Raw genomic sequence first — 144179 nt, forward strand, 5'->3', positions numbered from 1 at the left:
GGTGAGGTCTATTGGCTTGATGAGGTTTAGGCGATAGGCACAGGCTGGCCAAAGCATGTGTCATTGGCTATGGCTTAGGAGTGGTTGTGGGAGGTTGATGATGGTTTGGTCTGTAGTTGTGGGGTTGATGAGTTCTATGGGCATTGTTATGTGAGTTGTGCTTGTGGCTTCAACTTGTATTAACCCTAAACCCTAAGGGTTGATGAGATCTGTGGGCATCGTGAGATTGAGGAGCGACAATGCGGGCGAAGGCGAAGCCATGGGCTAAGATGTTTTTGTCATTTTCTTTTACCCAGTACCTCTCACTCTACCGGTTTTCTTTTTCTCATGTGAACATTGTTGGAGCTTCCCCACACTCTACATCTTTTGTTTCCTCTACTTCCAAATCGCATCCTAACCCTCACTCAAAACCACACCACCATCTTACTTAATCCTTCTCCTCTTCCACGTGCATCACTACTGCACATCTCCCCCATTGCCTATGCCTCTTCCATTTATATGTGATGCTCCATAGTAGTCATTGGTATCCCTTCTCCCTTTATCTATAATTTTATCTCTTGTACATTTCGCTCGTGTAGTAGTCTTTGCATGTGGTTGAGCATTCGTCGCTAATGCCATTGGAGTCGGTTGTTGTTGGTCACCTCTCCCTTTACTTCTTCCCAACTCCTAATGGTTCAATTTTATCTATAATTGTTGTTTTTACTTCTTTGCTTGTTGTTAATACAATTGTGACCTAATGGTTCAAATTAGGTTTACCTGTTTTATTAATGTGTGCTTGTAGCCATGTAGGCCTGTAGGGTGATAGTAGAATGCGCACACAGCTCGCGGAGCTTGATTTGACGCAAATGATAGCATCGTACTTCGCAAGGACCACAATATGAATATCGAGGTGGCAGCCCCAAAGTTATCAAAGGAGGCAAAATTGTGGTGGGCAAGTTTGATGGGCACCAAGATGGAGACCAAGTTGTGGCCAAGCAAGCTAAATGTGGGAATCAAACTAAGACCATGAAAAAGAAGGAGCATCCCCATTTTGACACTTCTTAATGACCCATTATTCTTAACTACAGTTTCTCTCGGCCGTGAACTGGTATAGCATCATCCACACCACAGTCGAACTGAACATAAGTGAAGGAAATAGTCTTGCTACATTTTAATTGTCAAAATACCAAAAAAAAAAACAATAATAAAGAGAGAATCATCCAAAAGTTCCAACACACTATATCGTATCGGAAGGATACATTTCTTGTTTTTTTTTTCCTTTTATGAAATTTCCCTGCATACTTCACACAGCAGCCTGTTGGACCAAGTCATGGATTCGATGAGCACTCGGCATGGCATAAGCAAACATCTCAGGCTTGCTTTTGAAAGATTTTACCTCAGAGTCCCTCAGTATGCTTGTGGCGTGGATGGAAAATTGCGGCGAACTACGAAGCAATTGATGAGCGTTGCCAAGAAGTGCTGCAGCTGCTTCATTGGCAGCGTGACGCGACTGCAGGTCCTTGATCTCGTCCTGCCACTTCTCGATTTGCTCCTTGTGAATCCTGGACGTTGTGAGCGGAAACAATGGTTAGATGCGGGTCCTTTGGACCGGCATCAATGCCAAATTCAAACTGTAGTATCAATCTGACAAACGAAACAAACAAGCAAACACGTAGTGGGCACGAGAGGATAGCCAATGTTACTGACGAGATCAAACGCTCTTCGAATTCAGGAGATAGATTTTTAAACAGCGTCCTCCCTGCTTCCAGCAGCTCCTCGACCTTCCAATGCAATCCACAGAGGGACAGCGCGATAGAGATGTAGTTTGATCTGCATTCAATCGAGGTAAGCAATACCCCATACCTGGTGAGTGTAGCGCTCGACCTTCTCAAAGATGCGTTGGAAGTGCTCCTCCACGTCCTGTGATCCCATCTCCGTCATCTGTTTTCCACTTCCTTGTCCTTCATCTCCTTCGTCCCCGCTCGCTTCCTAAATGCAAACATCATAAGATCGATCATCAGATTAATGAGGGAGAAGAGGTTCCAAAAGGGCTTACCATTATTTTGATACGCTTCTGCAAAACATCCATCTCCACCTTCAGATCTATAAATCCTATTATGATGACACAAGGATTAAAATATGCCGAAATGGAGGATAATTGAGCAAATCGAACTAGCAAACAAATGAAATCAATCGAAAAAAAGTAGATCTAGCCGATACCAAATTCTTCGATCAAAACCCTGAAACGTGGTGGAAGATCGGCGGCCAGCGGCGTGAGATAAGGTGGTGGAGGATCGGCGGGGGGCGTGAGGAATGGAATGGCGTCGAAGGAATATAGAGGGTTTTTCGACCTCTAAAACTACCCGTTCAGTCGATAATAATGTCAAATATTGTAGATACATATGGGTGTGCGGTATAAGATGGATATATAGATGTATGTACGTAAAATTATTTTGATAATTTTTTTATTTATTTATTTTATATTTAATACTATAACCTCCCCTAAACGGTAAACGATAAGGACAAAATTTTATTGACATCACCAAAACGTTTAAAAAACTAAAAAAAAAATATATATATATATAACAAAATTTTATTGACATTACCAAAACGTTTAAAAAACTAATATATATATATATATACATAACTTACCCTGAGTCTAACGTGGATGATTTATGATTTAATGTAGTTAAAACTCTTTTTTTTTTTTTAATTTATCTTTCATCTGTATCACAGCACCAGTACATTAGTGTTAGTTTATGTAAAATAATATCACTATTGGTGCTGATCTTTTGCGCACTACGTTGGTACTAATTTGTACAAACTAGCACCAATGTGCTGATCTTTAAAGACCAACATTGACACGTTGGTGTTGATTTGTGTCAGCACATGAGGTGTTGTCATCATGAGGTCTGGGGTTCGAATCTCGATAAAGTCGAGGTAAATGTCTCCCTTATGTATTAGTCACTATTTCAAATGCTAGTAGTCGTCCGTGATTTACTTCCTCCGTATTGGCCCTGGGACGGGGTTGGCAGAGGAGTTGGGGGCGAGCGTATTCGCCTTTTGTATAAACCAACACTACCTTCCATGTAGGAGAGAGAAGGGAATTTACATGCAGATAAAAGAGAGATTAAAAAAATGAGTTTTGATGTGTCAGATCATCCACCGCTGCTCAGAGTAAGTTGTGCACCGCCACTCAGAGTAAGTTGTGCAGGGTATATATACACACACGTTGGATATCAGCTACATTTATTTTTATTTTTTAATAAAAAAAATGGATTAAAAAGATAAAAAAAATATATTACACACTTTAAATATTATATACTAAATCATAAACCTTAAATAAAAAAAAATAAAAAAATACACACCTAAACACTAAACCGTAAACCCTAAAGTTTAAAAAACTATAAATTCTATACCCCAAATCCTAAACTACAATAATAATAATTACACGCAATTTAATGTTATATCCTAAATACTAAACTAAACCTTAAACCCAAAACTTTTAAAAACTAAAAAATAGAACAAGTATATATATATATATATATATATATAGGAATTTTAGCTTGCACATCCACCCGTGGACGACTGAATGAACTCGGGGTAGTTGAAAGTCAATCGGGGTGCCTAACTAATTTCCTGACGCCTTGACTTGATTCAATTGCCCATAGAGTCACGCATGGATGGATGTGCAGACTAACTATATATATATATCAATCATTATAGCAAAAAGTATTTATGTTCATTTCAGGCATCTCTCATAGTTCGTTTCTAAGTTATGTGAAAAGAGATAAATTACAAAGTCAACTTATAGTCAACTGTCAAATGATATTAGAGAGTGAGAAGAATTTTTCTGAGAGGGCATGCGCATATTTAGATCAATCATGCACTTACGAGGAATAAGTGTTTGGTGTTTCATTTGCACTAGAAAATGACAACTATAATTATACATGAACTGTTGGAACCACTAGAAAATCTATAATCAAGTATCTTATATTTAAGTGTTGTAGGTTTACTAATTACTTATGATCGGTAAATACTAAAGTAAGAGATATTATGTGTTTAGGCACTATCAGCCCACTAATCACTTAGGGCATCTATATTGGTGTTAATTTGTGAATATTATAACACCTAAATGATGTTATAATCCATGTGGACTAGGTTATAACAACCACATAACAACATTCAATTCTTTGAACATTATTAATGAATGTATTTTATAAAAAAATTTCAAAAAATAAGAAACTAAATTTTGAATATAAAGAATAAAGATGAATAAGTGAATAATGAACTCCAAAAATAATGAGTATTAATATTAAAATGAATATAAGTATGTGTTAATAAAAGAAAGATATTAATATATATGTGGCATGTGTTTTTGAAGATGTGTGTCCTTATAAAGAGTAAGTAAATTTCCTTAGGGCTCTATTTATTCTGAAATATGGAAAAGGAAAAGAAAGGAATTAACATAGAAAAAAATCAATAGGGAAGGGTAAGCGAAATAAAAGAGAAAAGAAAAAAATCTAAGGGAAGGGAAAGGAACAAAAAAAATGGAGGATCAAATTGCGAAGTCACGGTGGTGGGTGGCCGGTGGCCTTGCATAGCAGTGGCCTGCCCAACACGCATGAGGTCGCTAGCCTCAACGACCTTGTGCTCGTGAGGTCACAAGATACAGCAACGTTGCATTTGCGAGGCTGCAGGCCACGACAACATCACGCTCATGAGGCCGTAGGCCACGATGACCTTGTGCTCGAGAGGTGACCTCTCGCTCACAGTGCCGCCAATGACCTCTCGCCCATGGCGCCGCTGTTGACCTCTCGCCCACGGCGCCACCGTCGACCTCGCGCTTCATAGGCCATAGGCCGTGGCTACATCTCGCTCATGAGGCCACAGGTTGCGCCGCTGCGGCGACCTTGTGTGGACTCAGTTGGGTCAGAGCAAGTTGGGTGTTGGGAGGAGGCCGACTTAGGAGTCGAGCGCATAACGAACTACTAATATAATACTAAATAAGTGCCCATGAAATCACATTTTCTTAATTGGATGTATATAGTGGAAAATATTAAATCATATATTAACTCTTCTGACTTTACAGAAGACATTCTTATGTTGGGGATTAGATAGTTCGGCAAAAGGGGAGGCAAATAGTAAATGTCCTTATTTCTTAAGGTTTCATAAACTCATTTCAAGATTAGTTCAGTTAGTTTAAAGAAAGCACATTAGAAAATAAATGAAAACACAAACAAACCAAACATCAAGATATAACGTAGTTAAGCAGCCTCAACTCCTACTCCAAGAGATCTATTTTGTGAAACAATTTTATCACTTGGGCACCAATCGGGCTATACCCTGGTGGTCGCTCCAAGGTCTATTTAGGGTTTATAATGGAGTGCAAAAACTAAAAGAAATCAAAATGAAGCTTAGAAATGCTTGAGAGTATATTGGGAATAGAAACTTTCAATTTCATTTCAATTACCCGGCTAATTATAATTGTTGGAGCAATCCCAATAGTCTGTGCGACTATGTGTTTTGGTGTTTGGGCAAAGGGTTTAAGTTAGGTTCACCTTTGTATTTGATATGTGTATATGAGTGTCCAGATTTGCAGGATACACATGCGACTCAGGTTGACGGCTTCGGGTCCAATGAATGATGGAGCATCCGAGGGACTGTGGATAAGGCACCAAGGACAAGGGCCAAGGAAAGCGACTTCGAGGCATACACGAAGGATGACATTGGGGACGAGCTGTAAGCTTGAATGCATCTGAGGGACAAGAGTCAAAGGAAATAGGCTTGAAGACAAGAGGTCGATGCTGCGAAGGAAGCGTCAAATGAGTCGTAAGGGTGAGGGTCCGAGTACTGAGAGATTGTACTTGGATACCAGTCGACTGGTGGTTTCATCAGTTCACTGGTGTAGTCGACTGGGAGCGAACAGAATGCTTCTGTTCACTCGACCAATGTAGAGCAGTCGACTGGTACTTTAACCAATCGACTGGTATCGAGCCGTTGGAATGTAACGGTCGAATTTCCACAAGAGGGCAGTCGACTGGTAGGCAGGGTTTCCAACCCGTGGCCTATATAACCAAGCCTTGGGAGCTTGGTTAAGGTTGACGAAATTAGTGGCGGTAAACCCTAATTAGTAGTCTACCAGTTCTCAAGTGCTTGTGAGTGTTGTGGTGAGGTTTCTCCACCCACAAAGAGCCACTTGAGATAGCCGGAGTTTGCTGGGGGCTGATCCACCGACGGATAGGGATCGTCCATCTTACGAACAGCCGTAGAGTAGGAGCCCTAATCTCCGAACCACGTTAAACGAACGTGTTAGCGGTGTGCTTATTTTTCTTTCCTTTAGTATTTAGTTTTTGTATTTGTATTTGTATAGTTTGTATTTTCGCTGCGCAAACTAATATAGGAAGCTATCAATTTAGGGTCGTCATCTATCCAACCCCCTTCTAGCCAGCCACCGATCCCCCTACAACAATTACCTTAGAAACCTAAGTGATGGAGTATAATTAAATGGATCTAACACAAATTCGAATAAAAAACATTGAAATTCTCAAAAATCTCATTTTAAATAGTCGACTACTAAAGCAACTAGTAGAGTCTTGCAAACCATAATTTCTCAACGAACTCAATAAAAGGGGACTTATGGTACCCTAGAATATATATCCTAAGCCAAGTTAGTAGATAAACCTTCCTAACTCTTAGCCGAGTCGATACTTCTATTGAGAAGGTCGATTCCTCTTTCATAGATGGGATGTAACTAAATCGAATCATTCCAGAAATCAATATCTTAGGTCGACTTGTAAGATACGACAAATTAAATAATAAGTATTATTGGAGAAATAACCTTCTTGGATTTTTTGAGAATTTTTTTAAAAAAATTGGGATTTAAACAGAGATCGTATGACACATTTTAAGGGGGTAGAGTTATTGGACTTGGAGAAAGTCTGTTTGGAATAACCATTAAGAGAGAGTTAATTGAGAAATTAACTGAGAGATTAATTAAATATAACCTAAGTATTTAAATCAAAAGTCTAAGCCCTAAATTCCCATTTCCTCCTTATCTGACCGACACTTCCTCCTCTCCTTATCTCCTTCGCAATCCTACTTCCCCCGATTCACCGTCGCCGGCGCACTCCGCCCCTCCAGATCCCCCACCATCGTCTCGCTCTCTGACCAATTGCCTTGGCTTCGCCACCACTACGCGTGAGGCTAGCGCAGCACTATCGACGCCATCCACCCGACGCCCCTTTCACTCATGATCTCGCCTGATCGTCGGTCATGCCACCACGACTTTGCTGCGTCATCGCGCCTGGAGGCCGATTGATCATTGTCTCCCGATGCCACCTGATTTGGTGACCGACACACACATGTCTCCCTAGTAGTAGCCGCCCTCTCTTTGTGCAAGGTGGATCGGCGAGGTTGTTGTTGGTTGCTACTCGGAAAACCTATAGGTTCCATTGTACAAAAATTTTGTACAAAGGTCTGAACCTTTTCCTAGCTACCATGTGTTCTTTTAAATTAAATTTTGGATCGCCTGCGGAACTTAACACGTTTGATCCAAAACTTAATCTATTCGTTCTTTTAGGTTTTGACTTGGGTCTCCTGCGGAACTTAACACGTTCGACCCAAATCACCTTAAGTTATTAATTCCATTAAATATTAATTTCCATAATCGGTTCCCAGTACTGACGTGGCGAGGCACATGGCCTTCTTGGATATGGGAGCAACCACCACCGACTAGACAAAACCTTTTATAGAAAGCTAATATTTAATTTCCTAAAATAACTTTAGGTTAACCAAAAAGAACAATCAAATCACAAGGAAAAGAAAAAACAAAAGAACACAGCATCGAAAAACATATTCGAAATTCTAGAACGTAAGCCTCTTGTATTTGGTATTATTTCCATAAATAACTAGCATGATGCGGAAATAAAAATTACTAGTTATACCTTGTAGAAAAACCTCTTGATCTTCTACCGTATTCCTCTTCTAACCTCGGACGTTGTGTGGGCAACGATCTACCGAGATGAGAAACCACCAACCACCTTCTTCTCCTCCAAGCAAGGTTCGGCCACAAAGGAAAACTTCACCAAGGAGAAAAACCAAAATACTAACCAAGCTCCAAGAGATGTTAGCTTTCTCTCCTTCTTCTTCTTCTTCTCCAAGTAGTATCCGGCCACCACAAGAGCTCCAAGAGAGAGAGAGAGGTTCGGCCACCACAAGAGGAAGAGAGGGAGAGGATGGCCGGCCACACCAAGGAACAAAAGAGGGAGAGAAATAATAGATGTTGTGTTGTATGAAGGCACCCTCTCCCCTTCTTTTATATTCCTTGGCCTAGGCAAATTAGGAAATTTAATTACAATAAAATTTTCTCAATTTCCTTGACATGATTTAATTGAGAAAAATAAAATAAAATTTCCCAATTAAATCTACATTGGCCGGCCACATCATTGGAGAACAAATTGGACAAGTTTCAATCAACAATTAAAACTTCCAAATTTGTTTCCGAAAATTTTAAAATTAAAATTTCTCTTTAAAAATCTCTACATGGTTAATAAAAGAAATTTCTATAATTTTAATTTTACAACATGTGAATAATTTTTAAAGAGAAAATAAAATATCTCACCAATCTACAAATAAGGAAAGAGATCTAATCTCTTTCTTTAATCTTTTGTAAATTTTATAAGAGAGATAATTTAATTTAAATTCTCTTTAATAAATTATTTCTTTCACATAATAAAAAATTAAAATTAAAATTCTTTTTAATTTATTTTGGCCGGCCCTACTAGCTTGGGTTCAAGCTAGGGCCGGCCACCCAATCTTATACCTAGGCCGGCTTGGCCAGCCCCTATTGGGTGGGTATAGAAGGTGGGTATAGGTGGGTATAGAACTCTATAACTAAGAGGCTACGATAGGGACCGAGAGGAGGAATTGGTTTTGGTCTCCCGATAAAATTAAGCATCCCGTGTTCGCCCCGAACACACAACTTAATTTTATCAATGATAATTCATTCCACTAGAAAACTATCATTGAACTACCGCATCAATCCTAAATTACATTTTTGGGCTCCTTCTTATTATGAGTGTGTTAGTCTCCCTGTGTTTAAGATATCGAATGTCCACTAATTAAGTGAGTTACTGACAACTCATTTAATTAATATCTAAGTCCAAGAGTAGTATCACTCAACATTATCGTCATGTCGGACTAAGTCCACCTGCAGGGTTTAACATGACAATCCTTATGAGCTCCTCTTGGGGACATTATCAACCTAGTATCTCTAGGACACAGTTTCCTTCTATAATCAACAACACACACTATAAGTGATATCATTTCCCAACTTATCGGGCTTATTGATTCATCGAACTAAATCTCACCCATTGATAAATTAAAGAAATAAATATCAAATATATGTGTTTGTTATTATATCAGGATTAAGAGCACACACTTCCATAATAACCGAGGTATTTGTTTCTTTATAAAGTCAGTATAAAAGAAACGACCTCAAATGGTCCTACTCAATACACTCTAAGTGTACTAGTGTAATTATACAGTCAAGATAAACTGATACCTAATTACACTACGACCTTCTTGTTGGTTGCTACTCGGAAAACCTATAGGTTCCACTGTACAAAAATTTTGTACAAAGGTCTGAACCTTTTCCTAGCTACCATGTGTTCTTTTAAATTAAATTTTGGATCGCCTGCGGAACTTAACACGTTTGATCCAAAACTTAATCTATTTGTTCTTTTAGGTTTTGACTTGGATCTCCTGCGGAACTTAACACGTTCGATCCAAGTCTCCTTAAGTTATTAATTCCATTAAATATTAATTTCCATAATTGGTTCCCAGTACTGACGTGGCGAGGCACATGACCTTCTTGGATATGGGAGCAACCACCACCGACTAGACAAAACCTTTTATAGAAAGCTAATATTTAATTTCCTAAAATAACTTTAGGTTAACCAAAGAGAACAATCAAATCACAAGGAAAAGAAAGAAACAAAAGAACACAACTTCGAAAAAACATATTCAAAATTCTAGAACGTAAGCCTCTTGTATTTGGTATTATTTCCATAAATAACTAGCATGATGCGGAAATAAAAATTACTAGTTATACCTTGTAGAAAAACCTCTTGATCTTCTACCGTATTCCTCTTCTAACCTCGGACGTTGTGTGGGCAACGATCTACCGAGATGAGAAACCACCAACCACCTTCTTCTCCTCCAAGCAAGGTTCGGCCACAAAGGAAAACTTCACCAAGGAGAAAAACCAAAATACTAACCAAGCTCCAAGAGATGCTAGCTTTCTCTCCTTCTTCTTCTTCTTCTCCAAGTAGTATCCGGCCACCACAAGAGCTCCAAGAGAGAGAGAGAGGTTCGGCCACCACAAGAGGAAGAGAGGGAGAGGATGGCCGGCCACACCAAGGAACAAAAGAGGGAGAGAAATAATAGATGTTGTATATGATGAAGGCACCCTCACCCCTTCTTTTATATTCCTTGGCCTAGGCAAATTAGGAAATTTAATTACCATAAAATTTCCTCAATTTCCTTGACATGATTTTATTTAGAAAAATAAAATAAAATTTCCCAAATTAAAACCAATGGCCGGCCACATCATTGGAGAACAAATTGGACAAGTTTTAATCAACAATTAAAACTTCCTAATTTGTTTCCGAAAATTTTAAAAAAATAAAATTTCTCTTTAAAATCTCTTCATGGTTGATAAAAGGAAATTTCTATAATTTTAATTTTATCAACATGTGAATAATTTTTAAAGAGAAAATAAAACATCTCTCCAATCTACAAATAAGGAAAGAGATATAATCTCTTTCTTTAATCTTTTGTAGATCTTTTACAAGAGAGATATTTTAATTTTAATTCTCTTTAATAAATTATTTCTTCCACATAATAAAAATTAAAATTAAAATCCTTTTAATCTAATTTGGCGGCCCCACTAGCTTGGGTTCAAGCTAGGGCCGACCATACCTAGGCCGGCCCTAGTTTGTTCCCAAGCTAGCTTGGCCGGCCCCTATTGGGTGGGTTTAGAAGGTGGGTATAGGTGGGTATAGAATTCTATAAATAAGAGGCTACGATAGGGACCGAGAGGAGGAATTGGTTTTGGTCTCCCGATAAAATTAAGCATCCCGTGTTCGCCCCGAACACACAACTTAATTTTATCAATGATAATTCATTCCACTAGAGAACTATCATTGAACTACCGCACCAATCCCAAATTACATTTTTGGGCTCCTTCTTATTATGAGTGTGTTAGTCTCCCTGTGTTTAAGATATCGAATGTCCATTAATTAAGTGAGTTACTGATAACTCATTTAATTAATATCTAAGTCCAAGAGTAGTACCACTCAACCTTATTATCATGTCGGACTAAGTCCACCTGCAGGGTTTAACATGACAATCTTTATGAGCTCCTCTTGAGGACATTCTCAACCTAGTATCTCTAGGACACAGTTTCTTTCTATAATCAACAACACACACTATAAGTGATACCATTTCCCAACTTATCGGGCTTATTGATTCATCGAACTAAATCTCACCCATTGATAAATTAAAGAAATAAATATCAAATATATGTGTTTGTTATTATATCAGGATTAAGAGCACACACTTTCATAATAACCGAGGTCTTTGTTTCTTTATAAAATCAGTATAAAAGAAACGACCTCAAATGGTCCTACTCAATACACTCTAAGTGTACTAGTGTAATTATACAGTCAAGATAAACTGATACCTAATTACACTACGACCTTCTAATGGTTTGTTCCTTTCCATTTTGGTCGTGAGCTACTGTTTATAATTTATAAGGTACTGATAACATTATCTTCTGCATATGACACCACATGCTATGTTATTTACAATATAAATTAATTGAACAACTACAAACAAATGTAGATAAATTGACCAAATGTGATTCTTTATTTAACATGAATGTTTACAAAGCTTAGGCTTTCAGTATACACTCCAACACTTCTAATGGTTTGTTCCTTTCCATTTTGGTCGTGAGCTACTGTTTATAATTTATAAGGTACTGACAACATCATCTTCTGCATGTGACACCACATACTATGTTATCTACAGTATAAATTAATTGAACAACTACAACTAAATGTAGACAATTTGACCAAATGTGATTCTTTATTCATAATGAATGTTTACAAAGTTTAGGCTTTCAGTATACACTCCAACAGTTGCAGCCACACAGTCGTCGCTTTCTCCTATACCTTGGCTCGCCACCACCCTTCTCCGATTTCCTGTAAGCTAGTGGCTTGGTGATATCGCTCCTTTTCGCTACCTTGACTCGTCACCACGACACCACCATGGCACACATATTTTGTTCAGGAGAAAGTGTGGATCTGGCCTAGGGGTAAGTTGTTAGCTAAAGGATTTTGGATTACGAATTAGGGTTTAATTCTTAGATGTGGATGTATTGATGGTGAATTGGGATGTTTGAATTGAAGGGGGAGATCCATTTCCGCATAGCTGCTTCTGGGTTCTTCATTGAGCTATTGCATATTTGATTTGGGTAAATTATGCTCAGTATTAGGTTAAGTATGAATTGATTACATTTTGTATTGGAATTGATTATGAATTGGAGATTAGGAGTTAGTTTGATTTCTAGGATAAGAATAGTTAATCAATTGGTAATGAATTAATTGATTCATGATGATTAAGAAGTTGAGTAACTCAAGGATTAAATAATTAGATTGATTGATGATTCATGTATAAACCTAATTTAATTAGGTTATAGTATGTTTAAGGTTAATTGGGGGATTACTCAAAGATCTTGTTCTATTAGTGCTACCTTAATTAGGTTGGAGATTTTATTTAGCTATTTAATTCAGATGAAATTAGCTAAATAAAATATATTGATGCGAGACGTTGATATGAAATGAGTACTTTGACGTGAAGATAATTTCAGAATATTCTACAGATAAAGACGGATATTTCTTCCTTGGTCTCTTTAATTCTTTTAACTTAGTGCATGGTTGTTTTTGATTGATGGATTAGGTTGCTACCTTAAATCTATCCGTATTGTTATCCTGCTTGATACTTGTGTTTGACCTTTAAGATAATCTATTATTTCAGATACAGTCTTAGCTTTTGGATATATATACTCTATTATATATTTACATGTAGAGTATGTATAGTAGAGGATATTTTGTTGACTGAGTTAACATGCCGAATACGCATTTGATGTTGAGTTTCACATGATTGATTTGTGTTGTAGGAGTCACCTGGTGGATTGTCCGTTTGCATGTTGTATGTGTACACATGTCTGGTGTTTGCTATTGGAGGAATCATGTTGATTGTATCTATATTGTATGTACACATGTCTGATATATACTACTGGAGGAATCATGTCGATAATATCTATGTTGATGATTTTATGTGATTGGTGTGATTTGGAGGTATCATGTTTATTATACCTATGTTGTAGGGTGTATACGTGTATGTTGTGTGCATGTCTGGTGTTGCTACTTATTATGTTTGTTGTTTAGTAGACACCAGTTAAATCTACCCATGCATATATATATAAGTGTTAGATGTATCAATGTACTGGAGGTATTTATGATGTTTGGGAGGTTGCTTTGATGATGATCGTGTCGGTATCATGATTACTACATCATGTTCATCATTGAACTACACGCTGACGACCATTGCTCTCTTGTGGTATGAGCTAGTTGATAGTCATATATACAAATGCATGTTGACGACCATTGCTCCCATGTGGTATGGGTTGGTTTGTCGACCATTACTCTCTTATAATATGAGCTAGTTGTCAGTCATGTTAGCTGTCATTCGACCACTAAGGGAGAGTGGTAGCTTGGAGTAGAGCTAGTCCTGTCGTGCCACCCGGTCACTCAGCGGGGGGAGTGATATCCGACGTTGTGAGCAATCAGGGACCCTAATGCTATGTAGTTGGATAACTACTTAGCGAACTATCCACCTTGACCGCTATATAGTGATTGGAGGATAGTACAGTTATTACAGACCCAAGCCTCTCGGTCATACAAGGGTTGTGGTGTTTTGAGAGATGACGAATGTGACCATGTGGCATGCATGCACATTTACATATGATGTGCAGTGTATCTATGGAGATATATTTGCATACATGTCTAGTAGATACAAGTTAAATATGATTGTAATATATTGCACTTGTTTGAGCTATGATTGTTGCATATGGTTGTTATGCTTTATACATGTCATCTATTATACATGTATATGTTGTCGGTTATATTGATCAAGTGTTACGAGCAGATCTGTTGCTGATCCTTGGGGAGTTTACTGATCATTATATCGTATGTGTTGATTATAAGTTAGCTATGTGTATTTATTATGTCATTTTCGATCTTGACCTTATGTGTTAGATCTAGATTGGGATTGTATGTTTATTATGTCATGGGTGATCATGATCTTATGCGTCAGATCTAGATTTGGTATGTGTATTCATTATGTAGTTATGTTTAGATGCATTGATTATCTCAGTAAGATCATGTTCTTATTTCCCTATTAAGACTGTATATTTTGATCTCCATATTTTATTTAAACCATGCACTATCTTGTCTATTACTTGTCGAGTGACCCACACTCACCATCGCATTTCTGTGTTGTATTTTTCCATAGGTAGCGATAGTGATTATGGAGTCGCTTGGAGTATCCTGTCTACCGGTCCCACATCACATCCGAGGATGATTTTGGGTTTTGCTTCTTACTTTACTTGTTTTGCGAATTTATGAACTTGGCATTGTATAACTTCAATTATATTTTGGAGTTTTACTATGTTGGTATCTTGTATTTGTCTTGCTGTGGTTGTGTGTAAAGCCTAGCCGGCTAGCATTTTGTTGTTTTTTGTTTATGGGTTTACCGTTCATTTTTCGTTGTATTTTTAGTACAACCGTGTGGGTCGTTTATGATACAACTATGTGGTTGTGATCATTTTGTTCCGGCAGAGAGGGTTGTGTATATAACTACTTGATTGTGTATGTTCTAGCCATGTGGGTTGTTGATTATAGCTTGTGAGTAGCCTTGTGACATTCTATATATGTTTCATATTGTCACAGTTACCGAGAAGATGATGTTCGTTTGTCAGGCAGGGATTCCTTTAGGGCGTGACACGACTTCTTTCTAGAAGTCAATAGATCCTTCATCAAAAGATGGTAGAATATGCCAACTACACCTAGAAGTTGACACCCCTGGTTAGCCTAAGAGATCAAATCCATTGGTTTGACCTCTCTCATAATCCTTTCGCAGGCTTTCAGCGAGATATGACCTTTGCCTTTAGCGGGATAATAGCTTATGACAAAAACAACCAAGGGAGTGATTTTTTTTACCCTCGGCGCGGTGTAGCAGTAAAGGCTATTGCTGAATTTACAAAGCATCATGATTTGATTCTTAGTTGGGGCATGCAGATCCTCTATTTTTGATGGAGCAGTTGTGCAATGAACTACAATGTTCAGGTGGGGTTAAGTGAACCTTGTTGGGAGGAGTGACTATCTACATAACATAATGTCTTATAAATTCAGGAGGGGGATGAGCTACCTATAGTGGTAGATGAGCTATGGAGGTTGATTGTCAGTGTACTAACTATGAGCGCTTCTAGGGTTTACCCTTATATAGCCAAAGTTATCTTGCTCACCCCATGAGTGCAAGATTTTTTTTGTTTATTTTTGTAACTCTCGATTAGTCTAATAAGATTTTGCTTTTAGAATTTAGTGGTCAGATTATAGTATTAATAAAAAAATCAAATAAAAAAAAGAGTTCACTAAGTAAAGGAGTTGTTAGCCTACACACTCGCTTGTGGGTGACTGAGTGAACTCGGGATTGCTGGAAGTCAATCGAGGCAGGTGGGTGTGTAAGCTAAAATTCCTCTCTCTATATATACACACACAAATATGATACGTTGGGCGTTGACGCTGTGTGCGCCCAACGTATCTTTAGATTTTTTTTAAATTTTTTGTTTGTTTTTATTTTTATCATATATATATACAATTCGATTATCCTGAGTATCAGGGGTGTAGCTAAGATCCAAATTTAACTGGAGTTGTTGACTATAATTGATAAAATAAAATAATTAATTAAAAAATATAAACAAAAAAATGTGAATATTAATTTTCTGAAGCTATAGAACAAAAGTATCTAATATCCAATACATTCAAAAGTATAGAACAAAAAATACTATTGAAGTTACGATCTTGGATTCTTCTTAATTAAACTCATTAATTATTTTATCATTATGAATTTTTGCTTTCGCGAAAAGATAATTAAAACCTTGGAAGAAGTTGTTATTGATCGGTCAAAAGATAGTTGTTGTTGCCATTGAAAGAGAGTTACAAGGTGTTGCTCGGTGGGAGAGGGCAACAACTATTGCTATTGGAGAGGAAGAAGGAGAGAGCAACTAGGGGTGTTGTTGTTGTGTTGCTTGAAAAAAACCAGCAAGATTACATCTATTGGAGAAGAAAGGAATAGGTTGCGATGGGGAAAAGAAAGGGAAGAGGGAGGAAAAAGAGAAAAGAGATAAAGGTCGGTGTGACAACATAGTAGGCGGTGGGAGTTGCTCGTGTGAGAGAGAAAAAAGGGGAAAGAAAAAATAGGGAATATTTTTTTTTTCAAAAAAATACCCTAAATTATTATAATCGATTTAACTCATTAAACTTGGTTTGATTTTAATTTAGCTATGTCAAATCAAAATAATTTCAATTTAAGCCATTAATTAGTTGGAAAAAAATAGGTCAATGGCACTAAAGTGAATAATCCATGAATTATTTGTGAGACTGATAAAAAAATTTGATAGACATTAATTTTTTCTAGGTGGGGTTAGGGCCCACCCTAACCCAAGGACGGTGTAGAATTGATTGCACGTGAGAGGCAGGAGGTGAATCACGTGTATTTTAGAACTTTCTATTTAATTTTGAAAATGAGTATACATTGGAATTAAAACAAATGAAGTAAAAAAACAAAAGTACACAATCGGTTACTTGATTCAGAGCTTCGGCGAGACCTACTTTAAGACAAGGTCCTCGAACCTATCGATATGTAATCTAGTAAAATCCTCTACCGGTAAACTTCCGGTAGAGTATTCAAGTACAAAGAATAATACGAGGAAAATGTAACATCCTACACTTTCCTAAGCAATAAGGCAAATAACTATTAATTAAAATTTACCTACACAATGATGTAGAAGTTGAAGTGCATATGTATTGGTGTCGGTTTGTCGATAGCGGTTGAATGTAGAAGAATAGTCAACAACTCCAGCTAAATATGGATGTAGTTAGAGCAGTCAAATAATGAAAGGATCACGTAGAAGTGTTGACATTTTTCTTGGACATCTAATCTCTTTTTATAGATGAACATGTTCTTATCAGATCTATTGAATTTGGGATACACTTTCTGACTTTAGATTTTATAGATAATTTTGTAGAGAAAACTAATTAAATAATTCAAATCTTATCCATTGCTTTGGTTCAGTCTAGTTTGGTCTAATCTTGTCTAGTCCGATTCGGTACGATTTTTCTGATCAGATTCGGTCCAGTTCGATTCACTCCATCAACTTGAGGCATCTCCAATCACTAGTTCGACACAGCAATCTTCTGGAGGCCATATCTTTTTGACTCTGGACTCAAAATCAGACTCTGTCAGTGGTCACACGTGTAAAATTTGAAGATCTATGTATGTATCTATAACACAGAGTTAGAAAAATATATACACAAATAGCTTATTTATGAGTTAGGTCCTGTCTTAGCAAGACCATGATCTAGTCATGGACTCATCTTAGACTTCCAAAATGGATCTAACTTAGACTAACGCCTACAGTCCTACTAGGACTCGTTCTCACTAGATCACTCTCCTCTAATTGACTACGTCACTTACCATTTGCAGTCTCTTGACTTGCCTCTTGACCCACTAGGTCTTCTTGTCAGAATTGCACATCCGGACTTTAGCCAATCGTCTGGAATTGAACATCCCAACTAGACTTCAGTCAGCTATCAGGTTCTGCAGACCCAGTTAGACTTCTTCCTAGAATCACACATCTGGACTTCAACTTGGTATCAGGTCCTCTAAACCTATCAATTCCTGCACACTTGGTAAGAGGTTAGACAAACATAACATCTGACTTTAAGCTATCTATCATTCATCAAAACATAAGTTCGATCATTGGTGCTTACTACACCAACAAGGTGGCTTCGCCTATGCTGAGCGCTATAGTTTGCGCAGCTGTAGGCATTGGGTATTGTAGCACTGCCATGTCATCTTTTTTTAATTTATTTTTTTTGCCTTCTTCGCCCTCCACCACCCAAATTCTCGTTTCATCTGTTCCCTCTCTTTGATGAAATCTTCGCCTCCACTTTTTGATGTCGTCCTCACTGCCACTCCTCGATGGATACCTCACCCTGACTTCCGAGTTCCCTTTCCCTTCTCGACGAGCCCGTCCTCGCTGAGACTTCGAAGTTCCCTCTCCTTGCCAGTCACCACGAATCTTCACCCATCCTCATCGCAACTCTTTGCCCATCCTCGCTGCTGTTGGTGCAATTTCCAGTAGGTCAAGGTTGACCTAGTTGACCAAGCGTAAACCTTGGTCATGGTTTCGATTTTTGACAATACAAGAAGACATGTAGACATGGACAATGCAGGTGCAGTTGTCCATGTGGAGAGATACTGGTCAGGGTCTGATCAGGTTGGATGAAGAAGAGTCAAGTAGGTCAAGGTTGACCTGATACTTGACTGGGAAGTCCCAACTGGGATGTTAGGCAGTTCAGAAAGTCCTGGTGAGTGAAGCCAGGCAGTTCGGAAAGTCCTGGTGAGTGAAGCCAGGCAGTCGGGAAATCTTGGTGAGTGAAGCCAGGTGAAAATCCTAGTGAGTGAAGCTAGGTGAAAGTGAAAGTCCTGGTGAGTGAAGCCAGGCAGTTGGAGAAAGTCCTGGTGAGTGAAGCTAGACAATTGGGAAAGACCTGGTGAGTGAAGCCAGGCAGGGGAAAGACCTAGTGAGTGAAGCTAGGCAGTTTGGAAGTCCTGGTGAGTGAAGCCAGGCAAGGGGAATCCAGATGGGTCAAGGTTGACCAGACATCTGGTGAAAAGTCCAAGTATGGAGACTTGGCACGGGTAAAGTCCAAGTATGGAGACTTGGCACGGAAAAGTCCAAGCAGGGAGCTTGGCACGTGAAAAGCCCAAGTATGGAGACTTAGCACGGGAAAAGTCCAAGTATGGAAGCTTGGTATGCGAAGTCGGAGAGGGCTCGGTAGCTCGTTCTCTGGACCGGACGAAGTCAGAGAGGGCTCGGTAGCTCGTTCTCAGGACCAAGTAGGGTTTAGGGCTGGGAGCTCTAAACCTGGATCGGTCTGGTGACCGATCCAGTGATACGCTGGGTTATCTGATCGGTCTGGTGATCGATCAGTAACCAAACAGAAGCATTCTGTTGCTTATCTGATCGGTCAGCAGACCGATCAGTGATCGATCAGAAGGAGGGAAAGGGCCTGATCGGTCATGGGACCGATCAGGGAAGGACCTGATCGGTCTTGTGACCGATCAGGACCCTTGTGGACCGATCAGGATGAAGCCTGATCGGTCCACATCCTAGCCGTTGCGTAGCAACGGCTAGTTTCTTCTGTGTCTTCTTCGCAGGTTATAAAAGGAGTTCGAGGGCCTGTACAGAAGGGCTTGCTTCTTTTTCTTCCTGCTGAGTTCTGCTGAGCTCTCGCTGCCGAAGCTTCGGGTGAGCTTCCTGCTGGTTTTCTAGCTGAGCTTGGATCCGAGAAGTTGCTGCTTCATCAGGATTCCAGTCGGCAACGAGAAGGCAAGCAAAGGGTTTTACATTTCGATTGTTCTTGTTTGCTTTCTCTACTATTGTACTCCTTATTGCTGTTGCAAAGAGATTGTGGCGAGGTTTCTCCACCCACAAGGAGTATTTATTAGCCGGTTCTCCGGGGACTTATCCACCGACGGATTGATAGGACTCGTCCACCTTACGGACACGCCGAGGAGTAGGAGTTTATCTCCGAACCTCGTTACATCGACGAGTTTGAGGTTTGTTATTCTCCGTTGTCGTTTCTATTGTTTATTTCCGCTGCGCTAACCTTGATTTGTAGAAAGAAACGAACGATTTGGGGCGGCTATTCACACCCCCCCTCTCTAGCCGCGACCATCGATCCTAACAAATGGTATCAGAGCGAGGTCGCTCTTCGTTGGATCAACACCCGGGGGAGCACGAGCTAGAGAATGGATCTATTTGGAGAAGATGTCACGATTCCACCCTTCTACGATCGCGACGACTTCGCGTTTTGGAAGGTAAGAATGAAGTACTTTCTTATGACTAACCTTGAAAATTGGAGTTGTGTTCAATTAGGTTTCAAGCCTCCGATGGACAAGAAAGGAGAAACCCTAGAGAAGAAGGAGTGGACCAAGGAACAAGTCCACCAATCCCTAGTCAACGATGAGGTATTGAAAATTTTTGAATTTTCTTTACCTAATGATATTTTGTGTAGGATAAGTGGATATAACGATGCCAAGGAGTTGTGGAACAACTTGGCAAAGTTTCATGAGGAGAACTCCACTTCAAGTCATGAAGAGGAGTCAAGTGAGCCAAGTAGCTCACTTCATGGAGGAATGGATTTAGAAGTTGAGGGCCACTCAACATCTAAAGAAGAGAAGGAGGAGAGTTCTGCTTCAAGATCGGAGCAAGAAGAAGAAGCTTCTACCTCCGGAAGGAATGAAGGAGAGAGCTCATCCTCAACCCTAGGTAACTCAAGCAATTTAAGTTCAAATAAATTGCATATAATGTGCTTTGAGTGTAGGGAATTTGGGCATTACAAGAGTAAGTGTCCAAAGAGGATTAGGAAGACTCCACCGGCGCCAAAGGTCAAGGAAGCCGGAGTCCCGATACGCAAGGGCAAGGAGCACGTGGTGTGCTTCCAATGCAAGCGGAAGGGACACTATAGGAGCCAATGTCCGAGGGGGAGGCAACCTTACAAGGACAAGAGATCGAGCACATCGATAGGGGGAGCTAAGGCAAACCCTAAAGTAACCTTTAAGGCACATTATTGCAATAATAATAAGACACATGCTAGTAGCCTTATTGCTATTGTTAATAATGGTAAGCATGATAACATTAGAAATCGATACACATGCTTAGGTGCCAAACATGTGAGCCTAGATAAGGATAACACTAGGAAAGCCAACCCTAGGATCAACTCATCTAAGGTTAAGGATAACCTAGGTAGAAATCCCAAAACAACTAGACATATGCCTAGGAATACCTCAAAGACAAATGACAAGTTAAAACTTGAGGCCTTAGAAAAGGAAAATCAAGTCTTAAGGTCAAGACTTGACTCTTTAGAAAAGACCCTTAAAAATTTGGAAAAGTCAAATATAGGGTCTAAGGGGCAAAAACCAAAGCCCAAGGACATGAAAGGTTTGTGTCACAAACCTAAGTCCCAAGTGGTCAAGCCCACTTATCATAATGTTCCATTCGATTATGGAACAAAATCTAGGGCTAGGAAGACCACCACCAAGGTCACAAGGGGAGTCACCCCTAGAGTTGATCTTGATGAGTCCCAAATGACCAAGGCTTCAAAGCCTAGGAGGGTCATTAGGAGGGTTGCTAGGGAAGTCATCCCTAGTGAATATTTAGTGAACCCAATGAGCTCCAATAGGTATTGGGTTCCTAGGAGCGTGATTTCATCACGCTAGATGAGTTAGGGTGTGCCAACCTTATTTGAATAGGTAGTTAACCTAATCATGGCAAAAGGTGGCACTTTAGGAATTTTCAAGGTGTGATCAAGCCTTGAAAATGAAATGAAAAATTATTCCTAAGGTGATTAGAATGTGCCAATCAAATTTGAGGAGTTTTCTAGAGTTAATCTAGTTGGCACATAGTGATCTAAAAATCCTTGGTATATGATTTTAGGTCTATTACACTTAGGAATATAGACCCTATGACAAAATGATCAAAATCATCAAAAATGGCAACTAAGGCTAGAGTTAGGTATTTTCTATACCTTTACATGTTATTTGTCATATATTGCTTGCCATATGTCATGTCATGACATCATATTTATTTTATGATCATTTAAAATGTCATGATAATGCTTAGGTTAGTTTAAATGTCATGTTTTATTTAAGTTTCACACTTTATGCCATGACATCATGACATTGGCACATGTTTTTATTTATGATATCATTATATGCCATGTCATCATCTCTTGCATTTATAATTAATGAAATTGATTTAAGGACTAAAACACAATTTGATATGGAGATCGAATTGGTGTTAGAAAATGCATGAGAACCTAGTTAAGATAACCTAGACCCATATCTCACATCAAAATTGACTTGAATGTGTTTGATACACCTTAGATGTGTGTGAGATATTAGGATTATGAGTTAGGATCAAGGTGCATAGCTCTTGTACCTTAGATGAGCCTAATTCGAAATTGGGGGATCATAGGGAAAGTTTGTGTACAAGTCATGTACATTTAGCCCTAAGATTGTGGTCCTAAATTAAATGGTTTAAAATCATTTCAAAATTGATTTGAAAAACCTTGATGAAGCTTTTCTAGTGATAGTATTCATCATTGAGAAAGTTGACACAAAGTTGAATTAACTTTGAGCTATTTCAAAGTTTTTGAACTTTGTATCAAGATTTGAAAATGGAAGTTATTTTCATAGAAAACTATTTTTCCATGATAGTATATGTTATGAGGAGTGTATCCTCAAAATTTCATAATTTTTGAAATTTTCTGTAATTTTCTAGAGGTTTCTGAATTTCGTGGAGAGAAATCAGAACTTATCAGACCTTTATCAGGTTTGTGGACCGATCAGAAGGGTTTCTGATCGGTCCAGGGGAGCCTGGATCGGTCACTGGACCGATCCAGAGGGAGCCTGATCGGTCTGGTGACCGATCAGGGCGTGCCAATGCTGTTTTTTCGACTGTTTGTCTGAAATTGCAGCTTGGTGTTTTAGGTTTCTAAAGGTTTGGAACTCTCCAAGACATTGTTGGTGCAATGGTCAAGGGGGAGTTGACCTTTAGGGGGAGTTTTACCTATTAGTCAAGGGGAGTTGACTTTTAGGGGAGTTTTTACTCGTTGAAATTTTTGAGGATGAGTGATATGAGATTATCACTAAGTTGATTATTGACATTAGTATCAAGGGGGAAATTAAGGGTTTCAATGAAAGGTATGGGACTTTCATTAGGAAGAAACTCTTGACCTTGATTCACTCTTTTTGATGTGTGTCAAGAAGGGGGAGAATGGAGAATGTCTAGAGAATGTTCAAGGAAGAACATTGGTGTTAGTGGGAGAGTTTGTTGATCACAACGAGTGAAGTTGTGAACAACGATAACTTACTCTTCAGGGGGAGAGTTTGTTGATGTGTGCCAATAGGGGGAGAATGAAGGGTTTAAGTTAGGCCTTCATTATCTAAGAAGGAGGTTGCCCTCTTAGAAGGAGAATGTAAGGTTGTAACTTATGCTTCATTACCTGGTGGCATGAAGAAAGTTGAGGCTATTGGATTAGCCTAACTTAAAGGTATTGTCAAACATCAAAAAGGGGGAGATTGTTGGTGCAATTTCCAGTAGGTCAAGGTTGACCTAGTTGACCAAGCGTAAACCTTGGTCATGGTTTCGATGTTTGACAATACAAGAAGACATGTAGACATGGACAATGTAGGTGCAGTTGTCTATGCGGAGAGATACTGGTCAGGGTTTGATCAGGTTGGATGAAGAAGAGTCAAGTAGGTCAAGGTTGACCAGATACTTGACTGGGAAGTCCCAACTGGGATGTTAGGCAGTTCGGAAAGTCCTGGTGAGTGAAGCCAGGCAGTTCGGAAAGTCCTGGTGAGTGAAGTCAGGCAGTCGGGAAATCCTGGTGAGTGAAGCCAGGTGAAAATCCTAGTGAGTGAAGCTAGATGAAAGTGAAAGTCCTGGTGAGTGAAGCCAGGCAGTTGGAGAAAGTCCTGGTGAGTGAAGCTAGGCAATTGGGAAAGACCTGGTGAGTGAAGCCAGGCAGGGGAAAGACCTAGTGAGTGAAACTAGGCAGTTTGGAAGTCCTGGTGAGTGAAGCCAGGCAAGGGGAATCCAGATGGGTCAAGGTTGACCAGACATCTGGTGAAAAGTCCAAGTATGGAGACTTGGCACGGGTAAAGTCCAAGTATGGAGACTTGGCACGGAAAAGTCCAAGCAGGGAGCTTGGCACGTGAAAAGTCCAAGTATGGAGACTTGGCACGGGAAAAGTCCAAGTATGGAAGCTTGGCATGCGAAGTCGGAGAGGGCTCGGTAGCTCGTTCTCTGGACCGGACGAAGTCAGAGAGGGCTCGGTAGCTCATTCTCAGGACCAAGTAGGGTTTAGGGCTGGGAGCTCTAAACCTGGATCGGTCTAGTGACCGATCCAGTGATACGCTGGGTTATCTGATCGGTCTGGTGATCGATCAGTAACCAAACAGAAGCATTCTGTTGCTTATCTGATCGGTCAGCAGACCGATCAGTGATCGATCAGAAGGAGACGATCAGAAGGAGGGAAAGGGCCTGATCGGTCATGGGACCGATCAGGGAAGGACCTGATCGGTCCATGACCGATCAGGGAAGGGCCTGATCGGTCTTGTGGACCGATCAGGATGAAGCCTGATCGGTCCACATCCTAGCCGTTGTGTAGCAACGGCTAGTTTCTTCTGTGTCTTCTTCGCAGGTTATAAAAGGAGTTCGAGGGCCTGTACAGAGGGGCTTGCTTCTTTTTCTTCCTGCTGAGTTCTGCTGAGCTCTCGCTGCCGAAGCTTCGGGTGAGCTTCCTGCTGGTTTTCTAGCTGAGCTTGGATCCGAGAAGTTGCTGCTTCATCAGGATTCCAGTCGGCAACGAGAAGGCAAGCAAAGGGTTTTACATTTCGATTGTTCTTGTTTGCTTTCTCTACTGTTGTACTCCTTATTGCTGTTGCAAAGAGATTGTGGCGAGGTTTCTCCACCCACAAGGAGTATTTATTAGCCGGTTCTCCGGGGACTCATCCACCGACGGATTGATAGGGCTCGTCCACCTTACGGACACGCCGAGGAGTAGGAGTTTATCTCCGAACCTCGTTACATCGACGAGTTTGAGGTTTGCTATTCTCCGTTGTCGTTTCTATTGTTTATTTCCGCTGCGCTAACCTTGATTTGTAGAAAGAAACGAACGATTTGGGGCGGCTATTCACATCCCCCCCTCTCTAGCCACGACCATCGATCCTAACAGCTGCAGCTCTGAAGTTCCCTCCCCTCGCCAATCACCGTGACTCTTCACTTATCCTCGCCATGACCCTAAAGTTCCCTCTCCTCGCCGTGACTCTTCCTCGCCATGACACTTCCTCGCCGTGACACTTAAGTGGTTCTATGTCTTGGGAACAAACTCAACCGACACCGCCCAACACCAGGACTGGTAACAACTTCTTTTCTTCCCCAATGACTTCTTTTCATTTGTTACCCATAACAATTCATTTTAATTATTCATCATATTAATGAAGCTGTAATATAATGAAATTTAGATGATATGTTTCCTGGCTGTTATCCTGGTCATTATATTCTTATATGTTTTTCTCCCATGCCCTGTATTCTTATCTCCTTCCAGTATGATGTGGTTTCATTTTTTTTTACAGATCAAAGCTATGTTTCATTTAGGTCTTTTCTATACTACTTGGGTTTGGAGCAAGATGAAGGGACTAAAGATCCCAAAGAAATGTGATATAAGTGCTTTATCTTGAAATATGAATGCGCAACACATGACCAAGGTCTTGTTGCCTCAAATGCTCAAACAGAATAAGAGCAAGTGACCGTTCCAACATAATTAATTAAGAAAAGGAAATATAATCATCACAAATATTAGAGAACAGATAAACAAAATAAAAGCTATAAAAAAAACCTAAAAGTAGGGGGAAATTTAATACTGGTACCTGATAATGGCCAATTTGTTGTGAATTGGTATCAAATAATCACTGAACCCCTCTAAGCTAATGAAGCATAGGGAATGCCCCATATCGTCTCTCTCAAGGAATATAAATAATGATTGAATCTTAGGATCAATTTATTAGAATTGGGGTTTTAGATTTTTAGTTCTAAATCTAACAAATGAAATAACAGACAAGTATGAAATTTAATCTAATGAAATGAACAACCTCTTATCTACCCATTAATAGCGACCTCACAATGCATTGTCACTCTAAGTTATTATTTCAACAGAGCTAAACTAAGGAATGAAATAGCAAAGCATTTAATAAAACTAAATATAATGCAATAAAAGAAATCCTATTTATCTATTAATCATGAATCCACAATATATTGTCACTCTATGCAATGAATTACACCATTAACAGTTTCAAACTGATTGGAACTAAACAAGAACAAGACAAGATCAAAACAAACAATCTAGATTCTTGCAACCGGATAACATCAAATAGATTCAGTTTCAGATCTCCATCAGTGGAGCTAACAATCATTCAGATGAATATATAGAAACAAATCAAAGCTTCATCCAATCTCATCTAACTTAGATCTACACAATTAAGTAGCAAAACATACTAAACTAAACTAGAAATTACAGTAACAAAAATGTAGAAATGAAGACAGAAATATGAGGGAGGAATGATAAACCAAAATGAGTTGGGAATCCCGAACACTCTTAGATCAATGAAGAACCGATCAATTTAGATGATCAATTCTTATCTAGTAACAACATCAGTGTCAAACTTAGAAAAATCGGAACTAGAGTAGCAACCGGGAACCAATGGAGATAGAAGCAAACACTCCTATTCAATTGGTTGTAGTCGAAGCTTCGACAGAAGAAGATTGCCCGCAGAAAGACGAAGGAACTAGGTCAAATCCACTAGTTTCTCCTCTTCTCCGCTTCTTCTTCTTTGCACAAAGTCGCGGCAGAATTGGCGTTCAGATGGTTGAGGTGGTGTCGCCGGCTGGTGGCAGGTGGATGATGACCCGAGGAAGGGACACCCTTGACCTCTCTTGATCGCAGGCGGTGGATCGGAAGGAAGAGGATCGCCAGAGAGGATTGCACCCCTGTTTCTTGATGCAAGAATTGTAGCAATTGACGAACGAAGAGGAACACTGTAGCTTCTCATTTAAATTGGACATGAGATTTGAATCAATGGCCGAGATTTCTCTGGATTGATTCAACGGTGGAAGTTGCTCCAAATCTGATCCAAAGGTGCTGATCTTCATCAAGGGTCATGATCTACTTCTTCATTATATTAGATGGGCCAGATCTTTAACGGATGGATTAGATCTTCTTTGATCTTGGATTGATGGTCCAAATTGCTTCAGAGCTTGATCTCTTCAATTAGCCCTAGATTTGAACCCAAATTTGGTCTAATTTGATCAAGTCCTTGGCCTATTTGATCACCTACAAAGACCACATTCAAATGTTATTCATAATTCCACAAATAAGAGATAATTTACATTAAAATCCAAAATGAATCCAAACTCTTAATATGTGATATAAATGTGGATGTAAGCACACAATCAACTCAAAAATATGAGAATAGGATCCAAAATAATACAATAAAATGATAGTTATCAGTACCTAAAGAACACCACACCAATAAAGTTCTTTGTTAGTTACGTTCTTAAAAAAAAATATGCAACTATGCATGCTTCAAATATGAACAGAAAGAGAAATTGTATAAAAAATAGCTCTATACAGAAGGAACGGATGATGACAAATATTCAAAGCCATTGAGAGATGTCAATCTTAATGACGACATTATATAATCTATTAGACTACAACAAAACATTCACTACACAAATATATCTTAATTTTTATGCAATTCAAAGTAGCTTTAAACATCCTACTATTTTTTGTACCATCGATACCCTAATTGTACTAGGCCAACTCTGTTAATCTGTATCCAACAAAGTTAAATGAATAGGAAAAAAAATTAATTAAGCAGAATGTTGGGGTTCAATCAAAGTCATATATTGGAAAGATTTGGTAAAGATCATGTGTTTAAAAGGATGTAAGATATCTCCATTGTCATGAGCCCTTTTGGGGAGAGCCTAAGAGCAAAATCATGAGAGTCTAGGCCCAAAGTGGACAATATCATACCATTGTGGAGATATATGAACATTCTTTGGGCACAACAAATTGATATCAGAGCCATGGTCCAGATCAAATGCAATGTCGGGTGGCCTTAAACGAAGTTGAGGGTGGGCTCGGAGTAGGTCAGGGTGACCAGATGCTTGCGAGGAGGCACGGAGTAAGTCAGGGTGACTGAATGCTCACGAGGAGACTCGAAGCAGGTCAGGGTGACCGAATATTCGCGGGGAGCCCGGAGTAGGTCAAACTGACCAGATGCTTGCGGGGAGTCCTGGAGTAGGTTAGGATGATCTGATACTTGCAGGGAGGCAAGTAAGTCAGGGTGACCGAATGCTCGTAGGGAGGTCCAAAGCAGGTCAGGATGATCAGATGCTCACAGATAGGCCTGAAGCAGGTCAAGATTGATCGGATCCAGCTGCATGCGGGGAGGCTAGAAACATGTCAGGATGATTGAATGCTGACGGGGGGCTTAGACGATGAGAGTAATGGTGGTCCTTCATTTGAGGGGAGGATTTTTGGGGTTCAACCAAAGTCCCATATTGGAAAGATTTGGTAAAGATCATGGATTTTAAAAGGATGCATGATATATCCATTGGCATGAGACTTTTGGGGAGAGCCCAAGAGCGAAGCCATGAGGGCCTAGGCCCAAAGTGGACAATATCATGTCATTGTGGAGATATACGAACATCCTTTTGGCACAACAAATGGTATCATAGCCATGGTCCAGACACGATGCAATGTGGGGTGGCCTTGAACAAAGTTAAGGGTGGACTCAGAGTAGGTCAGGGTGACCGGATGCTTGCGAGGAGACCCGGAGTAGGTCAAGATAACTGAATGCTCGCGGGGAGGCTTGAAGTAGGTCAGGGTGACCGGATATTCACGAGGAGGCCTGGAGCAGGTCAAGGTGATTCGATATTTGCGGGGAGGCCTAGAGCAGGTTAGGGTAACTGGATACTTGCGGGGAGGCGAGTAGGTCAGGGTGACCAGATGCTCGTAGGGAGGCCCGAAGCAGGTCAAGGTGACTGAATGCTCGCGGATAGACCCGGAGTAGGTCAAGGTGACCAGGTACAGATGATTACGGGGAGGCCCAGAGCAAGTCAGGATGACCAGATGCTCACAGGGAGACCCAGATTATGAAAGTAATTGTGGTCCTTCGTTTGAGGGGAGGATTGTTGGGGTTCAATCAAAGTCCCACGCTGGAAAGAATTGATAAAAATCATGGGTTTAAAAGGATGTAGGATATATCCATTGGCATGAGACATTTTGGGGAGAGCCCAAGAGCCCTAGGCCCAAAGTGGATAATATCATGCCATTATGGAGATATGTGGACATCCTTTTGCACAACATAGAAGACAAGCTGTAAAATACCTAAAAAGGACGAATAACTATAAGGGAATTTTTGGAAATATTTAAAAATTTTCTGAAAATTTTTCGAAACTTGTATGACGAGTTTAAGGGGGGGGGGATGAATTTATAGGCTAAGTGGAAGCCTGTTTGGATATCCCAATTAAAGTGGGAGTTGATAAATTTAATTAACATATGGTATATATCAAAAACCTAAGTTAATTTCTTTTTATTTCCTTCTTCTCTTTATTCTTCCTCTCGATCCCTTTCCGCCACCTCCTCCCTCTCACGACGTCCAGCCACCGCCGCCAACTTGATCGTCTTCCTCAACCTGACAACGCAGCCTCGCGATGCCTCATCTCCCACGCATACAAAATCGTTGGCCAAGGAAAGCTAGAGCCCTCTCCTCTCCCGATTTCACCGAGTAGCGCCCGCCTCATCACCCAATCGCGCCAACGCTGTCCATCCCGACGTCAGCCAAGCATCCCACCCCCTCTACCTCTCAATTGAAGGATCACCAGTTGTTCTCCTCTCTAAATCGCAACTCCGTACAAGTCATGTTCGGCCAAGAGAGGGAGATCCGAGCCCTAGCTTAGCTGGAGTAAGTTGTAATTGACGCCTAAATGGCTCCCTCTTCCTCTAGTGACCAATACTGAGCGACCACCTTTGATCCCTTCATCACCAAGCTCTACAGTCGCTTGACCTTGGCTTGGTTGGAGAGAAATATGGCAACATTAAGAAATGGTAAGTGTGATGAATTTGGCTTTTTGGTTTGTAGAGATCTAGGTTCTGGTGTTGGTAGGGGATGTTATGCTAACTGGGGGATGGTTGTCTCTAGTTGTAGGTTCATTATAGCTTTGCCCACAAATTTTCGACAGTGAGTACTTTTGGGCTAGCAATTTCCAGCAGCTGATCTTCCTAGTAGCGCGTCAACAGAAGAAGACTTGTAGTATGGTAAGTTGTTGGGAATTTGATTCTCGTTTTAGCTTAATATAAGTTGATGCTGGTAAGATTAGGGATAATTGATCCAAGTGATTGTTCGAAACGATTAAGGTTAAATGTTAAAATTAATCTAGGCTTCGAGTTATATCCGATTTATTTAGTTACTCGAGATTAATGAATTAGGGTTTCTCGGTTTAATAGAAATTTTGATTTATCTATTGGATACATAGTAGAGTGGATTAATTATATATATGTTGTTACATAACTTTAATTTGAGACGAGCGTCTCGACATGGGATCTATTTGATACGACCCTCTTTTTGAGGCGGGTACCTTTGACTTATCTCTTTGATATTATCATTCTGATATGCGTAATAGGTTATAGTTAGCAGTAATGGTTATGTTTATATTTACTTGGAATGTCACTACTTGATATTCATAGTATGCCCATATTGTTATCTGTTATTCATTTATGTTTATGCCTCTTGATTCTTGCCATGTGTATTTATGGTCATAGAAGTAGTGACATACGATGCATTATCGGATATAGGCCTAGCTACTAGATATACTTGGTATGTGTACCTAGATTTATTATCAAACATGTGTACCTAGTTTTATTATCTGACATGTATACCTAGATCCTTATTATGGACTCGATTTTCTTTTTGGTACATATTATATGGATGTTGATATTTTTAGGAGTTACATGTTCTAGTGTCATGCACCATTTTGCATGATTACATGTTGAGCGATTGTCGGCTCCTTTATAGTTGAGCACATCGCCAGTTACATGATCTGCACACACAACCACTCATGGGTTAGTGGTACATCAGGCAGGGTGTGTACAGTTTACTCTGTCAGGGCTCCGCTGGTCCGCTCATGGATAGTGTGACTACAGCGTGGTAGCAGGCAGGGATCCCTCCTCTTGACTATGACATAGGGAGATGAGAGCTTAGGCTCCCCCACTATGTTTGGGGTAGGAGGATAGGTGTACTCTGACAACATCTTGTCCACTCGGTCGCTCAAGAGTAGTGATGGCAGAGTCCCTACCCACTCGACCTCACCATCGCGTGTGAGGTGGTTGACTGGCGTCAGGGGTAACCGTATCATTTGCATCATATGCATGGATTACATTTATTGTTTATAATTGCTGCATTTTAGTGGTTGCATATGATTGACATGCATACAGGAGACATGAGATATTTGGTCTGACGACTCTTGTATCCGGATAGGAGGTCCTAGTGAGTACAACTTATTTTGTTGTTCAGTTTTGCATTCCTGTTATTATACAGAAGACTGTACTGCATGATTATTGCTGATAGCTATATCTTACTATGCATGTCTGCTCGATACTCGCTGAGTTCTTGAACTCACTCTGTTGATTACTTTCTATTTCAGGTTGAAGCCGTCATGAGGTTCCAGTCGATAACCCCCACTTTGTGTCGATATGGTTCTCTGTTTTCGGACTTTGGTTCCTTGTTATGTGAACTAGACTCGTGATGTGTAGTTCTTGCATGCTTGTATTCTATATCGAGTTTTTGGTACACTGCCCATGTTTTTTCCGTTGTGATGGTTTTTCCGTTGTGGGTGGTGTTTTCCTCGTTGTAGTGGAGTAGGTTTTATATTAAATTGCGTTGTTGAAATTTGTTGTATAGTCAGTTTGGAGCTGTATCATTATAACTACGTGGAATGTTTATTTAAATTATTGCTTATGTACCGACCGTGTTGGCCGAGGATTGAGAGGCCCTAAGGGCTATGTACTTAGGTTTCAAATTGTCATCGGTACAGGGGAGATGCTGTCGGATTTTCGTCTGGCAGAGACTCCTCTGGGGGCGTGACACAGGCTATGGCCACAATAAACATGACAAAGTTTACAGTCATTAGGGAAGAAAAGAAGTCGTTACCTATCATGGTGTTGGGGCGGTGTCTACTGAGTTTGTTCTTGAGACATAGAACCACTTAAGCATTGTGGCAAGGGAGAGTTGCAGCAAGGAGAGGGAACTTCAGAGTCTCGGTGAGGATGGGCTCGTTGAGACGGGAAAGAGAACTCGGAAGTTGGGGTGAGGTATCCAAGGAGTGGCGGTGAGGATAATGTCAAAAAGTGGAGGCGAGGATTTCGTCGAAGAGAGAGAACAGATGAAGAGAAAATTTGGGTGGGGAAGGGCAAAGAAGGTAACAATTTTTTTTTTAAAAAAATGACGTGGCAGTGCTACAGTATTGGCGCCTACAATTGTAAGGGAGAGATCTGAATAGTTTTAATTTTTGAGTATTGTCCCTACTTTTATTTTTTTAGTGGGAGCAAGCCTATAATATTTTTATAATCTTATACACCACAGGGGTACTTATAAAAAATTGAGGTGGGTCAACTACCCCACCAAAGTTATACGTGGCTCTACCCTTTGTTGCGTGTGTAATATAATATATGAACACATGTGGATAACAGACTTTCTTTCATAAAAAAATTAATTTAATTATTATATTAGATATTAAACTAACAAGAACAAATATTACACTTAATTTTAACAAAAAGGTCGTCCATAAATTGGGTAAGGGTGCACCAGACCCATGTAATAGTGTAATGCTAAGGTGATGCTCGAGAATCCTAGTAGCAAGTTACTGTAACATACTTCCCTTTATAAAAAACTAATTTAATATCATACTTGATCTTAGCCAAAAAGCGAATAAAAGTATACTTTCTAATATTGTTGACCCAAAGTATTTATTGAAACTTCTTTACTCGCAGTGTTGTCAATTCTAAGATGTGAGATTAAAGAGAATTATAGATTTCTAATTGATTAATGATGTTTTTTAATAATACGCCGCAGCTGTAAACTCTAGATTTTTGATCGATTAATGAAAAAAATTCCTAATAATATGCCGTATGTGAGTTTTAAACTTTAGATCATTGATTGAGTAATGAGAAGATTTTCTAATAATACGTCACATCTTAGTCTTGAAATCTAGATCTCTGATTGATGTGGTTGTGGAAATTACTGATAAATCGTGAAATTATTTTCATGTGAAAAAAAAGAACATTAATATATTTTCATATAGTGCAATGATATGCTACGGACTGTTTATTATGGAATGGTTCATAACAAATTTTTCAAGGCGTCTTGATTCGTTTGTTTTTTAATTTTTTGGTCGGGGCGCTTAGATTTGATCTAGGCGCCCTGACTCTATTTTTTTTTTGTAATTTTTAAAAATTAAAAATTTCTTAAAATATCCTATATATTATACCCTGTGACCATCTAAAATTATTTATCTTGAATATTATAATCCAAGAGGGAAATTTGAACCCTAAAAGAAATCATATTAATTTAAATCGATTATAGTCCAACCCATAAATTCTAAAATTTTAAACTCTAAATATATATAATATGATCCGTAAGTATTTAAATTTTTTAATCTTGAACATTATAATCTAAAAGGAAAGTTTAAATCCTAAAAGAAAAATCTTATTGATTAAAATCAATTATAACCTGATTCTTGAATCTTAAAATTTTAAATTCTAAATATATGTAATATATATATATATATATATATATATATATATAAAAGATTAGAGAAGTATTCAGAATTCATTCTAGAGCCTGGACTAGTTCACACACTCATAAGTCTGATGCCCCGATTCATTTTGGATGTCCGGATGGCCAGAAAGGTACACGGAACGGGTGTGAAGGTGTATATATACACTGCTTGGCGGGAATGTGCCTCGTTGGTGAATCATTTTAACTCCACTGTTCTCCTGCCTCTTGTCTCTCGCCCCCGCTAGGGTTTTCCCGTCTCCTTCGCTACTTCCCTCTCTTTGATCTTCCCTCGGAACTTTGATGCCGAACTACAAGATCAGGGGAATCGATGTCGATTTCCCCTACGAAGCGTACGATTGCCAGATCGCTTACATGGAGAAGATCATCCAGTCGTTACAGCAGGTGAGCGGTCCCTCTCATTCTCTATCGTGTATCTACTTCACCGTTTAATAATATTTATTTTGGACCTTTAACAACCGTCTAATTGTGTGCGTGTGATTGATTTCTACTTTTCAACTGCGTCAATCGAACTTTCCGGGTAACTTCATTGGTTTCAGGGATGCAATGCTTTGTTAGAAAGCCCTACTGGAACTGGAAAAACATTATGCCTTCTCTGTGCCACATTGGCCTGGAGGAAAACTTTTGGAGATTTTTCAAGAAATTCAAATGAAGAAGGGAGAAGATTCTCATCGAGTCAGATGTCTGGAAGTCAACCGTCAGAGAATAGGCAATGCGAACCTGTTATTATATATGCATCAAGAACGCACAGCCAGCTAAAGCAAGTAATTCGGGAACTAAAAACAAGCAATTACAGGTAAACGTTGCTCTGTTTTTTACACTAAACTTTTGAAAGATTGTACTTTCCATTGAGACAAAGATAAGGTGAAAGGCCCTATTCATGGTAATTTGATGAAAGTCTTCTTTTGTGCATGGCATTCTCATGCATGAATCTTAAAGCATTTTGATTAAAAAAATTTAATCTAATATGCAATTATAAACTTAATGAAGGCACTCAATTGAACTAAATGAACACATGTTAAACAAAATGTAGGTACTTGCTTGAACTAAATAAAAACACTTGCAATATAATGTGAAAATTGTAAATTAGATAAACCCACTTGAACTAAATGAAAATATTTAATTGAAATAAATAAAAGCCAAAAACATTTACTCATAGTGTACCACGTGCTTAAACTAAATGATGTCACTTGGTTGAATTAAATGAAATGATAGTAGCTCCTAGAATAAAAATGTTGACGTTTGTAAACTTTAAGATCCATAGCGATTGTCTTCATGGATTGAAATTCTGAACCATGCTGAGTGATATAATTGTAATTTTTTGTTCCACCTTGAGTTTTAAAAATAGAGCAGGACATGGCATTACACTTTGAAATTAATATGCCACAAGTGCTAAAATAGTGCTACTCATTCTAAGTATGGTCAGATGGTACGAAACAATGTCTTAGCTCGCATTGACAAAGATCGAAGATATTCATTGCGATTTAACCCTTGAAGCTTGGAATCTTGTTGTCCAATATAGGGAGGGGAAGAGGAGACAGGAAGATGCTATAAAGGAAACCGAATTGTTGAGGAGAATGCATACTTGAAGTTGACAAGGAATCAAAGGAGTGTAGCCAAGATGGAGGGAGTCAGGCAAAACTATAGTAGAATCTGGTGAATTGTCAGAGAAGAAACCACGTAAGCTCGCCTGAGGGGATTTTATGAGGTAATTGGCTTTTCTAGCATAGGCTTGGCCATTGCAATTTGTAAAGGTGGCGGCGGATGATAGAGTCGTGCAGTGGAGTTGTGACTCATTAACCGGGAGAGGTGATTTGCCCATTTCTTTATTTTATTTATAATACTTTGTGTCTGTATATGTAGTTAACGTGTAAATCTATAGAGTAGTATGATGCAGTGTTAATTACCAATTAATTTATTGTACATTATTTATTAATTGTTATAATATTGTATAATCAATTACTGTACTAATTAATCACTGTATTTAATTATATATACTTCTGGATTAATTATATCTTTATGTTAATTTATGTAAGATGTATAAATTTATAATTATGTAATTATATAAGTTAACTATAAAATTTATGTAAATTATATATGTATGTGTTATATAAACTGTATCTTTACATAATTACTTCTTATTTATAATTTACATAAATTATATCATATATAAATTATATTTTGTATAGTTATAACTAAATTTAAATAGATTTAATTAAGTATTAATTAATTTATGCAAAAATTAATTTAAATTTACTATGTTTTAAACTTGATAAAATTTGATTACAAATATTTTATGAAATCAGATTTATTTGATTATAAATTAAATTAAATTATATATTAAATCATTATAAATTATACATTCTACTAAATTTGATTTAGTTAAAATAATTAATTGATCCAGTTGAGATAAGGTATCATTCATTAATCAATCATCCTTGTAACTCATTTAGGTTAATATAATTAGTCTTATTGATTAATTTATTGAAATTATCCAATAAATTGCATGATCAATTATTGTACAATAAACTGTCAATTATTATCTAAAAGTCAGTTATTGTTTAAACAATCTATTATTGGCTAAACAATCAATTATTATTTAAAAGTCAATTATTGTTTAAACAATCAATTATTGCTTAAACAATCAATTATTTCTTAAACAATCAACTCTATTTATTTGCACAAATATATAGCATACAATTACAAGTCTTGACAATATTCTGACATGGTACAATACAACAACAATAACAACCAAACCTTTTCCCACTAGGTGGGGTCGACTGTATAAATCCTTTTACGCCATTGAGCTCTATCTCCTATTACATCATCATCTATATTTAAATAAATTTTATCTTGTTTTATTGTTGCTAACCAAGTCCTTTTTGGTCTTCCTCTTCTTCGTTTGATATGTATGTTTGTCATAGTTTCACATCGTCTAACTGGAGCATTTATTGGTCGTCTAAGTACATGTCTGTACCATCTTAAACGTGTTTCTCGGAGTTTTTCCTCAATAGATGCAGCTCCAACTTTCTCTCTAATGTTCTCATTTCTTATTTTGTCCATCCTCGTATGTCCACACATCCACCTTAATATGCTCATCTCTGCAACTCTCATCTTCTGCTAATGTGCTCGAGTCATAGCCCAACATTCAGCTCCATATAACATAGCAGGTCTAATTGCGGTTTTATAGAACTTACTTTTAATTTTAAGAGGTACTTTATGGTCACATAAAACACTCGACGCTCCCTTCCATTTCACCCATCTTGCTTGTATTCTATGTAAGACATCTCTCTCAATCCCTCCATCATTTTACAAAAATGATCCTAAATATTTAAATCTCTTGGTTTTGGGCAACTCGTCCTCTCCTATCTTAACAATTGTTTCATTACTTCTAATATTGCTAAACTTAAATTCCATATATTCTGTCTTTAATCTACTAAGCTTAAAACCTTTCCCTTCTAGTGTTTCCCTCCTAGATTCTAGTTTCGCATTTACTTTTTCATGTGTTTCATCTATCAAAATAATATCATCTGCAAACAACATGCACCACAGTACTATGTCTTGAATGTGCGCAGTGAGTTCGTCCATAATTAGTGTAAAAAGATAGGGACTTAGAGCTGATATTTGATGTAAGCCTATCTTTATTGGAAATGCTTCAGTTACTCCGTCTGAAGTTTTTACTCTGGTCGTTGCATCCTTATACATATCCTTAATTAGTTCAATATATGTTACGCTAACACCTCTCTTTTCTAAAATTCTCCATATAATTTCTCTTGAGACTCTATCATAAGCTTTTTCTAAGTCAATGAATACCATGTGTAGATCTTGTTTTTGCTCCCGATATTTTTCAATAAATTGTCTAAGAAGATGTATAACTTCTAATGTCGACCTTCCAAGCATGAACCCAAATTGATTTTTTGTTACTGTGGTCTCCTTCCTTAATCTTTTTTCTATTGTTAGTATGACTCATTAGTTTAATACCCCTATAGTTTGCACAATTTTGTACGTTTCCCTTGTTCTTATATAAGAGAACTAGAGTACTTATTCTCCATTGATTAGACATTTTTTTCGTTTTCAATATCATGTTAAATAACTTTGTAAGTCATTCAATACTTTGTTTCCCTAAGCGCTTCCATACCTCTATCGGAATATCATCTGGTCCAACGACTTTTCCATTGTGTATCTCATTTAAAGTTTATTTTACTTCTGAAGTTTGAATTCTAAGATAAAAATTAAAATTTCTATGCTCATTTGACTTATTTAAATTACCTAAGTTAAGTTTGTCACCTAAACCTTCATTAAAAAGTTGACGAAAATATCTCTTCCATCGCTCTTTTATTTCTCCATCGTTTACTAATACCCTATTACATTCCTCTTTAATACATTTTATTTGGCTAAGATCTCTTGTTTTTCTTTCTTTCACTTTAGCTATTCTATAAATGTCTCTTTCCCCTTCTTTTGTATCCAATTTTTGATATAACCGTTCAAAGTTTCATTTTTTGCTTCACTCACTACTTTCTTAGCTTTTTTCTTGGCTATTGTATATTTTTTTAAGTTTTCCTCGTTCTTACAAATATATAATTCCTTATAAGTTATTTGTTTTTCCTTCACTTTCTCTTGTACTTTCTCATTCCACCACCAAGATTCTTTACTTAATGGTGCGTATCCCTTTGACTCACCGAGTACACTCTTAGCTACTATTTTCAACTTTGATACCATCTTATCCCATGTTGTATTAGAGTCATCGTATATTTCACCTAATGCTTGTACTTCCACTCTTTGCTTTCTCCAGGGATGACTTTGCAATCTTTACCAATCTTTCTATCCTTCTTTTTAACCATAAGAAAGTCAATTTGCGATTTACTATTCCCACTTTTGAATGGTACAATATGATAGTAAAATTATACCGTTTCAATCAAAGATTGAAACTTTGGCACGATTCATGTTTGTGTGTCTTGATCGAAAAGGGGCCTTCTTCAAAGATGGCACCATCATGCTAGTTTTGCACTTTCCTTTTTTGCTAAAAACCACGCGGCTGATTATTTTCCAATAATATGCCTCTATCCAAGTTGATAGCTAACTAGCTAGAAGCAAAAAGTAGGGATGAATTTGAAAACATTAAACCACCTTGGTTTCACTCAACTTAGATTGGACTTAAAAAAATCTGGATGATATAGAATATATATAAAAGAAATCTTCATCTTTTATACTAACTAAATGCTTATTAATCCTTAAACATAATTATTAACTTTTGATTGGATCACCACTTATTTTAGAATCTTAAACCTTTAGGAAATGAGATATCTGTGTAATTAGCACCCTCTCATGCGTGGATGGGCAAACATAGACAAACTGGACCTAGCCCAAGATGGAATCATGAATAATTTAACACTAATCTCTCACCATTATGCCCTACAAAAATTTTTCTCTGTTGATGGCTGAAAAATGCATAACACTGTGGATAAGTTTATTGATAATATCTTATTTATTGTTTTTGACAATTGTCTCCTTCAAATTGAGGATACTTGAACATACAAAATTGCAGGCCAAGAATGACAACATTAGGATCTCGTGAACAGTTGTGCATCCATGATGAAGTGCGTTTACTCCGTGGTAGGGCACAAAATAATGCTTGTCGTTATCTATGCAAAAAACGGATGTGCACTCACCAAATTGGGGTTCCTGGTAAGTCTTTTGTTATTGTGAAATCATTGTTATAATCATTTCTCATTTCATGCTTAGATAATTATTCTATTCAGAATAGGTATAACTTCACAAGTGCATTTCCTAGCTGAGGCAAGGGGAGGGCCAAGATGCTCAACTTTGTATCCCTTTCTTTAATATAATAGATATTTCTTGTTTGTTTTACAAAGGTCACATATGGTGCTTTAACTGTGGCATGAACGATTTTACTCTAATTGATAAATGTTATAAGCATTGTACTACAGGATATTTCTATTTGTTTTTTAATGCTTTACTTGATAACTACAATGCAATTGGATTTCTGGATTTATAGGACTTGCATTTAAATAAGAGAATTGCCACTATTGTGGTTCTCAAGCCTAAGTAGAAATGTGGAAGGTTCTGTTTCCTAGCACATGGAAGGCCATTTGTAAAATGCTTTTTCTTATCCATGTCTTTGTTACTTGTAAAGCCAATGGGATAACTTTATTAAATCTGATGACTATGCGATCTTGACCATTTTTGTTATCCAGTAGTTTAGTAGGAAGGCATTTAGAGTTTCCTACTATCTACCAAAGCAATGATACAAAGAGAGGAACCTTTGGATTCGTCTTGAAGGGATTGACAATTGAACTGTGGTAGCATAAAGGGTGATTTTCAAAAAGTGAAGTTGTTGACAATCTTCAAAGGAGATTTTTGAAAAGTGAAGTTGTTGACGATCTTCACAGGAATCAATATTATTTTTGACACAATCTTAGATCGAAAACATTGCTGGATTATGAAATGTGAGGATGGATGACAATTTACTATAGATTATAGTAAAATAGATAGATTATGGTCTGAATAGCTACTCTCAAATGAGCTAATATCAGGTGAGAGATTGAGTGAAGGCCGATATTACTATAAAAGGGGAGGATGTAAAAGTGAGACGAATCAAACACAACTACTTGAAAATGGATACTGAAAAAAGACAGACATACTAATCTGTCTTGTCTTTGCAAAGTTACAGTCAATGGAGAAAATTGTCCCCAAAGAATGATATTAGGGTTCTAATCATCTAGAACAAATGTTGGAAATGATAGACTATAAGTGTTCTCATTTTAGATCATGCTCACACATGAGTGAAGACAAGAAATAGTGGATGATTGATGTTTGAATCCTAACAAAAAAGAAAGATGAATCTCAAAGAATACTCTTTGTTTGTTTTTTCTTTTTTCTATTCATTGCTACTATCTATATCTTTTAAGATCTCTCTCTTTTTTTTTCCCCATTTTAAGTTCACATCCTTTTTTAATTGTTATTACTAGAGTTTTTTTGTTTTTGTTTTCAACAACAATATTTTCTCTCATTTGTTTGTTTTTTTCCTTTTAAAATTAGCCTTTCTTGTTGAGTTCGATTTATTCTCTTGCTCTCTTTTCTACTTTTACCTAGTTGCTTTACTTATTTATTTTTGAGTTTTTTAATGGGCTGAGCTTCACTTGGGTCTATATTATTGGCAAGAGTGACAACTGATTGGGGGATGATTGATGATCACCTTGTGGTATTGGCAGCGTCATGTTGTGGGTCATTGGTATGAGATGAAGAATGACCATTCTTTATCAAGGTTCTTGATTTCTTTTGCAAGCTTTCTGCATGCACTCCAAAATTCCAATCTTGATCTAGATGTCAGTGTTTCTCAAGTGTGAGTTTTTGGGTATAATATTTTAGATGTGGAATCCAATAGAAGTCCATAGGTGTTAGTGAGGATGAAGGTGGTAATGTTGTCTTACTTGGGTAACAAAGCAGTCACAATTGGTTAAGGCGGTGAGGATTTGCAAGGCGACCAGTAGGAAGAGGACAAAGAGTAGTGGTGTAAGGATGGAGTTTTTAATAGATTGAAGCTGGTTTGTTTGCTGAACTCATTATTGTTCACCTTATTAATAATTTTTTTTAAAATAAATAATTTTCAAAATTTAAAACTAAATCTAAAATTATAAAATTATTTGAAGGTCTTAAATTTTTTTAAGAATGTATTTGTAAATTTTTAATTTTATAAAATTTATTTGAAATATTTAAGAATTATTTTTTAATTTTTTAATTTTATTTTAACTTCACATTCAATTTTCAACATATATTAAAAATTTTAAATTATTTTATTAATTTTTAAAATTATTATTAATAGTATCTCAATTTATTTAAAGGGTTGTCAAGAATTGGCATGATATAATATTTATCAACATGATTGACACAACGACATTAACATTGTCTTTGTTGAGTAGTTCTAGTATTGACTTTCGGTACTTCATGTATTGTTAATTGCAAATAAATGTCCCATGTAACTGATTGGTATTCCTGCTTACCTTCTTATAGAGTACATGAAGAAAAGTCATGAACTTGGAGAAGAGCCCTTTGACATAGAAGACTTGCTTGAGCTTGGGAGAAGCAAAGGGCTGTAAGTTTTCAAGTCTCTCTTATTTAACTTTTATATTCATGTGAATTTCACCAACCCCAAATTGTGGATCCTGATGATGATTTTGATAATGATTCCTGAGAATAACAGTTAATTGTTCTCAGAGAAAATTTGCTACTTTACCAATAATATGCAGTGAATTGTTTAGTACAGAATTATGAAATTGCAGCGTTCCTTGTAGATGCCCCTATTACATTTCGAGAGAGCTTCACAAGGTTGTTGATATCATATTTGCCCCTTACAACTATCTTATTGATCCTGGGAATCGACGGTCTTTATCAGGTATCCAATGGAGCAATGCGGTGCTTATATTTGATGAGGGACATAACCTGGTAATGAAAGGAGAGTCTATTTAATACTCTATTAGTGAGTTTTTTTTTTTGTTTTGTTTTTGGAACTACATTGTTACCTGAAAATAGATGAAAATGTTGACATACTATATTCAGAAAGTTGCAGCATATGTTCTTAAGATTGTATTTCTGATGTATGAGTTTTATAATAAAGTATGGAGCTACCATGACTTGACATCCAGGAGAGCATATGTGCTGATGCTGCTTCATTTGACTTACCTTCTGGTCTCTTGACTGCATGCATTTCTGAAGCAAAACAATGTGTAGACTTGTGCATACAAAGGAAAATAATTGAAAAGTCAGATGAGAAACAGTTCAACCCTGAAAATTATGCTATACTCAGAGGTATCTCCAGTACCTAAGTTTCTAAGACTGATATAACCTATTATTCCTATCTTTATATGATATAGAATTTTATTTGGATCTTGATATCGCTACTGATATAGCCTTATGTTGATGGGCATGGCAGGATAAGATCTGTTATGTTTAATAACATGTATTTGGAACATGTTTTATTTGATATTCTTGTTGTTATTATTGTTGCTGTTGTTGATATCTGTTGTTATGACTTTCTAGTACTTACTCTGATGTCTGAATGATTTGTTTCTTAGTTTCTCACAGTTCATTCTTTGGCTATTTTTTTTTACGGCAATACTTCACACAAAGCTTAAATGTGTGCTTGGTGTTTTTGGGGCATCAACCTTCTTGAATATATGATAAGGAATCACTAAATAACTAGATGCTTTAGATTTAGAAATTTGCTTTGCATGAGCTAAGCCATTCCATCTTTCCATCTGCAGAATCCACAAAGAGAAATTTGATATTGTTTGCGATGGGCCTTACTCATATTTATTTATTTTTCTGCAACATGATACTCTTCCGATCCTTATCATGTTGAATATTATTCATCTATAATTCACCATTTTATCTGTAATTGGAGCTATTCATTACTGTGGAACCTGTAATCCTTTTTAGCAGTTCTTGTTATTTAGTCAACTACATTATTTAACTATTATGTTATTAAATAATTTATTTTTGGAATATGAATATCTCTATATTATCAATACGAACTTATAATAACTCAGATTTTTGTTAAAAATTAATGTTAATATTTAAATCTATTTAATAATTAGTATGTATATATATAGTTTTGTTACCCTGCTCACCCATCTATAGGCAACTCATGGTCACCTAGTGTTGATTTTTTTTAAAAAATTTTTACTTCCTTTAGCTTAAATACTAAACACTAAATCCTAAACCCTATTTTTGTTTTTTTTTTAAAATTAACACTAGGTGCCATGGGTTGCCCATAGATTGGTGAGCTGGGTAACATTTATATCTCTCTCTCTCTCTCTCTCTCTCTCTATATATATATATATATATATATATTGTTGGGTTTTTCGGGCCGCAAAAACCGCTTTTTGCGTTGCGGAAACCCCGAAACCCCCGGCCACCGGATCCGTGCGAAGAATAAAATTTCGTAAAACTTCGAGTATGAGTTTACTAACCAAGATCTACACTAGATCTACAAAGGAGAAGAGTTTACCCTTGATGCGAAGCCCTTCGCAATCCCGCTCGTCCAAGGTTCGTCGCCGGATCTCGAGAGTATCAAAGTAGATACTCCTCTATGTGTATCCACACGAACAACTCGATGGAGAGAACCTCTAAGGATGTGCTAGCAACCTTAGAAGATCAGTAATGGTGGAGGAGAGGGAGAGAAGAGAAGAGCTTGAGGAAGAAGAAGGAGTTACTCACCAAGCATACAAAATGCACTAACTCCCTCATCTAAAGTGGCCGGCCACTTTAAGAGAGATTGTAACCTCCATGGGATGCCAAGAGTTACAACTCTTGGTAACTCCCATGAGGTGACATCTCACTTAAGCAACCATGATGATGTGGAGCATCATCATTGGTCCACTTCTTGCCAACTCACCAATGAGGTGGCAAATGGTCAAGTCAAACTTGACTCTTCATCTTCCTCTCAAGTCAAGTCAAACTTGACCACTTCTCTCCCATGGTTGATCAAATCTAACCATTGGTTCAAGTCAATTTTAATTTAATGAATCCTTATTCATTGAATTAAATTGATTTAATGAGTCTAAGTCCAAATTAGACTCATTTAATACATGAACCAAATTGAGTCCAACTCAATTAGCCTAATTTAGATTACTCTTAATCCAATTTGGTTCATCACATGAACCTAATCCTTTAGGTTCATCAAATGAACCTAATCTATGTCTAATTGCCCTTTGTGTGTGACCCTATAGGTTCTTATAACTTTGGCAATGCTCCTAAACCCATTTAGAAGCATAAGTAATGAGCGGTATCTAGCAACACATCATTACTACCCAAGTTACAAGAATGTTGAGATCCAACATCACCTTGTGACTACTAATTGTGACTCTTCACAATATATGACAAGTGCCCTTCTATCCTTGACATCTAGATTGATCAATGTGAGGCATAGACTGTGTCATCCTCTAATCAATCTAAATCTTGAACTCCAAGTAGACTCACTCGATCAAATGAGCTCAAGATCTTATATTGACTCATTTGGGCATGACCATGCATTTAGTGGTCTCACTCTATCAAGAATATCGATGTCACTCCCGTCATATAGGAGGGATAGATCCCATCTACATCACTCACATCCCTCCGCATAATTTGTTACATACCCAGTAATCGCCTTTATAGTCCACCAGTTGCGGGTGACGTTTGACGAAACTTCTTATGTAGGGAACCATGGTGACTTCAGGTCCAAGGACTAGTAGTCATACTAATAGCCACATGAGAAAGTATATGACACTCATATAACGATCCATGATACTTTCTCATGGCGGGTCATTCAGTATGCATTCTCTAATGCATACCCATGTGTCAACTTGATATCTCCATATCCATGACTTGTGAGATCAAGTCATCGAGTTGACCTACATGCTAGTCTCGTCGCATTAACATTGTCCCTGAATGTTAATACTTGACTAGGAATGATTAAGAGTAGTGTTCCCTATATCATCTCACTATCGGCTCAACTAACCGATTGATATAGGTAAGAACCCTCTACTCAAGGACGCTATTATACTTAGTTATTTGGCACCAATACAAGTAAATATAATAATCAAAACAAATGCCTTTATTTATATATAGAAGAATATGATACAATGAGTCCATACAACAATCATCAAATGATTGGCTCTAGGGCTCTAACTAACATATATATATACACACACACACACTAATAATAAAAACATTACTTATTTTATATCAAAATGTTTTACTTAAATTATTGGGATATTGATACTTATTATTATCAGTATTTACTTTTTATTATGAATTAATTTATTTAATTATAAAATATTAAATATTGTCTTATTACTATATTTAACATTGGAATATACATCAAGGTTTAAACTTAAAAGTCATGTATGTGCTGGTTTCAATGAAGGAAGAGTTGTACAATGTTCTATCGACCTCTATGTTGTTCCTTGAGCATTGTTTACAAATGAAGAGGACATATGATAGAAAGAACTCTTCTTCCACGAAGTAGTAGAAGAAGACATCGAAGGTGTTTTGTTTAAAGAGGACAAGGTACACCATTTTTCCACCTAGGCACTATTTTAGAACCAACAATCAAGAAGATTCTGATTGCATTGTTCTTGTTAAAGGGACAAAGAAGAATAACATTTAAGATGGTTTATTCTAGATGAACATGAGAAGTTGCATGAAGATCCTTCAATTTCCAATTTGACATCGCTCTGGAGTGAAAAAGATTCTAGACGTGTTGTTCCGAATTAAGAGGACAAGCCACACGAAGGTCCCTTCTTCCCTAGATGTCGTTCTAAGATAAAGTCCCCTACCTAGGCACTATTTCATGCCTCAAGTTTATTTTATTTTATTTTATTTTTTATTTTTATGTACTGGTCTATCGATGGAATGAAATATTTTGATTGTGCCAACTAATAGAAAATGATATTCGATTCATGATATATTAATCTATTCTAATATTTTCACTAGTTTTCATTTGATGTTATGAAATTATTTGAAGCTTTCTTTAAAACTTTTTATAATGCATCCTCTATTTGCATTATAGAAGTGTCCTTAGGAAAGTGTTAGTTAAGGAAAAAAATTTGGAGAATATATTTGTTGGAATATAGTGTATGACTCGAACTAGTTATAGGAGTGGTGAGTAGACAAATACTAAAAATATAAATTTCTCTTGCAAAACAAAACAATTCAATCTTGTTATTAGTGTTTAGTAGTGTAGGTGTTCGTGTATATATGTCGTAAATAAATAAAGTAAAAGAATACAATATTTACATATTCATTTTATGTTAGTCAAAACTCTGCTCCTGCTTTATGGTCTATCGATTTGTCAAGAGAATCAAACCACTATTAACCACTCCTTTATACAAGCTAGACTAAATCATTCACAATTCTAAAAGCTTCACATGATTACAAGTATCTCTGCACAATAAGAAATAAATATGAAATCTTGGGGAAAGGAGAATGCTAATAAATTGTAGAAGAAAATCTTGATTCAATTCTAAATGTGTTCTAGATAAAGAGGACAAGCGATGCGAAGGATGTTGTTCTAAGATGAAGTTATTACCGAGGTCTCCTTTACCTAGTCACTATTTCATGTTTTGAGGTTTTTTGGTAGAATGAAATATTGTGATTGTGGCAACTGACAAGAAAATTATATTTAATTCATGATATATTAATTTATTCTAATATTTTCACTAGTTTCTATTTGATATTATGAACTTATTTGAACTTTTCTTAAACTATTTTTATAATGCACCCTTTAGCTAGTGAAAGAAATCTAAAGTGTTAGCTATAGGAAAAAAACTTACAGAATATATTTGTTCCAATAGAATGTATGGCTCGAACTAGCTATAAAGGAGCGCTGAATAGACGAAGACCTAAAAATAAAAATTTCCCTTGCAAAAGAAAACAATTCAATCTTGCTATTAGTGTGGGATGCTCGTTTATGGATTGGTTGATTGTATCAAGATTGTATACATAGTGCAAATAAATAAAGTAAATAAATACAATAGTAAAACAATCATTTTATGTGATTCAGGGATCTGCTTTTACTCCTATCGATTCGTCAGGTGAATCACTATTGCAAATCCACCAGCAACCACCCCATACAAGTTGTACCAAACATTCATAGTCCTAAAATCTTGGGATGATTACAAGGATCTCCGGTCAATAAGAAATAAATATGAAATCTTAGGGAAAGGAGATTGCTAAAGATCTTGTTGATGAAAATCTTCAATTCAAATTGCTAGTCCTTGGATGTTGTTTAAGTTAAGGATTTGGTTATAACAAGTTCACACTTTTTTTGTGCACACTTACCAAACCAAACAACCTTGAATGCTTATATAGAACATGCTATAATGACTCTATTTGAAACAACTCTAATTGACTACTTGGATAGTTCTAGCTGTTCAACAAAGAATGTCACTTTGATTGGTTAAGTGGAAATTCTATCCAGTTGGCTTACATGAGTTTAATTGATTGTAATCTAGTCGGTTTACATGAGTCTAATTGACTTGAACTTAGTCTAATCGGCTGGAAGTGAACTTGGGAGTCAATTGAGCACTATAATAGATTGAAGCTCACATGTAATTGATTGAATCTGCTTGAACACCCCTTCTTACTTGACTTGACTTATACCCTTGTAAGCCTATTCAAAGCTATGAGATCTAGCTTAGTCATTACTACAACTCGAAACCTCTTGTCCCTTGGTCAAATACTTCCTATAAGCTATTAGATAGCCTAAACCCCTACCTAGTCATGCATGATGCTAACCAAAACTGGGAACTCCTAGATTACATTCTCTAGTAATCTCTCACAATGCACATTACTTTCAACTCTTTAACCTTGATCGATGCTTTTTATTACCCTTGAGTTCACCTCACATCAGACTCAGTTCCTTAGATGCACCAAACCTCCAAGCTTGTTCTAATATGCCATCCTTCTTTGTTTACTTACGGAGTCCTATGTAAAGGCTCTCCTGGAGTCCACTTTACTACTAATTTTTGATCCCTAGGATGCTTGAAGCCATCTTTCTCCTATCACCTTTGAGTCAAACAAATTATAGGCGATCAAGTCAGAGACATTCTGCAACTAAAGAACTTGATCATGCCAAGTCACCAAGCTCTTCAAACTTCAATGTGCACTATTCCAAGTTCCTGTGCACTTCATGCACTTGTTTAGCAATGTAGACAAAGTTAACATAAAACATTTGCCAAATACATCAAAGCAACTTGGTTGAGCCCAACCATTTTGGAGAATTGTTGCACCAACAATATTTATCAAACATTCTATTTCATTGCCAAAGTTCTTTGCATGAGAAAACATCCGCAGGTCATACCAGTAGGATTTGGTGTGTTGGGTGGGTAAAAATAATAAGGTTTATGTGTCAACTATCACTAATATGTTGGTTAATGAGTAAGATATAAGTGTTTGATGACAAGAGGTATTGCAATATGTTAGAATATATCTATATCATGAATTATAGTTTCAGCCATCCATGCAAGGTGGATGGCAATAACTTTTCTTTGGTTATGCTCTTATTAGTATACTACAATGTGCAGAGACAATTTTATACTGCTAAACTTCTTATACTTTTTTGCACACCATTTGTTTCTAATGCTGTGACATGCTTATGTTATTTTTCTAAATATGATCAGCCTTTAGAGGGTGTATGAAGTCTTATTCTAGATTATGATTTTCTATTATTTGACTGATGGTACAGAAATGGCTTCCTTACAGTATGCCCTGTGTTTCCTTCAATACCTGAAATTTATTTCAAATCTGCTATCTTTAGCTTCAAATAATGTTGCAAAGGTTATTATTACATATGTACATTCACTACCAAAAAAATGTATTTGCAGCTCTTCTTTTGAAGCTTGAAGCACATATTGCTGAGGTTACTATAGAGTCCAGGGAACTGGGTTTCACTCGATCAGGGGACTACATTTATGAGTTCCTCTCTGATCTGAACATCACATTTGAGACAGCAAATATGCTTGTTGACACAATTGACAATGCTGCTCTGCTTCTTGAGGGTATTTCTCATGATTTGACATAGTTGATATTTCTCCTATATGCTGTTGAATTCTTCTTAGATAATATATTTTTATATTTTTTTTGCTTGATAAAACTTCAGAAATTTACTAAGCACTGTTTTTTCTCTACTGAATAACAGGGAATACATCTGAAGTTGGAACGAAGGCCAAAACAAAGGGCACCTTTAGCAGGTTAGAGAGCATTAGGAATGTGCTCAATCTTATTTTTCGAGATGGTGGGAAAGACCATGCAAGATTTTACTGTGTAAGTGGCGATTTGTAATTGTGTGGCTGTGGCAACAATTACCATTCCCTGATAACTTTCTCCATTATATTCCCTTAGCATTTATGAAGATATGTGAGTTCTAGACTTGTTAGATGTTTGGATGGCTACATTTCTACTACACATTGTTGATTATTTGTGAAATTTGTTACTGCTTAATTGCTTACTGAACATTAGCGTTTTGTTTCTTTAAGTTTCATGTGCAGGAATTTCTACCAGGCATTACCAATTCATTCAAAGGTATATACTCTTTAACAGTTTGGGACTTGCAACCTTCTTTTCTGCACGTTCACTAAATGTTTAGGCTTACATTGCAAATTGCACTATCCACAATGATCATTGAAATATTTCAAATCATTCTGGCTTTTGTTTCATTTGGATTTGGAATAATTCCATATCTTCTAATATTGAGTGTGAATTTTCATTGGTTTAGTGCTAAATCAGTTCTAAACTTTGATTATTTCTGGCTTGTTCTTATTTACATGTAAAGTGTCGAGGACACTCAGTTGGTGGTGCTTTAACCCAGGACTTGCCATGCAAGAGTTTTCAAGGTTGGGGTTACGATCTGTTATACTTACATCTGGCACATTAAGTCCTCTGGATTCCATTGCTTTGGAGCTCAACTTGTATGGAATTTATCAAATCCTTTCTTTCTTAGACAAATCTTATTTCCCTCCTGTAATGCTAATCTGTATCTTTCTGCTGATAACAGAGAATTTCCGGTCAGATTGGAAAATCCTCATGTTATATCTGCCAATCAAATTTGGGTTGGAGTTGTGCCAAGTGGTCCATCTAATCATCCATTTAATTCGTCATACAGAAATCGTGACTCTCTAGAATATAAGCAAGAACTTGGCAATGCTATAGGTAGGGAATTATATTTCTAGAAGGGATATATTTGGCAAAAGTATCTGCTGTTTTTATTCTGACCTATCGTTCCATGTGGTTCTCCTGTAGTCAATTTTGCTCGAATAGTTCCTGATGGCCTACTTGTATTCTTTCCTTCTTATTATATGATGGATCAATGCATTGAGTGCTGGAAAGATATGGTACATTGGTACATACTAACATTTTGGTAGACTATGATAATTATTCTGAGGTCTTTGACATGTAATAAAAACATTACATTTCAGGGTCATGCTAGATCAAGGGATTTTTGCACTATCTGGGAAAGAATTTGCAAGCACAAACATCCAGTTGTGGAACCAAGACAATCATCACTTTTCACAAATGCTATTGAGGTAGGAGAGAAGTTCCAATCCTTGAGTATGATGATATTAAAGATTGTACAGATCATCCATGTGTGTTTCTCACAATCTGTTTATTTTTTATTTTAGGACTTTCAGTTCAAATTACATGACAAAACTACTACTGGGGCAGTCTTTTTTGCAGTTTGTCGTGGCAAAGTATGCTTCACTTCTTCTAATTTCAAATAATTTTTATTTGCTTTTGTTTGTTTTAAGCATTTTTAGCCTTCAACCACTGTAGGAATTTGTAAGTTTCTAATTTGTATGATATTGAAGAGTTCTGTTTTGATGCTGGAGGACCACATAAAATAGGAGAATTATTTGAAAGCCTTGCATATCGGATAAGGTCCACTTTCAATAACTTTCTGTTCAGTATTTCTTACACTAATCAGATCTACGGCAATGACAGCCATAATAACACTTGTTTCCTGCATGAAGCTGATGCCATTACCACTATTGTAGATCCAAAGTCCCCAATCCTAATTCTTATTAACCCACTATCCTATATTTAAATTGATTTCAAGTATGAAGAATAAAATAACATGATTGGATCTTATACCAAGGACAGTACTTCTATTGTACCAATGTTATATCCATAAAATGACATGAAAGATTAACTGTTACACCTCAAGTGGATCAATATACCTGCAGGGAAATTACTGAACATGCATAATTCTAATGACTACAAAACCAACAATATATGTACTAGTGTTAGAGTGGAATATAAGTATGTCACACCTTTATTAGTGTTGCGGTTGATTGATTAATCACTTATTCCAAAAGCTTCAGCTCTTTGGAAGGAAGTGTTATGGTTCATTGATTAATTCCTTATTCCAAAAGCTTAAGCTCAAGCTTCTAGGAAAGAGACTAATTTATTATATGGATCACTTCCCCTTCATGTGAGTGATACTCTCTCCATATGTGGATGGGGTGTTTGATTGATTCTGACCTGCCAACATATGAATTAATACAAATGAATTGAATAGATCTCTTTGTAGACAGGTGGGATTCAAACTTCCAATTCTTGCTTTTATACTATATTGAGGTTGATTGACTAACCACTTATTTCAAAAGCAACTTGAGCCCTTAGCAAGGAGACTAATTTATTGAACTAATTATATTGTCTTGGATTTGCAGCCCTAACATTTATTGTAAGTCATTGAACAATACTAAGCTTGAATAAATCAAATCGAAGACAAACATGAAGCAAGTGTGAAGCTTTTATCTTATGTAGATATTAAGCTGGACAACTATTTTGAGAGTTTGTGTGAGTTGTATTTTGGGAGTTGACTAACCACTTATTTCTGGAAACAGTCTCTTGCAAAAAGTAGGATAAGGCTGGGTACAATGGATCCTTCCTCGAGACCCCGCATGGTGGGACCTTCGTGCACCGGGTGTGAGTTGTATTTTGGCTTCCTAGATAGATCTTTTCATTGCATGAAAAGGATAAACATTAAGTAGTCTAATTTACTAAAAGAGTTTGTACTCAAAGCCTTTTGGCTTTTAACAATGTAGTTTGGTCATGTTCCTTATTTTCCATATTAAGTATTGAGAATTATCTATGTTTGTGTAGAAAGTTTATGGGGGAGGGGGCTTGAACAAATACACGGCTAGATCTTTATGAGTTGTTTTAGGAGGTACAGGGTCATGCTATTGTTTAATGTTTAAACTGTAGACCTATTGCATAACGCCTAAGTGATAGGCAAGTGCCTAGGGGAAAACCTAAGCAATTAACATTAAAATAATCTTTAAATAGAAAATATAAATATATTAAATTAAGAATATCTAATATAATGTATATATAACAATCATGTCCTTAATCAATCCAAAAAAACCTACCAAAGTCGACCCTAAGCCCTATTGAAAAAGGGCGATGGTTGCGTGTTAGGTTGCTAGCTAGTATGGACTTTCAGGCAAATGTACAATGAATGGATCCATCAAATTATTGTGCTAATGCTAGAATGTTGTGAAATGAACGCGTTGCAGAGTTCGACTTTAATGTCTGGGCAAGGACCGTTATATCTCCATGAGAACTCGGGTGTAGTATTAAATCTGCAAGAGTTTGTGTTGCAGGGTCCGAATATAACGTATCAACAAGGACAACTACATCTCCATGAAAACTTGGATGTAGTGTTAAATATACAAAAGTTCTCACACTATATATTAGATAAGAACATGTATCATAGGAAAATTAATGGCCTAAGATTTGGAATATGGAATATAGGAACGCTCATTGATGAAGCAATAGAGTGGTTGATATGATGATTAAGAGAAGAATTAATATTTTATGTGTACAAGAGACAAATGGGTTGGAGAGAAGGCAAAGATGATAGAGAATTGGGGTTTTAAGTTATGATACAAAGGAAGGAGTAAAATAAGAAATGGAGTAGGTATTGTTGTCGATAATTCGCTAAAGGACGAATTAACAGGAGTAGTTAGAAAGGAGGATAGGATTATAACTCTCAAGATAATAACGACGAAAGAAACTATTAATATAATTAGCATATATCCATCTCAAGTAGGATTAAATGAACACACCAAATATAGATTTTGGGACGATCTAGATGAGGTATTACAAAACATTCCGCTAATCGAAATAATTTTAATAGGAGGAGATCTAAATGAGCATGTAGAAGTGAAAAATGAGGAATATAATAGGGTACATGAGAGTTATGAGTTTGGAACAAGAAATGAAGAAGGGAAAACTATATTGGATTTGCGACAATATATGACCTTATACTAGATAATAGGTTTTTTAAGAAAAGAGAAGAATACTTGGTCGTATTCAAAAGTGAGAATAATAAATTGCATATTGACTTTTTTATGGTTAGGAATAATGATAGAAAGATTTATGAAGATTGCAAGGTCATTCTTAGAGAAAATTTAACTACTTAACATAGGTTAATAGTGTTTAATATTTGCCTCAAGTAGAATATCAATAGAAGGAAAATATGCACGATTCTTAGATTTAAGTGGTGGAAGATAAAGGATGAGAATCAAAATATATTTAAGGAGAGGATAGGAGTACAAGTATTAGGAGAAATATATGACAACCTGAATACGCTATGAGATAAGATGATATCAAAGTTAAAAATAGTAGTAAAGAGTGTACTCGGCGAGTGAAAGGAACGTGCACCACCAGGTAAAGGATCTTAGTTGTCGAATGAGAAAGTACAAGAGAAAGTGAAGGAAAATCGAATAGCCTATAAGAAATTATATACTGATAAGAACGAGGAAAATTTTAAAAAATATACCGTAGCCAAGAAAGAGGCTAAGAAAGCAATGAATGGAGTTAAGAATGGAAATTTTGAACACTTATATCAAAAATTGGATAAAAAAGGGGGAAAGAGATATTTACAGAATAGCTAAAGTGAGAGAGAGAAAGATAAGATATCTTATCAAATAAGATGTATTAAAGATAAATGCAATAGGGTACTAGTAAATCATGAGAAAATAAAAGAGCGATGGAAGACGTATTTTCATTAATTTTTTTATGAAAGTTTAGATGACCAACTTAATTTAGTTAATTTAAGTAGGTCAAATAAGTATATAAATTAAAATTTTATCGTAGAATTCAAACTTCATAAGTAGAGTAAGCTTAAAATGAAATGCAAAATGAAAAAGCAATTAGATCAGATGATATTCTGATAGAGGTATGGAAGTGTCTTGGGAAATAAGGTATTGAATGATTCATAAAGTTATTCAATATAATATTGAAAACTAAAAAAATATTTGATCAATAGAGGAATAGAGGGTAAGTACTCTAATTCCCTTATATAAGAATAAAGGAGACGTATAAAATTGTGCAAACTATAGGGGTATTAAACTAACGAGTCATATCATGAAACTTTGGGAAGAGTAATGGAAAAAAGACTAAGGAAGAAGACCACGATAATTGAAAATCAATTTAGATTTATGTTGGAAGGTCGATAATAAAAGCTATACATCTTTGAATGTATCAGGATTAGACTTACACATGGTATTCGTCGACTTAGAAAAAACTTTTGATAGAGTCTCAAGGAAAATTATATAAAGAATTCTAGAAAAGAGAGCTGTTAGCATAATGTGTATTGAACTAATTCAGGATATATATATAAAGATGTAATGATAAGAGTGAAGACATCAGGCGGATTAAACCGAAGTGATTCTCATAAAGATAGAGTTACATGAAGGATAAGCTCTAAGTCCCTATCTTTTATTTTTTTTGCACTAATCATGGATGAACTCATTGGACACATCCGAGATACAATCGTGGTGTATGTTGTTTGCAAATGATATTGTTTTGATAGATGAGACACATGAATGAATAAATCCTAAACTCGAATCTTGACGGTAAATACTAGAAGTGAAAGGTTTTAGGCTTAGTAGTGAAAAATATATAGAATTTAAATTTAGCAATATTAGATGTAACGAGACAATTATTGAGATAGGAGATGATGAGTTATCTGTAAGTGATAGTTTTGAATATTTAGGATCATTTTTGCAAAAGGATGGAGGGATTGAGAAAGATATCTTACATAAAATACAAGCAGGATGGTTGAAATGGAGGTGTTCTTTGTGATCGTAAAGGATCTCTAAGACTTAAAGGAAAATTTTACAAAATGACGATTAAAGACCTGTTATGTTATATGGAGCTGAATATTGGATTATGACGCAAGTGTATGAGTAGAAGATGAGGTTGTAGAAATAAGGATGTTAAGGTAGATGTGTGGAAACAAGATAAGAAATGAAAATATTAAAGAGAAAGTCAGGGTTGCACTTACAGAGGGAAATTCCGAAAGACACTTTTAAGATGATATGAGCATATATTTAAACGACCAATAAATGCTCCAGTTAAACGATGTGAAACTATGACAAATGCCCATATCAAACTAGGAAGAGAACACACAAAAATAGCAATAATAAAATAAGACAATTTATTTAAATATAAATGATGATATAGTAGGGGATAGAGTTCAATGGCGTAGAAGGATCTATATAGCAAACCTAATTTAGTGGGATAAGGCTTGGTTCTTGTTGTTGTTGTATCCTTAATCAATCCAAACAAATTTATAATTACAAATGAATAAGTCTAAATTGATAAGAAACACTAAGGACAACAATAATTGAATACTTCATATTTTATATTGCAACCAAGAAAATCAATTACAAAATCTTAAAATAAGGAAAGTCAAAAAATTTATTGAAAATGAGTGTGGGTGCCTAACATCAGGTGAAAAAGGAGAGGTATAATTCTCTGTAGGTGGGAGCTCAAGCAAACAAGGAATGTTGGGTGGGCTAATAGTGAGAAGTTGGGTTACTTTATAATATCAAATGAATCAATAATTTATAATTTTTTTTTTTTCCTTTGACTTGCTTGGACCACCTAGGCAGATTACTAGACCCATGCATGCCATAACACAATCATTCTAGACCATCTAGGTGGTTTATATAAATTGTTTTTTTAAAAGAGTTGGGATCACATACCAACTAAGCAAAGCGATTCCTTGTTGCAATAACTTAGGCTGGCAACTAGCTTTTAAAACAATGGTGTGCTAATTAGTTCGATAGCCTTAACTATTTCTTTTTTGTTTTTTTAGGATTTGTGGTCGACCAATGGCATTGGTAGGTCAAACATAGCAAAGTCCAAGTTCCAAGCTTTTACCAAGTTTAATGACTAGAGCTCATGGTTAGTTGACCAAGTTGGACACACTGGTTTCAAACCTTAGCACTTGTAGGATTGAATAGTTGGCTAAAGGGGTGGGGGTAAATAGCTCATAACATTACAATTTAAAATAAACTTTTCTCATGCATTGTAAGGTCAAAAATAAGCTCATTAGAAGCATATGTTCTTGTGTGTTTGTTACAAGTAGAGTTATGCAACAAAAATAAAATGAACGAACATTAAATAAAAATGGCATTGCTAACAACAAGATGTAACGTGTTAAGAGCTTAGGTCCTATTTCACGGACCATTGATTCATTAGGCGAATTACTTATTAAAAAATTACTATCAAAAACTTTTTAGAGATGGAAAAATCTTGTATAGCCAGATACTTCTCTTAATACAATATATGAAAATATAAGTACAAATAGAATAGTAATACTCTACTTTTAATTTTAGATAATAGATGGAAACACCGAGGAAAGAAAGAGCTATTGAATAGCTAAAATCTTCACTAGAACACAAGCATTTTGAGCTCTAGAAGTCATTGGAAGCACTTAAGGAAAGACAAAAAATCAAGTGGTTATTTGAATTGAATGAATGTTTTGTCTCTAGGTCCATTTGCCCTTATATATGGCCTAAAATCCATATACTGATAGACTAACAAGTGTTTCTGCTCAACTCTAATCAGTTGAAAATATCCTAGTTAGGTGAAACATAAAGATAACAACCTTATCTGCCAATGATTAGTTTGTTATGGATTGAAAAGGTCATCTAATCAACTAGATCAAGATCTAGTTTGCTCCAACAATTAAGATCACAATCTTATTTACCAAAGACTAGTTTGTGAACATCTTCAATTGGCATCGATGACTTATCCTAGTTGAGTGAAATAACATAAATATTCATCGTGAGTCAACAGTTAAAGGCTCACTCGATTGAATCTACTTGGGATCCCAACTTTTCTCAAGATGGAGCTCTGTTGTCAACTATGATCCTAAATCTGTTGTTCCTTGGTGAAATGATCTTTGCCAACCACCACATCATGTGCAATCTGCTAGGCTCCTAGTTGAACTTGACATTTGGGCATCATTGCACTAACAATCTTATCTTTTATGAACTTTCTAAGATCCATCCTACCTAACTCCTACACACTCGATGAACATATCAACATAAATATAGTTTAAACTCTTTACCACTACCCTTAGAACATCACATCAAAAATACCCTCAAAACATTACATCAAAAATACCCTAGTCGAAGTCAACTAGTTGCGACATCATTGTACCAACAATATTGAAATAATTTGGATGACTAATCAAAGTTCAAAATGTCAAACAATGTTGAAGTTTAGGCTCTTGAATGCAAAACTATTATTTCGATATCGTGCGGACATTTTAAAGTATGATATTGGTGGTGAATTGAAGGTGAAGGAGATGGAGAAGAAAAGGAAGTAGATAAAACAACTATATACTTGAGTTTAGAGTTATTGTTCTATTTGGAATGATACACTTTTGGCATTATATTTTATGAATACAAAGTAAAAAAAATAATATTGTCTCAATTTATCTTAACTTGTGTTGTAACATATCAAGGGCTCTTGAGCGTTGGCATGACACGGTACTCATTGACATGATGATATAGGAGAGATTGTTTGTGCTGAGTAGCATTGAGATTTGATAATTTATCATAATAATACGTTTCGAGTGTGTCAGTTGACATAGTTCGAGAATTCAAACAATGAGTCTAACTAGTTTGGGAAATCAAAATAAACTTTTTGTTTGGTAATAGTCAACCAAAACAAGCTTTCATTTTGGTTTTAGTATTGAAGGTTGGTTAACCGTGTTCCTGGTAGTCAACTAAACTTGACACTTTAGGCGACCAAACTTAATTTTAGACAACCAAACTTAATTTTAGACAATTAATATTTTAATTATGGCTTGTTAGAATGCATTTATGATTGACATTGTTGATCAAATTTTTGGTTAGTTAATGTAAATTTGACTGCTGCCACCTCTTGAGATTTAATCATATTGGCTTGATCTTTCGGTAAAACCTTTGGAGATTGCTTTTCTGGTAAGAAACCATTATTTGCATCCAAAAAGAACATTGTGAAAAAGAACAAACATTGCTAAGGACAAAATCATATACTTAGATTTCATTCCATTTGAGAAACATATTAGAAGCCCAAACAACTCGTACATAGAAGCTCCCAAACTCCAAAGGAAGAACATCAATAGTCACAAGGTAGAAAGAATCCTACCTAAATCCTTGAGTTTGAGTCTTTATTGATGGAGTCGTTGCTTCTGGTCATTGACAACACCAACTATTGGAGATACCTTTGCTGCCACTAGGATCCTACAACTAAAAAAGTTGACGACAGGGGACCATGCTAAAAGCCCATGACCAGTACCATCACAATTTATCTTTCTTTTTCTTACCTACAATCTAAGTAGAAAATAATTGCAATGTAAAACTACTCACTAGAGATCTTGTTGCAATCTACCAGATCCACAAAACATAAAAGTTTGATGATAGGGAACCTTGTTGATGACCACAACTAGGTTGGGACTAAAACAACTATTGATGTTGATGATAAGTAAAAAAATATTATTTAAAAAAGGTTGGATGTTTCTTTTTCAAAAGGAACTTGGGATTAATTTAGAAAGGTTTGCAGGAAAGATCAAGCATGGAGAAACAGGCAGATCAGTACACATATCAGGTAAATACAATTGTTTTGCAGGTTTTGGTCTGAAATTTAAATGGTATGCTAAAAGGATATACAGTTAGCTGCTATAAAGTAGATTAAAAATCTGCACTTCAGTTGACTCTGGGAAAAAGGATAGGAGGACGAGAGGAATATGCTGTATGCTTCATCATTGACAGAGTCCAATTTCTTGAGTTCTTGAATAGAAGTGCACGACATATTGTTATCTTCTTTTTGCCATAATGTATTGAGGCATAATTTTGTTTCACAAAGATAACTTGTGGTTGGAAGTCACTAACAGATCAAACTTGGTATGACAAAACTTATGTTTTCATCTTATTAATTTGCTTGAACTATCTGTGACTGTTAGTTTTTTATTTCTTTATAATATTGCTATAACTTATATATATATCTCTTGTTGTAATTATAGTCGCATGGTTCCTTCTTTTGTTGTTCTGCACGGTCTGAGATTTTGAAATTCTTCAGGTTAGTGAAGGTCTTGATTTTGCTGACCAGGCTGGTAGAGCTGTAATAGTTACTGGCTTGCCTTTCTCCACAAAGACTGATCCCCAGGTTTGGTCTTGGGTTCTTTAATTTTCAGTGATATTATTTTGGAATTTAACTTAAAGGATGCAGAATTGTTTATTTTCTTGTACATGTTTATTTTCTTGTTTTTTGGAAGTCACTTAGACTCATTTGATTGAGAATAATAGAGGTGTACTTGTCTAGTTTTGTTGGCAAGATGACTAAGTCATCCTTTGATGTGGCAAAAAAGACGATTTGCTCGCCCAACGCCCTTGCCAACTCGTCCCTAGGCAAATACGGAGGAGGTAAATCACGGGTGGCTACTAGCCATTAGTGTAGGCGGCCAAGGCATATGGGAAGGCATGCTCGGACACGCTGAGTTTCGGCACCAAGATCTCATGTGGCAACACCTCATGCCTCAACCATCGCACTGCCCTGAGGGGACCTAAGTCATCCTTTAATGTACATATGGATGCATGTGATGCAATGATCACACAAGCACATAGAGGTTTTCATTAGTTCATAGATAATCAATCACGTTATGAGTATATGTAGAAATCCAAAGCATTTGAAAGGTTTAACTAGTTCATATTTAACGTACAGAAAAAGTATGTAGAAGTATTAAGATGCTTCAATCGAGATAATAGATACTTACTTGCTAAATTTCTAGATCACTTGAAAGAAAATAAGATTCTCTCATAGTGGATTCCTGGAACACCATAATTGAATGGTGTGTGAATGGACTAATTGGACACTGTTGGACATGGTTGGTTCATTCCATGATGAGTTGCCCCTCAATATGAGGGTTATACATTCGAGATCATGACACAAGTTCTCAATGGAATGCCTTCATAGTCTTGAATATACCTCATATGATATAGACAAGTAAGAAACAAATTCATTCTTAAGTATGAGTTTGGTTTGTGCAACATATGCCAAATGTATGGATGTGGTATGCCAAATGTATGGATGTGATATGCCAAAGGTAAAGAGGTTTAGTCTGGAAGATTCCAAGAGAGGATTGCTTCCCATGTCATTTTATGATATTACTCTCTCTCTCTCTCTCTCTCTCTCTCTCAACATTTGTTTGAAAATAAGTTGAGATTGAAAGATCGAGTAGATCCCATATTTTTTGGCAATAAAATGGATCATGTATGTAATGATTTATATGTGCTTTGATGTTTCACATGCTTTGAACATTCAATTCATGAGCTGAAATGAAAATGCAATAGATTTAAAAGATAATAATAAGATTATTCCTGAATCGACCTTGCAAATTCAATCTATGAATTGGACAGGTTTTTTATTTATAGAAATTGTTTAAAGTAAAACCTAGAATCTCGTGTATATTGAACCCCCACGAGTTAGACCTTTATATAGGAAAGTAGATATACACCAAAAGACACAAATACCCTTTTACTTATTCTAACACTTCCCCTCAAGCTTGAGAATATAGATCATATATACCAAGCTTGTTATATATGAAGTCAATCCGGGGACCTCTAAGTGATTTAGTAAATATATCTGCTAGCTGATCATTTGAGTTGACAAAACTAGTAGATATTTCTCCGGATATGACTTTCTCTCTGGCAAAGTGACAGTCAACTTCAATATGCTTTGTTCTCTCATGGAAGACTGGATTTGAGGCAATATGCATAGCAGCTTGGTTGTCACATATGAGTGACATTTGTGTAACCTCTCCAAACCTTAGTTCCTGAAGCAACTGTTTTAACCATATAAGTTCTTGACTAGCAATAGCCATAGCTCGATATTCTGCCTCTGCACTGGATCTTGCCACAACATTTTGTTTTTTGCTTTTCCAATAAATAAGGTTACCTCCGACAAATATACAAAATCCAGAAGTGGACCTTCTATCAGAGGGAGATCCTGCCCAATCTGCATCAGAATATCCTACGACTTTAGTATGTCCTTTGTCTTCATATAAAAGACCCTTTCCTGGTGCTCCCTTGATATATCGAACAATCCGAGTCACTGCATCCCAATGTTCTTTGCATGGAGAGCTAAGAAACTGACTTACTACACTCACTGCAAATGAGATATCCGGACGAGTAACAGTAAGGTAGCTTAGTTTCCCTACCAACCGCCTGTACCGTTTAGGATCTGAAAGAGGCTCCCTCTGATTTGGTAGGAGCTTGACATTAGGATCCATGGGATTGTCGACTGTCTTTGAGTTTAACATTCCTGTTTCTTCCAGAATATCCATTGCATACTTCCTTTGGGATATAATGATCCCATCTTTAGACTGTGCCACTTCTATCCCTAGAAAGTATTTGAGTTTGCCAAGATCTTTTGTCTGGAAATGTTTAAAAAGATGTTGTTTTACTTGTGAAATTCCAAGATGATCATTACCTGTGATGACAATATCATCAACATAAACCACTACATAGATGCAACCAGTAGATGAATGACGATAAAAAATAGAATGATCAGCCTCGCTTCGAGTCATGCCAAACTGTTGAATTATGGTACTAAATCTACTGAACCATGCTCTGGGTGACTGCTTGAGACCATATAAAGATTTCCGCAAGCGACATACAAGACCAGAAGACTCCCCCTGAGCAACAAAACACGGAGGTTGCTCCATGTAGACTTCCTCGAGCAGGTCACCATGTAAGAATGCATTTTTGATGCCAATGGCGAATTGCAGCAATAGACAGAAAAAGACGCACAGAAGACATCTTGGCAACAGGAGAAAAGGTGTCGCCATAATCCAATCCAAATACCTGAGTATAGCCTTTAGCGACAAGACGAGCCTTAAGCCGATCAACCGTGCCGTCTACACCAACTTTCACCGTAAACACCCATCGACAACCAACCACTGACTTCCCAGGAGGTAGAGGAACGAGGTCCCAAGTCCCACTGCTCTGTAGGGCACTCATTTCATCAAGCATAGCCTGTTTCCATCCTGGATGGGCAAAGACATCACTTGCAGTCTTTGGAACAGAAACAGACGACAGGGAAGATAGACAATAATAATAGGATGGGGAAAGACGATGATAGCTTAAAGAAACATAGTGAGGAGAAGGATTACGAGTGGAACGCATACCCTTTCGAAGTGCAATAGGAACATCAGAGTCAGGAGATGGGACCGGAGGAAACGACGAAGGACTTGGCTCTACAGATGTGCCCACAGCAGTGTCATTGTTGGTCGGCGGCAAAGCAGAACGAGGACGGCGCTGATAAACCTGCAAAGGAGGAGACGAGGCAGGTGGTGATAGAGGCGCCTCCGGAGGATAAAAGATAGTCATTGGTGCAGGTGGAGAGGGAGAAACCTCGGCCTGTGAAGCGGAAGGACCAAAAAAAGAAACCGACTCAAAGAATGTGACGCCAGACACCCGACGCCCGACGCCCTTCTTCGCGTTTTCCTCTTCTCGCGCGGCTAGGGCACAGCGGCGCTCCCCTTCTTGAGTTTTCCAATTCATTGAGAGCAGTTTCCAGCCGTTTGTACAGGGCATCATCAACACTGAGATTTTCCTGCTGGTCATATTGTGGAGATTGCAGTTGATTATACTTTTCAGGCAATTTGCCTGTAAAATTATTGATAAATCGTCACTATCTTCGTCCTTTTGCATTATTGACAAAGAAGCCATTTTGCTCTCCTCTTCATCGAGAACAGACAGGTCTGAAATCGTCACAGCGGCGCTCCAGTTCCTTCCCATCCATTAGCAAGCTTCGAAGAATTCCTGCTGGAGTAGGGCATCTCCGAAGAAGCTTCTGCATCTCATCCGACCCTGCTGCGAGTTTTCCAGTGGCTGTTCACGTTACCCTGCTGCGAGTTTTCCAGTGGCTGTACTCGTTCCCGGATTCATCCGATTGGGCAGAAGAAGCAAGCGCAGTCCGGTCCACAGTTCTATTCATGGCTACATCTGGCGCCCCAAAGCCAGATACCTCAATCTTTACCAACCATATTACTGCACCCCTTTCTTCCGAGCAGTTGGATGGTAAAAATTATATCTCCTGGGCATCTCACATTGAACTTTGGCTTATTAGACAGGGATATGAGACACATCTCACTCAAACTGAAGAAGATATTCAAGACGCCGATCGTCCTCTGTGGAAGAAGGTTGACGCTCAGTTGTGTTGTATTATCCGAGCCACCATCCATTCATCTCTTAGGAATGTCTTCCGTACTCACAAAACCTGCAAAGCTGTTTGGACGCAAGCTCAACAACTCTTTACAAACACCTCTCGACGACTCTATCAAGTTTGTGAAGATCTCATGACTATCCTCAGCGCCAATCAGATTAAGGATTCAATGTCAAATTATCTGGGTTCAGTTTCTAGCCTTCTTTGTGACTTCAATGAACTGCTCCCACCCGCGGCCGATCCTGTTGAAGAGCTTGAAAATTGGAAGAAATTTTTTATGTCTTTGGCTTTATATGGTCTGCCCACAGATTATTCTCATGTCCGTGACCAGATCCTGGGCAGCCCCACAGAAGCTACCATGGAAAATACCTGGGCGACTCTTCTCCGTGTCCCGACCAAAGTCTTGACGATGCCTTCTTCTGTTCCTATTGACTCGTCAGCTTTGGTCTCTCGACACAATGGACCTCCACCTCGCAAGGGTGGCAAAGGACGCCCTTGGTGTGATCATTGCCACCGATCGGGACACACGATTGATAAATGCTGGGGTCTACATGGTCGTCCTCCTCGTGCTGCTCAGATTGTTCAGAGTTCTGCTGCTCCTTCAGCTTCCACTTCACAGTTAACACCTGATTCGACTTCAACACCTTCCTATACTGACTTTCTAAAATGGTTTGAGGATCGACAGGCTTCGGGCTCCACTGCTACCATTGCAGACGCTGGTACTTCTTTTGCTAGCATATCTCATTCTTCGAGTCCTTGGGTTCTTGATTCTGGGGCCACCGATCATATCACTGGTAATAAATCCTTTTTTTCCTCTCTCACTACTTCTGGTAATTTACCAATGGTCACCATGACCAATGGTTCCCAAACTCAATCCCAGGGTATTGGTATTGTTCATCCTTCTTCATCTCTTTCAGTTCATAATGTTCTTTATGTTCCCGGCGCTCCTTTTAATTTATTGTCAATAAGTCAACTTACTCGATCTCTTGATTGTGTCAGTTCTTTTACTAACACGTCCGTTTCCCTACAGGACCGGAGTACGGGGAGGATGATTGGCTTCGGATGTGAATCTCATGGCCTATATCGACTTCACCAACCCTCGAAGCGAGGCTGAGCTCAGCGTCCACGAACCAGCAGGCGAAGCTCGATGCTGGAGAACTCGCGCGGTGCGGCGCTGGAGAAGAACTCGCGCGTCGCTAGAGAAGAACTCGCGTCGCTAGAGAAGAACTTGCGCGTCGCGCGGTGCGGCGCTGGAGAACTCGCGCGGTGCGGAAGAGAAAGGCTCGGCAGAAAGAGACGACGCGGATAGAGAAAAGAAATTAGGGTTTTACCTTTGCTCTGATACCATATTTAAAGTAAAACCTAGAATCTCGTGTATATTGAACCCCCACGAGTTAGGCCTTTATATAGGAAAGTAGATATACACCAAAAGACACAAATACCCTTTTACTTATTCTAACATAAATGAATGAAAGATCTTGCTCATAATACAATCTTAATCAGGAATCAAATAGAAGAAATTGCAAAAGAAAAGAAAAAAAAGTTCCAGCCTATGATGTTGAATAATTCTAAAAGTATCTTGAACCTATAAAAGTGTAGCTTGGTGCACGGTGCATGGTGTAGAAAGCTTCTGCCAATGCCAGGTGGAAGGATCTATTGCACACAACCTTACCCTGTTTTGTAAAAGGTTGTTTTTGAGACTTGAACCCGTGAGGCTCCCCTTCTATCTTGAACCGGTAGAAAATATGAATTTTATTTTATTTTCTTTAGTGAAATTATAGCATTTTGAATAATTAACATCACGATGAAAATCATGAAAATTGCCCCTTTGAGATAGTTACCTAAGACTAGTTATTGTTGAATTTTATTATCACATAATATTTACCTATGTTGTTTTTGATAGCTCAACCAATAGATTGCTCATCATAAATATTAAACAATATATTAATTTTCTCTATTTAAGAATTCTTTTGAAAAAATTGCCTCTCTTAGTTGCTGCCAATTTCTTGTTGAAATGTTAGTGATCTAATAATCCTTGTGATTGCTTTTTTTTTTTTTTTTTGCTTTATGTTTCGTAGGTTCGTCTCAAGCGTGATTACCTGGATCGCCAGGCTTTTTCTGAGAAAAAAGGAGCTAAGGTAAACGTACTGTTAGAGCTGATTCAAGTACATTAAAATTCTCCTGCATTTTCCCACAATGTATCTTTTTGTTGGTATGTGGTAATTGAATTAATTGGAAGGTAGGCCAAAGAATTCACTAGAGATTAGTGTCATATCAAGCCACGTTTGACCCAAGTATTAAGAATTGAGAAAAAGAAGTTCAGCAGAGATTCTTCTTATAATCTGTGATACCTTCATAAACCCATATCCATGTCTGGCACCTAACATTGGGTTAGAAACTAAAACTTTCCTTGGTCACATGTAAAAACTTTTATAAACAACCTTGTAGATGGATCCAGACCTGACTCAGATACTCATGCCAGGGAACATAGCTTACAATAATATCAGTTTGATTTGTTTATGCTATCTTGCAGGTTCTCACTGGTGAGGAGTGGTATGTCCAGCAAGCTGCCAGGGCTGTGAATCAGGCTGTTGGCCGTGTCATTAGACATCGCCATGACTATGGGGCAATCATTTTCTGTGATCAAAGGTATGTTTTGGCTCATATTTTTTTTGAAGTATATTTGTAAAACTTAAACTAGTTCTGTAAGCCATAAACCATAGTTGCCCCTCGGTGTAGGTGTCACATCAATAATATCTTCATGCTGCTGTTTGGTTCACATAATGAAATCAATATGAAATGAAATAACAATTCCTAGTGCATGAAATTGACAAGAAACCCAGGGCCATGAATTAAGTTGTTGGCTGGGTCATCAGACATGGCCATGACTATAATGTGTGAAGATACTTTTAACCTCATATTTTTCTGAAAGTTTATTTTGGTTCCTGATTGAATTATGTAAGCTTAAGCTAGTTGTGTATGCCATGACTCAAAGGTGTACCTTAGTAAAGGGTTGTCTCTTATTTTAGTGTGTTTGGTTCACAGAATAGACTTTATAAGGAATTAAATAATTATTTTGAGTGTATCAAATTGACAAGGATTGCACTAGGGCTACTTGTTAATTTGGTTTATTGAATCAAATAGATTCTTTATTTGATTTTTATGTGGTTTATAAGAATGTGATAAGTAATTAGTTTCCGTGATTATAAAATATCCTTATTATATAATAAGTATCTTTTTGTGCTCAAACATCTCACACGACCCACCCTGCCTAGTTCAAATAATGATCTTGCCTCAATTAACTTAGCCGATCAGGTTGACTGACATGACTTGTTCAATTGCCTTATATAGCCCAACTACACCATCAGATGCGAGTGACACTCTTGGCTTGCTAGTCCATTAGGCTTGACTAGCTTTCCCCAGTTTGTTTAATTGCCCAACCCACTTTGCTCTTCCATGATATACATTTTGGAGGATTGAATAGAGTAAGAATATCTATCCTTCGGAGAGCCGAATATGAGTAATAACTCATCTTGGAATGAGGAAAGGATAAGGGAATTTTAGTTCCATGTGTACAAGTTTTCTGAGTTCTTTTTCACAATCAGTTATATAAATTCTTATTCTATGAGAGCATATAAAAAAAATGATTAACCAGGTCAAATATCGCCGAACTTGGGGCGACCGGCCCGGCCCCACGGAAGTTTCCCACCGGCCGCTAGGATAGATTGGGAAGCACTCGTGGAAGACCCCCAGAAGCCTTGCAATTTGGCCCTAGGTGATCGAGTTCAACCAATTGAGAGTTACTTATAGAGACTAATATATTGTGGAGATTGTTGGTACAATCACATTCAAGTGGTGGAGTTAATGTTTGGGCAAAGGTTTATGTCAGACATATATTGATATGGTTTGTCAAGTGTGTAAGTGCAAGTTAATTGATAAAGATATTGCAAGTGCAATGGATACAATCCAAGTGAGTCAAGGTTCATTAGAAACTTGGCAATTGGGGAAGTTGAAGTAGGGGGAAGTTGAAGTAGGTTGAGGACTAGATACTTGACAAATGGAAGTCCAAGAGGTCAATAGTGATGGGTTGTTTAGCTGTTGGAAATCTCGATAAGTAAAGGATGACTAGATGCTTGATAAGTTAGGAAGTGTTAGAGGTAAAACCTCTTGGCACGGAAGACTCGAAAGTGAGGCTTTTTGGCGGGCGAAGTAGTTTCGAAGGGGAGGCCTCTTAGTAGGTAACTTCTTATGAGTTGTAAGAGTCGATTGAACTATAATTTGGGTTTAGGTAGAACTTTACCTAGGTGAATAGACTCAACCTTAAAATTGGTTATAGTCAATAATTAGTTGATTGCAGATTGAGTACAATCGATTAGTATGTGAGTTGACTCAAGATGATTAATATTTTTGTTCGATGTTGAATAGATTGGGAAGTCAATTGGGATAAAATGAAGTCAGTTGATTAAGCAATTGAGATTGAGGTCGTCACATGCCTAATGTGATACAATGATGGTTCAGTCTACTTGAAGTGAATTGAGTTGATTGATGTATCTATTCCTCTGCAAAAGGCATATGATGTTAGCTTCAATTAATTGAATAAAGTGAGAATTGATCGTGTGGAACTATTTTTAGGTTGAAGTGAAGCTGAGTTGAAATCTATAAATATGGGGCCGAGTGGAACTCGTGAATACTAATGAAACTACTTGTTCTTAACGTCCAAAGCTCCCTTGTTTTTTCATAGCTTTATTTTTGTTGTCTTAGCTTAAATTTTCTACCTTCATGCTTCATACTTGTGAATTGTTTTTTCTCGTGCTTATTGCTATCTCTTTTATAAGAAGAAGAAGTTTAAGAAGTTTATTTGCCTCTGAAAGAATGTGAGGATCAAGGAGTGATTCGACAAGTCATAAGCTGTGGAGTAGGAATCTCAAAGTATTAGCGATTGTCATTGCTTCTTATTGTTGTTTTTATCATCATGCAACTAACATTAACACCGTATTGAAGATTGCAATTTCAATTTTGGTTATTCACCCCTTCTAGCCTTAGTTCAATCCAACATGTATAGCTATTCCTATGAACCAAATAAACTATCCATGTTTATTCTTGAGCACCCGATAAATTTTCATATCTTCTTTAAACTAATCTCATTTTTAAGGTGCATAAAAGCATCAAGACTTGCATGAATTTTTGAGGGGACACTAGAGATAGAACCACCAGCTTATAGATATGACAAGTATTTTAGAGGCCCTTATGTTACTTTCAGAAATACATATGCAAAATTCAAGATACAGGATAGCAGATTATGTAATAAAGATGAGTTTGACCAAATGATAAATTTTAACTATTTATTACCTTCTCTCTTAATTGTTATTAAAATTTTCATCTTGGTGTGGCTTTGTTTGTTTCTTTATAAGAATCATGGAGGTGCAAATCTATGGAGTTCAAAAATCATAATTTTCACTAACTGAAATATCAATTGAGACAGTAATTTCCTTCCAAGAGATGTCAATTAATTTTTCTTTTTATTATTATTTTTTTTAATTTTGTGTCGATTTCTGAGATAGAACATTTAGATGGGTAAATGGCCTCTAGGGATGGACATGCAAAACTGAAAGCCAACAAACAGGGTGAAAATGGAATTTTTGGCATTCTTTTTTATTTGATTTGATTATTAATTATTGTAAACTAAAAAAGAACAAAATAGCTAATATATTTACTGTTATGTTGAGGTGAACAATTATATATCCCTATGTATAAATAATTTTTAGAATAAATTGTGCATGTTTGTGTGGTTTAAAATATAATTCCATTTTAATCGATATAGCCAAACATATCATTCTGCCCCTGAATGAAAATTAAAACAATACTTGAAATACTCATTCCTTGTTATTGATTGCCAACTACTTGTCACTTATCGCCAATGATTTGTGGCCATTCGTCACTGACTTAACCTAACTCTTGCACACTTGGAAATGAGGGGAACTTTTCTTTGTTCCGGCCTTTTAGTTCTAGTGGGAGGTGGAATACATTCAGGTAAGTTGTCAATGTCCGTTTCTACTCTTGATTTTCTTCCCATCCTTCTTATTGGTGCCATAAACATACATGTTGGCAAGTTAACAAGATTTCAATATTATTTCTGAAATTCTTGTTTCTAATTAAACATTGAACCATGTGTATTAGATTATGTAAAAATATTTAGTCCATGTGTATATATATTAAATTTGAAAATGTGGAGTAGAAATATGGAAGTATATTGTAATTGTTTGTTTGATTTGAATTGTATCAAGCAATAAAACCTGAGAGCTCATTTTGGTTTGAGGGTTGAAGAATTTTATTTAGTTTTCTTTTGGTTTGGATTAGAACCAAAATTTTTTTGTTTGGTTTGAAAATGCTTTATAATCTAAACCCAAATGATGCCCATCCCTATCAGTGTTGGTAGTAGTGTAAGCCATTTTAGCGATGACGGGTATACATTTTGATTTTACTATTAAATATGAATCAAACTATGATTGAAACATATCATTCTAATAAATTACTAAAATTTGATACTCTTCGGCATGAATTAAAATCTTGTGCCGAGCCGATCGAAATGGATGAAACATTTTGATCCGCCCATTGACTGGCACCATGCCCTATGGTAGCTGTGGAGGGGTTGTATTATCCCCGCGGTTGCTGCTGAGGCGTTGTGTGACCCCCGTGGTCGCCAACTCGCCGTGGAAGGCTCGTGTGACCCCTGCGGCCGTGCCGGAGGGGTCACGCGACCCTAGCGGTTGCACGATCCTGTAGCCTCGCTGGAGGGGTTGTGCGACTTCCGCGGCCTCGCCGGAGGGGTTATGCGACCCCCGTGGCCTCGCCAGAGGGGTTGTGCGACTTTGCGGCCATGCCAGAGGGTCACATAACCCGCATGTTCTTTGCGGTTGCGTTGAAGGGGCCGCACGAGGAGGGTGAATTTTTTAAATTAAAACTGAGAAACTTACGTTGATTTTCTCAATCAACTCGTAGCTAAAATAGAGATAATCTAAAGAGGCTTAACTAAACCCTAATAAAATTATCTAATTAATTATATATTTTATTTATTTTAATTCTAAAATATATAATAAATTATTTATTTATCACTATATATTTTTTTAAAAAATTATTATATATATATATATATATATTTATTTTTTAAATATTGTATTTTTAGTTAATATATTTTATATTTAAAAAAAAAACCAAAATCATAGCGGTACGATACTATACTGAAACTGTATCGTTTCGGTTATAGATCAAAACTCCGATACAGCTCGAGATTTTAAACTAGGTAATCGATCTTATATTGTTGCGTCAATGAAGTTGTTGAGTATTGTGTCATTATGGCATCCCTTGGCATGCTACCACACACATTAAAATGAAGTAAAATAGTATTTATTACTTTTTATAGTTTGTATTCGTATAAAACAATGTCGAAACTGTACCCATTCCAAATAAAACACAAGTCCAAACTTCACTATATAGTTGCATATAGTTATATTCTGTTCTTTATATTCTTCCTCCTGAACCTTCCAATTTGCCATTAGCATTATGTGTTGGAACACCGACATAGTACCAGAACAATATGGTTCTAGTGAAAGACGCTCTCAAGATTTTGAACTCTAATTCAAACACAAAATTATGAAATTTTGAGGCATTGTTGATTTATAAGTTCATACTGTCTCGTGAAAGTTAGGTTTCCTTCTTGAGATAATTTGGCAAATTGTTGTTGACAGATCTCTTCACTTCTCTTTGCTTGCATACATTGCCATACTTATTATGTTTTGGAGCCATTATTTATATATGCCAAGGGTTTTGCATCATTTCTATTTTAGTTATAGGTATATTGAGTCTTATATATGTTTGAGTTTTAATATCATGTATTAATTACATTTTTTTATTATATTATATTTTTTAAAGTTGATGTTAGAGCACAATTTCACCTACTTTTTTTTTTTTTTTTTAAAATTATCTTTCAATCTTTCATGGGGAGGCTGAGTGTTGATTTGAAGGCAAGACCTCTCCTCATCTAAGAACCAATGTTTTTCTCTCCACTCTCAAAATCCTATTCCTTCTCACACCCATCCATCTCACACTTTTTCTTTACATGTGAGAACATGATCCTTTTTTTTACTCTTATTTCTTCCTCATTTGTCTAAACCATCTAGCGTAGTGAGAATCATAATGATTGCAGGCCATCCCCTGATAGTGAGATTTTTTACCTTTGCTCCAGCTTTCGTCTAAATGAAGTTTGTGTATGTCTAGATAGTTGTTCCATTGCTACTCTCCACCATGCCCATCCTTGTGGTTATGCTCATAAAGCTTTCATCCTCACCATCCTTTACCTTGATGTCTTTATGACCTGCCCAATTTAAGCATCACGTTGTGTGCACCTATCGAATGCTTTGTCATCTTTTCACATCCTCTTTGTCAATACAAAAATTATTGTCACTCTAATCCAATATACAAGCAACAACTCTCAACCAAAGACAATCTGCAATGAAGGCTGATGCAATGAAGGCCGACAAGAATCCAACTAGGGAGGCTAGTTGAATGAAATCGAAAACCGAGAATGGATGAGGATAAGGAATAAATGATGGTGGAACAAACCAATGAAAGATGGAGATGATAGTTGATGTGTGAGAGAAGGTGAATTATGAGATTGCTAGTTTAGGGTTTTGATTAAGGCCTCACAAGGTAAATAAAGTAAAAAAATAGAATAGAAGAAGAGGAAAAAGAACAGAGCCTATAATTGGTGAGAATAAAAGAAAAGAGTTTTAAAAGATGAAGGTGGCGGGGAGAGAAAGAAAAGAATGTCGAAATTGAAAATTGTGTTAACTCAAAAACTTGTCAAAAACATGATATCCTAACCCCTTTTGTAGATTGATAAAAAGCTTATTTTTTAAAAAACTCTAAAAACCCTAATACACTTTTCTAAAGAGATTTATCTAAAAAAACTTAACAAACTTCTTTTATGAAAACTAGCTGTGCTATCATATCTCTTAATTTATGGAATATTTTAAGCTTATATATGGTTACAAAAATATGTTTTTCCTCGCATAGAAATGGTAGTTAAGTGACTAATTAAGCCAATTTGAGACTTTAATTGGGTTGAGTAGGCTGCATGACTTACTCTTATCCAAATTTGCATCAATTACTATCTTGGCGCTAACATTTTCAATTAACTTATTAAATACTTCCTTCATCTTTTTAACTCTAGTCCTTGTAATTAGGCCTCCATTGATGTGTAATAGGTTATCAAGTTTTAGAATGGGATGCTTGTTCCTTTCTATGGCCTTAGCTTGATTCCCATCCTTAGCTTGCTTAGTTGCAACTCGGTCTCCATCTTAGTGTCCATCAGGAGTCAAGAAGTTTTTGTATGTCTTTAATTTGAAAGGCGAAATAGTTTTAGCATAAGTCTAATTTAGATTGGTGTGGCTCCTAAATTTTTTCTTTTTATTTGCTTGTTTGTTAGTGAAATCTGTGAGAAAGGTGTTATCTTCAATGTATTTTTCATCTTCCAGTTAATAAAGTCCTTTTTGGTTCTCCATATTAGATTTTTTTTTTGCTATGTGAGATAGGTATCCTTTTGTTTCATCAATTTCATCTAAATTCTAGTCATTGAAAGATTGTTACTAACTTCATTCATTAGACATCTCTTGAAGATGTCATCAACTTTAGTCAGGTTCTTGAATCGATCCAAAACCTCATGTTAGAATTCCAAAAAACAGAATAGAGTAACACACAGAATTCTAAGAGTGAAATTATCCTCCCACGCCATGTCAATTATGCTCTTGCCCTTCCATTGGACTAGCCACTGACGAATCACTTCTCCATTCTTGAACAATGTTGCCACAAACGACAAAAGTGGATGCCCCCTTCAATGGTGTTGCTCCAATCTTGTTCCTAACTGTTTGCTTATCTCATGTAAATGTGAACCATATTGTTGTATTTCAGACATCAGTCACTGCATAATACTCTCATTTCTTCCATATTTCCTTCTTGCATCGCCATTCTCTCTTCCAAAACATTAACCCTATCTGACATCTTTGACATTCTTTCTAAGCATACAATCCCTCTTACATCCAGTAGGTCGAACCAATGTTCTGAATAGAGAAACATAAAATTTTATTAGGATTAACACAAAGAACACTCCAATCATTAAGAAAGTCTCGCCACCAACCAAAGTCAATACTCTCTTATGGTAATAATTCTTAGTTCCTCTCCCCCTCTAACTTCACACAAACTTGTAATCACACATATTCTAAAACATGCTAACATAATTATCACAAAGGTATAACTGATTCTAAAACATAAACTGCTAGCTGTGTTCAAGCCCCTTTTTGTTTTGCCCCTCTTGGAATATACAAGCCATGTTTCAGGCTTGTTTTCCCCATGATCTAGCACTTGGCCCATATCTGTAACTTGGTTCCTATCTCCTCACGTCGTTGATCTTTTAAAATGATATTTTGTTTTTTATTTTATGTGACAAGTTGGACATAAATTATATCTGTGCTCCAGCTTGAGAGAAATGATAGAGTTATTATTTTATTGGAGTCATTGGTTTTATGTGTTATTGGTTTGGTCCCAAATTGGTGATGTTTTAGTTATAGTAGACTGTGTTATTTCCTCTATATATAATAGTTTAATAGTAATAGTACAATATTTTATTCCTCTCAACTCATTTAATTTAATATATCTTGAATCACATACTCTGTGGTTTTTATATATCTTTCTCTTTATTTGCACTGGCACATGCATTTTCTCTTATGCTTGACACAATTCTAATAGACTATAACAGTAGGTGTCATATTTGCAAATAATTTATGTTGGATTTGAGCAAACTTATATACAGTGATGCAATCTAATGATCTTTTGATCCTTTGGTACAAAGAACAGATGGCTTCTCTAAGTTAGTTGTTTTATTTATTTATTTTTTACAAATTTCATTAAAGCAGGCTTCCGATGAATATACTTATAAGCAACAAATATATGTTAATTTTTCATAATATTCTTCTTGTTTAGGTTTGCTGTAAAAAATTGGGAACAACAAATGTCATACTGGCTCCGGCCTCATGTGAAGGTTGTTGCAGATTCTTGTTTTACATCTTTACATGAGCATTACTCATTAATCTCATGTTTCTTGCAGTGCTATTCCAATTTTGGAGATGCAGTTTTCACACTGACTAAATTCTTTCGAGACACAGGCATTCATGCTTTGAAACCAAAATTAGTCGAAAGCTTTACTAGAGGTCTCAAATGAATCTTTATTTATCTGTTGAATAATTTTTTTTCTTAATTGATTCGCTTTTGAGATATTTCTTAGTTTGCTGAGTGCATTTGTTCTTATTTCGGTGCTAGATTATTTCTTGGGATAGCCTTTTCTCTGTCATACTTTTTAAAGGAAATTGTTGTTTAATGCAATTTTGGGTACAAATTGACAAAACCAAAATTTACTTAGTTTTTGTGCGTTCTCCTTTTTGTATTTGCCCTGATTGTTTATGATGTTTCTGGATGCTAGGTGTATTGTTCATTTGGAAACTTCTATTTACCTTAAATAGTTGCTGAAAAGAACTAACCATTCTTGGCAGATAGAGCTTTGAGGCTTGAGGAGAATTTTTCATTGAAGCCTCTCACTCCCTTGGTAAATTTTTTCCTTTTTTTTTTAATACCATTTAAACGTTGACACTTCTCATTTCTTTATTTTACTTATGTGCATACTCTTTCTTTTGATAGGTGCATAGTAGTGAGCATTGCTCAAACAAGCCAATGTCATCATATGTATTACCAATTTTTGAACAAGTTGTGCCTGCCAACCGAGCAACACATCCTAAAAAATTGGATTCTATCTCAAGCATGCACATAATGTCCCAAACTAAAAAAATAACAGGAATTACTCAATGTCAGAATAATGCAGTGATTGATTTGGAAAAGGATACACTATTGAGCGAACAAGTATGCAAAGACTCACAGGGAGCTCCTACTGCAAAAAGGCCTAAATTTGAAGTGGATCCTGAATGGCAAAAGGATACTTCCTCAAAACGGTTGGTTAGAGATATTAATTGATACTTCAGTTTGTCTTTTCCTGGAAGCTTATTGCCTTCACCTGCTGCAATGATTTCAAATTTAGGTTTGTGGATTTTGAGATTTCTAGATTGAGGGAAGTGCATGCCCAAGTTGAGGATCAGCCAAAATCTACAAGTATGGAGAAGCAAAACAAATCAACAATGACTGATGGAACAAGTGTTCGTGATTATTTGTCACAGGTTGACTTTATATTTTTCATTTACTATTAACTTTTGGATTCAGAGAGCACGTTAGAGAAGTAGACTAGGTTATCTTTCTAAGAAACACCACTACAGCACACAAACTAGCTAACTGCGAAATGATCAATTTTTATTCTTTTCCATTTGTTTTATAATGACATATTCAGATCCAGGGAGCATTGATATGATATGATATCTGGTTATGAGAAGCAGTGTGAATTAGTGCCTGGTTATTCTATGTGGATAAGTACATTGGGTTTATTTGTGATGCGGGACGACAGAGCAAATTGGCAGATCCCCTAATTTATGACTCGGGATGAACCATGGGACGGTCTACCAGCCAAATTGAAGCTCGTTCTAGCTCTGAACATTTTTACTCCTTTGTTATTATTATTTTTTTTAATTTTTCGGGTCTAGGGTTTAGGGGCATTTTCGTCTTTCATAGGGTTAGGGTTTGAGTCTGTGTAAATATCTGTTTAGTTGTTTTGGGATAGTTTTTGATTAATAAGAATTTGCGGTCACGCCGTTTCTTCTCAAACGGCGAGTTTGGTTGCTTATCTCTACAGAATTAATAGTGTTTAGAAGATCGCTTTCCGTATTCATGTGCGAATTAACATATACGATAGTTATCTGTTGCAATTGTTGGTATCAGAGTGAGGTTGATCTTGAGAATCATATCGCCAAGAAGACAACAACGCGTTGACAATGCTTTTGATCGTGATATGGAGCAGCATTTTCGAGAGATGGTTGACAGTCGGTTTGATCGGGTTATGGAGAGGATGGCGGCGATGTTGAGAACCTTGAATAGAGGAAATCCGGTTCAATGCAATAGCTATCACTGGGCAACCTCGGATGTGAAGGATGTTTTTGACGAGGAGGCTCCTTGTAGGCATCGCAGAGTATCTAAGATTCAAGCTCTAATCACAAGATAAGTCTATTCTGATGTCCACCTCCAAAAGCGAGGTGGTAGGACTTCAAGGAGGATCCTACTTTACGAAATCCTCAGAATCCAACCTCGATGAATTACTTCTTCGTTAACAACAGGGAGTTGGCATCTCCGACGATTATGTCTTCGTTGGTGTCTTGGGATCATCGAATTCGTCTTCTTGTGGTTGTTCTGCTACTTCTTCATCGCCGACATCCTTGAACGCCATATTTGATGACCTCGCGGATTCCACTACAAAGGCCTTGTTGTGTCTGAAGGATATTCGCATATCTCGACAATGATATGATATTGTCCACTTTAGGTCTAGACTAGACCCTCATGACTTTGCTCTTGGGCTCTACCCAAAAGATCTCATGTCAATGGAGATATCTTACATCCTTTTAAACCCATGATCTTTTTCAAATCTTTCCAATGTGGGACTTTGATTGAATCCCAACAGTCCTCCCCTCAAACGAAGGACCATCATTACTCTCATGGAGTGAGCCTCCTGTGAATATCCAGTCACTCTTGACCTGTTCCAGGTCTCCCTGTAAGCATCCGGTCACCCTAATATGCTCTGAGCCTCCCATCAAGCATCTGAATTTGGTCACTCTTAACCTGCTCCGGGCCTTCCTGCGAGCATTCGGTTATCCTGATCTGCTCCGAGCCTCCCCGTAAGCATCTGGATCCGGTCACTCTTGACCTGCTCCGGGCTCCCCGCGAGCATCTGGTCACCCTGACTTGCTCTGGGCTTTCCCGTGAACATTTGGTTACCCTGACATGTTCCGGGCCTTACCCGTAAACATCCAGTCACCCTTGACTTGCTCTGGACCTTCCCGTAATCATCTAGTCACCCTGACTTGCTCTGGGCTTCCCAGAACTTTGTTCAAGGCCACTCCACTTGGCATCTGGTTTGGACCATGTCTCTGATACTATTTGTTGTGACCAAAGAATATTCACATATCTCTACAATGACATGATATTGTTCACTTTGGCCTTATGGACCACAATGCTAAATCTCAAAAATCTCCTGCTAAATTTGATAGGTCATATGTTGAAGCACCTTCTCGTTACATCACTACAAATGGTGTTTCTTCCATGTACGAGAGTGTCAATGTAGCCTTTTCAAGTTCCAATCTCAATTCATATTCAGAAAATCCAGCATTGACATCAAGTTTTGATAAATCACATTGGCTTGGGGTCTTTGTCTCCGATGTTGGAAAGTGTTGCTACTGTATCACCAAATGCATCACCTAATATGAACGTAGGGGCTTTACGTGGTGGAACTTTCTCACTACCAAATTTAGTTGGGCTTGCAGATTTACAATCTCTTAGTAGAAATGGAAATTCAGTTTCTGCTGTAATAGCTCTTCAGACATCACTTGATGACCCACTTTATATTGAGGGGGCGTTTGGTTCTTTCCTAGGAATAGGAATCGGAATGAGAATCATTGTATTGTGTAATGAGAATGGGTATGAGCATGGATATCACTCTTAAAAGCAATGTTTGGTTAGTTGTATATCTTCTATCGGAATAAATCAAAGTTTCCTATTTTACCCTTAAAGGAAAATAAGAGAAAAAATTAGATGTGAGAGAAATATCAATGTGAGAGAAAAATATGATGAAAAAGAATGATGAGAGAGAAAGTATTATGAGAGAGAATGAAGAGAGAGAAAGTGTGATGAGAGAAAATATGATGTGAGAGAAAGTATGATAGGAGAGGATGAAGAGAGAAAATATAGTGAGAAAAAAATGAGGAGAGAGAGTGTCATGAGAGAGATTGAGGAGAGAGAAAGTATGGTGAGAGAAAAAGAGAACAGTGAATATAAAAAATGTGGAACCGCCACATCAGCGGCCCCCCTAGAGCCGGTCCCACGGATATGGAGGGAGGTAAATGCAGGTACACAGGTGGAAAGTGCATGGCGGAGACGTTAACCCCAGGCAATGACACCCCGGGGATCGACCCCTGGACCTTTCAGCCACGGAATGATGAGAGAGAAAGTGTGATGAGAAAAAAGGGAGAGTGTGAGAGAGAGAAAGTATGATGAGAGAGAAAGTGTGTTGAGGAAAAAAGGAGGAAGTGTGATAAGAGAGATTGAGGAGAGAGAAAGTATGATGAGAGAGAAAGTGTGATGAGAAAAAAGAGAGTGTGATGGGAGAGATTGAGGAGAGAGAAAGTGTGATGAGGAAAAAAAGAAGGAAGAGAGTGCGATGGAAGAGATTGAGGAGAGAGAAAGTATGATGAGAGAGAAAGTGTAATGAGAAAAAAAGAGGAAAGAGAGTGTGATAGGAGAGATTAAGGAGAGAGAAAGTGTGTGATAAAATGATGAGAGAGAAACTATGATGAGAGAGAGAATAAGGAGAGATAAGTGATATGAAAGAAAAAATAAATAAATATATTTTGATATTTGATATTAATGGAGAAAATTTTAGTTTTAAGTCAAGGGTATTTTTGGAATAAGGGAATATTTTGATTGATGAAAATAGGGTAATGGCTCATTGAAGGGGGGTACATGTGAATGAGTTATTACCCAATTTTAAGGATTCATTCCCTTATTTGTATTCCTATTCCTATAATCCAAACATTAACAATGGGAATCAATGATTCCCATTCCCATTCCCCACTCCTATTACCCTAAACCAAATGCCCCCTGAGTACTTGATGGCAGCTGATTATACTGCTCAACTTGCAGCCAATTGTTCCAATCCATCCCTAGAGAAAGATTATCTAAGTTCTTACACTGATCTACTTGGGATCCAGGAAATTTACTTGGAGTCGTTACTTCAACAACAGAAGCAGTATCACATGACACATCTGACCAAATTTTCTTCTCTAATTCAAAATTATTATGCGAATTCAAGATTTGCCCTGGCTACTTCATATCCAGGAAGTCCTTTAGCAAATTCTATCGCTTCTCTTGTTGGACTTGGCAGCCCTCTTAGTCTCAGAGAGCGCAATACACATTTTTCTTCTAACTGGCAAAACATAAGTAGAGCTGTTATGGTATCTTGGCATTTTGAGGCTAATAGTTGTAGGACCGTTGGGCCGGCTAGAAGGGGGTTGGATAACATGTAAAATCAAAACGAACAAACCCTCCTCGAACTCTTTAAACTAACACTTGCATATATAAAGTAAGCTGATAAATTAAAAGCATAAAGAAAAAGCGAGGCACAAAAGGTTTACTTGGTTACAACCGATGTGGTTGTTAATCCAAGGAAGATTAAGCTCACTAAAAACTCCTTCAGGCGGAGAAGCCTCATACAGCGTTGAAGTGCAGAAAACAGAAGTTAAACTAGAACAGAAGCGCACAAGTGTTTGGAATTACAATTTAGAGTTCATTCAGAAGCTTCTGGACCAAGGCTATATTTATAGCCTTGGTCGGGGGCGCCTGGAGGGGTTCCGGGCGCCCTGGGGGATAAAACTTATCCCACAACGTTCAGATCGAGATAAATCTCGATCTGGTCAACTTTACTGGTCCGGGCGCCCGGAAGGGTTTCGGGCGCCCCGGACCCCGAAAGTCAACAGAGTTGACTTTTTCGTCCGGGACCTCTGCTCCGTTTTAGTCCCGCCTCGGTCCGGGTCTTCCGCTCCGGATCCGCTTACTTGGGTGATCTCTGCCATCCGGAATAGGGCTCACCCGAACCCAACTTCCGGTCTTCTCGAGCAGCCTTCCGCCCCTGCTCGCCCCGTGTTTCCTTCTCGTCCACCAGATACTCATCCATCCTTCCCGTGCCGTCCTTCCCGCTCGCTGCGTCTCTTGCTCCCCGAGCGATCTTCCGCTCGGCTTTCGTCCCTCGGACCGGACGCTTCCTTCTCGTCCACCGGGTACTCTTCCGCAGCACCTCGTCCCTCGGACGCACCACGTCCCTTCGCTAGCTGCGTCTTCCGCTCGAGTACCTGTGCTCCTAAGCTCCTGCACACTTAGACACAAGGTTAGAAATAACGCAGGACCTAACTTAACTTGTTGATCACACCAAAATAACCTTGGGGTTCCAACAATCTCCCCCTTTTTGGTGTGATCAACCCAAGTTAAGCTAGGGTCAAAACTAGACATAAAATTAAAACAAGTTATTGCAATAATGTGCAACAAGATAGAAACAATTAAATTTCGAAAATTTTTAATTTTCAATTTGTACCTCCCCCTAGACTTATACTTTCCTTCTCCCCCTTTGATCACAAAAAAATAGGGTTCAAAGCAAGATCTAAAGGTTAATATAATGAAAATATATATCAATGATTTTCAAGGAAAATATTTCCAAGTCAAGGAAAATTTCTAAGTCAAGAAATAACTTTTGAAAAAAAACTTCTAAGTATTCATCATCAATAATGAAAAACTTTCTAAGCCGAAAAATTCATGCAAGAAAATTTAAGAGAATTGATAACATTAAAAGAAATTTTCTATGCATTTATTTATTTATATATTCTAATGCTTTTATCAGAAAATTTTAAATTTCCATTTAATTTATCATAATTTCTTAACTTTGAAGCAAGAAATTTTGAGCATGTAGAAATTTGTGCAAATTGTCACATGTTATTTTCTATTGTATTTTGAATTCCTAATTTGCAAAGATATTTCGATAATATAAGCTTGATAAAGTTTTTCGACAATACTTCTGATTTGCAAACTTCGTTCGACAAAATATTTTGTAATTTGCAAAAGTATTTTGACAACATAAATTTGCAACAATCTGTGGATAATAGATTTACTACTCCGAAAAACTCTTTCGATAATATCTCTAATTTGCAAACTTTGTTCGAAAAAATGTTTTGTAATTTGCAAGATTCTTTTGTCAAATCATTTTGCGATTCGAAAAACTCTTTCAACGAGATAATTTGTACTTCGGAAACATTTTTAGATCAGGAAAAAGTTTTCGAAAAATTACTATGTGATTCGCAAGAATCTTTTGTCAAATCATTTTGTAATTCGAAAAATTCTTTCGATGATTCAATTTTTGATTCGCAAAAATCTTCAGGTAATTTGATTAATTGAACCAGTTGTTCAGAGGTTCGAGTCCATACCTTACTTACCTCGTCGGCCGTTGGTTCTCCCCTTGTTGAATTACTTTCTTCCGAAGATTCTCCCCCTTCATTGATCTTGGGATGTACTTCGGCTGTTGGGGTTGTCTCGGTAATTTCTTCCGTCTCGGATTCTGATGACGGCTCGATGTCTATTGAGGGGACGGCTTCAATCGGTTCTTCGTAGAGTTTTAAGAACTTTTCCCAAAGTTCTTTTGAGCTGTTGTATTCGCCGATTCTTTTGAGATCTTCATTTGGTATCACGGTTAGGAGATGAAATTCTGCCCATCCGTTTGCCATCGATTCGTTACGTTGCTTTTTGTTCCAGAGACGTAGATCGAGTCTTTCTCCGTTCGTGTTCTTCGGTTCTTCATAACCAGATTTTAAAATTAAAGAAATACCAAGGTCTGAGTTAAGGTATACCTCCATTTGTTTCTTCCATGAAGAAAACTCCCCCTCGAATGCTGGTGGATATTCGCTAGCTCAGACCATCGTTTTGTTGCTTCAGACGGCGGTTAGTCCTTCTGAGGCGTCTCGGCTCTGATACCACTTGTAGGACCGTTGGGCCGGCTAGAAGGGGGTTGGATAGCCTGTAAAATCAAAACGAACAAACCCTCCTCGAACTCTTTAAACTAACACTTGCATATATAAAATAAGCTGATAAATTAAAAGCATAAAGAAAAAGCGAGGCACAAAAGGTTTACTTGGTTACAACCGATATGGTTGTTAATCCAAGGAAGATTAAGTTCACTAAAAACTCCTTCAGGCGGAGAAACCTCGTACAGCGTTGAAGTGCAGAAAACAGAAGCTAAACTAGGACAGAAGCGCACAAGTGTTTGGAATTACAATTTAGAGTTCATTCAGAAGCTTCTGGACCAAGGCTATATTTATAGCCTTGGTCGGGGTGCCTGGAAGGGTTCCGGGCGCGCTGGGGGGATAAAACTTATCCCCCAACGTTTAGATCGAGATAAATCTCGATCTGGTCATCTTTACTGGTTCGGGCGCTCGGAAGGGTTCCGGGCGCCCCGGTTAGCTCCGGGCGCCTCGGACCCCGAAAGTCAATAGAGTTGACTTTTTCGTCCGGGACCTCTGCTCCGTTTCAGTCCCGCCTCGGTCCGGGTCTTTCGCTCCGGATCCGCTTACTTGGATGATCTCTGCCATCCGGAATAGGGCTCACCCGAACCCAACTTCCTGTCTTCTCGAGCAGCCTTCCGCTCCGGCTTCTCGTCCCTTGGAATCGCCGCATGTTTCCTTCTCGTCCACCAGCGTACTCATCCGCAGTCTTCGTCCCTCGGTCGCACCCCGTGCCGACCTTCTCGCTAGCTGCGTCTCTTGCTCCCCGAACAATCTTCCGCTCCGGCTTTCGTCCCTCGGAACCACCGCACGCTTCCTTCTCGTCCACCGGGGTACTCTTCCGCAGCACCTCGTCCCTCGGACGCACCACGTGCCGTCCTTCTCGCTAGCTGCGTCTTCCGCTCGAGTACCTGTGCTCCTAAGCTCCTGCACACTTAGACACAAGGTTAGAAATAACGCAGGACCTAACTTAACTTGTTGATCACACCAAAACAACCTTGGGGTTCCAACAATAGTAACATAGTTGAAACCTCCAGATATCTTAACAAAGACAAGATATTGTTTTCCTAGTTCACACATAACACTAGGTACAGTTGTTATTTTCCCCAAAGCGTTACCCAATGAATAGCCTCCTTTACGTGATATCCAACATTATATTGATTTGGAGCCGGAGCGACACTACTGAATAGATTGCATTATAGAATAAGCCCGCGTGAGCATGAGGAATTGTTGGTACAATTGATTTATTTCCATGGTGATTCTTCTGACGTTGATGCAGCCAACAATTCGAGGGTGTATTTTCTCTTTCTTGGGGAGAATTATGCAAGACAACCGAGCAAACTGGCAGAGCCCATGATTTATGACTTGGGATGAACCACATGATAGTCTACCAGCCAAATCAAAGCTTGTTCTGGCACGAAACATTTTTATCCTTTTTGTTATTATTTTTATTATTTTTCGGGTCTAGGGTTTAGGAGCATTTTCGTCTTTCATAGGGTTAGGGTTTGAGTCTATTTAAACATATGTTTAGTTGTTTTGGGATAGTTTTTAATTAATAAGAATTTGCGGCTACGTTGTTTCTTCCCAAACGTCGAGTTTTGTTTCCTATCTCCCCGCATTTTGCGGAATCAATAGGCAGAACCAATACTTATCCGCTGCAAGGATGTTGTAGTTGTACAGGGAGTCGTAACCAGGAACAGTGATGTCTTGTTGGAAGATGGTGCAGTAAAAGGCAAATGGAACAGGATAGTGTTGCCACTGTCTAATTATGTTCTCTTGACAAAGTAAGTTTTGCTTAATATGGGCGATTCTCTCATTAATGGGCCCTTAACTGGAGATCAGTTCATTATCTCCGTTGTTCATGTACCCTAATCTTTCAAACTTAAAATTCCATGGTGTTCAATTAGTCATGTGACATGGGGAGTTCAGAAGCCTACATCAGCTGCTCTACCATCTGCTTCTAGACCAATTCATCAACTACTCCATCCCTTCAAAATCCATCAGTGATATCTTGCCATCTACCACCACCGACTTATGTTGTTTTTGTTGACCAACTAACCTTCATGGTCACTGCGGGCTACTCTAATTTACCTCTATTAATTGAGAAAATTAATAAGGTTAACACCTAAGGTAGTCTCATCTTATATATATTTAGTTAATTGTCACTTTACATTTGCACCATTAAGTTTGGTATATTTATGCAAAAGATGCAATCTATTTACAATTAAGGTTCTTAACAATCCCCTTAAGGTGGTTCTAGGGTGTTGTAGAATGCCAACTTGTTACAAATATACCAATGGTTCAAAGATGTCGTTTAATGCTAACTTGTTACAAATATACTCAATCTTATGACTTGTTAACTATTTAGTTAGTAAATATGCTAACAAGAGGTGATGTTCTCCTTGTGCTGCACTTTTTCTTGAATGAAGTAATAATGAATTTTGATAGGTTTTATCCACTCTCAAAAGATATGATTAGATGCATTATGCAGTTTGATTATCACTAATACAAACACAACTTAAATCATTTATTATTTTAGCCTGATAAGTTTGTAGTAAGAGTCATGCCTCTGTATTCTACCTTTCCACACAACTTGACCACAATAATTTGCATCTTGCCCTTCCAATATCATTATTCTAATGTGCAATGCTTGGTTGATCTGCATTTGTACTTCACAATCTTCAAATATCCATAATCACAATATAGGAGACTCAGATATTGGAGGTTCCTTGAATTTGCTTGCTAATTGATATGACATGGAATCTTGGAATTTGCTAATCATGCTTATAATGAATGAGATGTTGAACTTTATGGATGTAAGATAGATCAACTTTCCAACTAGCCTCATGTACCTCCTTATATGATAACCCCACTAGTTCAAGCCCACAGGAGTATCTTTGTCTTTGCTACTAATATACCAACGTCATTGAGCATGTTAAGCATATATTTTCATTAAGAGATGAAACTCTCTCAATCATACAACCTCTATTTTAAGGATGTACTTCAACTTGCCAAGATTTGTAAATGTTGGTTGAAGGTATGATTTCAGTCTTACAATTCCAGAAAATCCTTAGGTGTTATGATGATATCATTGACAAGAAACTATAAGAAGGATATGCATTTGAGATTGAGAGGTAAGATGAAATACTATGTTATCTAAGACATTGCTAATTATTCCAGATTAGAGTAGATCTGAATTATACCAATCTATGCTTTAGGAGATTGCTTAAAGGATATAGATACTTTGTTAGCTTGGACACCTGATCAATCTCCCCATGAGCAACAAACTCACGTTGTTGTTCTATGCATACTTTCTCATTTAGATAGAAAAAGGTGGACTAAGAACTATTATGTCCATGCATTCACAACTGTGTATTTGTATAATGTCATTTTGCCACTAACCTAGCTTTAGCTCATCAATAGAGTCATTGAGGGATGTTTTAATAGCAAACACCCAGTTTCAACCTGCAGTAGAGTTGTTAGAAGAAATGGTAACAAGATAACCAATGTTATTACTTCATCAAGCATAAACTCTCTAATTTATGTTAGATAATGCTTTTAAAGTAGAGAGTATATTGTGGAAATAAGAAAGCATAAGAAATGTATTGAGATAAAGGATGTGAGGTGATATACTTGCTAGTATTTTAGAGCAATAAGAATATTAAGATACAATAAAATTCTCATCTTGAGGAGTGCAGTTGTGATATGCTCAACTCTACCTTTTAATGTAGGTCCAGATAGTTCAGGCTTTGATTTTGCTACTAGGAAGAATTGGAATAGGAAGAGAATCTTGCCAGAGTTGGAAGATGTGTAAAGAGAAGGGTTTAGTGTTTTTGCTTCTAGGAAGAATTGGAATAGGAAGAGAATCTTGCCAGAGTTGGAAGATGTGTAAAGAGAAGGGATACGTGTTTTTGCTTCTAGGAAGAATTGCAATAGGAAGAACATCTAAAAAGAGTTGGGAGATGTGTAAAGAGAAGGGATATGACTAAAAGAAGGTTATCTGTTGCGCTCTGACATCATATAATAATAAGAATCATAATGTGAATAAATTCTCTTAAATCCCATCACAAGAGCATATACATTTTTTTTACATCAAATAAAGTGCTAGCTACAATCATCTATTGATATAGAGAATCACATAGCAAGTACGAATACCTCATTTTACATCCACAAACATAGAATGAGCTTGATTTTTAATATTGAGCAACTTATACACATAGTGAGATGTATAGAATAATACCAGATGGATTGCAATGTTTGAGGCATCTTAATGAACCATACAGGTATCTTTATAGTAATCCCCTAACAACCTCAGCTAAAAAATTATAAATAATTGCCATAAACTAGTGACATGCTAAGTAGGTCTTCACTGAAGTATGGAACACAACTATTGGGGTAAAAAAGTTAAGTCACAATAACATAAGTGCACATATTGATATAAGTTTAACATTGTTGGCGCTGGGAGTTTCGTTTTGTGTAAATCCCCTGTATAAAAATTTGTACGAGCACAGAATCTTTCCTAGCAACCCACATGCTCGATTAGACATGTGTTTGATCAATCAAGCAAGTTCTTGATTGATCAAAGCGCACCTTGATCGAAGCACAAGATCGTTGGCCTCTTGTGTTAGTGTTCAATCCATACAAAAAAAAACAAACTAATTGTGCTGCGGAATAAGAATTAGTTATACCTTTCCTCGTATTCTAAGACCTCTTGATCTTCTGCTGTATTCCTTTCCTCCTCTGGGACGTCGTGTGGGCGACGATCTACCAAGACAAAACCACCCGACTCCTTCTTCTTGTTTCCAATCTTTCGACCATCAAAAGATGCTAGAATAGGATTCCTCCTTCTCTTATTCTTCTCCTCCAAGCAACCGGGCACAAAGTAAACTCTTCTCCAAAGGAGCGCCGGCCCTAGGGAAAGAAGCAAGGGGAAAATAAGAGAGGAGGGGCGTCGGTCAGAAGAGAATAAAAGAGGATTCTTAGATTAGTTTTTGGGCACCACCCTCTCTTCTTTTATAATCTTTGCTAGCGGCTAAAAAGGAAATATTTTAACAAAATTCTGTTTTAAATAAAATTTCCCTTTTATTCCTATTGTGGATGGTTACAAAAAAAAGGAAAGATTTTAACAAAATTTAAATCTCTCTTTTAAACTATTGTAAATAGCTATAAAAGGAAATATTTTAACAAAATTCTGTTTTAAATAAAATCTCCCTTTTATTCTTATTGTGGCCGGCCCCTTGCTTGAGCACCAAGTAAGGCTTGGCCGACCCTTATCTTGGGCACCAAGCAAGGCTTGGCCGACCCTATGCTTGGGCAACAAGCAAGGCTTGGCCAACCCCTTACTTGGGTAAGAAGTAGGGCTTGGGTGGATGTGAGGTTTTATATATATAGAGGCTACAATAGGGACCGAGAGGAGGAATTAGTTTTGGCCTCCTGATGGACTTGAGCTTCCTGTGTTCAAACCGAACACTCAACTTAAGTTCATCAATAATAACCCATACCAATAAAGAGTCATTATTGAACTACCGCATCAATCCCATATTACAATATGGGTTCCTACTTATCATGAGTGCGTTAATCTCCCTGTGTTTAAGATATCGTATGTCCGTTAATTAAATAAGTTATTGACAACTCATTTAATTAACATCTGACTCTATGAGTAGTACCACTCAACTTTATTATCATGTCAGACTAAGTCCACCTGCAGGGTTTACATGATAATCCTTATGAGCTCCTCAAGGGGACATCATCAACCTAAATAAATAGGACACAGTTTTCCTTTATAATCAACAACACACCATATAAATGGTACTATCTCCTAACTTATCGGGCCTATTGATTTAACGAATAAATCTCACCCATTGATAAGTTAAAGAAATAAATACTAAGTATATGTGTTTGTTATTATATCGGAATTAAGAGTACGCACATCCATAATAATAGAAGTTCTGTTCTTTTATATAGTCAGTATAAATCGAACAACCTCAAATGGTCCTGCTCAATACACACATAGTGTACTAGTGTAATTATATAGTCAAGACAAACTAATACCAAATTACACTACAACTTTTTCAATGGTTTGTCCCTATCTATCTTGGTTGTGAGCTACTATTTATAATTTATAAGAAGCCGATAACACGATCTTCTGTGTAGCACCACACACCATGTTATCTATAATAAAAATTAAATAGACAACTGCATCGACATATATATAAATATAAAATACAGACATTTGACCAAAATAATTCTCATTTCAAAATATCTCAAAAACAGATGTTCATATAAAAGCTAGACTTATAGTATTGTCCGCCACGATCAGACCGTAGTGTCTTGATACTTTTACCATGACGTTTCTCCACATCAGCCTTGTACTCTTTGAACTTATCAAAGCATTCAGACTTGCGGCGCATCAAGTAAATGTACCCATATCTCGAATAGTCGTCTATAAAAGAGACAAAATATTCGAAACCACCTCTCGCCTGGATAGTCATAGGTTCACACAAATCAGAATGAACCAATTCCAACACTTCTTTAGCTCTATACTCCTGTGCCTTAAAAGGTCTCTTGGTCATTTTTCCTTCCAAGCAAGATTAGTAGGTTGGAAAGTTTTCCACCACCAATGAACCCAAAGGTCCGTCGGCTATTAACCTTTGAATCCTACTCAAGTTAATATGACCTAGCCTTAGATGCCAAAGATATGTTTGGCTCATTTTTGAAGGCTGCTTTCTCTTATTAGAATTAGAAGATGTGTTATTAATTTCCATTTGTTGCATCGTGGGAGTTATTGGATTAAGAGTGTACAAATTGCCAACCAACGCACCAGAACATATAACCACTCTATTTTTCTTGACAACCACTTTGTTATCAAAAGAAACAGAATATCCATTCATAAATAATTTAGAAACTGAAATCAAGTTCTTTCTAAAACATGATACGTAAAGACAATTTCTCAAAATCAAAGTTTTATTCCTATCAAAAGATAAATAAACATCTCCCACTGCAACAACCGCCACTTTCGTAGCATTGCCCATGTAGATGGTGATCTCCCCTTCATGTAGTCGTCGGGTTTCCTGAAACCCTGCAATGAATTGCAGACATGATCAGTGGCTCCCGTATCTACACACCAGGTACTGGTAGATAACACCGTTAAACATGTTTCAATAACTAATGAATGAGATATACCTTTATTGTTCTCCTTTCTGCAAGGACAACCCACCTTCCATTGTCCATACTGCTTGCATCTTACCTATGACCCAGTTCCTCGAGGTCGAATCACTTTCTTTGCAGAACCAACTTGTTTCTTTTCTTCTTCCTACCTTTCAGCTTAGAACGTTTTCAGAATGTGAATTTGAGAACTTTGTGAAATAACTCTTTTTGGAGTTCTATCGAAGTTTCGTCAACGAATAAGTCCTTTTGTTCATGTTATAGTTCAGTGCTCAAAACTCTTGGGTAGCGTTTGGAGAATGATATCGACCGGTTTCCCATCGATTTCACTCAAGGATTAGTATCTCGCTCAGTGAACCATCATTTGAGGATATGATCCTCGCGGTGTCCCCTCACGTGGTGGTCATCGTTTCTCATAGCCTCCGATTCGTTGTCCAAGAGTTTCTTGAGATTGAGCATAATGTCATAGGCGGTGGGTAGGGCCTGATGATGTTTGCACTGCATTTGTAAGCCAAAATGTAACACCGCGCCATCTCATCTGCCTTGACCCATTTCCTATGTCTCTCTATCTCTTCTTCACTAGAATCCTTATTAGGCACGCTAGGACAGACCTTAAAAAGTACGAACTTGTATTTTTCAGTAGTTAAGACAATGTCCAAGTTCCGTTTCCAATCAATATAATTTGGACCAGTAAGTTTGTTTTCTTTTAAAATAACAGCAAGAGGATTGAAAGTCATTTTGAAATCCTAAGAATCACAAAATAAAATATTTGGTCAAAACTTTAGAATTTAAAATAATATTGATTCCTCGAATAATATAATTTAAATTCACCAACACCTCAAAACATCGTGAATTTCGTATGCCATGATAGTGTGGACGTATACTAATTCAAACATTTGTAAGAGGAAGTTTTACCCATTAATTTTATTCTTGTCAACCTAACTTTATGACAAATAAAATTAATAGTCGGTTTGTCTTCGGTCACACAAATAATAGCAGTGACTCCGATGGAGAGGATACTATTAAATGCGCCTAAGTGTATACTATTACTTGATACTTAGTCCATTAATTAGAATTGTGCCGTTTCAGATGGAGAAGATCACACAAACCTATATAATTTCCTATAATCATCCATAGAGGAAGTTTGATCTAGTGATCCGCAAACAAACTCATCCGATATGGAGGAAGACACTTAAAGCCAATGCGCAAGTTTGTATGCATCACTTACAAATTAGTAATGGAGACCGTAGAATTTATTTAAATAATTCCTCTCTCACTTAGTTATTTAAAATCGAGGAATTTTAACATGCACACACATCACACATGCACAAAAGCACACAAACACAGCATATAAAGACAATAAATATGAAAATAAATTTCCAACTATTATGGTCTCATCCATCGTTGTCCTCCGTATGCCACCAACCCTAGCCGCCGCCAACCCTAGCCAAGTGAGGAGGAGAAAACCTTGCCGCCGACCCTAGGGTTCATATCGTCGCATCTATCTTGCTTCCTTCTTCGTCGCGCCTCCGGTCCTCAAGGTAGCACCACACATAGCAAGCCGCAACAATAAGAAATAAAAAATTACATTTATCGATTCTATATTCCACGAAGGAATGTACATGTAATCTAGATTGAACAAAATGTAAAATAAACTAATGCAGCTCCGGCTGTATTTAATAATTACAATCATGTACACACAAAATACCCTTGACATGCCCGAGGGTTCAAATCACATACAAATATAATAGGCCATAATAGTTAGAACTAGGATGCTTGCAACCACAGAGTTAATCTATTTTGCATATCCTACGATTATCTTGCCTAAATTATATATGAACAGTGCATAATTTAATCGAAAATCAAACACTCAGAGGCAGAAAACTTGCTCTGATACTAATTGTTGGCGCGGGGAGTTCCGTTCTGTGTAAATCCCCAGTACAAAAATTTGTACGAGCACAGAACCTTTCCTAGCAACCCACATGCTCGATCAGACATGTGTTTGATCAATCAAGCAAGTTCTTGATTGATCAAAGCGCACCTTGATCGAAGCATAAGATCGTTGGCCTCTTGTGTTGGTGTTCAGGATCCATACAAAAAAAAATAAACTAATTGCGCTGCGGAATAAGAATTAGTTATACTTTTCCTCGTATGCTAAGACCTTTTGATCTTCTGCTGGGCGTCGTGTGGGCGACGATCTACCAAGACAAAACCACCTGACTCCTTGTTTCCAATCTTTCGGCCACCAAAAGATGCTAGAATAGGATTCCTCCTCTTATTCTTCTCCTCCAAGCAACCGGCCACAAAGTAAACTCTTCTCCAAAGGGGCGCCGACCTTAATGAAGAAGGGAAAGATGCCGCCGGCCCTAGGGAAAGAAGCAAGGGGAAAATAAGAGAGGAGGGGCGTCGGTCAGAAGAGAATAAAAGAGGATTCTTAGATTAGTTTTTGGGCACCACCCTCTCTTCTTTTATAATCTTTGCTGGCGGCTAAAAAGGAAATATTTTAACAAAATTCTGTTTTAAATAAAATTTCCCTTTTATTCCTATTGTGGATGGTTACAAAAAAAAGGAAAGATTTTAACAAAATTTAAATCTCTCTTTTAAACCATTGTAAATAGCTATAAAAGGAAATATTTTAACAAAATTCTGTTTTAAATAAAATCTCCCTTTTATTCTTATTGTCGTCGGCCCCTTGCATGAGCACCAAGCAAGGCTTGGCCGACCCTTATCTTGGGCACCATGCAAGGTTTGGCCGGCCTTATGCTTGGGCAATAAGCAAGGCTTGGCCAACCCCTTACTTGGGTAAGAAGTAGGGCTTGGGTGGATGTGAGGTTTTATATATATAGAGGTTACAATAGGGACCGAGAGGAGGAATTAGTTTTGGCCTCCTGATGGACTTGAGCTTCCTGTGTTCAAACCGAACACTCAACTCAAGTTCATCAATAATAACCCATACCAATAAAGAGTCATTATTGAACTACCGCATCAATCCCATATTACAATATGAGTTCCTACTTATCATGAGTGCGTTAATCTCCCTGTGTTTAAGATATCGTATGTCCGTTAATTAAATAAGTTATTGACAACTCATTTAATTAACATCCAACTCCATGAGTAGTACCACTCAACTTTATTATCATGTCAGACTAAGTCCACCTGCAGGGTTTACATGATAATCCTTATGAGCTCCTCAAGGGGACATCATCAACCTAAATAAATAGGACACAGTTTCCCTTTATAATCAACAACACACCATATAAATGGTACTATCTCCTAACTTATCGGGCCTATTGATTTAACGAATAAATCTCACCCATTGATAAGTTAAAGAAATAAATACTAAGTATATGTGTTTGTTATTATATCGGGATTAAGAGTACGCACATTCATAATAATAGAGGTTCTGTTCTTTTATATAGTCAGTATAAATCGAACAACCTCAAATGGTCCTGCTCAATACACACATAGTGTACTAGTGTAATTATATAGTCAAGACAAACTAATACCAAATTACACTACAACTTTTCCAATGGTTTGTCCCTATCCATCTTGGTTGTGAGCTACTATTTATAATTTATAAGGAACCGATAACATGATCTTCTGTGGCACCACACACCATGTTATCTACAATATAAATTAAATGGACAACTGCATTGACATATATATAAATATAAAATGCAGACATTTGACCAAATTAATTCTCATTTCAAAATATCTCAAAAACAGATGTTCATACAAAAGCTAGACTTATAGTATACATCCCAACAAACATAAGGTTCATTAAACACGAGAATGTGAAATAAGTAATCAATATATCAAGCAAAATGATAGCATATAGTATTAGCAAGAGCACAAGTTCATGTAGAATAAAAAATTTATCCGGAAGACACTTTGAGTGCAATTCAACCCTAACTAGGGAGAGGGGTGAATAGACGGTCTCACCTAATCTGTGTTATTTTGTGAATATTAACTAAATTATTTCTCCAAATGCACTAGTTTATGGATCTCAAACTATGAGATTTGTTCTCCATGTGTGTCATTCCTCATATCTCAAGATGATATGTTCTCTATCCACATGTGTCATTCCATGGGTACCTTAAGATGGATTTATTCTGTCTTTATGTTCCTCATTCTATGGAGACCTCACATAAGATCAATTCTCTCTTTGCATGCTTCATTTAGTGACGACTTCTAGATGGATTACTTGTCTTCACGTGCATCATGTTACATAGACCTCAAGATGGATATGACAAAATCCTTGTTTGTATTAGTCATTTTGTGGACCCCAAGCTACATTAGTCCTCTCTCTGCCTGCATATTCTAAGGACATCTCATCCTCTCTCTGTGCTTGTCATTCTCTGCGATATATAAGTTGAATGTATTTGTAATGAATTGCTTTTTATATCTGAACTAGCTTTAGGAGGAGCGTCAAGGAGTAATGTATCAATATGCAAGGGGTAATCTCCTATTCATCAATAATATATAAAGCTATAGAAGCCTATATAAGTTTAATGATTTCTTTCATTAAGGATCCCATTATCAGAGACCAGTACAGGTATCTCTGTTGTAAGTGGGACAAGCAGGATTCGATATACTAGTTTGTAACATCTTATACACTCACATTTACTCATTTGAAGATGACTGTCTAATCCTATCGTTCTTGATCATACATGAAGACGTGAGATGCAACCTGAAAACCTTCATTCAGTTAGAAGTGTAGCTTATGATTGCTATATTAGAGGCGTTACAAGAGTTAAACATCTTGTTAGTAGCTGTCCTGATGTTACCAAATGCTCAAAAATACTTGAAACAACTTTGCCAATTTTTAATGGATTATTTGATGACTGATAAGCTGTGAAATGATTGAAAGATGAGCAACAAGAGGATCATGACCATAGAGTTTTCAAGCAAGAAGGCTAGAATAAGTTCAAGTGTCATGGCAAACACCATTGAGAAATTTGAGATGCAAGCTTCTATTGATGCTTTGAGAATAATAGTGCTGGAATAAGTGCAAGAACTTTTCTCTCATTCACTTCTCAATATGGAGGCCACTTCGTTCATATATGTGTTAGTGGCTATGACCATGGATCCAACAATGCATGGACATAACTATTGCACAGATGATGCATTGTGCTGATATTTGATTCTACGTGAACGACATTTGTAATATGTTAAAATTGTTACTCTTGATCAGTAGAGAGGAAAGAGGGTAAATAATGGCATATAGAAATTTTTAATAGAGATGTTTAGGAAACAATAAGCAGGAAAAAGTACAAGAATTGCGCAATGTGCTCAAAGGATTTTATTTCTATGATAGACATGTCATCTCCTTTTCAATTGTAATACTAACTTAGTTTTGGATGAAGCAGAAGCAATTTCGAAGTTGGATCTCAGATTGTTCTTTTATAAAGCATGGTTTAATTCATTTTGTGAATATATTCTCATTAAAATAACTGGTTGTGTTTTTGCATGATTTCGTGAATTATTGCAACTATAACAATTGATTTTGATTGTTCACTCAGTGCAACTAATCAAGTTTTGGATGGAAAGCCAGTCTTCTCACGCACTGCTATGTGTATAAAACTTGTTATTTTATATTATAATGATTATGATAGTTTTTCCTTAAAAGTTGTTTGCCTTGGTTAATTAATAGGTTCAAGAAAAGCTTACTGTTGCTGAATATAAGGAGTTCATAGATCTTATGGAGGCATTAAAATCCAAGAAAATAAAAACCATACATTTGTTGGAGTCCATTGCAAAGTTATTTTCCAGTCCTGGCCGATACTGTCTTCTCAGCAGGTAATTTCACTTAAATCTGTTGCTTCAAAACAACATTAAAATTTAATATTTATATATATATATGTGTAATATATGATTGTTTCATCATGCTGTTAATGGTAAATTGATTCGTGTGAAAATACTTTTATGCATGATGCTGTAACTCTTCATTATTAGAATATAATCTTAAACTAGGCCACCTTGTCATCCTGTATGTAATGACTGGATGCATGGTTTTACAAAACTCTGTAACTGGCTATGCATTTGGTGCCAATACTCTAAAGCATGGAATTTTTTTGCATGGTTTTAATTTTTATTTAATTGCTTTGTAGCTGGTGTCAACACTCAGAAGCTTGGAAAATGTTTAAATATTTGATGTTAAATTGACTATATAAAGGTCTCTACCTTATTGTTTGTGGAATTTTATATTTCAGGAGTATGTATTTTTCATCTGCATCTATTTATCGAATGAGCAATTTAACATGGGCTCATTAGAATTTTTACCAAATTGAATTAAAACACTTTGATTGAAATTTTACCTATGTGGATGTTGCACAATCGAGATGTTTAACTGTTGTATCATTGACACGATCAAAGCATCTCATTGTAACATGAAGATGCTAGCATTCGACAATAAGAAAAAGAGCTTGTCATTACAAACAATGAGTGAGGATGACTGAGGAGGTCGATGATATGACATTTTTTTTTGGGGGGGGGGTGGAGTTGGTTTATGAAATAATAACTAGCAGAGGGACAGTGACTAGGTTTTCAATCACATATTTTATTAATTTTCCAAACAATTTTAAAAAACTTAAAAAATATCATCTTAAAATTTAAACCTTGAAAATATTTACAACTCTTGTAAAATTAATAATTTTAAAAATTATTTTCAACAACTACTATAGAATTAATTCAAATTTTTATTTAGCTATTAACAGTTCACCATAATCAAAATCAAAATTTGTTTAATCCTTAACTAATTTTAATATTGTTGGAAATTAAAAAATTGTATTATTTAAAAAATTTATAAAATACTTGAGTTTCTAACCCAAATTATTTTGATCTCTATGTTATCTTATCACTTTGACCTGATCTCTAGCCTTCAGTATTGATACCAAATTGATACTGAATAATGAGGAAGTGAAAATTAAAAGTATTTTAATGGACTAACAAAATTCCTTTTAAGTAACAAACACGATAAAAGGTCACCAACACCCAAGTTTAACTTCACTAAGGGATACAGAAACTCACCACCCTCAAAATGCATAAACTTTGATGTAAACCAGAAATAGACTCACTACTCAAGGATAAATCCAGGAGATACAAAAGAATAGAAGAGAAACTCAAATATTTTTTGAAATTACCACTAAGCTCTTTTCTCACTGCAAAACATCAAAATAAATATTAGTGCATAAAACAACCCTCCATGTATAGGGTAGTACGAAATTTATTTATTCACTACTCATAATTAAGCTCTTTAATGCTTTCATTGGCCAAGAAGATAAGCTAAATTAACTCTCCTTTTGAATTTGCAAACTAGACCATTTATTAAAGAAACAACCATAAGTTTTTATTAGAAAATGCTTTTGACTTGTTTTAATCCTTTGAAAATTTAAATGGTTGAGCTCTTTAATGCTCTCCTTGGTCAAAAAGATAATCTAAATTAACTCTCCCTTTTTAAATTGAACTAGACTATCTATTAAAGAAATAAGCCTAACTTTTCAATGCTTTTGACTTGTTACAAAATCTGTTAAATGGTTGAGCTTTCTTCACATAGAGAAACCCCCCTTCACTCTTTAACATTCAATTCGGGACACTCAATCAAGTTGGGCCACTTGCTGGTTTGGAAAATGGGCTTGCAACTAATTAGGCCCATAAGTTGTAGGTAATACCATAGGATTAGCAAGATTCATAAGAGTTGATTGTAGCACATTTGATACCTCTCTATCAATTAGAAACTTAATTTCTTCCCTTGACAAATTTAAATTTTTGAATTTGAATTTCTTGCTCTAGGGGGAGCTTAGGTGTAGGAGAAGTCTAACATAGGTCCATTTAGGGGTGTAAATGAACCAAGCCGCTCATGAGCTATTCGAAGCTCGATTATAAAAGCTCGTTTGAGCTCGTTTAATGAGGCTCATTAAGATAAACAAACCAAGCTCAAGATTCACAATATTCGTCTCGTTAGTTCATGAACATGCTCGTTAAGCTCATGAATCAACTTTTAAATAAAAAAATAATAGTTTTGATATTAAATTTATAGATTTTACACTCTACTTATGAAACATATAGACAAATATATTAAATTTATTTATTAGAATAAAATTATAAATTTTAATAAGAATATTATAATTTTATCTAAATATATAATTTAGTTTTTAATGAATATTTAAATTTATAATTTATATTTATTAAACTCGTTTAGGCTCGATAAAAGCTCGAATAAGTTCATTAGCTATGAATATATTCGTTAAATAAAGCTCGAGCTCGGCGCGATTATAAACGAGCCAAACTCAAACATTCAAGAGTTCGGCTCGGCTCGATTACACCCCTAGGTCCATTTCATGATTTACCTAACTTGAATATATTGACAAACATTAAAAAAATGAGAGATTATTAGTGCAATTGGACCCTCAATGATTAGAATCAATCTACATGGTCAGAGTTTAAATTAGGATATATATTATATTTAATATGTGTATTTCAATTGAGTAGGACTTATTGGAGAAGCACATGGATATGACTTGGTGGAGCTTAGGGGGCCAAAAGACGAGAGCATTAGAGCACAATTGTGTCAATGGAGGCGAACGACATATGTAGAGCATGAAGGATGACATGTGGAACTAGCCGAGCGCTTGGGTGCATTTGAGAGACTAGAAGCATGACAATAGATGACCTTGTGGTGAAGTGGTTGCAAGGTAAACTCTTGGTGTGGTGAGAGTTGAGAGACATGTATGTACCTTGTAGCGACAATAGGACCGTTGTTGTCGCTAGAATGGGGGAGGGGGTTGAATAGAGATTTTTATTTCGTTAATCACGTTCTTGTCTATAATTGTTAGTGCAACGAAAAATAAAAAGATGAAACACAAAAGGTGAATGCAAGCATACGACACCTTGATTCTACGTGGTCCGAAATCCCAAGTTCCTACTCCACGGCCTATGGTCTATTGCAGTCACCACTTTCTCCTTGTCGTACACCTTCTAAAGGTGGAGAAACCTCTTACAATATTTGTTCTTACAAGCAACACAAACGAGAATATAAAAGATACAAATGAAGATAAATACAATGGAAATAAACAATTTTACAAAAGAATCTTTGCTTTCCTCGTTTTCTTGTTGCTTTCTAAAGGCTCTAGACTGCAGCAACACTCACCCACGAGCCCTCAAGCATCAATGTCTCGAAATCTCCACAAAACCCTCTTTTATAGGGTTGCTGGTTGTAACTGAATCTTGCTCATCAATCGACTACTTACACCTTCCTAGTTGGCCTCTCACTATTAGTTGACTGCTCGCCATCAATCCATTATTTTCTCTTCATCAGTCAACTACTCTGCTAGAATTTGAGTGTTACTATGGCTTTATCCACTAAATGGCTCTGTTCGACTCAGCATTTTGGCTGAGTAGCTCTTTACCAATTGATTGACTTTCATTAATCGATTGCCTTAATCGACTAAATTTTTTTTTGTGATGTTTCACGATTAGCTTATTTGATTGTACTAGCCAACTCCATGTCATCGCTAGTCAATTGTGTCGTTATTGATCGAGAATTCCTATATCACTAGACTGTTCTGCCAAGTGCTTTGGTCAATTATAACCCACTTAACTTCTTTTTCCACCATCAAACATATTGATTAAATATTGAAACCCAACTCGAGCTTGGTCAACCTTGACCGTTGATTGCACCAACACCTACGAGAGGGTATATTTTAATTCAGGTGGACTTGACCATTAGGATGGTCACAACCAATGATTCAATCTATTGAAGAGTGCTTTTAATTGATTGGTGGTTGAGTCAATTTAGTAGCCGACTTAAGTACTCCAGCTAGCAAACAAAATGGTGAACTTGGATTCAATTTGGTGATATGAAATTTGGTTTGAGTTGATTAAAGAGTTGACTCAAGCTAAGCAAACAACAAATAGAATATACATTCTGTTCATGGTTGAGTCAATCAGCGACCCAACTAATTAGGGATATAAAACATCCAATCAATTGAATATGAACTAGAAAAGTTTAAGAGAACTATTGATGGGAAAAAGTTGCATAACTACAGTCAAATGATGTTAGGTTGCAATATTAGTTAACTAATAGTGGAATCTGGTCAACTGATCGACATCATAATAGAACCATAACTAGTAGCTGAAAGTTTTGGAAGGGCTATTTAAAGGGGTGAACTGGAGTTGCTTAGAGTTAATGCTTATTGGTACATTTTAACTCTCTAAGCTCATTATAAATTCTCTTTCTGTCATTGTAAAGCCTCAAATTTTGTAAGAGTTTTCTTCACCTCATGGATGTCTTTTGGGAGTGATTCGTTGAAGGATTATAGGCTCTGGAATAAGAACGAGAATACGGAACCACGTAAACTTCCATATTAACATTGATACTCCCGTTGCATATTTGTCCGTGTGCTATCATTGCAAGTAGAATCTATATTACCACCCCCGACCTTTCAGCCATTGCATCATAATTAGTCCTAACATTTGTCACTATCTTTACTCAATAGACTCCACCCTAATTGAAATTGATTTTAACTCAACCCTAAAACCTAATATTGATTTGATTTAGCTTAATAAGTCATTTAAAATTTTTTAAAATAATTTAATACATAAAAAATTTAAATAGAATAAAATTATCTAATAAGGTTATTGTAGTTATACAAATAAATTAAAATTTAATTTTATGCTTAAAATCCAAAATTTTCATTAATGAATCAAGTTTGAGTTGAGTTATATTAAATAAGTCATTTTTAATACAAAAAAATTTAAATAGAATAAAATTATCTAGTAAGGTCATATGCAGTTATAAAAACTCATTCAAATTTAATTTTATGCTTAAAATATAAAATTTTCATGAATGAATCAAGTCCAAGTAGAGTTATAAAATTTAATTTTTATAGGATTTATACAATATAATTAAATGATATTTGGTTACAAATTTTAAAATCTAATTTAAATCAAATATAATATTTTACATCTTATAATCTAAAGAAAGACTCAAATCTCTCTATTTATTGTGCATTTTAACAAGTGCACTTATGTGAAAGAAGTAAAAAATAAATAAATCCAAAGAATGAAATTTTGAATTATTTAATTACATCCAATAGTTTTGTTTAAATTTATCAAATAAAATTTAGAAAACAAAATAATATTTAATGCTCAAAGTCTTATCAAATTTTAAACACAATTACACAAATACATAGAAATATATGTTTATTTTAAAAGTGAAGTGAGAGTGATTAATTAGCTCGATTTATAATTAACTAAAAGGTAATATGTTTAAACTAAAAGTTCATGAACTATTCAAAACTTATACTTCATAAATTATATGCAATTATTTATAGCTAATATTGTTGCATGAAGATATGATTGTTGCATGTCTGATTCATGCTCTCTAGAACCCTTAATATTGTCTGTCCCACGAATTGCTTTGTTGATTGCTGACTTGGACCCATTAATCAACTGGTTCACACCATTGACTAATCTGCTTTAATAATTATCCAATCTAATGGTTGTAGCTTGTTGGCATTGTCTCACTGTAGCATCAATTGTGTCGACCGACCACCATCAATCGATTGGTCTTAGTCAACTTGGATCGTTTCCCTTGGATTACGATCGACTCCGGTGTCGACTACTTCATCTGCGGTCCATCAATTGATTGTTCATAGCTATTAGTCAATTGATCAACAGAGAGTGGATCCATTTTCAGTCAATTGATCAACGGATGATTGTCGACTACTTCTTGCTTGTTTCTGAGTCAACTAACTAGTTGACTCAGCCACTAGTCAATTGGTCAACATTTTTAGTTTACTGACATTTTTTCTATAACCTATCTAATGAGTGGATCCATCTAGAATTAAAATTATCCTCGACTCATCCGTAGAGGTCACTCCACTTGCAACTCACACGAAGTCTTACCATGCCATAAGGTCTTCTCATGTTAAAATATTCGTCTCTCGGATATACTGAGCTTGAGCCCTCAGCTCACTTCACTTGCCATCCTTCACATTCACTTGCGCACTTCACCCCCTCGATAGCAATGTTCTCATACTCCTTATCCTATAGTCTCTCGGATGTCTTATACCATCATTCTTTGACCTCCATGGATTTTGTGCTCTCAAGCACTTTATATATTTTGCTCAAGTCCTGAACAACTTCACACATAAGCCTAATTTAAACTTAGTCATACTCATCAAAACTATGATCAAACCTGATTCTCAAAGGGACTAATGTTCTAGCAGAGACAATATGCAAGAAAACATTTACATTGAAGATAACATGTAATAACATAAGATAAATAAATAAATACCACATAACAAAACATGCATTTTATTCCTTTCTCAAAGTAACAAATCAAATTTATAGTGTAAATGAAACCCTAAAGAATATAAAGTGCTAAACAAAATATTTCTTTTGATAAAATAAAATACAAAAAGATGTATATTGACAAATAGTAAATGAGAGGAATAATAAATTTAATCCAAGAATTAAATATGTTCCATAGGGCTTTACTTAATTATATGTTAATAAGTCTCAATATGTATATCATTTATAAATAACCAAACATGAATTTGTATTCAACTTATTTCACATGTGTTTACAATAAAAAATTCACTAAGAAGTGAACCACTACCAATTAGATCCTTAGAGTTGATAGTTTCATTTGACATGAGTTAACTCACTAGTGATGTACAGTAATATAGCATCATAGCTAGAATAAATATAATCATAGGTGACCCATGCTATCATGTATTTATGGGGCAACCAAAAGTTGTGATAAAAAGCTATTTTTTTTTTGGTTAAGTAAAATTTATAGCACGAATCAGAGTACAAAAACTGGTCTTTAGGAGTTCCTCATGTCTGACGAAGCATCATATTAGAGAAAACACCCAGGGACCGGTAATGAATTTGCACAGACTTGAAGATCCTTTCAATGTCTCATTGTCCCTCACCAAAGAAACTTCTATGTCGATCCTTCCATACAAAATGAATCATAGATGCAAGGCAAGATGGTGAGCCTTAGATTTTTAATAAGTTTGTTCCCTTTAGGGTTGTGACCTTTAAGTGGTATTCCACTTGTAAAAAACTAGGCTCAGAATTTTAGTACTTATTTCACCACTTATAACAAGTGTTTGTTCCTTTTAGGGTTGTCACCATACCTTTAAGTGTTATTCCACTTTAAATTTTCACATTACATAGTATATATTATATTAGTAGTATGTGTATTTTAAAGCACTAATCTATGTCATCATTTAATTTCATTTTTACTAATTTAAAAATACAATAAATGAGGGCTTCAAGAGCTAAGTGGTAACAGGGTAATAAGCATACAAGTAATAGAGTTAAACCAATCTTGAATACAAATGGTGTAGCTTAAACAATGCATATGAATAGTCAAGTATTATATCATTATATGATTAAGTTATTTTTTAAACTTTCGTCCCTCAAATGAAATCCCAATGAAAGTCCACATGATATAAAACATGAAAAATTATCAATAAATATCCAATAGTTAAATCCCAAATTTTAATTCATTTAACACCTATTCCATTGGTTAATCATCATTTAATATTCTTTATTATTAATAAAAACACATTCACAACATATTATACCATTTGTGTTTAAAGTTCTTTGTTCTTTTCTAATTTGTGCACTAGATCCATTGTTAAGGGATCAAAACGTAGATTTACCCACTTCAAATACGTATTGGGAAAATAATCAAAATTATGATGTCAGTGTGCTCCAGTATATGTGAATATAGGCATAAGAACAACTTAGAAAAGTTTTAAAATAATATTGAAAATGATAATAACATCAAAATATAAGGATCAATCAATACTCAAGAGACACAATTCCATTACCTCTTCTGGCTTGAGGTTGCCTTCATCGAGTTTATTGCCTTGTTTTTAAACATGTCACATTGTCACATAGCTCAATTGCCACTTGTAACTTGCCCACTGTTTGTCATTCATGAGATCAACAAAGGTGGGAAGGAAGTAGGGTATTTATAAGGAAGTTTTGTGAAATTTATAATTATTTTGATCTTTTATGATTAATATGGTAAATTTATAAAAATGGGCTGATGTGAATTTCTTTTATGTGCCTAGTTAAAAAGTTAATGATGCCCCACGAATAACATGAAGGCGAGGAGTTAGACAACATGGGTGCTTAGATGTTGAGTGAGAGCTCGAATGGGGGGCTTTGACATAACATAGATGTTTGGTGGCAAGAGGCATTAGAGCTCTCAGGTAAACAAAGTCATTGCAACAGGATAGTGTTTTCAGAACTTACAAGATGCATGCAAGCATAAGTGCATGAGATCAAGCAGTGAGTGAAGTTGGAGCTTAGGCATCGAATGATGTTGTAGCTCAGAAAACATTGTGGAGCATGGGGATAGTGGATAACAACTTTGATGTAAGAAATTAAACAACAATCAGTAAGTAGAGCTCAATGAGTCACAAGCCAAGTAGGTGGACAAGTTCCAATGTTGAACTAGGGAACGATGAGTTAAGTGATTGATGGGTTCCACGTGCGAGTCTGCGAGCTAGAGAGGAAGAAGAGAGTCAAATCATTAAATTCCCCTCTTTTCCTTTTTATATAAGACAAGTTAAACAAGGAATGAGATTTTTCTTCCTTTAATTTTCCCTTAATTTCATTTCCTTTCCCTTCTATCAACATCTAGTAAAAAATAGATATCTTTTCTCACTTTTGGTTCCTTCCATAAGTATTGGAAGAGGAGAGAAAGAGAGAAAAAATTAGAAGGATCAAATTAACATTGCATGTCTCGGGCAAAGGTTAAAGTTGTGATTTGCTCTCCTTTCCTCTTCATTCATCTCCCTTAAATACAAAATAATGGAAATCCCTTCAACCTCTCATCCTTCCCCTCTTTCCTTCCCGAATACCCTTTCTTCTTTTCCGTAGTCCTCTCATCAAGGTACACGCAACACTAAAATCTAATATGTGTTCTAATTTTGTTAGAGTATATGGTGGTCACTATACACTAAGGGTTATCAATTGTAGTATTTATCAGTTACATAACACATCCAATTCTCTATATGCTTTATCTATTGAGATAAACATGATTACAAATGAATAGTAAAGTAATCTAATTATTGCCAACTTATTTTTCTTCATACTTTCAGTAGTTTCAAAATAAATCTTTAATTCTATTTATATGCGACTTCATATCTTATTCTTAGTACTGCATCTAGTTTGTCTATATGCACAACTGATCTGTATTTGTTTGTTAGCCCAAGGTTTATTTTTCAAGTTTCACAGTTATTTCTCTTTCTTTTTTTTGGATAAGTAAAATGTATAGCATGTGTCAAAATGTACAAAATGAGGTTTTAGGAGCTATTCACGTCTGATGAAGTATCAGATCAGAATATACACCTAAAGACCTGTCTATATGGAGTTGTACACCTCTATATATCCTCTCAATATCCAACTGTCCCTCATCAAAGAAACTACAATTTCGGGCCTCCATATATAATGGATTATAGATGACAAGGCAAGATGACGTACCTTTGTTAAAGTCCTACCACGATAATACCGCCATAACTCCGCGATTGGGGGGCACATGAAGAATAGGTGCTTTTGCGTCTCCATCACTCAACCACAAAAAGTGCACTATCTGTCCTCCAAATAATCTTGTCGATCTTTACTAGGAAGTTGACTCTGCGCCAGCATCCAGAAAGTGACTGCATGACTGGTTGTAAGTAGGCCCTCCATACTATTAGGGCCCACGCCTTCTTGGGACTAGGTTGTCTGAAGAAGTCGTAAGCTCGGGTCACCCCATCATCCTGTACAAACCAATCTGCCAATCATCGACGAACAACCTTTGATGACCTAGCAATCGCTAATATGAGATCCTGTATCCCAAGCTTGCTCTACAGTTATTTCCGCTTGGTTTTCTACCCATGACATCAATGTCATACCCAAAGTTTGCTCGGCCGTGTAACTTTAGATCTGTGATTCTAATTTAGTAACCTAATTTTTTAGTGAATCTAATCATGTGCTCAAATTTTAGTCATGTTTTCAAATTGGGCAATCTAGTTTAACAGATAATGTTCTTTGGATGCTCTTGATTCATATTCTTGATTCGTACAACTAAACATATATAAGTGTCCAATATTTCTCTTATTATTCATATAATGCTTGTTTTACTGGATGTCAGTGCCTCCCACTAACAATTGGTTCATGTTGTTTTTTCAGTAACATGTAGTTTTCACAAGAGCTTTGCTTTTTTGCATAATCGATCTTGTGCATCTTTTACTTTATTTTTACACTATCACTTATTTTCTCAATTGCTTCCTAATAGGTTCAAGGATTTTGTTCCAACAAAATTTCATACTATCTATGATCAGCTACTTGGAAATTATGGTGCAAAGGTTGATACATGTAAGAATATGCCATCTGATTTGCTACTGTTTTCAGCCAAGTTTTGCTATACTTTATGTCAGCATGCTAACCTCTTCTTTAAGTATTTTTTTTCCTATTATCCTGACTTCATCAAATAGATTCATTATCAAGAATTGAATAGTATTGGTAATTAGATGTGTTAGAATCATTATCACTATCTTGTCCCAACCATTCGGGGCCATGTACATTATTCTTATCCCTTCATAAAGCTTTATGAAAAGCAATGTTGTTGTCAATATCCAAATCAATTAAATAATTCTATATTATAGTGACTAGTATTTCTTTAGCCCTTTATATCTTCCACTCCAATCAATTCAACTCTTCTAACTATAAAATGTATTTATCTTTGAATATGTTATCCCGTTTGGATGAGTTTCTTCTACTTTTATCCTTTGTCAGAGCTACACCAAATTAGTATTTGTATTTATCCTTAACATTTTCATCTTAACATTTTTCTTCTTGCTTACATTAACTTCTGTTGTTGCAACATTGATCCAATATAGCAGGTTATATCACAATCTCATAAAAGCCATCACAACTGTATAACACCCTATTACTTTGATAAGAATTTATTTTCTATGGCAATTCACTTGTCATGTAATATGTACTTTACATAGTAGTTGAAAAAAAAAACTTTATGAGAACACTAAATTTATTTTGTATTGTTCTTGACATTATATTCTAATTTTATTCGACATGAATATTAATAATAATAGTAGTAATTGTATAATTATATAATATAATTGTCAATGATACATAATCATAGCACAACATTAATATTTGATTAATAATATATAAAGTTATAAATAAGTTGTTTTCTAAGGGCTCCATTTTTATGGGGGGTTAAAATTGTTGATCAATCATATTTAACATGCTATTTGACCATATCCACTTTCTCCAAGAGAAGCACCTTCTAGATCAAATCACCCTTTTTGTTGGGTTGTGATTGCATTCCATGAACCATTTTTTCATTAAATAGAGATTTTTCAAATTTAATCAATGACAACAAACTATTTATGGACAAGGTCATCTATTTGTTTTTTCCAAATGAAATCTCTTATGAAAGTTACGGAACCAGTAAAATGACAACACCTCAACATGTGCTATTCTTTTTTTTATGTGAGGAAAAAACCTCTTTTGTTGTAGAATGCAAAGTGTTAAACTATGCAATAATGCCCACATCTACATTGATTCTTGTTCTTATGAAGGTGTTCACAATAACTTAGGTGTCAGAACAAGCTCATTGGATAAGTACTCTGCAAATTTTTGTATGAGTTCTCCATGGTCCCTCCTTTACCTCTATATATGTTTCGAAACGTCCCTAAATCTACTATTGAATAGGTAAACTTTTTTTTTTTTTACATCTTAAAATATCCTGACGTCTCGAAAGGAAATCTCTCAAAACTCATGCATCATTTCCAAAGTTTATTAAAGTGACCCATTAAGTTCTCAAAACAGTAAGCCACAAGTCGATGCCAAACACTTATCATTAAGGTTCAGAATTTATTCTCCTAAAAGAGAACAAAACAACTAACTAATGCGAAAGCGTGAACTAGGTCTTTGGGTTGTACTGTCATTGTCCTGAGCTTGCTCATTGGTCAAAGCCAACTATCCCCTTTGTCTCGACACCAGAAAAATCCATAATATTGAGTCTAAAGGCTCAACACGTTCAAACCATGATATGCAATAATTAATCCATGTAACCATGTATTCTAAAGGTAGACATATGTTAAACAATTCTAAACTTAACCTCTTGCATAGTATAGACATAAACATGGTTCTATCATTGTATCTAGTTTCATAACAACTTGCATGACATAAACATAAACACTTTGTTAAGCAACATATATCCGATCATATGTACTAAAATAAATCATGTTAACCTCAAACTTGAACTCAAACATTCGTATAACATAGACATAAACATGGATTTTCATATTAGAACATATGTTAAACCGTTTTAACCTTAACTACTTGCATACACATAAACATGATTTTTCTATAAAAGAAACATATGTTAAATAATTTTAACCTTAACTCTTTGCATAGCATGAACATAAACATGAACATTTTGTTTGGGCTTAGTTGCATGTAGTGGCACCATAACTTAGGTGTTTGATCAAACACTTCCTCTAGCATTAGGTTGGTAGGGATCCGAACCTCGAAATGAAAACCACTACCCATACATAATTTTGGGGAAGCTCTCGAGGCATAGGTCCCCGGTTCATAACTAACCCATAGGGGTCTGAATTTGGGAACGAAAACCCCTACTCATACATGGTTGTTGGCAAGCTCCTCGGGCTCGCCCGGTTCATAACTCAACCCATAGTCTTGGCAAGCTCCCTGGGCTCGCCCAGATCATAACTTAACTCTTGATAAGTCTTGGTAAGGTCCCCGAACTTAGGTCCCCGGTTCATAACTCCACCTATACGTGAACGTAACATTGCCGCCGACATCTTGCGTACATATTAATTATTTACTTAACCGTATACATGCACACATGACATTTTATCATAAGATCCATAACATGGACAAACATAAATTCCGAATCCATAGCAATTGTTTACAAGTTCATAAACATACATGACATATTATCATAAAATCAATCACATACATATTCATAAATTCCGAACTAATCTAACATACTAAGTTACCAAGGACATGATTGAATTCATAGTATACTAACCCATACAAACCGAAATTAACTAATATGCTAAGTTATCAAAGACATGACTGATTCCATGGCACATTAAATCATAAAATTCAAAATTAAACTAACATGCTAAGTTATCAAAAACATGGCTGATTTCATAACATATTAAACCATAAAAAAAACCGAGATCAAACTAACCTGCTAAGTTATCAAAGAAAACACGACTGATTTCATAGCATACTAAAACATATAATTGAAACTAACATACACACTAAGTTACCATAACATGGTTTAGTTTATAGCATCCAAAAACATAGAACCAAACTAACATAACATACTAAATTATCTTAAACATGGTTGAGTTTATAGCATACAAAAACATAGAACCGAAACTAACATAACATACTAAATTATCTTAAACATGGTTGAATTCGTAGCATACAAAAACATAGAACCGAAACTAACATAACATTATCTTAAACATGGTTAAATTCGTAGCATACAAAAGCATAGAACCGAAACTAACATAACATACTAAATTATCTTAAACATGGTTGAATTTGTAGCATATAAAAGCATAGAACCGAAACTAACATAACATACTAAATTATGAATTCGTAGCATACAAAAGCATAGAACCGAAGCTAACATAACATCCTGAATTATCTTAAACATGGTTGAATTCGTAGCATACAAAAGCATAGAATCGAAGCTAACATAACATACTAAATTATCTTAAACATGGTTGAATTCGTAGCATACAAAAACATAAAACCGAAACTAACATAACATACTAAATTATCTTAAACATGATTGTCCGTAATCAACATGGTGGAGTTTACCATACCTAAACATCATTATATGAACTGAATATTGCATAAAATAGTTCAGAACATGTCTTTTATATATATATATATATATATATATATATATATATATATGGTTCAACAACAGATATTAGATCATATAATTTTTTATATACATACTCGGATTTCATGTACCTTAAACAAATTTTATTCATTATTCGGATATGTATAAATTTATACATATGTGGAATTCAATGCTTAATCACCAAATATTTATATAAATTTTATACACCTTCGGATTTAGGGAGTTATATAAATTTTATACACCTATTGTGTGATTCAACACCAATATTAAATTATATAAATTTTATACACATTCGGAATTTATTCTAAAATTTCCTAAACGTAGGTGTCCTGAGATTTAAATCACATAATCCATAATTATCGTTAATAAACCTACATATTTAAATTAGACAACTTACTCTAATCATGCATGGAGTTAGTGGGGATTTCGGACACTACATGTTTGGCCTTGTATCGTTGGATAAGGAAGAAGCTGGTAACTGGGACAAATGGAAACTAAGTTATTGCTTGAATCCTCTTGGGTGTAAAATGTTGTATATAGATTGCATATCCTTGGCATCAGTACAATTGAATAACCACTGTCTTATTACACCCACTGCACTTTGTTACATCTAACATACCAACATATCCATTACATCTGGTAAATTCATAGTATTCCTACATATGCCAATGAAAACTCCAACGTACATAGTGAAGTCAAGGCTTTCTTATTGACTATTTTGTTTCTATCACCACTATATATTTGCAACATTATTTGCTCATTTTTATCAAATGCTAACTACAATACCTTGACGTTTTAGTAACATAAAAAATTTTAACACTATAAACGAGGTGTGAATTTAAGTCTATTTCCCCTCTTTTTCTGCATTATAAATACACTGGAAAGCTAATTTATGCTACTATTTTTTAATTATCTGCCCAGATAGTTGTTTCATTATGATTGGTCTTCTTTTAGTGCTTTTAATCTGCTTTTTGTTGCTGTTTATATTACTCTTTGATTAAGCATCTGAGTTCCATTGTCCTGCAGCTGAGCTGAATCCCGAGGCTTAAGAAGACTTGGTCGGCCATTTCTAGTTCTACCATTTTGTAGCTGCTCACTGTTCAGCTGTCTAGGTTCTTGCTTTATCAAAAAGTTCTACAACTTAATGTTTTCAATCATTTCAAGGGGAGAAATATTTGGATCTTGAAGAATCTAACTCTTGGACCGGCTAATTTTCTTGGACTGGATAATTTATTGTTTGTTTGGCTAGCCTGATGAGTAATCCTCTCCAAAAGAAACTCAGTGGTGCTGCAAGTATCAGTTCCATGAATTACGTATTGTAAATCATGTAGCAAACTATGCCTGACATATTCAAATATTAATCTACTCATTGCAACATTATCTTATACTATTTTTGTCAGCCAGTTTCTGACCGAACTAATATCTTTAATGGACCTGTCCATATCCTTTCTATGTTCCAAGTTCAATGCTACAATAAAAGATGCTGCTTGATATCTGACAGGCTCTCAGTAATTCTAAAACGGCAGAATCAGACTAGATACAGCCATAGTAATGTTATTCCTTTATATAGATTGCAGCTTTATTTTGTTATTTTTTGTTTTGTTTTGTTCTGATGAATCATTGTTGATACTTGCTAAACTCGTACAAAACATGAGATTCTGAGCATCTCATACAGTTGGCTTCATAGTCATCTGTGAGGTAAATTGAAAAATTAAGTAGGCCATCATATGTGAGAGTATTTTTGTCAGCTTTGTTGGAAATTGATCCTTGTCCATTTCTATAAATTTATCATGTAGTAATCAGTTCGGTTATACTCTGGGGATGAATGATGCTAAGGGTGGTGATAGTGAATTGAAAACTGCTTTGAATTTAGTTGAACTAGAAAAATGCTTCTAAGCTTTTGAAACATAGTTGAAATATGGAATATCATTTAGTTGTTATCACAATGAAAAATATAAGATAATGCAATGTAATAAAATGAGATAGTCTAGTAAGAAAAGAAATTAATGAAGAGTTATTATCTGCAACTTGACTTCACCATCAACATTATCTCTCCTTAAGTTACTCGTCCCTAAGATGATCCTATCATCCTTCACACTTTACCTATATAATTTGCCTCTTTCCAACTGTCGACACTAATCTTGATGATCCTCCATCAACACTGGTGGCATTAGGTCATCGAACTCGACTCAACCTTATTGAGTCACAAGCTCCACGAGTTTCATGTGAATCCTATTAAATTCATACACAAATTAATGCATATATCAGAAATTACATACAAATCTAACATAAATTCAATATTAAAGTCATCAAATAATAAGGTCAAAAATGACCACTTAAAGCATTAGTAATAGTTGATTTAAAGGATGCTGGACTTCTCGATTAATCATCGTATGCGTTTTCCGATTTACGTTGATGATCAATGAAAAACTTATGTGGGATCAGATTGGTCATTTTTAGAGATAGTCAATGAAATTAATTGAAATTATTATTATTTTTTTAATGATAGTTGATTAATTTTTCCACCTCTTCAAAAAAGAAGAAATAGCGAGTTTAAAAGAAACTTTAGAATTATGAATTATGTAGTTAGTATTTTTTATTAGTTTTATTGTTGCATTTTTTATTTTGGCAAGAACTAACCTTAATCTTAATTTTAAATTTGTTAACTTGGTTATTCACTCCCTCTACCTGCTACGTTGGATTCTTCTCACCTTTTTTGTTTTTATTTTTATTTTTATTTTTATCTCTTATGATTTATGAATTTCATTAGACAGATGATCTGAGCGGATTGTGATTACCTGAGAAGTCATTGTGCATGTGCACTGTCTAGATGATTTTTTTTTTTTTTAATGTAAAAGGCCACTGCATTGAAATAAATATTTCCTGATTTATAGTACAGGCCACTTTGGAGGATCCGTTGAGTTTTTACCAAGTAATAAGAATTCAATTTTTATCCAACACAAAACATTCGAATTACTCGTGTGTTAAGCTATCTCTCTTGCTCATCTACGTTGTCTAAATTTATCTGATAGTCAATAAAAATTTGTCCCATGTTAGGCTATCCCTCTTGCTCATCTACGCTGTTTAAATTTATCTGATAGTCAATAAAAATTTGTCCCATGTTAGACTATCCCTCTTGCTCATCTACGCTGTCTAAATTTATCTGATAGTCAATAAAAATTTTCCATCGGATAATATGGATCATCTCTCGATGAATGAAGAAATATCTGAGCACTGGTCATCCGAGTTGGTATGTAGTGGGATATTTGTCATACGAGATTGCGGGGTCGAAACTCAGGGTAGTCGGGACATAAATCTCCGGTCTCTGTGCAACTCACTCTACCTGTTACATGCTTGTTCAGGATGCTGTGATTTACCTCTCTTGTGATGGTCTTGGGTCGGGTGTGACGGGGGCACTGGAGACGAATGATTTCACGTTTTTGTCACATGAAAATTCCTATAGATGATTATGATTATGAGACTAAGTCATATGAGGTCAATCACGGGGGACGTCCAGATTAACATACGACCTTTTGCTGCCGTGAAAACTCATCATTTTTGCTTAAATAATGCTTCTGAAATAAAATAAAAAATAACTGAGAATATATATTTACATAATAAAATAAATGATCAATAATTATTTCTTCGGTAGAGTAAGAACTAATTATCTGAATAAAAAAATCGCAGTCGAAGGGTAACGGTTCTATGCTTACTGACATTCATGAATTCCTTAGAAAGTGGGAAGCCAACCAAATACACACATGGAAGGCGTGCTTTCGACCACAGACACTGACCATAGAACACTAGATAAGGTTTAAACCGAGCAATCTGCAGCTCTGAAATGGCGAAGCTTCCCAGCTCAATCTCGAAGCTTCTAAATCCCCCCCTCTCTACTGACCACCGACTTAAAATTGGAAGAAGCGTACGCTGCCAGACTTCCAGAATCACATCGCAGGTGATTACTTGCTTATCTGATCAAGAAACTAGCTAGGATATACGGTTTTGGTATATTGATGGTAATTTTAGATTCAGGTGTCGAAGAATAGGGAGTCAAAGGTGGGTCGAGCATCCCGGCCTCTGATCGCAATATCAACATCTGGTGGGAAATGGCAGCAGCAATGGAGCTGCGAATACATGTTTACGCTTCGACAGCTTCACTTGGCTGACCTTGCAGAAGAGGGGTATGAGGATTCCATGGCCTTCGTAAAACTCTCCATTCAAGAGGTAAGAATGACACGTAAAATTATTTATATGTGAGATTGTTTCTTAAGCTCTGAAAACCTATTGTTGATATAACCAAATGCAATATGTTCAAAAAGAAAAAACTAGTGCCCCCGGGCTTGGCGCGTGTGGGAAAAAACTCAAGGATGCTGGCTACGGGTGGCTGAACACATGTGCTTCTGGATTTATCGTGGTGGCTGATGGTAAACTTCCGTGGGGTGGGCTGGTCACCTCCAGGCTAACCAGTTTGAAGAGCTGGATACCTGAATTACCAAAAAAAAAAAAAAAAAAAAAACTAGTGGCATAGGAGGCATTAACTATTTTGAGTAATATTGAGTTTTGGTATTTTATCGGAACAATATGTTTCAACTATACCACCTGACATGTTATGATATTTCAAACAATGATTGTGGGTATATCTAGTGTTTCTACGGTATAATCCAATAGCTGGCATACAAGAAAGAAGAGCTCAATTGGGCTTTGACATTATTTTGATGTTTGTTATAAGTTTTGATTTTTATAATAGAGCAAATGCACCTATTAACCAATGTTCTAGAGCTTGGTTGGTTATAACTATGTAAAAAATAAGTGGATGATCACTTGATTTCATCAATCCACTCAATTAATATCGATGAATCATCTAGTTTATACAATTGCCTGCTCCAGGAAAGGTTAATGGAAGCGAAAATTCAGTTGGTTGGGAGGGACATTACAAGATACACTAGATCAGCTCTAATGAATGTCTTTTTCCAGAGAGGAGAATGACAAGGTACAGTAGAATCAGTTTTGATGAACATTAATTGGCAGAAGTTGAACCGTATACTCAGCTGCAGTGAAGGAGTTATTTAGGTTACAATTCCATGGACAATCCATGACCTGTCGATTGGCTGGTGGATCTAGAGAAGTGGGTTTTGACCTATACAGCAAGTAATAAGATGACCATTGTACAATATACAATGTCAATAATACACTTGAGCTACTCACCTATTTTAATTTCATAATCTTTTCTGTCTTAGATGATAATTTGTTGTACTGGCTTTGGTATCAAGATGCTGGAATGTTTTTTGGCTAGATAGAGTATTGAAGTATTATCATCTAAATATGAAACACTAATATGCCTTTGCAGATAATACCTCCAATATATCAATGCTAACTCCCATTTATTCCTCCTTTTTTTGTCTTCTGGTTACAGCATTCTAGCTTTGGCCTTTCTATTGTTGGAAGAATTCACACATCCTTCAACCGAAAATGTAGTTGTTGTTTCTCATCTTATTGCAGAGAGGTATGTCTAATTATTTCTCATAGCTAATCTTTATGTGAATTATTTAAAGTGCCAAGGAACAAATTATAAATAGATATGGGTTGCTTTTCTTGTAACTATACTGACTATAGAAATGCAAATGTAAAATAAAATAACAAAATTATATTTTATATGTTAATTTGTGTTTTCTACCAAAGACATGGGTTTTCTTCCATGTGCCATGTGGCAACAAGATATCCTCCCTAAGCCCACAGTTGTTGCGGCTAACTCATAGATGGTGGTGAGCACTTGCTAGCAAGCAAATCCAGCAATCATAAGATCCCTTCTCCTGTAGCAAGCCTGCAGATGAGACTATGGAGAGTGAGCTCCCTGCTCCTTGTGGCAAGCTCATGGGCAAAGATAAGAAGAAGCTATGAGTTAAAGAGGTTAATGTCGTTGTCGATAGAGGTGGCACTAAATTAGGAGCAAGGCAACAACTTTCTTATAGGTGTGTTCACTGGCTTCGCCTTGCCTAGCTCTGCCTAGCATTGTAAATGACTCAAGCCAAGTTAGATGATATTCTTGTTGGCACAGGGAGCATAGATGATAAAAACTGTTAGACAATGTTCATGTTGGTGCAAGGAGCACCAAATGATAAAACCTAGGGTTTTGATGTATGAAAAAGGGTTTAAAGTTATATATTATATTATTTGACTTGTGTGTTAAGTTTGCAAGTATAAGTAACTTGATAGGATTAGAAGTCCTAGTAGGTCAGGTGGATCATATATCATACGACAAAGCTCTAGTAGGTTAGTGGACCGGATACTAAGAAGTGAAGTCTAGTCGGTTAGGTGGACTGGATAGTAGGCAATGAAGCCCTGGTAGATCAAATGGAATAAGTACTAAGTAACAAAATCCTAGTAGGTTAGGTAGACCTAATAGCTCAACGAAGCCCAAGTAGGTCAAGTGGATCGTGAACCAGATATCAGTCCTGGTAGGTCAGGTGAACCAGATATCAGACAGCGAAATCCTAGTTGGTTTGGTGGATTAGTCATCAAATAGTGAACAAAAGGTAGCAAAGAGGGTTGTGAGGGAGCGTCTTTATCTTTGGGTTGACTTGACCAAGCAATCAATAGGTGTTTTGAAGTCAAACACACAATTACTAGGTTTGTGTGCTTTTTGGACTAACTTTTTTTTTTTATAGGAACAATTTGTTTTTTGAGAGACTGGATAAGGTTTGTGGTTGATCGGTGTTCCCAACGACCACAAGACTAGTCTGGGCAACCAGACCATTTGATGAACACATATTTCATCTAGAAGTTGAGATGCAGAGATAAAGTTTTATTAGTTTGTCTACAAGTTGATATCACAAAGATAAATCTTGTTTTGAGCGAGCCGATAAAAATTTTCAATTGATCAAAAAACTACTATATAAAGGAGCTCATATCATCGAAATGATCAAATTAGACATTTAAGCATTTATTCACTCCAAGGCTCTTTGATACAAGGCTTTGTTAGGCCAAAAAGAACTCAGTATTGTATTTCTATTGTTATTTCTTTTGAGCTATTTGTATCAGTTTATATTTGGCCTTTGTACTTAATTTGAATTTATATTTATTTTCTAAATTCGTAAAGGTTTCTCCACCTCTGGAAGGTGTCCAAAAAGAAGAAAATTAGTGTTATATTTGGGGGCGATTCACCAACGAATCGATAGGTAGTGGAGTAGGAACTTGGAGGTTCCAAACCATAGTAAATCTTTTGTGTCACTTATCTTTATTTTTGTTGCTTTATTTATTATCAAGTTAGATTAATTCCGTTGCTCAATTAATTATTAATTTAATTTATTTCTACTATATAATTAATTGTTAATTTAGTTTATTTCTATTGCTTAATTATTTGTTAATTTATTTTATTTTCCACTTTATATTTTACTCTAGTTTTAATTAAGTTATTCTATTGCTTAAAATAATTATAAAATTAATTAGACTCTATTCACACCCTTGTTGGTGCAACATCCCTCAGGTCAAGGTTGACCTGTTTGACCAAGCTGAGTCTTGGTTTGGGTTTAGATGTTTGACAATAAGATGTTAATTGAAGAAGAGTCAAGTAGGTCAAGGTTGACCAGATACTTGACTGGGAAGTCCTAACTGGGATGTTAGGCAGAATGAAAGTCCTGGTGAGTGAAGCCAGGCAGAAGGAAAATCCTGGTGAGTGAAGCCAGGTGAAAGTCCTAGTGAGTGAAGCTAGGCAGTATGAAAGTCCTGGTGAGTGAAGTTAGGCAGATGGAAAACCCTAGTGAGTGAAGCTAGGTGGAAGCCCTGGTGAGTGAAGCCAGGCAAGGGAAAATCCAGATGGATCAGGGATTGACCGGACACTTGATGGGAAGTCCTGGCAGGTCAAGGGAGTGACCAGATGCTAGGCATGATGTACCAACAGGTCAAGGTTGACCGGATGTTGGTTCGGGTGGAACTTGGTTTGGGCAAAACCAAGCTCTGGATCGATGAGGATCGTACCGAGCCGGATCGATCGCTGGATCGATCCAACCTAATCAGAAGCTCGGATCGATCCGTGGATCGATTCAGATGTCCCAATCGATCGCTGGATCGATTGGGACGCCGTCGGCGCGATAAGCACCGGATCGATCCGTGGATCGATCCGGTGCGTCAACTAGCAGCGCTCGGATCGATCCATGGATCGATCCAAAGCCTCCCGATCGATTGGGAACATTCGAATCGATCGGGATCCGACCGTTGGCGTCGTTTATAGCTGCAGGCGTGCGATGGCTGCAGCACCTCTTCTCCGATTGACTCCAGCTCTCTCATCAGCTTCTCCACAGCTTTCTCCAAGCTCGTGATCGCCAGTTCTTGAAGGTTCTTGGAAGCTTTCCAAGTCAAGAGGCGGATCAAAGCAAGAAGAAGAAACTAGGGTTAGGGTTCTTGTACTCATTGTAAGCTTGTAAGCTTGTATTTCTTGTATCCCTTCCCTCTCTTCTTGTATTGAGTCTTGTAGGGGTTCTCCGCCCTTGGTAGTTACCATAAAGGAGAGGTTTATTTAGTGGAGGGTGTGTGTGTTGGTGTGGATCCTTGGATTAGTCACCTCTTGTGAGGTGGATACCAAGTAAACCAACCGTGTTAGCGTTGTGTGATTGTTTCTTTGTATTTCCGCTGCACATCTTTGAAGAAACAAGCACCGTCGAGCACCGAGCGAACGAGACGAGCTATTCACCCCCCTCCCCCCCCCCTCTAGCTACTTTTGGTCCTAACAAGTGGTATCAGAGCGAGGCCGCTCTTCACCGGAATCATCGCCGGAAGGGTCAAGTATAACAAGAAAAGCTAGAGGGTGAAGAAGTTGGAGCAAATTCTTCAAGTTCAAGACTTTATCAAGCTCAACTTCAAGATGCAATTCCAAGATGGACTTGGATTTGACACAAGGGTGGCTCCACCATACACTTCCATGAGTTTTGATTCTTGGAAATCAAGAATCGAAAATTTCCTTATGATGGAGATAGAGCAATGGTTTGCTCTAATGGAAGGCTTCGAGGCTCCAAGAAATTCAAAGGGCAAAGTTTTCAAGAGGAGCAAGTGGAGCCAAGAGCAAGTCCAAAGGTGCGAGGCCAATGACAAAGTGACCAAGCTCTTGGTCAACTTATTGCCAAGCACCATCCTTTGCAAAATTGGAGAATTTGAAGATGCAAAGGAACTATGGAGCAAATTGGCCAAGCTTCATGAAGAGATCCCCTCCACTGTACAAGAGCAAGAAGAATCCAGAGAGGGTGACTCTTTGGAGCAAGACCAAAAGGAGGACTCCGAGGTTGAGAGATACTCAACCTCCGAAGAAGAGGAAATCCAAGAAGTTTCATCCTCAAGGGAATGCAACGAATGGAACAAGGAGGGAGCATACTCCTTGTTTCATATTCAAGATGATGAAGCCTCCACCTCTAGGATTGAGGGGGAGCAATCCTTGGTGACGCCGGATCAAGAAGAAGGAGAAGCTTCTACATCCGGGTCGAGAGAAGAAGAGGAGGAAGAAGCCTCTACCTCCACAAGTCAAGAAAAATCAAATGGAGGAGAATCAAGGTCCGATCTAGAGGAAGCTTCTACCTCCGGATCCAAAGGAAAAGATGTCATCCCTACAAGCAAAGGTATAAATATTTCAATTAATAATAAAAATCATATTATATGCTTTGAATGTAGGGAACATGGGCACTACAAGAGCAAGTGCCCTAACTTGGCCAAGAAGAAGGGTCAAGTGACACAAAAGGGCAAGGAGAAGCCCAAGGAGACCACCCCCGGGACAAAGAAGAGCAAGGGGCACATTGTGTGCTTCTTGTGTCAACAAAAAGGGCATTACCGAAGTCAATGCCCCAAGGGGAAGAAGATGGTCAAGGCTCAAGGAGGCATTAGTCAAGGGGGAGCCTCCAAGGTAAAGAAGAAGGTAACATTTATTGAGCCTACTCCTTTACATTATGATAAAAAGCATGACAGTTCTAATTTTTATCATTTTAATGCGATTTACCATAAGAATAGGAAGCATGAGGGCTTTAAGGAAAAGCATGTGGCCCTACATGCCAAAACTACCCAACCTAAGGTTAGGAAGGTAGATGGGCACTTGGGCAAGAACACTAAGGATAATAGATACAAGCCCAAAAACAAAAATGCTCATGGGTGTAATGAAAAATCAAAATCTAAGGATTTAATGATAGAAAATCAAGTCTTGAGGTCAAGGCTTGATAAAATGGAAAAGACCCTAAAAAGGATGGAAAATATCCTACAAGGGCAAAATGAGAAATACCTAGGGCTAGGAAAATCAAAGCCATCCAATGGCCATAGAGGGTTGGGATACAAACCAAAGGCTAAGAAGGATGTGCCCTCGTACCATAGAGTTCCATATAGTTATGGAACAAACCCTAGGTCCAGTGGTCAAGCCAAGAATACTAGGGAAGTCATCCCTAAGAGTATTTTTGCAACCAAAGTGACTAAGACTTCAAAGAAGTCTAAGAAAGCCACTAACAAGGTCACAAGGGAGGTTATCCCTAGAGTTGACCTAGAAAAAGTGACCAAGGCTTATAAGAAGCCAAACAAGGTCACTAGGAAGGTATCTAGGGAAGTTATCCCTAGTGAATACCTAGAGCATCCAAGGAGCACCAATAGGTGCTGGGTTCCTAGGAGCATTTTCTCTATCCCATAGATGGGTTAGAGAGTGTCAACTCCGATTAGAAGGGTAGTTAACCCAACTTTGAGGAAATTGACACTCAAGGAGCATTTTCAAGGTTTTTGTTAACCTTTGAAAATGAAATGGAACTAATATTTACTCCTTGAAAGAGTAAAATGTGCCTATTGGTGGAATAATTGATTTTATCTTAAAATGGCACAAATTGGAAATTCATAGAGAAATACCAAGTTGGGATTTTGGTGTTCTCTTAAAAATGTAAGGCAACCCAGGCCTTAATTTAAAAAGTGCTACTCTTGTGGAAAAATGAAATATGCCAACATTTGAGGAATATGCTTAATTTCAATTGGCATAAATTAATCAAGGGAATTAAAAATGCCAATTTAGGCTTTGGCATTGTCTTGAAGCACTTTGGGGCAATCTAGGTTTAAGTTGAAACTAGTGGTATTTTGAGTTAGCTAAGTGGTTAAGGATACTTAGATAGATAATCTAGGTATATCTTATTTATGCTAAATCTTGCCATGATTGTTTGCCCATCATATGCCATGACATCATGTCTATTTTTGCATTCATTGTTTTATTATGAAAAATCCAAAAATACCATGTCATGACATTCATACATCATGTAGTTATAGAATACTTTCTTTTGAAAATTATTTCCTTTTGATGTATGTCATAACATAATCATGCATTAAGTTTAATTTCTTGTACTTAAGGACAAATGGCATTTAACAACAAATTTTTAACAAGTGACATCCTAGGTGGATGTCTAATAACTCTAGAATGCCTAGATAGATATGCATGATCCCTAGATTAGGGCAAAATCAAAATCTTACATCTCACAAGGACTATAAGGTGACTTGTATGTGTTTTAGTGCACATTAAATATAAGTGAGATGTTAGGAAGATGAACAAAACTCAAGATGTTGAGTTAGTGCATTCTTTTGAGTTTTAGGTTCATCAAAACACATAGTTATGTGTTGTCCCATCATTGGGAAAGCTAATATACAAGTCATGTGCATTATGCCCAAGGAACATGATGGGATATTGGTTTTGAAAATGTTTTTAAAATGCTTTTGGAAAACCTTGGTGAAGGCTATCTTTTGATAGTAATCACCATTGAATGATTAGACACAAACTTGAAGAAAGCACTAAAGTTTTTGCAAGTTTTCAAGTTTGTGTCAATCTTTGAAAATATGAAGTATTTTCATAGAAAACTATTTTTCCATGATTAAGTATGCCCTAAATAATGTCTATACGAAATTTCATGATTTTTGGATTTTTGTAGAATTTTCTAGGGGTCTCTGAAGTTGACTGAAATGGAATTTCAGCAACTATCAGAACTTCGATCGATCCATGGATCGATTCTCGCAAGCAGTAGCTCGCTGGATCGATCAGCCGATCGATCCACAAGGACTGAATCGATCAGTGGATCGATTCAGCCAGGTTCAATCGATTGGAACCCAACTCCAATCGATCCAGGTTGCTGATTTTGGCTGGGAAGGCCTGATTTCAGCATCTTTGAACCATGGTTAGTAAATGTAACCATTCCTAACCCCTCAAGACACGTTTGTATACCTTTAGAGGGTGTTTTCATGTTGAAAACAAGGATGGATTGGTTAAGGAAGGCTAAGTTGAAGTTTAGGTTGAGGTTTGTTTCAAATTTTGAATATTTGAACCTCAAAACTTCTAAAATTTGGGTTTCCTAAAGTTTTAGGGATTCCAAGTCATTGTTGGTGCAATGACAGAAGTTACCACCATGTTTTTAGGGGGAGGGACTCTTTAAAGACATAAAAAATTATTTTTCATGAACCTTGGAAGGTGGTTAACCTTCCGTTAAGAACATGCTCAAGGTTGAGCGTTTAAACTTTTAATGGGGAGTGGATATTCTCATTGTTCAAGTGGCTTCAAGTGGATAATGCTCAAGGATGGGCATTTGCCTACATTGGGGAGAATGTAGGGTTAAGGTTAATGAAGGGTATGGGACCTTCATTATCGTGTTGGTCCCAACAAGTGGAGTTGTGAACAACGATGAGCAACTCTTCAGGGGGAGAGTTTTTCAACAATGGATTTGTTAAAGTATGCCCGAAATTGAGGCATGGGTTGATGTGTGCCTAAAGATGGGTTGAGTGTGCCCTACAAGGGAGTTTGATGTGTGCCAATAGGGGGAGAATGAAAGGACTTGTAAAAGGGAGTAAGTTAGGCTTTCATTATCTAAGAGGGAGTTTGCCCTCTTAGGGGGAGAATGAAGAGCTTAACTTATGCTTTCATTACCTAGTGACATGAAGAATGAGGCTATGGGATTAGCCTAACTTACATGTGGTATTGTAAGTGTTATTGTGGTATTGTCAAACATCAAAAAGGGGGAGATTGTTGGTGCAACATCCCTCAGGTCAAGGTTGACCTGTTTGACCAAGCTGAGTCTTGGTTTGGGTTTAGATGTTTGACAATAAGATGTTAATTGAAGAAGAGTCAAGTAGGTCAAGGTTGACCAGATACTTGACTGGGAAGTCCTAACTGGGATGTTAGGCAGAATGAAAGTCCTGGTGAGTGAAGCCAGGCAGAAGGAAAATCCTGGTGAGTGAAGCCAGGTGAAAGTCCTAGTGAGTGAAGCTAGGCAGTATGAAAGTCCTGGTGAGTGAAGCCAGGCAGATGGAAAACCCTAGTGAGTGAAGCTAGGTGGAAGCCCTGGTGAGTGAAGCCAGGCAAGGGAAAATCCAGATGGATCAGGGATTGACCGGACACTTGATGGGAAGTCCTGGCAGGTCAAGGGAGTGACCAGATGCTAGGCATGATGTACCAACAGGTCAAGGTTGACCGGATGTTGGTTTGGGAGTCTTGGAACTTGGTTTTGGGCAAAAACCAAGTGCTGGATCGATCAGGGGATCGATCCAGGAGCTGGATCGATCAGTGGATCGATCTAGGCTTCTCCCAGCGAACAGAAAACCTCTGGATCGATCCGTGGATCGATCCAGATGTCCCAATCGATCAGTGGATCGATTGGGACGCGGCTGCTTCGCGCGATAAGCGCTGGATCGATCCGTGGATCGATCCAGGCGTTTTTCCCAGAGCACAGAGGCGCTCTGGATCGATCCATGGATCGATCCAAAGCCTCCCCGATCGATTGGGAACATTCGAATCGATCGGGATCCGACCGTTGGCGTCGTTTATAGCTGCAGGCGTGCGATGGCTGCAGCACCTCTTCTCCGATTGACTCCAGCTCTCTCATCAGCTTCTCCACAGCTTTCTCCAAGCTCGTGATCGCCAGTTCTTGAAGGTTCTTGGAAGCTTTCCAAGTCAAGAGGCGGATCAAAGCAAGAAGAAGAAACTAGGGTTAGGGTTCTTGTACTCATTGTAAGCTTGTATTTCTTGTATCCCTTCCCTCTCTTCTTGTATTGAGTCTTGTAGGGGTTCTCCGCCCTTGGTAGTTACCATAAAGGAGAGGTTTATTTAGTGGAGGGTGTGTATGTTGGTGTGGATCCTTGGATTAGTCACCTCTTGTGAGGTGGATACCAAGTAAACCAACCGTGTTAGCGTTGTGTGATTGTTTCTTTGTATTTCCGCTGCACATCTTTGAAGAAACAAGCACCGCCGAGCACCGAGCGAACGAGACGAGCTATTCCCCCCCCCCCCCCCTCCCTCTAGCTACTTTTGGTCCTAACAACCGTCCAACATGATCCTAAAATTAAAGCTTCTTTGTTTATCTTATTGATTTGTTCAAGATTTTTTATTACTCAAGCTTGACCTTGAGGTTTGGCCAACCTTAACTAGCACAGTGATTGTGTTTATAATTTAGTTAAATCATGAATCCAAATAAATAAAATTAAAATGATAGATAACCTTAAAATATATAACATTATTTAAAACTTTAAATTTTGTAGGATATCAAGTATAATAGATAATGTGGTACTTAAATTACACTTGATGGTGTCCTACAATGTCTTTTCATTGTAGATATTAATTGGAAGTCAATTACTAGTGTTGTCTAATAAAAGCCTATGAACACTCAAAATGAAGGGTTTATTGAGCTAAAGTTCTTTGGAAGAAGTTTGATCAAGTGTGTGTAACGTGGTTTGGAACTCATTCGTACTCATGACATATGAAATGTTTGTACGCCACTCCCAAAATACGAATGTTTTTCTCCTTGAATACCTTTTGGAGTTGGAGAAACTTCATACAATAGCAAACTTTATAACTGAATGCTTAGAGGATTAGGCTATAAAGAAGGTCAAAGAATAAACGGTAAGATTTCTCACCAGCCTTCAAATGCTCCTATTGGTCCCTTTTGTTAATGCAATCAGACCCCAACATGTGGTGTTGAATGGGTTTTGATGTTTGGGCCATATTTTAAGTGTTTTGTGGTGATTTGATTGGTGTGTCAAGCGTGCAGGTGCAGATAGCTTGGTAGATGAAAGTCCTAGCAAGCCAGGAGGTCGGCCAAGGAAGCCATAGTAGGCTAGGGAGGTCGGATGTTGGGCATGGAAGTCTAAGAAAGATCTTGGTAGGATGGAAGTCCCAACAGGCAGAGGAGGTTAGATGTTATGTAGATGAAGACCTGAAGATAAGGAGACTTCAGGAACACAATTCTATAAGGTATGGAGGCCATCTAGAGAGAGGTAACACTCTTGAAACTAAGAGCTTTGAGAGATTGTAACCATGGGTCGGAGTAGACTCTAAGCTAGGCGAACTCAGTCAGTAGATTGGTTAAGCCATGGTGATACTAAGGTAGCAAATACATGGAGAGTGCAAAACTTCAAATTCAGATGAATCCAAATTCGCGATATGAGGATAAGTCAACTAGGTATCTATGGAGTTGACTAATCAATACCACTAGTTACTATGAGGGTTGTGGTTTTACATATAGTCAGTTGTTGTCCATGTATTGTCGATCGATGGTAACCACAATATGATTTGAAAATCGTGGTTTGGCAAGGGAGCAAACAGTAAGTTTGCAATCAACTTGGGTAGTCAACTGTTATAGTTATGGAGCAAACAAAATGATTACAAGTCAACTGAAGCCTTTCAGAAGCAAACACAAAGGTCTTCAGTTGACTGTTGGAGTCAACTCATAATTTCTCAAATCGAACAAAATGTCCATAAATTGACTTTTTGATACACAGTAACTGTTTTGTGACGTATAATTGAAATAATTAATGGAGATCCTGAAGATGCAAGCATATCAATTCCTACGGTATGGAACAGAGCAAGCACAACAGTTGAATAGAAGAGTACACATAGCCAACAGATGGTGAGAAAAAAATAAAATATCCTGGATTGCTCGTTTAAAGGGAAATCAAAGTTCTCTAACTCTCTCTTATCCTTCTTGCTTGGGTTCAAAGGGAAGCATGGTACTAGAACCATTCCAAGAAAGGAGATGATCAAGATCATTTGCTCTCAATGCTTTGTAAAGTTCATTTACTGCGGTCATTTCTAATTTCTTTTTGTCAACGTACATTCATTGTATATCTTTAAAGACAAGAAGAAAAAAACGGCTTCACCCCTTAAAGACAAGAAAAAAACTCTTGAAACTATAAGGGGTTTCTCCACCTTCGATTGAGGCTGAAAAGGAGAAAACCTAGTGGTATTTGGTGAGATCTTTAGGCTGTGCACGTAGCAACCCAAGGGGTTATGAACAACATAAAAAAAATACTGTGTTTCAGTGTGTTTGTGTTCTCTGTATTTGGTTTTTCTTTTAATTTTTAATTGTCTATAGTTTCACATATATTCATACTCAATCAATATATTCATTCATAAGAGAAAAGTGAGTGCTATTCATTCCCCTCTAGCACTACAATCGATCCTACACCTTTTTTATATTTTCCAACATCTTCAGTTTTCACTTTCCATTCTGTTGTTTTGTCGTAGATAAGTCAATTGGTTTTTCGATTGATGTAGTTTCAATCTACCAACACTTATCTCAGAGTTGACTGGCTTCAGTCAATTGATCTCTTGCAGACCCCTAGGTTATCCAACTATTGTACCTTTAGTGTGTCTAACCAACAACTACCTCTAACTTTCTTGAATCGACAAAACTCATCTAGTCATTTGCTTAGCAAACTAGTCTTTGTATAAAGACATTCTATTCAGGATCCACTAACCTTAAGTCGACTCCTTAGTTGAATTTGCTAACTATTCAATTGAAAACACCCTTCAGTTGACTAGAGCCATGAATATGATCATCCTAATGATTGAGGCTTCACCTAAGTTGAGAACTCTACTCTCTTAAGGTTACAAGTCTCTCAACTCTCACAACTCATGAGCTTACCTTCCATACATTGAATTTTCCACAAGGCCATCTTCGACCAAGTTACTTGTCCCTAAAATGCACTGAGCTCTTGGCTCGCTTCATGTCACCTTGATGTTTCTCATCCTGTAGTCTCTTGGATGTCCCATTCCATTCTCCTCCTCTCTAATATCTTGCGGAGTTTGAACCACCAGTTAACCAACTTGGCTGTGCAAGTCAAGCTCCACGAACTACTCCAACACTACCTCAATGTTTCTCGTCCTACAATCCCTCATATGTCTCATGCAACCTTCTTCAAACTTCATTCAGACCTCTATTCCATTGAGCTTGTTGCTTTGGCCATGCTAAGTCATCATCCAAATTTGGCTTTGTTAAGTCACAGGCTCAGCGAACTTGACGTGCGTTCTACTAAGTTTTTGCACAATTTAATACACATATCAAATACTGCAAAACATAACTTAAACCCTTTACCCAAATATCAAAACCCATAATCAAGCTCAATAATGGAACGATTGCACTAACACTTTATTATATTCCTCTGAATATTTTGTCCACCCCCAATTGTTGTCAACTGGTAGCAACTTCTACCACCACGTACAAAACAAAGGCCACATTGAGTAAATGCAGGTCAACTAAACCAAGTCATCCATTGATCATACGGATGATACATGTTCTAGGCTACCAAGTGTCCACCTGAGCTTGTATCATTCTGAGATTTTCTTCATAAGAAGTCTTTTCACAATTTTCATTACTATTAATCATGCATTCTAACATCTAATATATACTTGCTGGATAGAGTAATTCTTGACTATCTCACTATTAATCAGTGTCAAGATGTTTCCCCATATTTCTGACCAGAACTCTTCAGGGGTATGTGGAATCCTAGCTGAAAACCCCAAGTAATCTAGTGGTAGCTTGTTTTCTGCACATCCAAATATTTCTTCTAATCTGGCCCCCGTTCCGTCTTTTCTGCTAATGTAAGCTATAGAATTCTTTGTGTAATTTATGTGCAATCTACTAAATAATGTAAAACTAGCCAGCGCAATCTTCAAGTTGTTAACATTTTATTTTGTGGTCTAATAGTAATTTAGAGCATTTGTAGGATCATTGGTTTTCATGTAGGTCTTTTTAAAAACTATATTTGGTGTTTTCATCTAATCGCTGCATATATGCTAATTACATTAATAATGGTTTCTTTCACCACTACTATCTTGAGTTGTAATTCTATCCTCCTTTTCTAACTACTCCTATTACTTCTTCCTTTAATGAACTATCTACAATAATTCCTACTCCATTTCTATTTATCATAACTTAAAAACTGAGTTCTTGTATGCTCTCCTATTCATTTTGTCTCTTGTAAACATAAAATATTAATTCTTTTCTTAATCATTGTATCTAGTATCTCTATTTACCCGTGACTGCTCCTATATTTCATGTTTCAAATCTAAAATAGTTGGTATTCCTATAATGTTTGTTTCTATTCAACCTATAGTATGAGAATTCTTACATATTTAACACTACATCCAAATTCTCATGGATATAAGTGGTCCTTAATAAGACGTTACAATCGGACCTTTCAACACATTCCTTCCGGGGAATAACCTAGCATTAGACATTAGTTTTATGGATCCATTTATAAGCTTGTGTTTCACGTTAGTCGGCAACCAAACGCAACCCTTAGCTTATTTCATCTGGGGCTTGGGACTGTGGGACCAACATTGGCAGGTTTTTTTACTGCCAATAAGTGACTTATAGAAATTGGTTAATTCAGTTATGATCAATTCCACTTCCTGCATAATTCTATTATTCTTGTTCAATTATGATGATTTACTCATCCTGCAGAAAAAGTAAATGTGTTATTACTGGTGATACTCTGTATGTTCATTCTTCTTCCCTCCAAAAAGCCACTGCATGAAAAAACTGAAGTATTTTCATCTCCCTTTTTAGTCCATTTGGCTTTGGATCATTGTATCCATTGCAAAGTTTCACTATTCAGCAGTCTGTCCAGCTTGCTATTTTGCATTTCGAGTGCCGGTACCCATGAGCTTGATTAGCTGATACACTTGTGCTTGATTCTCCAATGCTGTTATTCGATCTCTAGTTTCAATCTTATTTATTCTACAGTAGAGTTTTGTATTATCTGGCCCAGATTCTGAAGGAATACCCATTCTTCTTAACTTCCTTATCCATATAGTTGTTGGCTCACCTATGATTGCAAATTCATCCTGTAACCACTTAGTGAAAGTGTGGCTACATAGTTCATTTATTTCCATACTTGAAAATTCTTTTTGTTGCCTTTCATTTTTCATGTAAGCATCATTGGACTTAGAATAAGTTATCATGGCGTACCTCACCGTGATCTATTATGATATTATACGGAAAGATGAGATATCACTGTTATCCCATTGATTTTTTTTTAAAAAAAAAAATTAGTTCCTCAAAGAAACAGTGTTATGTTACATTAAACTGTATTAAACTTTAAATTGTTTCATCTGACAGATTGATACCACATTTGACGTCTGGGTCTTACCTTCAAGCAAGAACAGTGAGTTTGAGCTACCTGAAATTGATGGAACTGACCCTTCAGTATGAGTCTGACCTACGTCCTGTAAGATAAGTCTTTTGTTAACCGAAGATTCTCATGTAAAATAGTTTACCAGGTCATATATGTAAAACCTGGATCAGAAGCTGTTCTTGATTCAATAGTTCAGGAGACGCTGCGATTGACAACCTCAGCAAAGGTAAAATAGCTCAAATAACCCAATTTCCATCTCCTCAGTCGCACGCCATTAACAATGGAGATTTTTCGCAGGACACCTGCTCACAATCATGTGAAAAGCCCGCGATCTTATGGCAGTGTAAGCTTTACTTTTCTTTGAGAAGATTGAATGTTTTCCGGCAACATGAATTATGATTGGTTATACTTTAATTTGCTTTTACTTCTCGGGTCCAAGTTGGATGTATTATATTTGTATGATCCTTAGTCAAGAGTCCTTTTTGCAGCTAGTGACGAGAAGAATGAATATGACAGAAGATGGTATCGACTTCTGGCAATGAAGGATTCCATGTAGATTCTAGACCATGCTCAACTTCATCAACCTAATCGTTAAATTGGTCGGCAACATGAAATGAGTTTCTCATCGGAAAACCGATCAAGAATGTTCTTGTTCAAATCAACATGATGCTCTTGTAACTAGTTATGGAAAGCTAGCTCTAAATTACTTGTTCACCTATCATATCAATGGGCCAATTGGTTGAATTATACATCTGATTGAAAACTAACTCGGATAAGCTGATTGGGAATTTAAAAAGCAACTAATATAAATATATTTAATTTTCAAAGCTTGAAGAAATGATTATTGTTAAGAAACTTAGAATGGGCAATTTTCAACACATGTTCGGAAATTAGTTTTAGGTTGTAAATCATAGATCTCAAGTATAAAAGTTTATAACATAGTCATGGACAAGAAGACAAGTTGAAGGGTAGTGAACCATTTATAAGTTCATAGCTATTACAATACAAACTATTCATAAACTTTACAATACAAACTCTCTTAATCCTATGATTAACTTTAAACAAAACTCAACATCTCAAGCATGAAAACTTTATCTTGTATCATAAAATAGAATAAATTTTGGAAGCTTTGAAGCATACATAATCATCAAAATATGTCAAGTATTGAAAGTTTACAACTTCCATGAAAAAAGTCACCAATTACACTGCAAATTTAATTGTCAAAATGCAACTCAATGGTCCTTCCTTATTCCATCCACTCATTATGAATGCTAGTGTCTTCATTTTTTTTGGGAATTTAATTTACATAATAATTATCATGCTTGGTTGGTGGAATGACCTCCTAAGCAACGATCTCAAGTAGCTTTCGATCCAAATAGTATATTTATAGGAATTTTTTTAGACACCCACGGTTCGATCCCAAACTATGACGTATTTATAGAATTTTTTCCTCCAAATGAGACAGACAACCAACTTCTAGGCTACCCACCACACAAGTTTTCCAATTTACGTTAGTAGTCGGTGGAAAAATTCCGTGGAACCAGTGACGGATTTATGTAAGGGCTGGGCTGTGCTGTGCTGTAGCCCAGCCCTTTGACAAAATCATTGAAAAATTTGAATTTCACACCTCTATCTCAAAGTCAACTTTGGTCATCTCACATAAGAAGAAGATCTTTCTACCGTACATAACAATAACTAATAAATTTAATTACATAAATATTTTAGACACATATTAATTCACCCTATCAATAATTCTTTCCCTATAAGAAAATTAAAATATATATAAAAAAAATTCCCGTCTATTAAAAATCCATAGTTAATTTTAAGATAAAAATATTACATTTCTAGTTAGATTTAAAAATTATTTATATATTTATTTTAAAATTAACCAGATAAAATTAATTTCAAATAGAATTTTTATCTCTAATCTTATTTTAAATATGTTATTAATCTACCTCAAATAATATATCAAATATAATTTTAATTTATTTATAAATTGTTTACCGTTCTATTTATAAATTCATATATAATTTTGTTTAAAATTTAATAAAATATAGGAAATGTTAAGATGATAATGTGCTCGTGTAAAGTAAACTCGGACCCCTTCTATAATATCCTTGGCAAACTCAATCAACTCAGAATCAGCTCAGTCCACTTTTAATTCCTGGATCCATCCCTGCGTGGAACCGGATCGATCGCTCCTAGGACTCATCAATAAGACTAATTGAATTTATCAATTTATTTTTTTTTTCAAGTAACTTTCACTCCCAACATAAAATCCAAATTTGGCTCACACATTGCACCATTCAATGTGACATGGTGGAAATCCTAAGTTCCTTGGATACAAACAAATATTGTTGATGCAATCGGTTTTGATATTACACAAAGAATTAAGTTGAAATAAGTATTTGATGAGTTATGACAAAATGTATATAGGAATAGGTTACACGATAAGAGTAATTCATAACATATCAAGGGTGATCATGTTTGATAAGAGTAAGCTCTAAGAGATCAAGGTTGATCAAATATTTGATAAGATGGAAGTTTCAACAAGTTAAAGTTGATTGAAAACTTGGTAAGAAGAGAAAGACCTCAATGATTACTAGTAAAGTAGATGACTAACACCTTCAAGCAGTTGATTCAACTAAAGGAATAAAAGGTTACTCTTTTGAGTGTCTCTATTAAACAGTCAATTGATGATCCTTGAGTTGATTGGAAATATTATAGTTGTTGTAATAGAATGGTTAATTCATTGCGCAATCGATTGATCTTGAGTTCACTGCTAGAGGTGTTTAATAGTTGTAATGGAATTGTTCCTAGAAGCCAATGATTGACTGATGCATAATAGAATGGATGATTCTAGAAAAGTTTAGAAGCTTGGTTGAGGCATACAAATTCAAGTATGTTAGCTATGAAATGCACATCATTCTACAACTAAGAAACTCTATCAAATTATTCTCTCCCAGCTCTTTTTCTCTTCTTTTGTAATTTATTCTTCATCCTTTTGTAATTTAGACCTTGTAAGATGTTTCTTCTTTTCTAGAGGATTTTCAAGGAGAAAAATAGCGGCATTATGGTATAAAATCTTTACGATAAGTGCCCGAGATGTCGAATTTGAGCATAGTCGGATGGTGGACTGAGTCGCATACGCTAGGCATGCTAACATGGAGTCAAGTCATATAAGCTAGGTTAATTTGCTAAGCTAGAAGAGGATCGCATACTTTGTCATAGAAACATTATTGTATAATTTAGTTATAAACTATTCGTTTGAGTAATGAATTATTTATGAGAAAATATGCATAATGAAGAAAAAAAATAGACTTTTCTTCAAGTCCATTCGCCCTCAAAGCTGACTTTTCTTCTTATTAATCTAATATCAATCATCTCACACGAAATACAAGTTTATAATTAAATCATCTTCAACCACCAAACCACCTCGAAAGATACCTGCTCCATTTTTCAAAACTATTTTACTTGTTTATAATAAACTCTTTGTTCCAAATATTTTGAATTATTAAAAAAAATTGTAAAAAAAATAGAATGCATTATATTTTATATCTATTTTTAGTTTTTTTAAACTACAATTAATTAATATCTATCAATTATAACTGCCCGCGCGTGTGACAATGCTTCAATAAAATTTTAAAAATTAGGGATAAATGTCCATTTAATTTAAGAGAGAATTCTATTTTTTTTTTGATGAAATAATTTATTATTTTAAAAATAGTAGCCATTTTGATTCAATTGAAATCTATCCTTTAAAATAAATAAATAAATTTTTATTTAGCCAATTATGCTTCCTTAAGTAGGGTTGTAAATGAACCAAACGTTCGTGAATAAGTTTAATGTTCGACTTGGTAAGAGCTTGTTTATGTTCGTTCAATATACATAATATTAATTAAATAAACAAGCTTGAACAACTCGTTAAGTTAAACAAACAAATCTGAACACATATGTGTTCAGCTCATTAATGTTCGTTAACAACATTCGTGAACAATGTTCATGAACCATATTCATTAATAAAACTCTTTGCAATATGCTAAATAAACAATAAAATAAAATAAATAAATAAATTTAAATTATCAAGCTCAATAACCAATCAAACAACTAAAAATTTCAAACAATCAAATAAGCTTGAATTGAGAGTTTGATAACATCTAAATGAACCAAGCTCAAGCTAAACTTATACCAAGCTCAAACTAAGCTTGAATTGTGAGCTTGATAATATCTAAACGAACCAAACTCAAGTCAAACTTCAAACAAGCTCAAGCTCATACAAAATAAACCAAGCCAAGCTTGAACACTCATTTCAAAAGCTTAGTTCATTTTAAGCTCGGCTCGGCTCGGCTCGGCTCGGCTTGGTTACCTTATCAAACAAGCTTGAACACCCCAAAGCTCGGCTCGGCTTGTTTACAGCCCTATCCTTAAGGGCATCCATAATGCATATATTAATGAGTTGTAATAACACCCCTTGGTGACAAACACTATTGTGAAGGGGTGTTATAACACCCCTTCACTTGAACACGTTTAATACTTTGAACGCGTTCAAGCAATGTGGGATGGACTAGTCCCTGGCTGGCCCAACCCATGTGCTTATTTTTTTATTTTTTTTATATTTTTATTAAAATAATATAAATTTTAAAATTGGAAATTAAATATGGATTTGGTGACCCACACACATCTATTTTATTTAATAAATATATTTTAAAAATTAATATTATTTTTAAAATATAGTAAAATTATTTTTTAAAAAAATAAAATTATTATTAAAAAAAATAATAATTTAAATATTTTAAAATATATTTAAAGTATATTTATTTAATATGATATAATTTTAAGATGACTGAGTAGACTATGAGACCATAAATAATGAATATTAATATTAAAAATAATATGTGTGAAAAAGATACGTTGTTATAATGAGTATTTGAGTAGACTTTATATTTTTTTTATGAGATGATGAGTGTTATAATGGTAATATATCTCTAAGCAACTTAATAAAATAAAATAAAATAAAATAATTTGACCTTTTATACCCCGAAAGAAATTATTCACAAAATGAGTTTAATTTTTTTTTTAAAAAAAAAGATAATAAATGAATTGGCAGTTTCTTGTAAAGAAAAAATAATTTAATTTAGTTAACTCATTTGGCAAAGTTATTTCGACCAGACAACTTAACCAATTATAATAAACTATTTTTTTTATTTTAAATGTATTAAGAATAAATTTACTTGGACATTTTTTTAAAATAAAAGTAGACTAGTAAACCTATGGAGACTTGCTCGCCAACTACTCCGTCGAAACTTCAACAAACTGCTTCTCATCACCAACTTTACACGTTTTATGACAATATAAAAATTAATTAATTTAACTTTACCATATATATATATAATAAATATTAGAAATTAATTAATTAATCTTCAATCTTCAATCATTTAGCTGTGAAAATAGGGTTCTTCTCAACCATGCATTATTTTAAAGGATAATCGAAAAAGAATAGACTAGTAAGCTGATTCGACGGCTCCTTGTCTTTATTAAAAATAATAATAAAAAAAAACACACATTGTATTAAAAGTATCAAAAGGACCTCGATTTTTACGTAATGCTTTTTCCCCCCTTCTCATCAAATGTTAATATTTACAAAATTTGAATTTCAATTCTACCTTTTATAAAAGAATATTTTTTAAAAAATTTTACACTTTATAAAGATAAATTATGAATTTGTATAATTTATTATAGAAAATTTTATCTATTTATATTTAAATATAAAAAAGAAGCAAGAAAGAGAATTTGTGAAACATAGAGGCGCCTTTTCGAAAAATTGGTTTTCTTCTTTAGAGTGATTCCTCCTCATTGTTAAATCGGCTCCCACGTTTTGCAGGCTGCAGAAGCTCTGGAAAGTGCAAGGGAAGAGAAGGCTCCGGCGGAGAGGAAATGGCGAAGCCATTTAGGAACCTCAACAGAGCAAAACCTCAAAGTTATGGCGTAGGATTGCTTGTAGTTTTCATTCTTGTCTCACTTACCTATGTTACCATGTCCGGGACTAACAAGATGCGCATCTCCTTGGGTAAGACTCGTCTTCTTCTCACTCTGTTGCAACAATTAATTAACTCCTCCTTCTAGTTCTCATGGATAGATCGTTTGCTTGCTTAATTTTCAGCAAATTCACAGCTTGTGCAAGTGGTAGATGTCAACTACACCTCCATTAAATCCTATCCCTCGACTGGAAAAGAAGCAGCAGGTAACCCCAAAGTTGTTAGATAGATCTTAATTGGTAAAGAAAGACTAAGTTTATTTAGTCGATGAGTATTCTTGATACAGAGAAGGAGAAGGTAGTGGTGGTTGAGAAGAATTCGTCTGCTGTTCCTGAAGAGGTGTTCTTGCCCACTGGAAGAACAGGGGATCAAGGTACGTGGATGCTGTCGTCACAGCCATCCAAATTTGACCAAACGTTGGTAATTCACAGCCAAGGAATTCATAAACTAACAATTATTTGTTGGTCAAATCGTGAAGGCGTGCCGGCGGTGGAGAAGAAGCCGATATGCGATCTGTCGAACAGGAAATCCGACGTCTGCGAGGCAGCCGGCGACGTCAGAATCGTGGGCAAGAACACCCGCATGGTCTACGTGGCCCCACCTCCCGACGGTAACAGAGAGGGTGAGTCGTGGACGATCAAGCCGTACGCCCGGAAGTGGGACGTGGGTTCCGGCGGCAGTGTTCGCGAGGTGACTCTGAGGCTGGTCAACGACTACGGCGATGACGGCCGTTGCGCGGTCAACTATTCGATCCCCGCTCTGGTGTTCGCGATCGGCGGTTGGTCCGGTATCAACTTCTTTCACGACTTTGGCGACGTCCTGGTGCCCCTTTTCCAGTCGGCCGCGCCATTTTCCGGCGAGGTCCAGCTGCTGGTGGCCAACAACAAGCCTGGATGGGTCCAAAAGTTCCGGCCGTACTTCGACAAGCTTTCCCGCTATCCCGTGATAGAGTTCGACGAGGACGACGCGGTTCGCTGCTTCCCCCGCGTCACGCTCGGACTCCGGTGCAGCAGCATCGAGGACTTTCAGATGGAGCCAGCCAAGTCGCCGCAGGGCTACTCCATGGTCGACTTCGCCGAGTTCACGAGGAGCGCCTTCGGTCTCCCTAGAAAGCGCCCTACCCTGCTGCCGGAGCCACTGGTCGGCGGGGAGCAGAGCACGGCGAAGGCGAGGCTGATGTTGATAGCGCGGGCAAAGACGCGGCGGTTCACGAACGTGGAGGAGATCGTGAGAATGGCTGAGGGGGCAGGATTCGAGGTGGTGGTGACGGAGGCGAGCGACGACATCGCCAAATTCTCGCGCGTGGTGAACTCGTGCGACGTGCTGATGGGCGTGCACGGGTCGGCGCTGACGAACATGGTGTTCCTGCCGAGGGGCGGCGTGGTGATCCAGGTGGTGCCGTGGGGGAAACTGGACTGGATCGCCGGCCACTACTTCCGGGACCCAGCGAAGCAGATGGAGGTGAAGTACCTGGAGTACAGCATCAACGAGGAGGAGACGACGCTGTCAGAGCAGTACCCGAGAGAGCACGCGGTGTTCAAGGATCCCATGTCGGTGCACCACCAAGGGTGGGATACCTTTTCCAGGATATTCTTGAAGGAGCAGAACGTGAGGCTCAACGTCACGAGGTTCCGGCCATTCCTGGACCGCGCCCGCCTCTTCATCAGCCAACAACACACACAGGCTCAGGATCTGGATCTGGATCAAAGGGGCGGTGGCTAAGGTCAACTACACACCTCCCTCATTCATTTCTTCTTCTTCGTCGTCTTCTTCTTTATTGCATTTAGTATTCCACCGCTCAGGAAACACCAGAAATAGGGAAATGATGAATGAGTTCAACAAGAATATAATTGTTTCTTTATTGCATTGTTAATCATGCGCGCTTGCTATCGATTTCTATATCCCAATAAAAAGAGACCAGATCCTCTGGTCCAAAATGTTCCGGCCTAGGAGGCCATATAAGTTTATTGGCGGGTGAACTAGATGTCATCTGTTTAATATATAGAGTCTAGTTCATCTTATTAATAAATAGACATGGTCCTGGATTAATTTAAGAATTCGAGATTAGAGGATCATTATAATAAAGATCAGATCCTCTGGTCTAGGATCTTTTAAATCAAGGGAGGCCTTGTAAGTTCATTGATGGGATAAGCTGGATTTCACCTGTTTAACAAGTAGGATCTAGTCCATCCCACTAATGAATGAACAGGAGTTCAGGACTGATCCAAGGATCCAGGACCAAAAGATCTTTATCCCAATGGAGATTAAATCCTCTAGTCCAAGACTTCTGGACCAGGGGAGGCCTTGCAAGTCAGATGGGATGAGTTAGACCTCATTTATTTAACAGATAGGATCTAATCCATACCACTTATAAATAGACATGGATTCAAGATTGATTCAGGAATTCACGACTAGAGGATCCCCGAATGGAGGCCAGATACCCAAAGCTAGCGAGGTAGAATTTAGGTTTAAATAATGAAAGTCCACTGCGTTGGTTTTATGGAAAGTAGAGCAATCCAAATTTATATTGAAACTAATGGCAAAAGCTATTAGTGCTCTGGTCAAAGCAGGGAAGACATGTTCGAAGATGTTAAATTTCGATTCCGTCTAATAATATCTTATATCGTAATCTTCACACCATCACAAGGAGACAACTTTATATTGAAACTAGCTGCTTGACCTGTAGTAAAGATATCTTCCTTGTTACCTGAACAACTTATGTGCATATATGTTAAGAATTGTTATTGTGAATAAAAATTTAAGAATTATTATAGTTGCTGATTTATAACTTATTTGCATTACAAAATTACCAATTTTAACTGGAATATTCTCCAAAATAATATCTAACAGAACGATCTGTTACCTAAACTCAATTTCTTACCGATGGAAAGAGGCACAAGGATCACGCTAACACCAATATCACAAAAAGTTATATCAAATTTAACATCATCCATCGTGTAAGGAATTGAAAAATTATCTGGATCTTTGGGAATGATATCAGTGATATCAGTGGAATTAGGTTCCTTATCTTTTTCTTCAAATTCTTTCTCGTTCTCCCCTCTTGTGGGTGGCATCAGAGTAGCTTCAACCTTTCCTGTACCGACTTTGCTCTCCTTACTCACCTTAGGCTTCTCTAAGTTTTCCTGCTCCTCAAAATGATAGCATTACAATGTTCAATAGGATTTGTCTTGAGTTGGCTTGGAAATCTGCTTGTAGCTCTTGAAGACGAACTAGCAACCTGTGCAATATGAGTTTCTAATATTCTAGTATGGTTAGCTAAGTTGTCAACTTCACCTACTAGTTGTTTGATTACCTCTCCTGTGGCTTGATGTTGTTGCCTAGACTCCGCGATTTGTTTCCTAATTAAACTCTTCATCCTGCTTAATTCAAGTTGCAATGAAGTTTTCCAAAAGAGTTTTAATGTTAGATTTTGTTGTCTATTGAAATCTTGGTCATGCACCAAAGTTATTGATGTTGGTTCGATAGAGCAAACTTTTGACTCGAGTATTAGAACGAAGCATTGTTTGGCTTGAATCAAAGCTCATTCTGAACCCTAGATTTATTATCAGGTAGAACCCGTATTCAACCAAATTTTGGATAAAAAATATCGTTTAGAATCTTTTCGGAAGCTCTAAACATCTTTTTTATTATTATTTTTAATAATTTCCGTATTTTTTATATTTAGGGTATTTTTGATATGTTTATCTTGCAATTAGGTTTTTGGGTCTATATGAACATCATGTTTAGTTGTTTTGAGATAGTTTTGATTATTTACTATCTCTAGCCGACATCTCTTTCTAGGAACGTCGAGTTTTTCTATTTCCTGGTATTCCTCTTCGAATCAATAGGTTGTAGAAGTATTGCTTCCGGTATTCGTATATGAATCAATGGATCCAATAGCTTGTGTTGTATCAATTACCTTGTCCAATGTGATTCTGATTGTTCCTATAAGAAAATTTTGGATGGTTCCTTCAACCAAGATTATGTGTTAGAATACACATCATTCTATGAATCTAGTTGTAATTGTTGATGGCATCTACTTGCTCCATTTGTACAACTCCTATTTGAAAATTCATGTTGTACAAAATTGTAAGTGTACTGTTATCGTCAAATAATAAAAATATCCTCTTAGATTATGTTGTTGAGTATGATCAATTACATACAAACTAGACTATCTAAAAGAAATCGAGATAAAGGAATAGTTGTAATGAGAAATCAAACAAAATATGAAAACTGAATAAAAGGGTGATTGGGAAACTAAATCTTGAGATAATTCTAGGATTTTAGTTTCACGATGAATATTGACAAATCATATATGGTCCCTTCTCTCATAATGTCACATTACTCTTAGGGGTGTAATCTGTTGTGATATGATTATGCTAACACAGTAATCTATAATTGCACCAATAAATGACAAGCATGCAATAAACGGTAATAAGAGTAAGGTTAAGAATTCGTGTATCTCCGGTTGAAGCGTCGGGCTTGCCGACTGTCTTTAGAGAATTTATTGCCGCCCACGGTGCAGAGGCTCTCCGGCAAAATCCTCCCAAGATCCGACAACCGCTCGCGTCGTTCGTAGGTGCACTCCAAGACGAACGCCGCACTCGGACTCAACCTCAGATCGCAGAACCAAGCCTTAGAACTTGGAAAGAAGAAGAAGAAGAAGAAGAAGAAGAAGAAAGCAGAGAGCAGAGGAATACTTTGCTTTTTTTCGGAGTGAGTTGAGAAGGAGCAGAGGAAGTGTATTTATACACTTGAAGCAGTGCAGAGGAAGCGACACACGCTTTGCTTCTACTTCCTCATCTCACGCGCGGGTGCGCTGCTTCACATCCTCACGCGACGCGGACAGAACCGAACAGATGTCGTCGCGCTGCTTCGCTTCCTCGCGCGGACAGAACCGAACCATCAGGTGCGAGGGACAGAACTAAACCGGACCAACAAAAATAAACCAGGTCACCAAACTGCCAAAAATAGACTAGGCCGCCCGCAAGCGCGAGGCCCACGAGCTGAGGATTTGCACCCCCCCCTTCGCGCGATGATCGCGTGCGTCGCGCCCGGTTTATGGATTTTCTGCTCGAACCCCCCGAAACCACCTGATTTGGGCTCAGCCCGCGCATGCGTGTAAGTCCCCTTAACATTGCTAAGCATAGATGGAAGGACTCCATATATAAGGTCTTCCAACCTTCTTGGCTTAGCAATGTAGGACTAAAAGCATAAGGAATAATGTGAATTAAAACTCAACAATCCCCCACTAATTCAAATTATTTTAGTCGAAAACAAAGATAAGTTCTGAGGCTTGGTTGCAATGAGCTTTTAGTGAAAATACCTTCCGGTTTGAATTTTCACCTAAGTACACCAATCTTATTCACATAGGTTTGAAGAGAACTGAGTCTTGATCTTAAACCTTTTATATGTGAAGATCAATTGGTAACAACTCAACACTGGCGACAGTTGAATCCTTCTGGGTTGGTGCATTACGGTCATGCCACCGAATCTTGTTTCATAAGTGCTAAGGAGAGTTGTCTAGACCCCCCACACTGCGGCCACACAGTTACACTTACATAGGTGAGTTCTCCAAGGATGTACTGCGAGCATCCTGTCATTAAGACCTTGAACTCATTAAGAGCTTCTAAGCTCATCCTTACTAGCAGTCAAGCATCTATCCAGGGAAGAGACTATGAGATTACATCTCAATCAATTTAAGGCTTACGTTTCACCCTTATAACTTGTTTATACCACATTGAACCTACTTCTTAGGATCTCCAATCAGATAGGTTGGGTTGCCGTTATAGACGAAACCAGGACAGGTCTCAGTCTCATTCCCTTACTGGATCTCTTGATTTTCTCAAAATCAAGTGCTTTAGTGAGTGGATCAGCAATATTGTCTTTTGAACTTACAAAGTCCAATGACATCACTCCAAGAGACACTAGCTCACGAATAGACTTTAATCTTATTCGTACATGTCTCTTCTGTTTCTGGTTATACTTGGAGCTTCTAATCTGAGCTATTGTTGTTTGATTATCACAGTGTACTGAAATAGAAGGTATTGGCTTCACCATTAAGGGAATTTCAGAAAGAAGACCCTTAAGCCAATCAGCTTCAGTTACTGTGGTATCCAAAGTACACAATTCTGCCTCAAATGTAGAACGGGTTATAATCGTTTGTTTAACAGACCTCCAAGCAACTGCACTGCCTCCAAGTGTAAAGACATAACCAGTAACGCCTTTACACTCAGCAGTGTCAGCTATCCAACTAGCATCACTATATCCCTCCAGGACTACAAGGAATCTCCCATACCACAAGTCCAAGGATATAGTGTCTTTTAGGTATCTGAATACTCTGTCTAATGCATCCCAATGTGTTCCATCCGGACAGCTAGTAAACCTGCTCAATTTCGATATAGCAAAAGAAATATCAGGTCTAGAACAATTTGCTAAATACATTAGACTACCTATTATTTGTGAGTATCTTAATTGAGACACTGTCACACCACTCTTATTCTTCTGGAGAGTTTTTGAAGGATCATACGGTGTGACGACAAATTTAACTTGGCTATAGTCATATTTCTCTAATACTCTCTCAATATAGAGTGACTGAGAAATTGCTATTCCATCAGTTGATCGAGTCAACTTCAGCCCTAAAATCATGTCAGCACAACCCATATCCTTCATATCAAACTTACCACTTAAGAGGGTCTTAGTCTCATTAATAATAGAAAGGTTAGAACCCAAAAAGTAGAATATCATCTACATATAAACATAAGATAATACAACTATCACCTTTCATTTTAGCATACACACATTTATCAGAGTCATTCATTTCAAAGTCAAACGATAGCATAACGCTATCAAATTTTTCGTGCCACTGCTTTGGGGCTTGCTTCAAACCATAAAGAGATTTAACTAACCTACAGACTTTATTCTCATTTCCAGAAACTACATGTCCCTCAGGCTGATCTATATATATCTTTTCTTCAAAATCTCCATTAAGGAATGTCGTTTTGACATCCATTTGATGAACCTCAAGATGATATATGGATGTCAATGCTATCAACACTCGGATTGTAGTAATTCTAGTAACAGGAGAATAAGTGTCAAAATAGTCAATCACTTCTTTCTGTTTAAATCCCTTAGCAACTAGACGGGCTTTGAATTTATCTACTGACCCATCAGGTTTTAGTTTTCTTTTAAACACCCATTTACATCCTATAGTGTTACACCCAGGAGGTAAATCTACCAACTCCCAAGTGGCATTAGAGATAATAAAGTCCATTTCATTTTTAATAGCCTCTTTCCAGTGCTTAGCTTCAGGAGAAGCCATAGCATCTCTATATGTCACAGGGTCACCTTCTATATTATAGGTGATAAAGTCCTGGCCCAAATCCATAGACATACGTTGCCTCTTGCTTCTTCTCAGTTCTGTACACTCACTAGATTCATCTAGTCTAGAGTGACTTGAGGAAGATATACCTTCTACGGATAATGGAGCCTCTTCGGAAGCAGGCTTATCTCTAGTAGGAATACTAGATATAGACTGAGGTGTTCTTGTCTTCATAGGAAATATATCCTCAAAAAATGTAGCATCGCGAAGTTCGACAATAGTATTTACATCTATTCCAGAAATTTCTGATTTAATAATCAGAAATCTATATGCAATACTATTTTGAGCATAACCCAAGAAGATATCATCTACGGTCTTTGGACCAAGTTTTTTCCTTCTGTGTTCAGGTACTAGTACCTTTGCAAGGCACCCCCACACTTTAAGGTATTTCAAACTTGTCCTCCGGCCTTTCTAAAGCTCATATGAGCTTTTATCCCTAGACCTCATGAGGATTCTATTTAACACATGACATGCAGTGTATAGAGCTTCCCCCCACATGAAGTTGGGTAACCCAGAACTGCCTAACATGGAATTAATCATATCTTCAAGGGTTCAATTTTTTCGTTCTGCTATACCGTTAGATTGAGGACTATATGGAGCAGTTACCTCATGAATTATACCTGTATCTTGATAAAATTTTTGAAACAGGTTTGAGGTAAACTCTCCACCCCTATCGGACCTTAACCTCTTAACAGATTTATTTGTTTGATTTTCAGCTTCAGATTTAAAAATTATAAATTTATCTAAAACTTCATCCTTAGTTTTCAGCAAATAAACATAACAATAATGAGAGTGATCATCAATGAAGGTGATGAAATACCTTTTATGATCTCTCGTTATTACACCGTTAAACTCACAACAGTCAGTATGGATCAATTCTAAAATATCAGAATTTCTCTCAACTGATTTGAAGGGTTTTCGGGTTTGTTTATATTGCACACAAACTTCACATTTTTTCTTATCATTAATAGCATGCTTAGAAATCATGTCTAGGTTCATCATCCTTTTCACGGTATTAAAATTGACATGTCCTAATCTGTCATGTCATATATCATAAGACTCAATGTTATATGAACAACCAATATCAGTAGATTTATTTAAGGTAGCATTTTCTACATTGAGTTTAAATAAACCTTCATTAAGGTAACCTTTTCCAATAAAGGTTCCTAAATGTAATATTACAACTTTATTACATTTAAAGTTCAACTCATAACCAGCACGGACTAACTTTGACCCGCTAATCAAATTCCGACGGACCGCTGGAACATGATGCACCTCATGCAGTGACAGGACTTTTCCAGAGGTGAACCTCAGGTCAACTTGTCCTATCCCAACCACCCTGGCTGCAGAATGATTCCCCATGGTTACGGAAGTGCCTTCAATTACCTGATAAGTAAGGAAGGCAGAGCGATCAGCACAACAGTGCACATTTGCACCTGTATCAACTAACCATTCATTAGGTTGATAGATCAAGTTTAGTTCGGGTTTGAAGGTAACAAACCTATTGCTGGTGT

The 144179-nt window shown here is 36.8% G+C and overlaps 4 protein-coding genes and 2 pseudogenes across 9 annotated transcripts; 3 read left to right on the forward strand and 3 right to left on the reverse strand.

The window, feature by feature from the left end:
- Positions 1–936: 936 nt before the first annotated feature.
- On the reverse strand, positions 937–2381 carry LOC121982169. Of its 2 annotated transcripts, none has more exons than XR_006112025.1 (6): positions 2200–2381; positions 2036–2091; positions 1687–1968; positions 1376–1541; positions 1239–1294; positions 937–1115 (listed from the first exon to the last, which is right to left on the reverse strand). XR_006112025.1 is itself a non-coding variant. In XM_042535113.1 (6 exons), exons 2-6 carry the CDS (start codon positions 2066–2068, stop codon positions 1283–1285), a joined length of 411 nt encoding a protein of 136 aa, XP_042391047.1. In that variant the 5' UTR covers positions 2069–2091; positions 2200–2381; the 3' UTR covers positions 1127–1282. The 2 variants fall into 2 exon arrangements, 1 of the variants encoding a protein (XP_042391047.1); XM_042535113.1 differs by lacking the exon at positions 937–1115 and having other exon boundaries at positions 1127–1294; positions 1687–1760; positions 1843–1968.
- Positions 2382–32692: 30311 nt separating this feature from the next.
- On the reverse strand, positions 32693–32877 carry LOC121983427 (annotated as a pseudogene).
- Position 32878: 1 nt separating this feature from the next.
- LOC121983410 lies at positions 32879–33022 on the reverse strand (annotated as a pseudogene).
- A 912-nt stretch (positions 33023–33934) lies between these two features.
- LOC121982170 (regulator of telomere elongation helicase 1 homolog) lies at positions 33935–111355 on the forward strand. 2 transcript variants are annotated; one of them, XM_042535114.1, is made up of 25 exons: positions 33938–34263; positions 34419–34675; positions 39425–39564; positions 41911–41992; positions 42192–42342; positions 42543–42705; positions 49266–49439; positions 49580–49704; positions 49917–49962; positions 50213–50348; positions 50435–50589; positions 50680–50771; positions 50856–50963; positions 51060–51128; positions 59806–59892; positions 66030–66089; positions 66485–66600; positions 74986–75043; positions 75110–75212; positions 75552–75604; positions 75697–76004; positions 76091–76226; positions 95560–95705; positions 106216–106295; positions 110887–111355. In XM_042535114.1, the coding sequence occupies exons 1-25, from the start codon at positions 34162–34164 to the stop codon at positions 110907–110909; spliced, it is 2970 nt and encodes a 989-aa protein (XP_042391048.1). In that variant the 5' UTR covers positions 33938–34161; the 3' UTR covers positions 110910–111355. The 2 variants fall into 2 exon arrangements, with proteins under 2 accessions (XP_042391049.1, XP_042391048.1); XM_042535115.1 differs by lacking the exons at positions 76091–76226; positions 95560–95705; positions 106216–106295; positions 110887–111355 and having other exon boundaries at positions 33935–34263; positions 75556–75604; positions 75697–75796.
- A 2241-nt stretch (positions 111356–113596) lies between these two features.
- On the forward strand, positions 113597–129996 carry LOC121982171 (large ribosomal RNA subunit accumulation protein YCED homolog 2, chloroplastic-like). Of its 3 annotated transcripts, none has more exons than XM_042535119.1 (7): positions 113597–113815; positions 113887–114084; positions 115274–115363; positions 129234–129320; positions 129395–129475; positions 129547–129592; positions 129742–129996. In XM_042535119.1, the coding sequence occupies exons 1-7, from the start codon at positions 113702–113704 to the stop codon at positions 129789–129791; spliced, it is 666 nt and encodes a 221-aa protein (XP_042391053.1). In that variant the 5' UTR covers positions 113597–113701; the 3' UTR covers positions 129792–129996. The 3 variants fall into 3 exon arrangements, with proteins under 3 accessions (XP_042391053.1, XP_042391051.1, XP_042391052.1); XM_042535117.1 differs by having other exon boundaries at positions 113598–113815; positions 129738–129996; XM_042535118.1 differs by having other exon boundaries at positions 113600–113815; positions 113893–114084; positions 129738–129996.
- Positions 129997–135094: 5098 nt separating this feature from the next.
- LOC121982172 (alpha-1,3-arabinosyltransferase XAT3-like) lies at positions 135095–137177 on the forward strand. 2 transcript variants are annotated; one of them, XM_042535120.1, is made up of 4 exons: positions 135095–135316; positions 135410–135490; positions 135571–135657; positions 135763–137177. In XM_042535120.1, exons 1-4 carry the CDS (start codon positions 135184–135186, stop codon positions 137004–137006), a joined length of 1545 nt encoding a protein of 514 aa, XP_042391054.1. In that variant the 5' UTR covers positions 135095–135183; the 3' UTR covers positions 137007–137177. The 2 variants fall into 2 exon arrangements, with proteins under 2 accessions (XP_042391054.1, XP_042391055.1); XM_042535121.1 differs by having other exon boundaries at positions 135174–135316; positions 135549–135657.
- The last annotated feature ends 7002 nt before the right edge of the window (positions 137178–144179 follow it).

The sequence above is a fragment of the Zingiber officinale genome, chromosome 5A, assembly GCF_018446385.1.
Source record: "Zingiber officinale cultivar Zhangliang chromosome 5A, Zo_v1.1, whole genome shotgun sequence".
Lineage (NCBI taxonomy): Eukaryota > Viridiplantae > Streptophyta > Magnoliopsida > Zingiberales > Zingiberaceae > Zingiber > Zingiber officinale.

Coding starts and splice junctions, on each gene's coding strand:
- LOC121982169 (XM_042535113.1), bottom strand. CDS start 2,068: ATGGATGTTTTGCAGAAGCGTATCAAAATAATG. Junction 1,969..2,035: donor AGAAGCGTATCAAAATAATG/GTAAGCCCTTTT, acceptor GTTTGCATTTAG/GAAGCGAGCGGGGACGAAGG. Junction 1,761..1,842: donor TCGAGCGCTACACTCACCAG/GTATGGGGTATT, acceptor TTGCATTGGAAG/GTCGAGGAGCTGCTGGAAGC.
- LOC121982170 (XM_042535114.1), top strand. CDS start 34,162: ATGCCGAACTACAAGATCAGGGGAATCGATGTCGATTTCCCCTACGAA. Junction 49,963..50,212: donor CATTACCAATTCATTCAAAG/GTATATACTCTT, acceptor TTACATGTAAAG/TGTCGAGGACACTCAGTTGG. Junction 50,349..50,434: donor ATTGCTTTGGAGCTCAACTT/GTATGGAATTTA, acceptor TGCTGATAACAG/AGAATTTCCGGTCAGATTGG.
- LOC121982171 (XM_042535117.1), top strand. CDS start 113,702: ATGGCGAAGCTTCCCAGCTCAATCTCGAAGCTTCTAAATCCCCCCCTC. Junction 129,321..129,394: donor TTGATGGAACTGACCCTTCA/GTATGAGTCTGA, acceptor ATAGTTTACCAG/GTCATATATGTAAAACCTGG. Junction 129,593..129,737: donor GCCCGCGATCTTATGGCAGT/GTAAGCTTTACT, acceptor TCCTTTTTGCAG/CTAGTGACGAGAAGAATGAA.
- LOC121982172 (XM_042535120.1), top strand. CDS start 135,184: ATGGCGAAGCCATTTAGGAACCTCAACAGAGCAAAACCTCAAAGTTAT. Junction 135,317..135,409: donor CAAGATGCGCATCTCCTTGG/GTAAGACTCGTC, acceptor CTTAATTTTCAG/CAAATTCACAGCTTGTGCAA. Junction 135,658..135,762: donor TGGAAGAACAGGGGATCAAG/GTACGTGGATGC, acceptor CAAATCGTGAAG/GCGTGCCGGCGGTGGAGAAG.